General features: G+C 36.8%; 1 protein-coding gene and 1 long non-coding RNA gene across 3 annotated transcripts; one reads left to right on the forward strand and one right to left on the reverse strand.

Moving 5' to 3' along the window:
* Positions 1–29,381: 29,381 nt before the first annotated feature.
* Positions 29,382–33,721, reverse strand: LOC105885681 (uncharacterized). Its single transcript, XR_012916984.1, has 2 exons — positions 33,428–33,721; positions 29,382–31,090 (listed from the first exon to the last, which is right to left on the reverse strand). It is a non-coding gene; the product is annotated as an uncharacterized LOC105885681 (long non-coding RNA).
* Positions 33,722–33,848: 127 nt separating this feature from the next.
* On the forward strand, positions 33,849–113,175 carry ABCD3 (ATP binding cassette subfamily D member 3). 2 transcript variants are annotated; one of them, XM_075999870.1, is made up of 23 exons: positions 33,849–34,058; positions 60,340–60,376; positions 63,889–63,987; positions 68,385–68,473; positions 73,188–73,257; positions 75,966–76,063; positions 76,422–76,545; positions 79,017–79,073; positions 81,005–81,147; positions 84,057–84,126; positions 86,823–86,892; positions 86,980–87,077; positions 87,175–87,266; positions 88,931–89,022; positions 89,109–89,181; positions 90,396–90,459; positions 95,764–95,841; positions 95,958–96,023; positions 96,115–96,204; positions 96,978–97,097; positions 101,458–101,562; positions 104,852–104,908; positions 106,755–113,175. In XM_075999870.1, the coding sequence occupies exons 1-23, from the start codon at positions 33,949–33,951 to the stop codon at positions 106,830–106,832; spliced, it is 1,980 nt and encodes a 659-aa protein (XP_075855985.1). In that variant the 5' UTR covers positions 33,849–33,948; the 3' UTR covers positions 106,833–113,175. The 2 variants fall into 2 exon arrangements, with proteins under 2 accessions (XP_075855985.1, XP_012646427.1); XM_012790973.2 differs by lacking the exon at positions 73,188–73,257 and adding an exon at positions 74,958–75,027.
* The last annotated feature ends 7,669 nt before the right edge of the window (positions 113,176–120,844 follow it).

A 120,844-nucleotide genomic window follows, 5' to 3' on the forward strand; every position in this document is an offset into this window, starting at 1 on the left:
TTTTTAAAAAAGCCAGTGGTGACTGTGGATAACTGACAGCGGTCAGGAACAGGAAGCAGAGTGGTAGCCGTGGAGATGAATCCCTGAGAGCTGAGTTTTTCCTGTAGCAGGAGAGAAAATTAAACCATGCCGTCTCTGAAACATCTCAGGGGGACTTGTTCCAGAGCGAAGCAGTGGGATACTCTTTTAGCCCAGAGAAAGCACAAGTGGCCATACTTGGAAGCGATCTAACAAGAGTCTCTTGAAATCGGCATTCCAGGAAGTCCAGCAGGGGTCTTCAGCAAATAAAATATAACCATGCACTGGAATAAGACCTTTGATTTCACAACACCTGAGATGATTCCAGAATACACAGCAAAGAGAGAGCGAGCGAGCTGAGAAGAAGGAGGAAGAGGAAACGCCTGGAGAGACCACACTTGACAAGGAGCAGTTAAGAAGAGAGAGGCCGGAGGACTACAGACAGGTTTGCACAGAGCACTCACCACATGACGGCAGCCACTGCCACCCATTCCCTGCCCCCTGTCGACACCTTCCCTGGGTGTCACGTCCCTGACGGTGCATAGGTACTCTGTGTGCACTGTCACTGCATCAAACATGGATGAATCCTATTTTCCTGCCCATGGAAAATATGTGTAAATAATCTTCCAAAGAACTTTACGTTTCAAAGCTCATATGTCTAATGTATGAATCTGCTATTAAACATTACCCACAACTTGAGAAATGTTACCTTGATGCAACTTTGGGAGAGGTTTATCTATGTCACTTAGGACTTACCTTGAATTCTCATAAACAGCAGGGATATGCATATAGATATATGTGTGTGTATATATAGCAGGATACCAGGTAGAACGTACAGTGATAATCTTAACTATGACAAAAATGCTCAGGAAATAAAAACGACTGGAAGGATGTTCACCAAAATGTTTACTGGAGCTAATTTCATTTTCTTCTTGATATTTAACATGTATCTGTAGTCTCTAAAGTTTTAGAAGTGAACAGATTGCTTTTATAACCTTTCTCTTTCTTTCAATACATATTATTGATATATATAGTTTTTAAAGAAACAAAGAAATTTTCCATAGCTACAGGGGCTGCTTCTCCCTTCTAAGCAAGATGAACAGCCAAAAACACCTCTTTCTGGGCCAGGAATGGGTAGAAGGTTTGTTGGACTGGCAATGACCATCTATTATTTAAATGGTGGGCTTGAAGGTCATGTAAGCAACAGATCTCTTGGAAGAAATGTGTAATGTCAATTCAGGCTATCCTAAGTTATATTTTAATTTCATAATAGAAACAATAAGTCTAACATTTCAAAAACACATTCTTACTCTTTTTAAAGCAAATGTTAAATAACTACGATAACTTTGTTTTTATTCTCCTCTATTATACTTCATTAGCACCAGGTAGACTATCAATTTCAATTTGGCACATTTTCACTCCTTACTATTTACAAGGCAGTTTGAAGAATGCAAAATTGAACTTTAATCCAGTGGAAGGGGAAATACAAAGATATAAATAAAACATCACCAGTCAATATATACAGTAAGTTCAGCAAAAAGCAGTCAAAATGTAATAGGGTTACTATAATAACTTTTTGTACTTTGAGATCAATACAAGAATTATAAATATAGCAATTTGGGTTTTCTAAGCCGTCATTTGAATATTTCATAACTGAAGAAATTCGCTGGATCAGTTCAATGAACAACGTTTCTTTTATTCTACTTAATTTTCAGAATTGTATCTTAGAGAGACTATAATGATTATTTTGAGCTACTGTAAGAAGTTTAACTAGCACCTTGATTTGTAAACATTTTCTTTCCAGTAGATGTTGTTGGGGCCTAGAAAACAGTACCCCAAACTGAAAGCCTCAGAAGCAGCCTCAGAAGCAAAGTTTTTCTCTGACCTTCTCCTGGCCTCATCTCAGTCCCATTCTCCCCCAAGGCTAGCCGTAGAAACTAGAATCCCTTTTCTCAAGGCCAGTCATAGAAATCAAAACCCCCTTTCCTGAACCAGCCATAAAACCTAACATTATTCTGTGTAAAGACTGGCCCTAAAGAAATTATCTGGCCTACCTTGTTTGATTATAGGTCATAAGACCCCCATTCCAGATAGGGCCCTGCCCCACGCCCAGAAGGAGGGAATGCAAGCTCAGAGAGAGCAAGAAGAATCTAGACAGACAGGCTTTGCTGGGTTTCCCCACTCAGTCTATCAGCATTAGATCGTACTCTTTTACTCTAATCATATTTCTTACATAGTTGTCCACAATTTGTTGAACCTAAGCATAAAAACGGGCAATTTCCCTTGAATCTTTAGGTCTTCATTCTGAACGTTGCTCCCATTTGTACACATTAAATAAATTTGTGTGTCTTTTCCTATTGTTTGATCTGCCTTGGTGGTAATCCTAGCACTCTGGGAGGCCAAGGCAGGAGGATTGCTTGTGCTCAGGAGTTCGAGAGCAGCTTGAGCAACAGTGAGACCCCCATCTCTACTAGAAATAGAAAAATGAGCTGGGCCCAGCGGCATGTGACTGTAGTTCTAGCTACTCAGGAGGCTGAGGCAGAAGGATCACTTGAATCCAGGAGTTTGAGGTTGCAGTAAGCTACAATGATGCCACTGCACTCTACCCAGGGCAACAGAGCAATACTCTGTCTCTAAATAAATAAAAATCAGGTCGGGCGTGGTGGCTCACGCCTATAATCCTAGCACTCTAGGAGGCTGAGGTGGGTGGATTGTTTGAGCTCAGGAGTTTGAGGCCAGCCTGAGCAAGAGCGAGACCCCGTCTCTAATAAAAATAGAAGGAAATTAGCTGGACAACTAAAAATATATAGAAAAAATTAGCCAGGCATGGTGGCACATGCCTGTAGTCCCAGCTACTCGGGAGGCTGAGACAGGAGGATTGCTTGGGCCCAGGAGTTTGAGGTTGCTGTGAGCTAGGCTGACACCACAGCAGTACTCTAGCCCAGGTAACAGTGAGACTCTGTCTCAAAAAAAAAAAAAAAATCAATCTGCCTCATGTCAGTGATTTTTCAGTGAACATTTAGGGGGCTAAGGGCCTTGGTCCCTACAATGTGATCAGATAAATTATTTGCCTTTGGTTCTAGATTCACAAACTTTTTTGTATGTGAAATTTATCCTGCTAAGATATGCCTGAAACTCCATTTCACAATTTAAGGGAAGTCTGATGTCCTCCTCAATGTTCCTGTCAAGTGCCAGGGTAAGGTAGCCTGGGTGTATGTTCTGACTCTGCCACTTGCCACTCTGACATCCTGGCTGGGTCACTTCATTTTCTGAGCCTCTGCTTAACAATGGGGCTTGAGTAATTTTGAGATAATCCATGTCATCTATTACTTACTGTTGGTGGAGACTAGAAGCAGTGGCGGTGGCCTCACTGGGGCATTTTTTTTTAAAGACCCTGAAAGTTAGCCATTTCTATTTCTACAAGTTCTTGGGGCCTCCTGCTACACCCCACAAGGTACCTAGCTACTCACAACCTTGCTGTCTTCTCTCTCTTTATAGTCCTCCTATTTTTCCCCTCACCCACACCCTTTCCCCTTGGATGGCCTGAACAACTCCAGACTCTTCTATTATGAAGGACAATTTCCGTTTCTTGAGCCCTCTTCACAAACTCAGCTTTGGGTTTACTTTTGCAAAACCAAACTCATTATGATACTTAACAGAATAAAAATATTCATATACAGGGTCAGGCATTCATAAAACATAGTTGTGGGAGAAAAATAGCAACTTTTACTCTCCATGGATGAAAGTTGTTATGTGGGTATTGTCTACTGTATGTGATATTTGGCACTGAGGTTGACAAGAGTCTCTGAAGTTTTCTTATATTTGAATAGCAGCAACAGCAGCAGCAGCAACAGCAGCATTGTGATGTGATGGCAAATGGTGGTCTCCCTGACTTTGATACCTCCTGAACAAACAACAGTTTTGAGAGTATCTAATTCCTTGTATTAAATCTCTTTCTGCTTGAAATACCCAAGTTTCTGTTTTCCTGAGCTGAACATTGATGATACAAAGGAGAAAACAAGCCGGGCGCGGTGGCTCACGCCTGTAATCCTAGCTCTTTGGGAGGCCAAGGCGGGTGGATCGTTGGAGCTCAGAAGTTCAAGACCAGCCTGAGCAAGAGCGAGACCCCATCTCTACTAAAAATAAAAAAAATAAAAATAAAAAAAAAAAATAAAAAGTTAATTGGCCAACTGAAAATGGAAATAAATAAATAAATAAATAAATAAAGGAATAAAAAAAGACTCTGATTTAAAAAAAAAAAAAAAACAAAGGAGAAAACTAAGGTTTGGGTAGGTTAAGTCACTTGCCAAGGTCGCATAATTTAGAAGTGGTAGGTCTATTTCATAGTCAACCCTACACTGCTCCTCAGCTCTGTATATTTCCTAATTATATTTCCCAGATATAGCTGTACTTGTCAAGTACAAGTAAAATTATTTCACTGAAGCAAGATACAGACATGAAATGGATTAAAATATAAAACATAATTCCCATGAAGTAATTGTTATCTATGGGTACATATTATAGAACTCCTTTAAGTTGCAAGTGAAAGAAATCCAATTTAAATTAACTTAAAAAAAAACTTATTGCAACACACACACACAGATCCATAGTTTCATAGCTGTAAAGGGCATATATAGCTAGATTTAGGGATAATTGATACAGAATATTCTGGGATTATCACTTCATATATTGCCTCCAAATTTCTCTGATGTCAGCTTTATTCTCTCAGATCAATTTCTTCAAGTTGTGGGGGCGCACCTGTGACAAGTTTAAAACCTATACACTGACAGTTCTGTGACTAGAAAGGAAGGCCATTTTTTTCCAGTAGCTCCAGATGGAGAAAATCTGAAGAAGCCCTCTACTTGCCCCATCTTGGATCCCATGTCCATCTCCTGGCCAACTTCCATGGCCAAGGAGATGAAGATGCCTAAGAAGTTGGCAGTTCCCATTCAAATCACATGGCCACAGAATAAGACAGAGTTTCCCCAAATAAGTGGAGTAACACAGACAATGTCAATGAAAAATCATCTTGGCCTGAGTCTCCCCCAAAAGCGGAGTCTTGTGTGCAGGTAGTTTATTTGAGAAGTATTCAAAGGAGCAGAAGTGAGAGTCTGGGGAGGTAGAGAGGGGAGGAAAAAGAAAGAACAATTCCATGATGCTTAATTGATTTTGGCAGCCACTGTGGATAGCTGGTGCTCGATCCTGCCAAGGCCTTCTGAGAATCTGACTTACAAAATGCGTCTTAAAATTGTTCCATGGCAATGCGTTCCTCCTTACTGGTTTAGTGAAAGAGGTGTCCTCTGGCTCGTCTTAGGCAACATTCAGTACCAGCTTCTCTGATCGCACGTAATAAATTCACTCTAATATTTTACCTCCTTGAATCTTTGGACCCTTTCTCAATACTTTCCCAAGGCAGTCCCAGCATCTCCACCTCATTAGCAGCGGACTAGCATCACACACAAGGCTGTAGCTTCAAGAGCCATCTCAGCAGCATGGTAGGCAGGTTATAGGCATCCTTGCCAGGGCATTGAGCTCCCGTGTCAGTAAACTATTAATACATCCCACCCAGCTCTATGTCCCCTCCTCCCACCACCATTCCTGATACAATTTTCTCAAGATTCTCATGCATATGTTTTCCCAATTCCTGAAATATGCATATTAACCAGGTTCTACAATTTCTTTGGCATGTAAGCTACTTCCTCCCAGAACAAGAACTGTTGTTTCCTCTTGGGGCTATACTGAGATCTTACCACAGTCATCAGTTTGGATGTGCAGTCAGGGAAGGCAGGTCGGATCCTAAAGAAGATAAGCCTAACTTTGAGATCTTTCAAATGTCTCCAGACAAAGGGGGGGGTTCTCTCTTTTACAAAGATCAAGAGCTAGTTAACTGAAGACTAATGCCAGTTGCCACCATAGAAAAAGCTGACCACTTCATTTGCCGTAGATCTGTGGGAAGCTGGTTCTGCTCTAATGGGCTGACATTAGCATGGACATCCTATAGCTCTTCTCACAAAGTTTGTGCCATGTGGGAAGTTAATAAAAGCATATAAAATTCTAGCAGAATAAAGTAAGTATATACAATCATGTTTACTAAACATTGCACAAAAAAGAGAGCACTAAACTGATAGGACCACGATACACCTTGGAGCAGAATTGACACTGGTCATGTTTTCTTCAGACCTGGTGTAGCCTGGAGTCAGGACACAATGCCACGAGTCAATCAAAAGGTGCAGAGCAAGCAGAGGAGCTTAGATGCACTTTTTAGATTTTGGCTAAAGTAAAAAAGAACCTCGAAATGGACTTTCAGTGATTTTCATTGAAATTAAAGTTAAAGTTGACTTCTTTCCACTACACCACTCCCAGAGAGTCCCTTGAATAAGCCCTCCAACCTCTAACTCCCAACCTTGCGTAGATGGCAATGTCACTGGGGATGTGTATGTGTGTAAACAGGTGAGAGGCTGTGAAAAAAAATCTAGGGAATTCATAATTCTGTGCCCATGGTGATTTGTTTGTTTGAAGTGTTCCTATTTAAAATCTAGCTTAAGGAAGAAAAATATTATTTGTATTTTAATTAAAAGCATTCAGGATTGAGGATTTTTTTGGATTTCCCCCCAAACATTCTTTTCAATAGTTTACTTGTGCTGCCAGCAGTTTAAGAAAAGCTATTTGGGCTTATTGTTTTAGGGGTGTTTCTGTCCTCTGTCGAAATGAAGCCAGGATTGGGATGCCATCTCGAATATCTCCCTGATGAAAGGGACTCAAATTCTCAGTGTGTGACACTAAGGGGCTTTTCTCAGGTAGCTAAATTCTTTGCTTGGAGTAGGAATGGGGTGAAGTAAGCTTTACATTGTGGAATTTGGAACAAACTAGGGAGCCAAGGCATTATCTGGGACAAAGGTGGGATAGGAACCAAAGGAAAAATGTAAATAGTAACATACACAGTTGATCCTTGAGCAACATGGATTTGAACCTTGTGGGTCCACTTATACATGGATTTTCTTCCACCTCCGCCACCCTGAGACAGCAAGACCAACCCCTCCTCTTCCTCCTCCTCCTCAGCCTACTAACATGAAGACAAGAATAAAAACCTTTATGATGATCCATTTCCACTTAATGAATAGTAGTATGTTTTCCACTTAATGAATAATAAATATATTTTCTCTTCCTTATGATTTTCTTAATAATATTTTCTTTTCTCCAGCTTACTTTATTATAAAAAAAACAGTATATAATACATATAACATACAAAATATGTGTTAATCAACTGTTTATGTTATCAGTAAGGGTTATGGTCAACAGTAGGCAATGTAAAGTTTTTGAGGAGTCAAAAGCTATATGTGAATTTTTGACTGCGTGTGGGCTGGGGGGTCGGCACCCCTAACCCTGCATTGTTCAAGGTTTGACTGTACTAAGGGAACAATCTTGCCTATAGGAAAGTAGGGGGTGTCTAAGGGAACCGGTCAGATTAGAACAGACATATCAGAAATGCTTAATCTGATTTTTAATCAAAGTCAGTATTATCTTCTCTTTTAGTTAAAGCATTTTAGGAAGAGACCAATCAAGTTGTCTAATCACTGATATCTGCAAAGGGCGAAGAGTTCAGGAATAACAATCAGCATTTTCCCTGAAGTCTTACATGTTTTTGTAGTGTATTTTAAACACGTTTCTCATTGCTCACATATATACCACTTGTGTCCCAACTAATCTGTATGACTCTTAAAGGGAAGGGCCAGGGCACTAATTTTTCAATAGCCAACACAGTGCCTGTTATTATGTTATCTTCGTATAATCTTCTGAGTAAACATCTTCCATAATTCAGAATACTGTAAGAAAGTTCTAGTTTTGCTTTTTAAAGTTGGTCTTGTTTCTAAGAATTTTAACAGATATTCTTCATTGAAATTAACTAGCTTAAGTAATTCTGAGTGTGCCTTAACTTTGGCACAGGTAGACCATTACTTATGAGGCATGTAAATCCAACCTCTATACGATCATCTTAAATGAACAAAGAAAACAATACTATCTACCCTGGGGGATTGTTATGACTATTCAATGATGTGAATTCTGATTAACAAACATTTACTAAACACTTGTTATGTGCTAGGGTCATCATTCTGGGTGATGGGGTCAGAATGAAGGGAACATGTTGTTAGGTATTTCACATTCTGTAAGACAGGGATTTAGGACCCTTATACCTCACATGGCCTAAAGAGTTTTGAGGCTCAGAGAGAATTAAGAGATCATCTTAATATCTTCACCTCTCAGATGAGTACACAAGACCAAGGGAGGGTAAATGAATTGAATAAAGTCATGTAACAGGTTAACTGTAAAGTCAGGATTACAACTGAGGTCTTCTTGTTCTTGGTCCTCTGTTTTTCTGCTATATTCTGGCATAGTATGTACCCTCCTTGGTGGTAATGCATGAATGCTTGGCTGGAGATAAAGACAGAAGTTGAAAATAGCATTTCCTCCATATTTTCTGCTCTATTCTCAAATGGAATAACATTTTATACTGCCTACAACGTGTATATTTTACATTAAAATTAAAAAGTTGTGCAGTTTAAAAATTCACTAGTAACACTCTAGCATTTTACCTATTTCCACAGCATGCATCAACATGGATGCAATTTTATAATATGTATTTAATTTTCATTTAAACCATAAACATCTTATCTATGCTACTATAGTCTCATAAATATACATTAAACAATTACGTTTATTGGTGTTTTTCATTATAAAAGACACTACTTGGTTACACTAGAAAATTTCTATTTCTGAAAAGCCAAAAATTAGAGGAAAATAAAGCACTTATAATTTCACCACATAAATACAACCACATATATATTTTAGAATCATTATTGTAATATTTAATGATTGAGCAAAGTTTTATCTTGACAGAAATATATTTTTTCATTATAATATATTTAGATGATTACGTAGAGATTTCCGGAGGAAAGTAGGGATTGAATGGATTAGTAGACTTAGTTTGTAGTGGTAATTAGTCATTTTTAACAACATATCTGTTTGTCCTTTGAAGCAACTGGTAGAATTGTACTTCCCCAACCCCTTGAGGTCAACTATGGCTTTAACCAATAGGGTACAGTGGAAATCACATATGCTAGTTCCAGGTGGAATCCTTTAAAAGCCAGTGCACAATTTGCCTTGTTTTTCCCCCCTACCACAGTGACTTGAAAAGTTGCAGATAAAGTCCCATCAGCCAGAGTTGTTGTATAAGGATGATGAGGAACAGTGCCCACAGCAGGTCAACAAAAAATATATGACATGAGCAAAAAATAATATGTTTTGTTTTTAAGTCAGTGAGATTTTGGAGTGATTACTGCAGCACAACCCTAGTCTATACTGTCTGATGTTTTGCTTGGATTTTTGATATAGTCTATCCATCTCACATTAAAATAATCTCTGGTTTTATATATATGTGTGAGTGGTTTTGTTTGTTTGGTTTTGTTTTGTTTTGGAGACAGGGTCTCGCTCTGTTGCCTGGGTGTGTTGTGGTATCATCATAGCTCACTGCAACCTCCAACTTCTGAGCTCAAGCAATCCTCCTGCCTCAGCCTCCCAGATAGTTGGAACTATAGGCAGGAACCACTATACTCGGCTAATTTTTCTTTCTTTCCTTCTTTCTTGCATGCTTGCTTGCTTTTTCTTTATAGGGATGGGGGTCTCGCTATGTTGCTCAGACTGGTCTTGAACTCCTGGCCTTAAACAATCCTCTCACCTTGACCTCCCAAAGTGCTGGGATCACAGTCATGAACCATCTCACCTGGCTGATTGCTGATTATAAAGGTGACATGATTTTGACTTCCGATATCCCATTTATCACCAGAGTCCATATGATTGTACCATCCCTCGGTTCCTGTCCCATATGTATTTCTTTCCCAAAGATAAGGGTTCAGTGGAAGAGGATAATCCTCTCAGAAGAGGACTGATTTTTAATCAAGTGATAAAAATAACTGTGTTCTTTCCTAAAATCTGAAAGCAAAGCATATTTGGGTCTTTATAAACGGATTTGTGCCCTTTTTTGAGAAGTGGGTTTGTCAGGAAAAGTCTTATTGTAGAAGTTTGTAATAATTCCTTGTCTAAAGAACTCAAAGAATAGAATGGTTAGCACAATCCCAGGCACATAATGGATATTTAATATACACTTATTCAGAAAGAGAAAGAGTAAAATGGAAGGCAAAGAGGAGGAGGAGGAAAATGTAGACAGGGAGAGGGAGAAGGAGGAAATGAGAAGGAGATTGAAAAAAAGAAATATATACATATATATGCATACACATACATTCAGTCACACATTCAGTTGAATATATATATATGCAATCAGAATAGTTCAAGTTTCAGAAGAAGGGTATATCCAGGTTGGCATTATCTTAATCATCCAGGAGCCTCTTTATAGCATCTATGTGTGACAGACATATTTGCAATACCATTGAGCCTATAAAGTCAAAAGGCCCAAATGGCAGGACATTTTGCCCTGCAGCCTGAACCTGATGCAGAGCCTTTTCTTAATCTGGACACCACTCAAAATTGGATGCCTTTATTTACTTAAAATGTCAGAGAAGTGTGCTCAAACATGGTAGGTTGCTTCCAAAATCCAAAGAAGCCTTTTCTTTGTGATGGGACATGCTAGGTACAGAAACTCATTTCTAACTTTTGGAGGGAGTATTTTAATATTTCTCAACCATTGAACCTATAGAAACTTTGCTGGTGTGTCCTTTCTCTGGATTTTCTCAGAATTTATCTTCTATCTTTAGCATACTTGTGTTTTACTAAGTTATTTAGGGTGCCTGCTTCTTCCTGCTTGCCAGGTACAATTGGCATAATGCAACCAATATAATGGAGCAGTGTGATAATCCATGAGATATTAAAATAATTATTTCCCTCTGGATTCTGTTATGACAGAGAACAGGAGAGTTGGCACAGCCCTAAAATAAGATAGCGATAGTGTACTGTACTCTCTGTCACATAAAGGTAAACTGCTTCTGATTACCTTTGCTAAAAGAAACTGAAAAAGAAGTACATTTTCTAGGGCAGTATCTACATACTAGGTGCCAGACTGCAAATGACATCATCACCTAATTAGGCTTGCAAAAATCCACATTCATGTTCCAAGACCAGTTTGGCTTTTGCCACCAGCCAGATGGATAAGTTAAATGGGAAAGTTGGCTATTGGTAGGTTTTTATTCAGTAAGAATCTGGTTCCCTCAGAGTAGGGGAATGGAAAGTTTGTTCTGGCAAGAAAGGTTCAAGGGATAGGGGGATTCAATGTTCTCAGCCCCATCTCTTTTTCTCAAATAATCCCACCACCTGCCTTAGGTTCCCACTTCTTTCCTATTAATGCCTTAATTTGGCACAAGAGACCTAATGATGTTGTGCATTTAACCAACACTGTTGCTCTGCAACCTTTCCAGTCAGGCTCTGTGTTTAATTCTCAATCACATTTACCCTGTGCCAATAGGAGATAGGGACATCTTTAAACATGTGATAGGCACACTCTGATTTTCTGCTGACTATCCTCAGTTGAGCACTGATAAATTAAAAGGATTTTAATTTATCCTTTTCTCTATATATGCTCTCCAGGGCTATGAGACATGGCCATTCCAAGTCAAGCAATTTTTGTACTTAGCATTGTTGCCACAGCCACTAAATGCTATGGCCATCTTCCAGTGCCTTTCAATAGATGTAGGGGGTACATTATTTTTTGTTACATAGATGAATTGTATAATGCTGAAGTCAGTGCTTTTAGTGTACCTGTCACCAGAATAGTGTACATTGTACCTGATAAGTAATTTTTTAATCCTCACTCCACTGCCACCCTCCCCACTTCTTAGTTTCCAATGTCCATTACACCATATATGCCCACTGTTTCACTCCCTATTAAAAGTAAGGACATGAAGTATTTGTTTTCCATTCCCAAGATACACTTAGGATTATGGTCTCCAGTTCCATCCAAGTTGCTAGAAAAGACATTATTTCATTCTTTTTATGGCTGAGTAGTGGTGTATGTGTATATGTGTGTGTGTGTGTGTGTGTGTGTGTGTTTATACATACATAACACATTTTCTGTATTCACTCATCAGCGGATGAGTGCTTAGGTTGATTCTACATCTTTGCAATCGTGAATAGTGCTGCAACAAATATTTGGGTGCAGGTGTATTTTTGCTATAATGACTTCTTTTCCTTTATGTAGATACCCAATAGTGGGATGGGAGGTCTACTTTTAGTTCTTTAAGGAATCTCCATATTGTTTTCCATAGAGGTTGTGCTAGTTTACATTCCCACCAAGGGTGTATAAGTGTTCCCTTTTCACCACATCCACACCAACATCTATTGTTTTTTGACTTATTGTAATGGCCATTCTAATGAGGGTCAGGTGATATCTTATTGTGGTTTTAATTTGCATTTCCATGATGATTAGTGATTTGGGGCATTTTTTCATGTTTTTTGGCCATTTGTATATCTGTTTTTTGTTTTTTGTTTTTTGTTTTTTAGCTCACAGCAACCTCAGACTCCTGGGCTCAAGCAATCCTTCTGTCTCAGCCTCTGCGAGTAGCTGGGACTACAGGCATGCGCCACCATGCCCGGCTAATTTTTTCTATATATATTTTAGTTGGCCAATTAATTTCTTTCTATTTATAGTAGAGACGGGGTCTCGCTCTTGCTCAGGCTGGTTTTGAACTCCTGACCTTGAGCAATCCGCCCGCCTCGGCCTCCCAGAGTGCTAGGATTACAGGCGTGAGCCACCGCACCCGGCCTTGTATATCTGTTTTTGAAAAAAATCTGTTCATATCTTTTGCCCACTTTTTAAAATTTGCTCCTCAAATCATACTTTGCCCAGTTTTTGATGGGGTTATTTGTTTTTTCTTGCTGATTTGTTTGATTTCTTTGTAGAATCTGGATATTAGTCCTTTGTTGGATATGTAGTTTGTGAATATTGTCTCCCATTCTATAGGTTGTCTATTTACTCTATTGATTATTTCCCACTCCCTTTTTATTGCTCTATCAATCAGGAATCTGGTAGGAAAGAGATGGAACCCTCAAAAGAAATGAATAAAGAAAGTTTAATAAAAGTATAATTCACAACGTGTGACAAGACCTAGGGAAACCATAAAAGATGGTGGAACACCACAGGGTTAGCAACAGCTGGATGCCTTCACCATTTCTAGACTGGAAAAGACAAGGGGAGGAAGGGATCACTGAAGGCAGGGACAGCTGTAGCAGTGTGCAAGAAATTGTGGCCTTTGGTATGGGAACGCATAGCCTGTCACCAATCAAGGAGGCAGCTCAAGAAATACATCCATCAGCCTTTTGCTGTCCTCACATTCTTCAGTCTCTTGTCAGTGCTTCCTATTGGCCAAACCCACCTGGACATAAAGTCAATGCTGTCAATAGAGGTCAGGATCTGGGGGCACAGAGCAGAGTGAAAAAAGATGGCAAATGGACCTGAAAGAGCAATTAAGACTAAGCGGCCTAGTCAACCACCCTTTTCTTCCCATCTGCATCCACTATTGTTCTTCTTTTTTTTTTTCCCCAGAAGGAAAACTCATTTCCCCAAAGTAGGGCACACACGCAAAACCTATTGATTGTATCCTTGGGTATTATCAATTTAGTCACATTCTCACCTGAAACCTGAGACATTAGCCACCACCAGTGCTCTTCATATAAGACTGCAAATATTTAGAAAAGAAGAACAATAGACCATCGATCAGCATAAGACATTGTACTGTCTGAAATGGACAACATCTGGCACAGTATACTCCTCTGCTTCCTTAGCATCTATGTGACTCATAGCTGGTGTGCTCTGGCTATGAGGCAATTGGAGCTGCCAGCAGGAATGATTATCAGGTAGAGATGGGGCTCTGAAAGAATTATGGACCAGGGTAGCAGGGGCAGAGGGACAGACCAGCAGCTTCTGAAATTGGTTGTCTTTAGTATCAGGATCCAATTTTAGTCTTGATCAGCAAGGTCTAGCCCATCTTTACAGGAAAGTAGGATCCAGCCCCAGAAAAGGGACCTAGTAAGAACTAGGTTATGGGGTGGTTTGAACTCCAACCTGCTAGGCTGGTGCTCAGGCTGAGCATTGATTCTGTCTGGGAACAGCACAGAAGGCCAGCCATCACAGAGGTCACCAGATAGACAGGGAGCGGCCCAGCATTCACATGGCTCCCTGTTAACCAACAAACATTGGGCATTACTGTGGGTCAAGTATTGTCCTGAGAACCGGAGATGCAATGCTGGGGAAAAACAAAACAAAACAAAAACCTTGTCTCTATGGAGCTTAGGTAGAAGTAAAGAAGGCGGGGTTCAGATAAATTAATTCAAAAAATGGTTAATTATTACAATAAGATGTGCTGTAGAGAATGATGGGGTGATACCAAAGCATACAACAGGGGACACTACCTGACCTAGAATGTCAAGGAAGACTGCCCAAGAAGACAAACTTATTTCAGGATCATTAGCCGGCAGCTGCAAGAGCAGCAAACCACTTCCAGATGCCACTCCCTCATGGTGAAGGAGCTCCCAGTCACCCTCCCACCACACTTGCCTCTGCCAAGCTCCATGCCTGGGCAGGACAGAGCCAGACTGAAGGCTGGCGTCTGCAGGAGACGGGAGACAGAAACTGCTTCTGTAGGTGTGTGTCTTTAGCTATAGTGGCTCCATTTCCTCTGCGAGTCTGCGATTTCTCTCTCTGGAAACCAAGCCTAGCAGCCATGGAAAGAGGATCTCAGGTCCTTTAGGCAGATGCAGAACCCTCTCACATTGTTTCTGCCTGTCCTTTCTTTCCTGGTCCCTTTGTCTGCTCAGCTTTTGACTCTTTCTTCTATTGTGGTTAAGAACTCAAACTCTGAGGCCATATAACCCTAGATTCCAATCCTGGCTTCCTCAATACTAGCTGTGTGACCTTGGGCAAGTTCCTTAATGGCTCTTAGCTTCAATTCCCCCCAATTATAAAAGGGAGATAATGATAGTACCTAGCTCATAGGGCTATTGTAAAAATAAAATGAGACACACCACTATAAAGGGAACCTCTCTTATTCATTTTTCCCTCTTCTTGTACCTGACGACAAAATCTCACTACTGAAGTTTCACACACACCGTTCACTGGAACACAGACTAGCTACTCTCAGGTGTTCCCCAGCCATGGCTGCTCCACACAAACATGTCACTCAACCCATCCTCTAGGACCCCCTTCGAGGATCGCCATCCAGTTGGTGCCCACCCTGGGGTACAGGCAACTCCTCTTTATCTCCTATCCTCCCTCACCTCACTCTCATTCCATAAACGAATCCTAATGTGAACAGAAGTTTTTTTGCATATAGTCTTTTGTGTATCCATGGAACAATTTTATGTAAATTCTTCTTAATTTCAAAATCACATAAATATAACATTACATGTTTCTATCTATGAAAAAAATGAAATGGTATTAAGTTGCTTTGTACTAATGCTAATGTTTTTCTACAGGTTTTTCTACAGGGCCTGCATGGGAATGAAATGGTTCTGTGGCCTGGAACTCCATGATCTCTCAAAGTTCATTTAGAGATTCGAAGAAGCAAGCTAAATGACAAAATAATGAGTTCTCGTCTCACATGATTTGAGAGCTATGTTTCCAGGCTTTGTTGATAGGTCTGAGATGTTGTATGGCTGGTATTTCAAGAAAAAAGAGTATAGTTGTCTGTATTACTTTATATTTAAACATTTTTAAAGATTTATTTATTTATGCTAGTTTCTTATTTGATTTCAGCATCTAAAAATAAGGGTCCTGATTAGACACAATTTTTTTATTGTTACTCTGAAGGCATTGTATCAGAATACTTTCTAAACTTATTTCGAAACAATGTTAGATGGACAGACAAGTTGCAAAGACAGCACAGAGAATTCTCCTATACCTTTCACTCAGCTTCCCCTAATGTTACCATCCTACCTAAATGTGTCACATTTATCAAACCTAAGGAACAAACACTGGTACAGCACTATTATTAATTACTAAACCATAGACTTTGAGTTTCCCTAATTTTTCTACTTATGTTCTTTTTCTCTCCAGGATTCGGAGGGATCCCATGTTGCATTTACTTATGACTCCTTACACTCTTCCACTCTGTGATGGTTTCTCAATCTTCCCTAATCTTTCCTTGTTTTTCATTAACTTGATGCTTTTGAAGAGTACTGATCAGACACTTTGTAGAACATCTCTCAGTTTGAATTTATCTGATGTTTTCTCATGAGTAGACTAGGGTTATGAATTTTTTGGACGAATACCAGAGAAGTGCTCTTCTCATTACATCATATCAGGGATACATGGTATAAACATGTGCTTGTCAACTTATTATTGCTGATGTTAACCTTGATTACTTGGTTAAGGTGGTGTCTGCCAGGTTTCTCTACTGTAGAGTCACTATTTTTTCCCTTTCCATCCTCTGTTCATTAGAAATGAGTTACTAAGTTCAGTTAACACTCAAGTCTAGGAAGTAAGTTACACTTCCTAGAGCGAGGAATATCAAAGAATTTGTGGACATATGTTAAAATCACCAAAGCATTTAATACATATTTTGGGGAAGATACTTTGAGGTTATGCAATTATTCTGTTTCTCTTTAAAGTTTCACCTGTAATTTTAGCATTCATCCCTGAGTCTTACCCACGATAATTATCATTGAGATAATACTGAGATATTCAAATGTTAAATTTTTTATTGCCCTCATTCCTTCTACATTTATTATTTGAAATTTTGGAATTTTTCTGTGAGGAAGAGTTCTTTCTTTGCCCTCATTTATTAATTTATTCAATCATTATATCAGTATGGATGAATATTTTATTCTTTGGGTTATAATCCAATTCTATTGTTATCAGTGTTGTTGCCCAAATTGTTCCAGGTTTGGCCAATGAAAGCTCTTTTTATTTCTGTAGCATCTATCTATTTATCAATTGACATGAATTCATACTGGTATCCTTGACTCCATTCTAGCACCACAGGGTTTATTCTAGTCTTCTTTCTCTTTCTTATTTGTAACTTATTTTTTTTTGGTAGTAAGAAACATAACTTCATTATCTACAATTTATGTACTTATGTGTTCAACTCTAGTATACCTGTAAAATAGTATCAGCATTGCTAACTTGTACTCTTGTGCAAAACACAAGTAGAAACCCAGTAGAATACCATAATTTTATATAGTTCTTTTTGTCTTTAGTCTTACAGTTTCTAGTGAAAACAAAGTTTTCCAAAAGTACTTGGGTCACCTGCTCCCCTGCCCACATGCGGTTGTGGTATACGGTCAGATTCATTTGTCATAGTCTGCATTCGATTTATGGATTCCTGACGGCCCAATTTATTTTTGAAAATTTTCATACAGTGAAGTTTACTCTTTGTGATATTCAGTTTAGTGGGTTTTATGAAATACACAGAGTAATGTACTCATCATCATCGTACCATACCGGACAGTTCCATTACCTGAAATTCCCCTGTACAGCTACTTGAAGTGAATGCTTTCCTTCCTCCTGCCCCAACACCTTGTAACAACATTTTCCAGTAATAAAAGATAGAAGTCAACTTGTCTAAAATGTTTATATTTTAAAAGTTTTGGGGTATTTTTAAAATTTATAAAAGTAATGCATACACATTTTTGTTTCATGGTAAAGAAATGTATAACATGAAAAGCAAATCTCCCTCAGTTGTGTTTGCACGCATGAGTAGGTAAGTGCTTGTCTACTTTCGGGGGTCTTCTTTTTATCTATGTTGGTATGTCCTTGTCTGGCCCAATGTTAGACCTTTAAGTCTGGAGGTTTCTCCCAGTAGCCAATGATTCCAAGCCTGATTCCCAAAAGTAACCAGAATACCCTTTTATTTCACATATGAGAAAGTTGAGAATTAGAGATTAAGGTCATACAAAGCTTGAGGGGAAATTCATACTCAAGACTCCAAGCCCATTGTTCTTCTACTTCCTGTTGTTTTTGTTCAAAGGCATGTGTTCAGATTGATCTGCAACCTGAATGTGGGTAGGCATAAGATGGACGACTTGTAAAACACAGTTGAGTTGGTCAGTATACAATTTTGACCTCAGTTACTGCAGATATATAGGAACGGGCATTTGGGTGTTGGGGGAAGGTCTCAGTCAGATGATTTTTTACTTTCCACGTTAGGCCACAGAGGGCTGGGAAACAAACCCTTTCCACTCTGGGTGCAGCAAGGATTTAGTAGAGATTCTTAGAGAAGCTCACAGACAGAAGGCCATAGAAAAGACTTTCTTATAGAAGTCCTTGTTTTGCAAAGATTTGAGCAGTAAGCAAATAAAAGCAGAGCATTATTCTAGAATGATAAAAGAAATCATTGATAAAATATGTGCCTTGAAACTGAACTTTAAGGAACTGAGGAGAATGAGGACCTCTGGAATTCAGATGTTAGCTGTGGTAGCAGGAGGCGCCTTCCCTGCTCTAGACCAGGGTGGCACTCTGCAGTGAAAGAGGTTGAGGGGAGAAGAGCAGGGCCAGCCTGACATAAGAGGTGGAGCTGCCACAGGATGGGAGCAGGGGACCACCCTAGTTCCTCCTGACGGCTTCCCAGCATCTAGAGAAAGAGCAGCTGCTGCTCACTGTCCAACTACACTACGATTCTAGCTGAAAGTACTGGAATATGACACAGATATTTAAACTTATGTGATTGCCATTGTGAAATTTCATTTTTCTGACTGCTACGGTTTGAATGTCCCTTCAAAAACTCATGTTGAAATGTAATCCCCAGTAAGGCAGTACTGAGGGATGGAGCCTTCAAGAGGTGATTGGATCATGTGGGTTCTGCCCCCATAAATGGATTAATCCAATGGTCCCCAACATTTTTGGCACCTGGGATCAGTTTCACGGAGGACAATTTTTCCATGAATGGTTGGGGGTGGGGGTGGCAGGAGGGGGGCGGCAGAGCTCTGTGGCCTGGTCTCTAATAGGCCACGAACTGCTACTGGTCCAGGGACCAGGGGTTGGGGACTGCAGGATTAATCCATTCATGGATTAATGGATCAACGGGTCATCATGGGAGAGGACTTGTGGCTATACAAGAAGAGGAAGAGACCCGAGCTAGCACTAGCACTAGCACTAGCACGTGAGCACTCCCAGCCTCCTGGCCAGGTGATACCCTGCACTGCCTCAGGACTCCTCAGAGTCCCCACCAGCAAGAAGTCTCTCAGATACGGCCCCTCCACTTTGGAATTCTCAGCCTCAAGAAGAGAAAGAAATAAGAAATAAATTTTATTCCTTATAAATTACCCAGTTTCAGGTTTCTGTTTTAAGCAACAGAAAACAGGCTAAGATATGAACTAATCCTTTTATTGCTTGAAATAAAATGAACTTCCTTCATGTGCTGTTTAAGAGCGAGACCCAAGCCGAGTTGAACCTGCTAGCACGTGTAGTCACAGCCCTGGTGCCCAGCGTGGGCTGACGAGGACAACGTGCCCAGTACAGGATGGTGCCTGAACAGGCCCAAGTTCTATTGGGACACGCCACTCCTTGTATTTTAGAAACAAAAATTCCAACCACCCAAACCTAGAAATCCTTCCAAGTGTAGCAATATATGCATCTTTCTTGTTTACAAACTGGTTAGTTGTGTTTGGAAATTATTAATAATTGTACAATCTACAGAGAGTTCTTAATTATTCTAAAGGTTGTCTGAGGGACGCTTGAGGTAATTTTCCTTCCATGTTTTCAGATACCCTAGGTCTTCTTAAGAGAAATTATTTTCCTTTCATAGTTTTAGATACTCCAGGTCTTTCCCAGGACATAAGGGAAAAGTATTAATAAATAGTCTTAACAATGGAACAAATTCCAGGGATGTTGAAGTAGATGCAACTTCTTTATCAAACTGAATGTACCTTAAGACCTTTCCTTTTTAAAAAATGATCAGTTAGCTTGTTTCCTTATTCATTTTAACTATTCAGTTTTGATATTTGTAAACATTCTCATAAAACCACCACCCCAAACAAAATATAGAACATTTCTATCACTCCAAGAAATCCTCTCATGCCACTTTCTAGTGGATTTTACCTCACTCTCAACATGCAACCCTTTTTTGACTTCTATCATACATTTATTTTACTGTTCTTGCACTTCATATTCATTGAATCAAGCAGTATGTGTATGTCTGTCTCCTTTTACGTAATATTTCTGAGATTCATCCATGTCCCTGTACTTATCAGCAGTTCTTTTTATTGCTGAGTAGTGTTTCATCGTGTGGATACACCACTACTTGTTTACCCATTCTTTTGTTGGTGGACACGGGGGTCTTTTCAGTTTTAAGCTGTTATGAGTAAGGCTGTGATGGACATTTTTGAATAAATCATTCTCTCATGCTAAGAACTTTAGATTTTATTCTTAATGTGATGGAGCTGAGGGATTTTAAATGAGAGACTGACATGATCATATTTGTGTATTATAAAAAGAGCTCTGCTGGTGGTAGAGGGTACAGATTTGAGGAACTTGAGCCTGGCAGCAGGTGGGGAACACACAGCTTCCTCCTATGTTAAAATACAACAAGCCCCTGATAAAGTCTGCTACCATAATCATCTTCAGTTGTCCACTCCTATGCTCTTTCTTTTCCCATACAAATTCCACCCATATTATTCTGTTTCTTTTTGTATCTTCTAAGTCATTTTTGCCTCTAGTCTTTTTTACACTTAATCATATACCATCTTACATTTTTAACTTTTATATTTAAGGCTTTTCTCCCTACTAAGATTAATCACTGATAGATCATTGATATATATTTTTTTGCAACATAGGCAATTGAAACATTATGGTATGAATTAATTTAGATCCTTATTTATTCTAACCCAATTTATATTTTTCTTATCTCAAAATTTATAGCTACAATCTATAGTTATATTTGGTGAAACAGTACTTATTACAGTTTTCTAAAATTACAGAAATGAAAATAAGACCCCGTTGACCTTTTTATAGCTTTTTATTTTAAAACTTTCTAGTATTATTGTGTCTTTTCTGACACATAAATTTTAATAATATTCTACTCTGGTAGCACATAGTGGTAGAGAATCCGAGCCTGGGCACAGTGTTGTGCAAAGTTCTATTTCTGACAAAGCTCAGCAACATATTCGATCCCAGCCGGGTTCAGGGCAGCACTTTAGTCTTAAAAGGGGAATGGTGGTATCGGACTGAATTACTATCCAAACTAAGCTTTCTCAAGGCCTGTGAGCTGTGTCTGGTTGATTGGATCTCATATTCAGGTGGATGACTGGGCACTGAGTTGCCAGATAGGCCATCAAAACTGTATAGTAGGCCGGGTGCGGTGGCTCATGCCTGTAATCCTAGCACTCTGGGAGGCTGAGGCGGGTGGATTGCTCAAGGTCAGGAGTTTGAAACCAGCCTGAGCAAGAGCGAGACCCTGTCTCTACTATAAATAGAAAGAAATTAATTGGCCAACTAATATATATAGAAAAAATTAGCCAGGCATGGTGGCACATGCCTATAGTCCCAGCTACTGGGGAGGCTGAGGCAGCAGGATTGCTTGAGCCCAGGAGTTTGAGGTTGCTGTGAGTTAGGCTGATGCCATGGCACTCACTCTAGCCCGGGCAACAAAGCGAGACTCTGTCTCAAAAAAAAAAAAGAAAAAGAAAAAGAAAAAAAAACAGCTGTATAGTAGCTGCAATTTGCTTTGTATCTGCAGAATTCTACAAATGAATGGAACTGGACATGCAAGCATGGGGCACAGTGGACTAGAGAACTGAAACTAATAAAAATATAAAAATAGATGTACATAGTCAGAAACTTGCCTCTTTGCAACTCCCTAGGCTGGATTAGTTTTGCCCTCTTATAGATTCTCATAGTACTTTGATTACACATTGGCAGCTTTTGCTACAGTGTCCCTTTTGGTTGTTATTTCTGTGTTAAAATTGTTAATTTCAAGTGGGACTATTCAATTTACTTTTTTTTTTTTTTTTTTTTTTTTGAGACAGAGTCTCACTTTGTTGCCCAGGCTAGAGTGAGTGCCGTGGCGTCAGCCTGGCTCACAGCAACCTCAAACTCCTGGGCTCGAGTGATCCTTCTGCCTCAGCCTCCTGGGTAGCAGGGACTACAGGCATGCGCCACCATGCCCGGCTAATTTTTTATATATATATCAGTTGGCCAATTAATTTCTTTCTATTTTTATAGTAGAGACAGGGTCTCGCTCTTGCTCAGGCTGGTTTTGAACTCCTGGCCTTGAGCAATCCGCCCGCCTCGGCCTCCCAAGAGCTAGGATTACAGGCGTGAGCCACAGCGCCCGGCCTCAATTTACTTTTGAATTACTTCTAGGTGGGTTCTCAATACTCACAAGGTAATTTCTTGAGGTATCAGTTTATGTTACCTCTCTGTATTTTCCCATTCAGAGAGAAAGGTCTCTGCCTCATTGTCTTTGTTGGGGTTGGTAGAGGGCTTCATGACTTTTGATTGTCAAAGCCTGAACTGAGACTGAGGTTTGAGGAGACTAAAAACATGCCAGAGGCTGGAGGAGTGTGAGGTTCTTTAGCTGAACAGTGCAACAGGTCAGCTGGATGCTAGGTCCAAAGACCTCAGCCTCATCTAAAATTCCCACACCCTATTTGTGGCATAGAAGCAACCATGTAGGCTGGGATAAAGACACTTAAGTCACAGCTAATGTAGACAGATGATAAATAAATGGAGGCATCTCCATAATGCCTTAAGATGTATGAGACACGAGAACTTTGACACAACCCTCGGAGGAGGAAAACTCGAGAAGACTGAGTTTATCTGTCTCCTATTTAAAATTCATTTAAAAATTTAGGCCGGGCGCGGTGGCTCACGCCTGTAATCCTAGCACTTTGGGAGGCCGAGGCGGGCGGATTGCTCAAGGTCAGGAGTTCGAAACCAGCCTGAGCGAGACCCCACCTCTATCAAAAATAGAAATAAATTAATTGACCAACTAAAAATATATATACAAAAAAAAATTAGCCGGGCATGGTGGCACATGCCTATAGTCCCAGCTACTTGGGAGGCTGAGGCAGAAGGATCGCTGAGCCCCGGAGATTGAGGTTGCTGTGAGCTAGGCTGACGCCACGGCACTCACTCTAGCCTGGGCAACAAAGTGAGACTCTGTCTCAAAAAAAAAAAAAAAAAAAAAAAAAAAAATGTAATAGGTTCAACAAATAGTCTGGTACCACTGGATATCCACAATGCAAAAGAATAATGTTGAACACCTATCTCACACAATATGCAAAAATTAACCAGAAATGGATCAAAGACCTAAATAAAAGAGGAAAAATCACAAAACTCTTAGAAGAAAACCTAGGGGCTAGGCACGGTGGCTCACACCTATAATCTTAGCACTCTGGGAGGCTGAGGTGGCAGGATTGCTTGAGTTCAGGAGTTTGAGACCAGCCTGAGCAACAGTGAGACCCTGTCTCTACTAAAAATAGAAACAATTAGCCAGGTGTGGTGGTATGCACCTATAGTTCCAGCTACTAGAAAAGTTGAAGCAGGAGGATCGCTTAAGCCCAGGAGTTTAAGGTTGCTGTGAGCTAGGCTAATGCCGTGGCACTCTAGCCTGGGTAACAGAGAGAGACTTTGTCTTAAACAAAACAAAACAAAACACGAAGAAATCCTAGGGAGTAAATTTCCATGAGCTTTGATTTAGCAATGGATTCTTAGGTATGAAACCAAAAGCATAAGCAACAAAAGAAAAAATAGATAAATTGGACTCTATCAAAATTTAACTTTTTTGTATTAAAGGACATTACTAAGAAGGTGAAAAGACAAACTGAAGAATGGGAGGAAACGTTTGCAAATCATATATCTTATAAAGGTTTAGTATCTAGAATATATAAGAAACTCTTATAATTCAACAACAAAAAGACAAAAACCTGATTTTTAAAAAGGCAAAGGAATTGAATAGACATTTCTCCAAAGATATATAAACGGCCAAAAAGCACATGAAAAATACTCAAAATCATTAGTCATTAAGGGAATGCAAATCAAAACCACAACGAGATACCACTTTACACCCATTAGGATGGCTATAATAATAATATATGAAAAACAACAAGTGTTGGCAAGGGTGTAGAGAAATTAGAACCCTTATTCATTATTGGCAGAATGTAAAATGGTTGAGCTCCTGTGGAAAACAGTTTGGCAGTTACTCAAAAAGTTAAACATAAAATTTTAAATGTTTAACGAAAAAGTTGAAAACAGAATTTTAAATGTTTAACCAAAAAGTTAAACATAGAATTATCATATAACCTAGCAATTCTACTCCCAGGTATATACCCAAAAGAATTGGAAACAAATATTCAAACAAGTCTTATACATTCATGTTCATTGCAGCATTATTCACAATAGCCAAAAGGTGGAAACAACCCAAAAGTACATGAACAGATGAATAGATAAAAAATATGGTCTTTCCATACTATGAAATATTATTTATTATACAAAGGAATGAAGTATAACACTAATGAATACTACAACATGGATGAACCTTGAAACATTATACTAAGTGAAAGAAGCCAGACACAAAAGGTTCCATATTATATGATTAATTTATGTGAAATATCCAGAATAGGTAAATCCATAAAGACAGAGGGCAGACTGATGGTTGCCAGGGATTGGAGAAAGAAGAGAGATTGGGGGTGGCTGCTTAATGGGTATAGGGTTTTCTTCTTCAGTGATGAAAATATTTTAGAACTACATAGAAGTGGTAGTTGCATAACATTGTAAATGTGCTAAATGCCACTGAATTCTTCACTTTAAAATAGCTACTTTTATATTATGTGAATGTTACCTAATTAAAAAAATATTGAATAGGTGATATGTTCGCATGGTTACAAACTTAAAAGGTACACATTTATTCAGTGAAAAATCTCCCTACTCCCCACCTTCACTTACTTAGTTACTCTTCCTGTAGTTAACCAATATTATCAATTTCATGACTGTCCTCCCAAAGAAATTTTATTCATCTATAAGTACACTCCTTTTATGAATGGTGACACACTACATATTCTTTTGCATCTTGTTTATTTTCTGCTGAATATTATATTTGGAAATCATTTCATATTAGTACATGCAGAATTGCTTGATTATTTTAATGGACATGAAATATTCCATTACTTTTTTTTTTATCTAGTCCTCCATTAATGGACATTTAGAAAAATTCCCAATTTTTTATTTTTCTTTTCTTTTTCTGAGACATCATGCCCAGCTCCAATTCTTTACTTTAAAAAAGATTCATTACACCTATGACATTTCACTTACGTGACAGTACATCTGCAGAATCAATTTCGTGAAGTAGAATTACTGGATGAGAGGGTATGTATATTGCATTTGTGACTATTTTTAAGCTATTGCTTTTGGAGTTTGTTCTCATTTACCTACCTCTCAGAAACACTAAAAAATTACAGTGTGTTATCAAACTTTTGGATCTTTGCCCGTCTGACAGATAAAAATTGTTCTTTAAATGTAGTTTTAGCTTGTATCTCTTATTTGTGATGAAAACAATCTTTTCATATATTTAACAGCCATTTTAATTTTTTATTCTGTGAACTATATCATAGTCTTTGACCATTTTTCTATTTAGCTTTTGACCTTTTTCTTATTGATTTGTAAGTACTCAGAAAAATTAATCACTTATCTGTGAAAGAAGTGCCTTTTCTTTTTTTTTTAGACACAGTCTCACTCTGTTGCCAGGGCTAGAGTGCAATGGGGTCAGCCTAGCTCACAGCAACCTCAAACTCCTGGGCTTAAGCAATCCTTCTGCCTCAGCCTCCGAGTAACTGGGACTACAAGGCATGCGCCACCAAGCCCGGCTAATTTTTTTTTCTATTTTTTTTTTAGTTGCCCAGCTAATTTCTTTCTATTTTTATTAGAGACGGGGGTCTTGCTCTTGCTCAGGCATGTCTCCAACTCCTGACCTAGAGCCTTCCGCCTCAGCCTCCCAGAGTGCTAAGATTACAGACGTCAGCCACGGAGCCTGGCCTACAATTTTTTTTTTAATCATGAAGAAATTACTTTCAGGTAGTCAAATTTATCCATTTTTTTTTTCTTCTATGGCTTCTGGGTTTTTAATACTTAGAAAAGTCTTCCCTATGCCAATATTATAAGATAATTATTTTATAAAGAATTCTTTCATGTTTTCTTCTAATATTTTTATGGTTTCTTTTTTTCTTTTCAAAAAATTCATTCTGGCCAGGTGTGGTGCCTCACACTTCTAACCCTAGCACTCTGGGAGGCCGAGGTGGCAGGATCGCTTGAGCTTAGGAGTTTGAGACCAGCTTGAGCAAGAGTGAGACCCCATCTGCACTAAAAATAGAAAAATTAGCCAGGTGTAGTGGCACTGGCCTATAGTTCCAGCTACTTGGGAGACTGAGGGAGGAGGATCGCTTGAGCCCAGGAGTCTAAGGTTGCTGTGAGCTATGATGATGCCACTGCACTCTATCTGGGTGACAGAGCTAGACTCTGTCTCAAAAAAAAAAAAATGCATTATTTGAGCAATTTTTAATTTTTTAAATTCTGTTTGTAGTATGAAGGAAGTATGGATCCAATTTTTTTTCACATTATGTAGGATTAAAGAAAAATAAGACTTCGCTCTTTCCCTCTGCATAGTTACTACAAATTTAAATAAACAAACATAGGCTGGGCAAGGTAGTTATGCCTGTAATCCCAGCACTTTGGGAGGCAGGAGGATTGCTTGAGGCTAGAAGTTCAAGTCTAGGCAACATAGCAGGACTCTGTCTCTACATTTTAGCTGGCCCTGGGAAGGAATATAATGCCAATGTTTACTGATAATCTGAATTAACATTCCTATACCCTACTGGAAACTCTATGTCTTGATTCTGTGATCTGCAGGCCTCTAGGTACCATGTTATCTTTTTAATTGTTCTCATTCTCCTTCTACCTCCTTTTCCTTCCACCATCCCTCCAATGTAGGTGTTTCCTAGGATTAAATCCCACTTCTCACCTGCCCATTCTTCTTTTTAAAAATCGTATACACTTCTAAGGATTCATCTATTTTGCATATGGAAGACCTTTAAATCTATTTATTTTTTTCTAACTCTATATTTGAAACTCATCATATTTGGAATTTTATATTTATTTGATTATTTGATTAATGCCTGTTCCCCTCGTAGACTGGTCTGGGAAGGACTATTCTATTTTCCTTGCCATTGGCCCTAGTTTCTGGCACACAGTAAGTTGTTAATAAATATTTTCACATGAATAAATATTTAGCACTGATCTTTTTCCTAAACACTGGATCTTAATTTTAATTTTTATTTTTGAGATAGAGTCTCACTCTGTCCCCTGGGCTAGACCCATGGCGTCATCCCAGCCTACAGCAACTTCAAACTCCTGGGCTCAAGTGATACTCTTGCCTCAGCCTCCCGACTAGCTGGGACCACAGGTGTGTACCACCATGGGACTAATGTTTTCTATTTTTAGTAGAGATGGGGTCTCATTTTTGCTCAGGCTGGTCTTTAACTCCTGACCTCAAGCAATCCTCCCACCTCAGCTTCCCAGAGTGCTAGGATTACAGGTGTGAGCCACTGCACCCGGCTGGATCTTAATTCTATGATGATTACCTTTTGGGCATTCCTCATGGCGCATCACAGTCAATTTGCTCAGGTCAACAAATATTTACTGAGTACCAATATTTGCCAATATTTACAATAACAATACTGTATCAGGGCCCAGGGCCTATACCTATTCTAAAGAAAGAAAAAGCACAATTGTGTGGCGTATGTGTTTTTAATTGGTATGACCTGCTTCATCAGTACGGGGTAAAAATCCCATTCATTTATTTTCCCAATTAATTTCACAGTTTGGGCTCTTATTAGGAAATCCTTATTAGGAAAACTTGAGGCTGCCTCTCTTACTTAATTTACCAAAAACTACTGGAGCTATTCAGCCCAAAGAAGTTTGACTTGCTTCCAGACAAGAGGGAACTGAAACTTCCAAATACTCTGCTGACCAGATTTTTGGCTACCAAAAACATTTGGCTGCTAGCTAGTGTTGCCACTGCAAGTTGCCTTTCCTCAACTCCATGTCTTTTTGGTCCCCTGCCATGATGTCCTGGATGCATAGGTTGCAAGGGGGCTAAAAGCATGGACTCCCAAGTTTTCCCTATGCTTGGATATTGTTCTCAAAAAGCATGAGTAGTTCTTGGTAACTGAATTGGGATGGCCTTCAAGGCTCAGCCATGTACTGTGCAGGAACCAGCTCTTCCTGTGCCCACTAGGCTCTGTTGTTGCAGTCTAGTTTTCCTATTCCCCCTACAGAGTTCTTCTTTAGGACCCTGAGCTCGTGAGACAGGACTATCTCAGCCTATCAGAAAGTCTTATAATGTTGAACCTGAAAAGGTAAGAGGTTAAGGTCTTAACCTCTTTTCTCCCCGGAAGCTCTCCTGTACAAACTTCCCCAAAACCAGTTTGGGCTAACTAGGGCTACTTGGAGGAATGGTCTTGTCAGGATGTGCTATTAGATATTTTTGCTGGGGCAATTGGGTACCTATGCTTCTTCCATTTGTATCAGTAAAAGCGGCTTCTCAAGTGACTCCTTTCTAAGCAAAGATGGTCTATTCCTGGTGAGTTGAGGACTTTAGCTTGCCATGGAAATGACTGGCAGTTTTTTAAGATCTGCCTCCCCACACGCCCTATGGCATGTTAATAGAATTATATATTAAACAGAAGCAGTACAAAAGAGGGAGTGAATGCCTTGGGGTATGAGGGTTGGGGGGATTGGTCAGAGAAGACTGTCTAGAGTAGGGGACCATCAAATCTTCATTTTAAAGTTGAAAGTGAGAATATCAGGGTAGGAGGGGATTAGTATTTCAGGTAGAAATACCAACAGTATATTCAAGAGAAGGCAACCAAAGTGAATAGCAGTGGGCATCTACTTCCTGGTAGAATACCATCTGTTGGATGGTAGGAAGCCAAGATAGGAGAGGTAGGCTGAGCTTACATCATAACTGGCTTTGTGTGAGATGCTAAGCATCTTTCAGTTCACCTTGGTGATGAGAAACTAGTGAGGAATTTGTTAGTGTGCTTTTCACCTTCCCTGACCAGCATGCATATTTATGTGCCTCTGACCTTGTGTAGATATTATCATCCTATGAGGTACTCAGCCAGGAAATATCAGAATCAATTTAAAAGTTTTTTTTCCTAATTAGAATTTTAGAGGAAAATGTTGGAAATACTCTTCTAGACATTGGCCTAGGCAAAGAAAGAAGACCCCAAAGGCAATCACAGCAGCAACAAAAATAAGTAAATGGGACCTGATCAAACTAAAAAGCTTCTGCACAGCCAAAGAAACTGTCAAGAGAGCAAACAGACAACCCACAGAATGGGAGAAAATTTTTGCAAGCTACACATCCGATAAAGGGCTGATAACTAGAATTTATTTAGAACTCAGGAAAATCAGCAAAGAAAAATCAAACAATCCTATAAAAAAGTGGGCAAAGGACATGAACAGAAATTTTTCAAAAGAAGACAGAATAATGGCCGACAAACATGAAAAAATGCTCAACATCTCTAATCATCAGGGAAATGCAAATCAAAACTGCAATGATATATCACTTATCTCCAGTAAGAATGGCCTTTATCAAAACGTCTCCAAACAATAAATGTTGGTGTGGATGCAGACAGAGAGGAACACTCCTACACTGCTGGTGGGACTGCAAACTAGTTCAACCTCTGTGGAAAGCAATATGGAGATGCCTTAAAGCAAGGAGATCTACCATTTGATCCAGCAATTCCACTACTGGGCATCTACCCAAAAGATCAAAAAAACACTCTACAAAAAAGACAACTGCACTCGAATGTTTATAGCAGCACAATTCACAATTGCAAAGTTGTGGAAACAACCCAAGTGCCCATCAATACATGAGTGGATTTAATAAAATGTAGTATATGTATACCATGGAGTACTATTCAGCTCTTAGAAACAATGGTGATATAGCACCTCTTGTATTTTCCTGGATAGAGCTAGAACCCATTCTACTAAGTGAAATATCTCAAGAATGGAAAAACAAGCACCACATGTACTCACCAGCAAATTAGTATTAACAGATCAACTTCTAAGTGGACATATAGGAATAACATTTATTGGCTGTCGGGCAGGTGGGAGGGGGTAGGAGGGAATGGGTATATACAAACATAACGAGTGAGATGTGCAAAATCTGGGGGATGGACACGCCTGAAGCTCTGACTGGGGGGGGGCATGGGCAATATACATAACCGTAACATTTGTACTCCCATAATATGCTGAAATGAAAAAAAATAAAAAAACAAAAAAAAAAGGTTTTTTTTTTTCCTATTAATTAACAATCTCATCTATTCACATCCTATTTGAATCCACAAACCCCTCTTCTTCCTATTTGATCTATGCTGCCTTGACTCAGTTGCTCACTACCTTTTACCTAGATTGTTTCAAGTGTCCAAACTGGTCTCTCTGCTTGATGTTTCCTCGTTCAGTCCAGCCTACACACTGCCACCAACATGATCTTCCTTAAATAAATACTGAAGTCACCACCCTTCCCCCAAACCTCCAGTACTCTCTCTTACATGTAGAATAAAATCCCACTTGGTTACCTTGGTGTTTTAGTCTTCCCACAAATTGATCTCCATGAAACATTTTAACCCTTTCTGTCATTTTACACCCCACCCCTCCTTCAACCTCCAACCACACCAGACTTAGTCATCTTCCTCAACCTTCTTTATACCTTCTTGTTGTTGTATCTTTGTTCCTATTATACTTTCTCCTACCCCCGCCCCCCCATCTGTTTTTCAAAGCTTGGCCCAAATAACATCAGCTGCATAATAAATTCCCCCAAACTTAGTGGCTCAACATAATAAAAATTTCTTATCTCCCATAGTTTCTGTGCGTCAGGAATTTAGGAACATCTTGGCTGAGCTGTCTGGCTTGGGATTGCCTGTGAGATTGCAGTCATCTGAAGGCTTGACTGGTATGCAGGATGATCTGCTTCCAAAGTGGTTCACTCTCATGGCTGGCAAGCTGGTAGTGGCTCTGGTGGGAGCCTTCAGTTTCTCTCCAGGGCTGTTTGAGTGTTCTTTGTGGCAGCTGGCTGCCCTAAGAGCAAGCAATCCAAGAGGTCAAGGCAGAAGCCACAATGCCTTTCATAATCTAGCCTCAAAGTCACATACCATCACCTTTATCACACTATGGTCACACAGACCAGCTCTGATGTGAGGGAAAATACATAAGGGCATGCATATCAGGAAGCAGTGATCAGGAGGGACAATCCTGGATGTTGGCTAACAACATTTCTTCAAGAGGATTTTTAGATTCCCTAACTCCCTATGGCCCGCCATGCCCTGTTCCCAATAGCTCACGTTCTTTAAAAATCAGAGCTCCTGGAGATCTCCCAATACAATCACATTTTCTCTTTTTCTTAATTATTTTGTATTATAAAGTGTAAACCTGCAAAATTGCTTGGGTCAATTATCAAAGGACACTATTATTTGTTCTTTAATATCCTAAACTGTCAGAAACTTTGTTGCTCTAAAATCTTATCAGTGAGAACAGAATATTCCTTTCTTGCCTGGAGGATTTGAACACTTTTGAGTCACTTTGACTTAGAGAAGCAGCCTCAATTTACAGTGTAGAGGTTCAGATAAAGGGTTTTCAGATACAATATTGCACATTAATCTTAAATTTATGTTTCCAAGGAAACAGAACTTTGAGTATGCTTCTCAACCCAGGTTTGAGATTTGATTTGCTTTGAGCTAGCTTCTCAAGCACTGCCTGATTTAGATTTTACCTACATTCCTTTCTTTCCCTAAATACTATAATGATTTCTCATTTCTTCCTTTTAAAAAAAATTTTAAAATATTTTTTTGTAGAGATAGAGTCTTGTTATGCTGCCTAGGCTGGTCTGGAACTTCTTGTCTCAAGTGATCATCTCTGCTCAGCCTCCCATAGCTCCCATAGTGCTGGGATTATAGGTGTGAGCCACCCGTCACCCACCGCCACCCCCCTTCCACTGCCCCCCCCCTTTTGAGACATGCCCATAATTCCTCTGCTGTATGTGTCCTTTGTTTTAGCAAGTTAATGAACCTAACTTTGTTGGGTTACTGGTTTGCTCCTGATGATCTTTATTAGATGGGCTTTATCAACAGCTAAAATTATTTGAGCTCAAATAACTAATTTCAGTTTTTAGACTCTCTCAGGCTACCTTTTAGAATACCTTTTAGAGTATTTAGAATACCTTTTAGAGTACCTTTTAGAATACACTGTCAGTGGGTCATCCCTATCTTTCCTCTGAATGTTTTGAAATCTATTTCCTAAATAGACTATGTTTTTGTCTAACTTTGCTTGCTTTATTGTTACAAACTCCAGGATGACACAGTCACTTTCTCCGGTTTCCCAACACTTTTAGATCATTCTGCACTTTATTAGAGAATTAGTAATTTTCCCTCTTGTTCTCCTGAGTGACTTCTTTGAACCTTTAGGATTCAGCCACAAAATCATTTTCTTTTTCAAGCCTTAAATGAAAGCTCTAGACAAAACCGAGTATTTTCTTGTTTGTGCTCTCATAGTGCTTTGTTCATACCTCTAATATGATGGCTATGCATATATAATTTTTTTCATGTTTTTCTTCTCTAACAGCCTCTACAGAATAGGGATTATGATCTGTTCATCCTTGTATTCTCTGTGCCAGGCATACCTAATTACCTAATGTTACATGAGGTAATGAGAATGTCAACATAACAAATGGAGAATTTAGAAGCTTCACTTTTGTATAATTTACAATTGAATGTTGAGCACTCCTACAGCATGCCATTATTTCCTACCCTGTATTAGGCAACCACCAATTTACATGGCAAAAACACGAATGGCACCACTATTTTGTAGGCTACTTTAATATCTATGTGCATTATCGAGGTTTTAGGAACTTTATTTTCTGACTGACACACTTTTCTCCAGTTTCCTCAACTAAAAACAGCGATTCACTAAGTTACAGTATACACGCTAGTCTAAATGCTAAGGATAACAATTCTTGCAGCATAGGGTCAGACAGAAGAATGCTGTAATCTGTAAAGCCCCTCTGAATCTGGGAGGAAGGCCAGCATTAATACAATGAAGGATTGTTACCTCTGAATGTCCCTTTGCAAAGAACAGCGTTTCTCAAACTTTTTGTTTGATCAGTCCTACATAAAGAAATTACATTTTATATCGCCAGCCGCGATATATCCAAAAATCCGAAATAAAAATTTCTCAAAACAACTCCTTTACGAGGTAATGTACTCGGAGACTTTTCTATTGTGTTCTATTCTTGTCAATTTCATTAAAAATATAAGGCGGTGGTCCAGATCTACCAAACTGATTTCACAATCCCCTAGAGATTATACTCTCTATAATATAATCTATAGTTCCCAACTGTTTTGTTTTCAACCCAATAATTACTGTGCCTCCGTGTTTTGCGTCATCGCTCCGTGGTGGGGCCGCTGCCCTTCTTCCCGGGCTCCTTTAAGAGGGTGGTAAGGGCCCATCGCAGGGGAGCGGAGAGGCAGGGCCCGCTCTTCCAGTTCTTGTGAAAGCCAGGGTGTGTGTGCTGAGGGTGGGAGGGCAGGGGTGAGGCAAACGCAGCAACACAGCCTTGTGTGGGTGAGCGGCAGCAGCTAGAAGATCTGTAGCGTCCCGCCGCCGCGTTTCCGGAGACCCCGCGGAGGTCCGCGCGTGCGCAGAGCGCGCCCCGGGACTGTTCCGCCCTCTGGAGCGCCCGCGCGCGCAGCCGCCGAGCCAAAGTCCAAGGTGGGCTCCGGCGCGCGAGGGGCGCGGCGGCGCGCGCCAGGGGGCGGTCCTGCGCGCAGGCCGGCACCGCCCATCCTCCGCGCGCCCCTCTCCTCCCAGTCTCCTCCGCGCTTCCTGCACTAAGGCAGTCGCCGCCGCGTCCCCTTTGCCGGCTCGCTCGCGCTGGCGGAGCCATGGCGGCCTTCAGCAAGTACTTGACGGCGCGAAACTCCTCGCTGGCGGGGGCCGCGTTTCTGCTGCTCGTCCTGCTCCACAAGCGGCGCCGCGCCCTCGGCCTGCACGGGTAAGGAGGCCCGTGGCCCCGCCGCCTGCCCGGCGCGGGCGGGCGCTCCCCGCACGCTCTCTCTCCCCGCCGGCGCCCGGCCGACGGGTCCCTTTGCCCGGCGGGGTCAGGAGGAGGGAGGGCGGGCGGACCGCGACTGCTGCCAGGCTTCAATGTCAGGTTGTCCCTGTCCGGCGACCTCGCTCTCTCCCGGGGAGTGTGACTCTTTCTCCAGCGCCAGCGAGCAGCGCCCCAGCCCGAGGCGATCCCCTCCTGTCGAGGGAAGCCGTGTGTCCCCCCGCACTTTTCCCATACCACCTCTTTTCTGTGTCAACTTTCTGCTGTGTTCTAGTTTTGCCCTCTCATCCCCAGACAGACTGTGAAGGATTTGTTTTGGGGACGTGGGTTGTGTGATTTGAGGATGGGGATTGGGTTCGCCAGCCTGGACGCTGTTGTCTAAATCGCTTGGCTGAGGTTTGTTTGGCTCGGATTCCCGAATAAATTGGTGCTGGAAGTCGCGAGGTGGTTCCCTGTGAACTATCTGTCCTGGGTCCTCTTGGCACGATTGCCTTCTAAAGTGGTGCCCCCTTGGAGTTGGTCGGTGGACGCCCTGGCATTTCATCAGGAAAGGCTGAATCGATTATGTTGTAATTGGAGGGCAGCGTTCCCTCCCTTGATACTGTAGGTGAAAGGTTAAAGTGTATTTTAGGTGAGGATCAAGATTCTTTGTAATTACACTCTACTGCTTCCACTATAAGTGAATTTTAATGTTTAGATTTAACTTTGGGAGGTTATAAGATCAGAGAAAGGGAGAGAGAGAATCGAGTTACGATTGTGCAATTATAGGCTTAGCAATTTTTATTTGCTGGGCTGCACTTGCCTTCAGCAAATGAATGAGAAATGTTATTTCTCAAGCATTTGCCAGTCAGAGTTTTCATATTAAATCTTGGCGTGCTGCTTTCATGCATTTTATTTCATTCATCCCTCTGGGCAGGTATTGTTGCCTCCTGTTTTTGGTTTGCCTAAAATATCTAATCAGTAGTAGGATTTGGACTGAAGCACTGAGAGGTGGACTCTTAGGTCATAGTCCCCTTTCCACGAAGTTTTCTCTAGCCTTCTCCTATCTTATTAAAGTCTGAAACGATGGTCTTTCTTTTCCTTCTTTCATCTGCTTAATACAGTTGAAAATGATTTTCGCATAGTCCAGACAATACAGTACTTACTACTTTTCTTCTATTCAGTTTGCTTTTTAAAATGATATAAAAATATAAATATAGAACACATTTTTCTATTGGTTTTTATGCCTTTGAGCTTCCAGTTGCAAATGGAAGTTACCTATTATCTGGAAATATAACAATAGAAAATGTTATATGCTTTAATTTTGATTACATTTTTTAAGAGAAGTGTTTCAGCATAGAACAGGTGTTTTAGTATGGGGGAGGGGACTTGAGGACAACCCTAAAAGCGCTGGCTTACTTTTATGATTTTTTTAAAAAAAACTTTACTGGAGTATCACATACATACAGAAGAGTACACATACCATAAGTGTAGAGCTTGACGAATTTTTCTGAGTAGAATACACCTGTGTAATCAACATCCAGATCAAGAAACAGAATATTATCAGCATCCCAGAAACTCTCCTAATGCACCATTCTAGTCATAGTCCAAGATCTACTAAACTGATTTATAAGATCATAGATTATTGAGTAAGGGAAACTTTATAAACATTATCTAATGGGAATTAGTAGCAATAGCAGTAAAATAATATAATAGGATTTGTCTTATTAAATAATTTTAGCTGCTCATTGGCCATTGTAAAATGCTTTAAAAATCTCTTTTTGAGACACTTTGTGAACTTTTGGAGGGATTAAATTATTCAGCAGGTAATTTACTGAACAAAAGATTGTTGTTAGTATTTTGCATTGGAATGAGTAAGGAAAATATTCATTTTACACATTAAATATTTTGCGGGAGGAGAATACAGATTATGAGCAGATAAGCATGAAGTTTAAATTTCTGAGATGAAATGATTGAACAACTTTGAAACTATTAAGAATGACATTGTTTTGGTAAATCTTTGTAGATGGTATACTTCCAGAATCTTAGGAATATTTTTTAGTAACTAACTTTGGTGTCACAGTTTGAAGATTAGAAGATTCTAACTTTATATTTTACTGGCTTTTTGGATGTCTTTGGTTATAACAGGACTAGTTAATTTTAATACCTGTTGCTTAATTAAGGAATTAGTGGCTAATTGACCTTTTGTCTATGTTGTTAACAGTAGGTTTGTCTTAGAATATGTATTCCCTTGGAACTGGATAGATTAATAGAGCTAGTAAAACCATTTAAAAAGTTACAATGTAGCATTATTCCAAACATTAGAATGAGTAATATAATGTTCTAGGTTATTTTTAATTTTTGTTAATATACTTTTTTCCACCCAGTTAAACCTCATCTGTGTGGGTGTGTATGACCTTGTGTTATGGAAAATTTCACACATATACAAATTAAATAGAATAATGATCCCCCTGTACACTTTCCCCTAGAAGTACCAACAACATTCTGCTGTTCTTGTTTCTCTATATGTACCTACTGCTCACTCCTTCTTTTACAGGTTTTAGGCTAAATTTATATACATTGAAATGAACAAATCTTAATTTTACATTTTTTAAACAAATGGATATACTTGTGTAACATACCCCCATCACAGATTAGACCGTTTATATCTCCCCAGAAAGTTCCTTGTATTAATTCCAGTCATTTCCTACCACGATTGTGCTAATTTTTTAGTTTTGCCTAATCATACATTTTATTTTTTTATTATTTGTGGGTAAAAGTGGAAACTTTTTATTCATGGATAAGGAGGGTCATTTATTCATTTCAAAGTCATTGTCTCTGTCAGGATGTTATATGACTGTGCCATGTGTTTTAGGATATATATACACATATATAGGTATGTGTGTACGTATATTACATGCATTTAAAAAATATAAGACATCTTTTCTCAAGGAACATGCATTCTTGTTAGGGAGAAGAAACTTAAACACAAAGTAGTTAAAAATGAAAGGTGATGACAGAATGAAGTACATAGACATGCCTAGAAGTTCTGAGAAAGGCGAGATTACAGTGTTTGGGAAGAGTTAGGGAAGGCTTTATGAAGGATGTGACCTAAGCTTAAAAAGGGAGTGGATAATTGGAATAAATTGAACATTATAGCAGCCTTTATCAAATTTTTGTTGCATTAATGGTCGGAAGAAACTTTGTGGTGCCCTTTCAATCTGTTTTCCACTGCCACCAGACCTCTTTTTAAGGTACCCAGATGTAATCCTAATATTCCTTCATTAAAATCTTTCAGTTACTCTGAAATACAAACTTCTTATATTCATGATCTGGTCCTTGTCTACCTTTCCTCCTCATACAGCCATATGGAACATCTTGTAGTCTCAGTATGACAAGCTCTGCCCAGCCACTGTCATCCCCACCCTCTAATACTTATTTTCCTTCAAGACTCAGTCAGCATTTTCTCTTAGGTGTTTTCTGTCTTTTCCTGATCTCCAAGCTGATGCAGGTGTCCTCTGCTTTTATGATATTCTAAGCATTCCTCTGCTCTTGCAGTTCCATTCTGTATTATACTAGTTTGTTTTCTTGGCTTCTGCCTACATTAGACCCTGAGTTTCTTGTAGGCATGGACTGAGTCATCTTTAAATTCCTAGTTTGGATTTGCCATGGGATAGACACTCAGTAAGTATTTATAGAGAAGATAAATGATATGGGATAGTTGGAGAACTTTTAAGGGTAATTGACAGGCAGTTGGAGATGTGGGACTAGTACAAATATGAATAGAGGTGTTATGTTCATAGAAGTAATAGTTGTGTACTTCGGAGTATATAACATAACTTAGGTAATATATGAAATCAGTAGGCCAATTTTAGAAGTCAGGGAAAGGGACCAATCTGTATTGCCACAGTATTTTACTATCTTAACTCCCCCCCCCCAAAAAAACCACAACAGAACAAAGCAGTTTCTTTCTCTTCCCATTATTGCTTGTCAAATAAAGTTCAGATTTCTCATCTTGGATTTCAGAGCCTGCCTTAGTCTGGTCTCACTTTACCTGGCTAATCTTATATGCCATTGCCTGCCAGCAGGTACTATGTGTTTCAAATAGTCCAGTTTCTGCATTGTTCTTTGAACAGGCCGTCCTCATTCCAGGTTTTGGAGCTTTATTCAAACCATTAGCCATACCTGGAATATCTCTTTGTATATTTTGTTCTCCAACTCTTATCATCCTTAAAGCGGGTGAGGTCAGGGGTCACTCCTTCCATGAAGTATTATTTAGCTACTCTAGATGATTTAAATGATGACCACCTCCTTTTTAACCTTCTGAAGCATATTGACGTACCTTTCTTGTTTACCTATTCACTACTTGACTGGGTGTAATCTGTGTGTACCAAAGTCCACCAGTTTATGGGGGGGCGCTTCTTCTCCCTTTTTAAAACCCTAAGCTGTAAATGGTGAGAACACAGTTTCTTCTGCCAAATATTTCTGAGGAGTTTCAAGGAGCTTATGTTTCTCTTTGCTTCTTTGCTTCTGCTCTATTTTAGATCCCATTTACATCTTGTCTCTTGAGCATGTCTCTTTTTTGGTATCTACTTTGATTTCTCTAAAGTATCAGTCACTAAGCAGGTATTTGTAGTAAAGTTTTTTTGAAAATTTGGGAGGAGGGGCGGGGAATATATCCCAGCATAGTGAACAGCTTAAAATTCTTAGGAGTTCCTTGGACATTCCCACTACTGGAAATTTTTTGACTATTTTTTTTCCTGATTCTCAGCCATTTAGCCTGTGGCTAAACCTTTTCTTCACCCATTGGGTGTCCTCATATCTCTAGCTTCTTACTCTCTGCACTCTCTTCCCACTAATCCCTCTACAACTTTCCTGCAAATTCCAAATTCAGCTGTCCTCTCTTAGATTTGCTTCTTACAGATCAAGCTCTAAAAGGGGCTAGCTTCACTTTTCTCATTTTCACAGGCCAGTGAGTGTTCTGCAAAGTCACGTGAGGAGCTTGTAAAGGAAAATAAAAAAACCTCAGGACCCCCAAACTCCTTATGCCAAAGGGAAATTTAAGTCTAGAGGTTGAGTCATTGCAACACCCTCTTCCAAATGAATAGCTATTACTTCACAACCTTGTGTCAAAGCATGCATTAGCCAGACTCCCAAAGAAAGACAAAAGGACATGCAAAAGGCTGCAAGCATCTCCCAGATGACTGACTCCCCAAATCATTCATAGGTAAATTCTTTGCTGGCCTTCCATAAACAAGGACGTGTCAATTGTAATTTTAGGTCTGCATTCTAAGTCTAGGTCCTAAAACTAAAGTCTGGTTGGTTCCACACAATGTTGATTAGATCTTCCCAGGTACAGAACAAAGACAAGATGAGATCAGTCATTCCTCTGCCTACTGCCCCTCTTTCTACTAGCCTTCCCCTGTAAAGAAATTTATAAATATTAAACCTCCTGAAAACCTCTTTGGAAAGTTTTTACGCTGGGCACACCCTAAAGCTCTGGCTTAGTAAACCTCCATTGATTGAGATTCTTGCCTCAGACACTCATTTTGGTTGTCAGTCTGGAGCTGTATGAGACCCTTAGGATGAACCATGAGTCAGTGTTATGTGGGTTGGCCCCGTTTGGATCCTCAGAATAAAAGCTTGAAAGGATTTGCCAGCAAAAGCAGCCGTGTACTGAACCCAGCTGAAGCAAATCAGGCCCAGAGCACTGTTCTGAGAACTGTGTAGTTGTCAGTGGTCTACTAGGGGAAACCAGGTGCAGGGTGTACTCTTCTCCGATTTGGGCACATTAGCATCCTTGGGCAGACATTCTATTTCAGGGCTTTTTGCACTTGCTGTTCCCCCTGTCTGAAATGCTCTTTCCCCAAATATTCATGGTGTTACTTCCTCCCTTCTTTCAGTCTTTTATCAGACAACTTAGTGAGACCTTCTTTTGCCACACAATTTAAAATAGCATAATCTGTACACACACTCTGTTCACCTTACTGGGTTTACTGTTTGTTATCCTTTGTACTTATCATTATAAAATGTACTATTTAGTTCATGTATATATATTGCATGTCTTTGCTGCTAACATCTAAGTGCCATGAGCACAAGAATTTTTATGTGTTTTGTTCATTGTTAAAGCCCAGTGGCTAGAACTGTGGCTGGCATATGTAGGCATTCACATTTGTTGAATGACTCTATCTCTGAGATGCTTATTTCTTGGGGCTGTGGCTACTGTTGTTTTAAGTAACCATTTTCTCTTGCTACAAATGTAAATGTTGTCTCCTTAAGTATATTATGAGCTCTTTAGGAGCTGGACCATTTATACTCCATATATGCGTGGGTAAAGGAAATCTCAGAAATATGAACTGGTATCTTACCATTTTGTAGCCTGCTTTTGACAGTTAACAATAGGGTGTTAACATTAAAGACAATTTAAAAACTTAAAAATCGTCCATAATGCCATAACCATAATACACAGTTCTATTTTTGTGTATTCCCTTTTATTCCTTATTTGTATACATAATTTTGCATAGTTATACATGGTTTATTTTCATTTAAAGCATCTTTCCTGTATTTCCCTATACATGACCTTTGTAACTATACTTTTAAAGAAATACATAAATGTTCCTCTCTGTGTCTGTTTACTTTGCTCTTAATGTTGAGCATCTAGAATTTACCTCCAGAATTTTTATAGATAATTCTGTATATTTTTGCAGGTGAACATTTTCGTCTCTGTTGCATTACTTCCTTGGAATACGTTGCTAGAAATAGGATTAATGAATAGGAGTTTATGAACTTCCTTAGTGTTTGTGGCAATGGTATGAACATTCTGGAAAAATTGACATACTATTCAAGAATTGTGCCAATTTGCAATACTATAAATATTAATCATCTAGTCATCAGGGGGTATTTAATTGTTTTTTCTACTTTTAGAGGTGTAAAATAATGTTGCAAGGTCATTTTAATTTGCATGTATTTTATAATTTGTAAGAATAAACATTTTTATATGCAGAAACTTGATCTTTATTATGGAGGCAGTTTTGCATAGTGTAAAAGCATGGTCTTTGGAGTCAGATATGGGTTCAAAATTTTAGTCACCCATTTGCTCGATCTATAACCTTGGTCAATTTGCTCAACCTTTCGGAGCCTCAGTAGAACAGAGATAATAGTATTTATTTAACTCAGCAGTTAAGTGTGAGGGTTAAAGGAGAAAATGTCTTAACTCAGTGCTAATAAATAAAAGGTAGCTCTCATTAACTATCCCTGTGCTTGCTAAAGGAAAACTAAAAGGACAAACATCCCATTGTTACCTTCTCAAAAACGATTGAGCCTTCCTAAAAATTTTCTCAAATGTGTCCACGAAAATCTCTCTAAAGAAGCCTTTTTCAATTGATAGAGTCATTTACTTTTTGACTTGTAAAATATATAAGTTAGTTTTATGTGACATATTTTCAAGCCTTTGTATTTTTTCAGTTTCTGCTTCCTTAGCCTGATACTCTTTACTTCTCCACCTCTTAAAGAGATGGTCCTAAATGGAATTCAGTATTCAAATGTATTCTAACTGACACAGAATAGAACTGTGACCTGCCTTGTAAATCCTAAGCTTTAATTAAAATAGCATAAAGTTTATATTCATTTTTATGACAAATATTCCTCACTCATATTTAGCTTAATAGTTCCCTTTCCCCTCCTTGATTTGTTGTGTTTGATTTTTTTTTTTAAACCTGAGTATATGGATCTTTTACACTTTGTTTGAGCAAGTCAGTTCCTCCTGCTGAAACTTTCTGATCCTGCACATTTACAGATTCCTTCTGTATATTTTCCCAATAAATAAATAAATGATTGGACAGGACTAATTTTAGAACAGTATATTTATTAATACACCACTGTAATCTTTCTATTCATTGACACCCTTTGGCATTGTATTGGCTCTCATCTTTAACTTACCAGCACCTTTTCATACAATTTCCTTCTGATAATAGACGTGGCATTCTGACAATTTCTATAACATGATCCTTATTGGGCTAGTCAGAGCCCTCTTTTGGGATACTTCTGCTAGGAGCTGGTAGGAGGAACGGTGTTTCTTTTCTGGTCATGGAGCTGATTGGCCTCTTACATGGAAAAGGCAGAGAACTTCTGATTTTGTCTCTTATCAAATGCTTTGTAGTATATTAAACAAAATTAACAGAATTTTTGTGATACCTTCAGAGAAGAGAATAAGCTTAGTCTGACAAAACTTTTTGGTGAACTCCTGCTTGCTCCTAGAATTTACCACTTCCTTCTAAGTACCTATGCCGTACTGCCCACTTAGATAAAAATAAGTTATAATTTTTTCCCCGGGATCAACATTAAACTCATCCATGACCTGGTGACTATCATCACCTTCTGACCTCTTGCAGTAGAATATAAACTGGAATTATAAGGACGATAGGTTTTCATACAGTTTCTTTGGAATTATTAATATGTATACCAAATTAAATACAATTGTATGGGAAATGATATTTTTGTATTATTTATTTTGAAAAGATTTTTATAGAATGTTAGAATTGTTTGAAATGGCACTTGTAGTATTTCTACATACAATTAGGCATCAGACCCTTGCTTGAGAACATGGCTTTCATTATAACATTTTTTTTTATGAGTAAGTAATTTTTGTTTTAGGCATCTCTGTCAAGAATATAGCCTTCCATAAGCATAAATATAAAATTCTTTGGATAACTGCTGATTGTGTTCTTCAGTGGGAACTATTTATACATACTAAGATGGTTTGTAGTGTCTTAGGTAAAACAGTGGGAGTGTGCCAAAAGTGTTTCTTAATACGCATTTCTTACCCTTTTGCTATATTAACAGTCCAGAGCGAATGCAGTTAAATTAATAAAGTATAAAATTGAAAATAAGGCTCATCAAAGCATAATCAGCTAGTTTCATATCTATAAATAGATGTAGCAGTCTCACCACTATAATAGTACCATAATAATAGACATAAAAGTGGATTATATGATTTACTCTATGCTTAAATTATTTTGACTTAATATTTCACATTTGTTGGCAATAAAAATAAATGCACTGTGTAGACTAAGGCAACTTCTGTAGGTAAATAATTTAGTTAGCATGTTTTGTTTATATATCACTTCATGTGGCTATTTAAAAAAATGTTTGTACAACTTCTGAAACTTATGAAGTAAGCAACATGAGACATGGTGTCTCCTCAGAAGGATATATGGTTCTGTAAGTTTATCTTAATATAGTGAATAGGACTTGACTTAAAAAGTTGTTTTAAAATTAAATACTATTTTAATGCTTAATAGTTTTAAGAATTAAACACTTTTGCTTTATCAAAGTTAAGTATACAGTATAGAAAAATTGAATACTAGAAAAAGGAAGAGAGAAAACGCCTATCATTTATCATGATTACTATATATTTCATTGATTCTAAGATGGGAATTTTAAAAAAATTTCAGCATATTAGAGGGGTACAAATGTTTAGGTTACCTGGTGTTGCCTTCCCCTTCTTCCTCCCCTCAGTCAGAGCTTTAAGCATGTCCATCCCCCAGATGGTGTGCATCACACTCATTATGTATGTATATACCCATCCTCTCCTCCCCCGTCCCATGTACCTGATGCCTGATAAGTGTTATTCCTATATGTGCACTTAGGTGTTGATCAGTGAAACCATTTGCTGGTGAGTACATGTGTGCTTATTTTTCCGTTCTTGGGATACTTCACTTAGTAGAATGGGTTCCATCTCTAAGATAGACATTTTTTAGGAGTACAAAAGGCTTATTAAAAAAGAAAAATAAGATAGGCATTTCCCCCCACATTTTAGCATCCTTTTTCACATTTTAACTTCTCTGAAATTAGGATACAATTTACAACTGATGAATTTAGTTTTGATTAAAACAGTATTAACATATTGTTACATATCCTTTTTACTATGCATGCTTTTTTTTGCTTGTAAAAAGACTGCATATCAACTTCAAATTTCTTACTCTAAATTCAATGTGGTTGCCATTCTCCAATATATCTTGGTGGTGAGCTTAAGAAAAAAGCAGGAAAAGAAAAAATTAAGGTAGAATGAGATTTTTTTTTCCTCATTCCAGAATAAGGGCTGGAGGAAGTATCTTGGCCTGAGATCAGTAGGGAATCAATGAACTACTCAAAGAAAAGAATGCAAAGATCATGCCACCAAGTCAGAGTTGAGTGCTTGTTGTGTATCAGATGCTGGATTTTCAGATGTTCAGTATAGAAGTGATTGAGAGGGCCTGTCTCAAGAGTTGGGGGATTTAATACAAGTCTGTACCTTAATTAATTAATTCAACATTTAAGTACTAGTTGCTGAGGACACAGTGGTAAATAAAACAGATCTCTTTCTTGGTTTTTATAGTGGGAGAAAACTTGTTTCATGCTAGTTTTGTACTGGGTATTTAGGAAGGTTAAAAATTAAATTAGACATGATTTTTGCTGTTAAGAAACTCATAGACCATTGCAGGAAAGAATCCTGTATCTTAACACCAAATTTCTAGTTTTAAAAAAACCCTGGTTATGTTTTATTTAAAATATTGTTATCTGTTTATCTGTGAATACAGTTATGTTGCATCAGGAAATTAGATTTAAGGCATTTTCAACTGTAGGACTCATTTGACTTTTTTCTCCTCAGTAAGGTCTGAGATATGTTGTTTAGTAACGGGATGGGGTGGGAAGCAAGTGCAGGATACAGTAAGTGATAAGATCTCATTTTTTTATTTAAGTATCATGTAATTTCTAATTTAACTCTTGATGAATGACTATATTTCTGTATGTATTTTATCAGTGGTTCAACAAAATAGCTACTCTCCCTCCCCCCACTGGAGAATACATCAATGTGGAAGGAAATATAACATTTATCACATACATTCTTTTGAATGTTTGTTGTATGTTAGTATGCTGGGCTTTGAGGTACTAAATTAAATGAACATTATCTCTAATCCCAGTCTTAGGGAACTACAAATACATAAAAAATTTGTACAACTCAGTATGACTAGACCTGTGGTAGGAACATAGTTCTATGAGCAGAGTTGGGCACATTTAATTCTGGTTGTTACCTGGGGGGTGCGAAGGGTTCACATTTGAGCTTGACCTTAAGAGATATATAGTATTTTGCTAAGGGGTAAAAGACATTCAGAAAACAGCTTGAGCAAAGGCATAGAGTTAATGGAGTTATGATTTGAAAAGAAGGAACTGGGAAGGACACAAAGCTGGAGGTATTACTATAAATTATTGAATACTTATTGTTCTAAATATTTTACATTTAATCCTTATAAGTCTTTTGAGGTAATTGTTTTATTACCTTTATTTTATAGGTAAGGAATCAGAAAGGTAAAAATGGTGTTACCCGATTATGAGATTCCTTAGGTTTGAATTAGCCATGTGGAAGCTAAAAGACAGACTAACACTTTCAAATCAAATTCTTTAAAATGAATTTAGAGTCAAAAGAACAGTCAAGAATCATTCAGGGGTTAAAAAAATTTTATATTAAATACAAAGTGAAATTGATAGTTAATTTTATTGCAGTATATTAATATTAAAATACAGTCATGCATTGCTTAACAACATGGATATGTTTTGAGAAATGCATCATTAGGTGATACTGACATGCGAATGTCATAGAGTATACTTACACAAACCTAGATGGTGTATCCTGCTACACACCTATGCTATATGGTTTATATATTTAGCTCCTAGGTTACCAACCTGTATAGCATGTTAAACTGTACTGAATACTGTAGACAGTTGTAACACAGTGGTAAGTATTTGTGTGTCTAAATATATCTGAACATAGAAAAGGTACAGTAAAAATATGGTATAAAAGATAAGAAAATGGTATACCTAAAATGAAATACCTATATAGGGCACTTACCATCAGTGACACTTGTAGGACTGGAAGTTGCTCTGAGTGAGGCGTGAGTAAATGTGAAGGCCTATGACATTAGTGTACATACTATAGATTATATAAACATTGTACACTTAGATTACATTTATAAAAAAATTGTTTTTCTTTCTTCAGTAATATCACTGTCTTCCTCTTTCACATCTTTTCCCACTGAAAAGTCTTCAGGAGCAGTAACATGCATGGAGCATCTTCTATGATAACAATGCCTTCTTCTGTAATACCCACTGAGGCCACCTGCCTGAGTCTGTTTTACAGTTAACTTTTTTTTATAAGTAGGAGTACGCTCTAAAGTAACGTTTAAAAAGTACAGTATAGTAAATATGTAACCAAGTAACATAGTCATTTATTATCGTTATCTAGCATTATGTACTATACACACTTGTTTCATAAGACTGGCAGTGCAGTCTTATTATAGGTTTGTTTATATCAGCATCACCACATGCATGTGAGTGATGCATTGCACTACGTTATGTCAGCTAGGAGGCCACTAGGTGATAGGAGTTTTTTAGCTCCATTATGATCTTATGGCACCACTGTCATATACGTGTGGTCCAGAAAGAACATTGACCAGAAAAAACGTTGACCAGAAAGAACATTGTTATGTGGCACATGAGTATATTATAATCATGATGAAATACTCTTTTTTTTTTAATGGTGAAATGCTCTTAAGAGTTTTTTAAAACCCTTTTCATTGTAGATTATACCACAGACACAGAACATATGTAACAATGACTTTTTTTTATAAAACAAAATACCCTTGTAACCACTACCCAGGTCAAGAGATAGATCTTTGCCAGACACTGCAGAAGTCTTCCACATGCCCTTTCCTCTCACTAAAAGTAACTGCTCTCCAGACTTCTACAGTAATTGAATTTTTGCATTTCCTTATAATTTTATCACTCAAATGTGCATTCCTGAACATTGTGTATTCTGACTGCTCCGTTGACCTGTCCTGTCTTTCTTCCATGTCTCTCTCCTTCTCCTTGAGTCTCCCTGTTCCCTGGGACACAACAGTACTGAAATCAGGCCAATTAAATCAGGCCAATAATGGCCTCTAAGTGTTCAAATGAAAGGAAGAGTTATGCTTCTCACACTTTATTTTATTTTATTTTATTTTATTTATTTTATTTTATTTTATTTTTTGTTTTTGTTTTTGACAGAGTCTCGCTTTGTTCCCCAGGCTAGAGTGAGTGCCGTGACGTCAGCCCAGCTCACAGCAACCTCAAACTCCTGGGCTCAAGCTATCCTCCTGCCTCAACCTGTCGGGTAGCTGGGACTACAGGCATGCGCCACCATGCCTGGCTAATTTTTTTCTATATTTATTAGTTGGCCAATTAATTTATTTCTATTTATAGTAGAGACGGGGTCTCACTCTTGCTCAGGCTGGTTTCGAACTCCTGACCTTGAGCAATCCGCCCACCTCGGCCTCCCAGAGTGCTAGGATTACAGGCGTGAGCCACCGCGTCTGGCTGCATCTCTCACTTTAAATCAAAAACTCGAAATGATTAAGCTTACTGAGGAAGGCACATGGAAAGCCAAGATAGGCTGAAAGCTGGGCTGTTGTGCCAGTTAGCCGAGTTGTGAATGAAGAGGAAAAGTTCTTGAGGGAAATTGAAAGTGCTACTCCATTAAACACATGGATGGTAAGAATGCAACAGCTTTATTGCTGATATGGAGAGAGTTTTAGTAGTCTGGATTGATCAAACTGGCCACAACATTCCCTTAAGCTAAAGCCTAATCCAGAGCAAGGTCCTAGCAGTCTTCAATTCTGTGAAGGCTGAGAGAAGTGAGGAAGCTGCAGACCAAAGGTTTGACGTTAGCAGGGATTGATTGTCTCATGAGGTTTAAGGAAAGATGCTGTCTCTCTAAAGTGCAAAGTGAAGCAGCAAGTTATCCAGAAGATCTAGCTAAGATAATTGATAAAGGTGGCTGCACTAAACCACAGATTTTCAACGTAGACAAAACAGCCTTCCACTGGAAAAAGATGCCTTCTAGGCTAGAGAAAAGGACTTTCGTAGCTAGAGGGAGGAAGTCAATGCCTTGCTTCAGAGCTTCAAAGGATAAGCTGACTCTTTGATTAGGTGCTAATGCTTCTGGTGACTTTAAAGTTTTATTTACCCTATTGAAAATCCTAGGGCCCCTTAAGAATTATGCTAAATCTCCTCTGCCTGTGCTCTAGAAATGGAATAACAAAGCTTGGATAACAGCACATCTGTTTACAGCATGGCTTATTCAATATTTTAAACCCACTGTTGAGACCCACTGAAAAAAAGATTCCTTTTAATATATTATGTTACTGCGCATTGACTATGTACCTAGTCACTCAGGAGCTCTGAGGGAGATGCATAGATACAGCTGCCATTCAGGTTTTGTAGCTGTTGGTAGATTGTCATCAACAACTATGTATTTTGGGGTTGGTGTAAGTACTTTGTTGTTTATTTTTCTAGTTTTGTGGTATATGTTGTCCATGGGTTTTTGGTTTTGCTATCCTAGTTGCTCAGTCTGGGGTGTTTTTTTTTTGGTTTTTTTTTTTGAGAGATGGAGGTGGGGGATACAAGGAGATTCAAAAATCATTCCATTGCAGATCACTGGAATAATAATAAATGCTAGTAGGATAATTGCTTAGCCATTGGAAATAAGATAAAATGAGATCTACACCTCACACCATATGTAAGAACAAATCCATTAAAGAAAATGCCAGAAAAAAAACATGGGTGAATTCCTCTATAACCTGGTTGTAGGGAAAGCCTTTGTAAATATGACTTAAAAATCCCGCTACAACAAAAGAAAATATTGATGAATTTGACAATATAAAATTAAAAAGCTTGTGTGTCTAAAACGCACCATAATGTCAAAAGACAAGTGACAAACTTGTATAATATGTCTGTAATGTATGTTTATCATAGATAAAGGGTTAATATATATGAATGATCCTTAAACATTTGATTGATCCAGAAATACAAATTTAATCTATATACCAAGAAACTATTTCACATATTACATTGGCAAAAATTAAAAAATGTAATGGCATACTTTATTGGTGAAGCTGTGGAGAAACTGGCACTCTCTTACACTGCTGTAAAGTTACAGCCTTTGTGGAGAGGAATTTGACTATAGCTAGCAAAACTACATATGTGTTGACCTGTTGACTCAACAGTCCCACTGAGGATACAGCTCTGATAGTATGCAAATACATATGTGTAAGGTTATTCTTTAGAGCATTGCTTGTATTACAAACTACTAGAACAACCTAAATGTTCCTACATAAAAGGTGATTCTGTAAACTATGGTCCTTACACATAATGTAGGGCTATGGAGCTATTAAAAAGAATAAAGATGCTTTCTTTGGACTGCAAGGGAGTGATTTCTAGGAAATATTATAAGTGTAAAAGCGAAGTGCAAAAGACTGTGTGGTATGCTACCTTTTATGTGAGAAAGAAGGGAAAACCCATACATGTCTGCTCATTTTGTACAAAAAGAAACATAGGATGGGCTGGGCGTGGTGGCTCACACCTGTAATCCTAGCACTCTGGGAGGCCGAGGCGGGTGGATTGCTCAAGGTCCAGAGTTGGAAACCAGCCTGAACAAGAGTGAGACCCCATCTCTACTATAAATAGAAATTAATTGGCTAACTAACATATATAGAAAAAATTAGCCGGGCGTGGTGGGACATGCCTGTAGTCCCAGCTACTGGGGAGGCTGAGGCAGCAGGATTGCTTGAGCCCAGGAGTTTGAGGTTGCTGTGAGCAAGGTTGATGCCATGGCACTCACTCTAGCCTAGGCAACAAAGCAAGACTCTGTCTCAAAAAAAAAAAAAAAAAAAAAAAAAGAAAGAAACATAGGATGTATATAAATCAGAAAATGATGAAGTTGGTTACATAGAGGGCATGAGTTAGAACAGGGTGGAAAGGAAGAGGATGGTGGAACAGGATAAGAGGATATTGGGACAATTGGAGAAATTTGAATAAGGTTTGATTAGTTGTATCAATGTTAGTTTCCTGGTTTTGCTAATTATACTGTAACTGTATAAGAGAAAGCTCTCGTTTTTAGAAAATAAACACTGAAGTATTTGGAGTAGCTTAAGCTCAGATGGTTTAGAAAAAGTGTGCACGTAGAGAGAAAAGAATAATACAACAGATGTGGTAAAATATAATTGGATATCTTGGCGAAAGGTGTGAGAATTCTGTGTATTATTGTAGCAGCTTTCCAGTAACTGCAATAATATAAAATTTAAAAGTTTTTTTTTAAAGCTATGCAGTTTCTATTAGCCATTTTCGGAGAATCCCTTTTGTAAGATATTTCATGTGGCTTTTCTGCCTTTATTATAAAGGACTTGGATATTTTGATAAAGGAACACTATTTTATAGATGCTGTGGAAGATCCCTGTTTTATGAATGTGTAGTGACTCTTACAAACAAGTTATAAAATATGCCTGAGTTACCAACTCTTGCATTGGTATTACTTATATATAGATTTTAGAATTAGCATGTTGGGATTTTGGTGAGGATTGCTTCTGATCTATAGATCAATTCTAATATTGGTTATTTTGCTCTCTTTTTTTGATCAGTCTTGCCATGATTTTATGAAATGTGTTAAGTTTTTAAAAATCCAACTTTTAGTTTTACTTTTCCTCTGTTGTCTTTTTTATTTCATTATTTTTTGCTCCTGTGTCTTTTTTTTTCCACTTCACTTAACTTTGTTTTTCTAATATTCTGAGATGACAAATTTTCAGACTTTTTTTGATGTATACATTTAAGATTATAAAGTTCTTTTTAAGAACTGCTTTAGTTGGAGCCTAAGTTAGATAAACTTTTTCATTTTGTAAATATACTATTTGTTATATATATCATTAATTTCACAATATTTTCTGATTTCTTTGACCTGTGACTTTTCACAAGAATATCTCTATATGTCAGTTATCTATTGCTCTATAAACCAAGGCAACATTCAATGGTTTCAAATAGTTATTTTTTACCCTCAATTCTGTGGGTGGTTGGGCAGTTCTGCTGGTTTTGGCTAGGTTGACTTGTGAGGCTATTGATCTTTTTTTTTTTTTTTCATTATTTCATTTTTGCCCCTTCTAGTAGTTTGGAAGTTATTCTCTTTCTTTTTTTCCTTTACTGGTTACCCTAGAAATTTTGACATGCATTTTACTTTTCAAATGTAAATGTTAATCATTAATACTTTATCATCCTCCCAAGCAGTAAAAGTACTTAAAACACTATCTCCATCTACTTTCCTACTGATTTATGTGCATTTATTGTGGTGTGATTTTTTTCCACTGTGTGAAATGTGTTAAACCTATTGCTTTTATGTTTAATTTCAATTGTATATTTTATTTTGTAGAAATTCCATTTGGTTCTTTCAGATCAGTGTTACTTTTATGACTTTCTCTTGGTAGGTATCTTTAAAAAAAAAAACTCTGTATTTTAAACAATACAGTCAGTATTGTTTTATAGGGTGTGTCTGGAAATGCCAGCATCCATATCTTTTTGGGTCTGTTTCTGTTTTATTTAAAATTAATTGTCAGAATAATTTTGAGGCGCTTAAAGTAAACGTACTCTCCTTTTAAGAGCAAAGTTTGTTTCTTTAGGTACCTAGGAGTAATGTCAGTCAGGGAGCAACTTAAACCAAGTTCCTTAAGAGCACATTTAAATTTTGTAGTACAGTATCTTAATAAACAAAAGCAAGACTCCTATTTCAAATTGTATGTTTTTATTTCCCAAAGGATTTACATTATTGTATTTGCACATCATTGTCATGTTAATGCCTTCCAAATCAACATCTCTACTCATGGACTTCAAATTTAAACTTTTTTTTTATTGAACAATTCCATATTCCTTCATACTGGCATGTGACATTAACATGTTTAATTATTGTTTCTGTGAATGCTTCTTTTACTGTTATTCTTTATTGTCAATGAAATCACTGTCCTTCAGTCACACAGTGTGAGACGTGGGGAAAAATACTTTGCCTTTCAGGGTATCAGTTTGGAGCTGATGGCTTCTAAAACTTCCTCTATACACAGTTCTGTGAGTTTGTGGTCTTCTCTCCCTCTCACTTCCATATTCATTTAGTTTCTAACTCCTGTCTATTCCTTCACCTGGTCATTTCTAGTAATTTTCCTGCTTCTTTCTTCCCATTCCCATACCCATTGCTTTTGTTCAGGTGTTCATCATCTCTGACCTAGGGAAAATCACTTGGGTGCCTACTATATTCTAGTAACTATCTTCCCCAGTCAGTTTTTTCCTCAGTCACAGACTGAGTGAATAATGTAATAATAATCACTAACATTTTTTGACTCTTTACCGCATGTCAGGCTCTATTATAAGCACTTTACATGTTCTAGCTAATGGTGTCATTATTTCCACTTTGCAAATGAGAAAATTAAGGTACAAACAGATTACATAATTTGCCAAAAGTCACAGGGCTAGCACACGGTAGAATTGGAATTCTAATCCAGGAAATCTCTCTCCAGAGCCATACTTTAAACTATTGGTCTACTATTATAACCAGCATTTGAGCATTTGTACAGATTTAGTCTGCCTCTAAAATGTATATGTGTTTTGGATACCATATTAGAAAGGACTGTTTTCCTTTCCCCTTGTATACTCTGACCTCTTAAGCAAACAGTTCTTTTGCTCATGATGTTCCCTGACGTGGAATATCATATCATTCTTTTTATCACCCCACCCTAAATCCTGTTAAATTTTTAAGCCTAAATTTAGATTTCACAATCTTTCTAGAATAAAGTTTTTACTTTTTACTCCCTTGGGTTAACATTAGTTGTTCTTGCCTTTCATAGCACCTTGCTTAGATCTTAATACTTTACTTTGATATTATATTTGCTTATCTGTATTTTTCTCTAGCTAGATTGTAAACTCATTGAGGGCAAGTATGATACCTGTTAATCTTTTAATCCTTTTGATATACCTGGAGATCCTGTAGGATATAGTAGGGGCTTGATAAAAGTTTATAGCTTCTACTTTCATATTTTTATTTCACAATGCTATTTCCTTAATTATTCTAAATTAGTGGGCTTTTAATTTTAAAAAAGTGGAATAAAAGGCAATTCACTTTCTTTGTGTCAGATAATTTGGTGTTAAAGGCCCTATATAATTTATTCCTGTCCACAACTGCCCATTTCTAACCTTTCTTTTCCTCACTACGTACCCAGCATATTTGTTGGCTTCCTCCCTTCTCTTTCCATCTTTTCACCATATTAGTGCTTCTGAGATGGTTTATAATTCCAGTGGATCAGACACCTCAGTGTTTGACATAATCACTCTATGATGCGGCTTTAACTTCTTTTGGGCATTTTCAAAAATGAAGATCCCTAAAAGATGAAATGTTGCCACCAACGAGGACATTTAGAAGAATGAGATTTAATCTATGAATTTAATCTATGAGATTTAATCTTTCAGTCTCAAAACTGTGCTGGTTAGGATAATAAATTACATGGTGAATCTGTTTTAGGTTCTCCAAGGAAATTCTCCAAGGAAAAACAAACGTTTTGGGTTAGTCCTTTTAGTTGTCATAAATGGCTCCCCAAGTGACTACTTACTGACTTAAATTTAGATGTAATTAGATACACATTGTTAGAAAACCTGCATCAGTATTAGTAAATGAGGATATTGTCATCAGGATTTGGCTTTTAAGATATTTCTACTCTTGGCTTCTGTTGTCTACTTCTAGATCTTTAACCTTATGATGATATAAAAATTATATTATGCTAATTGCAAAAAAATGTCAAGAATTTTTTTTTTCATTTTTTACTTTGTGTGTAAGTTTGTTTTTTTTAATCTGACCTTACTGAGTCAACAAGAGGTGTTTTTTTAAGCACTTCAGCTGTCAGTGATAAGTAACTTGTGTCCAAGTAAGGGTCTTTTAGTGTAGAATTCTGGTTATATTCAAAATTAGATAAAACGCCCGGGTTATTTAGAAAAATTCTAGGTACTAGGAGGAATGCAGTTATGGCAGTTACCTTTTTATAAAAAAGTAGATTCGAATGTAGCTGAACTTCTGAGCATTTATTTTGAAATGGTACCTTTAAAAAATTGCTTATCCAACGTGTTTCGTGAAGAACATTTCCTTGTGCTCTTCAGATTGCTTCTCGTAGGAAGCTGCTGTCTCATTCACTTGTTCTAGTTGGTTTGCTCTGGCAGGTTTCCCAGGTTCATATCTGGTCACTTAGATCTTTCCTCATTGTTCACAAACTCCAAAAGACTTGGCCTGACTCCCTTTTTAATTTTTTTTTTTTGAAAGGAAATTTACTAACATACTGAGTGAAACAAAATTTAGAAGGCAAACAAGGTAAAATTTCAGTACCTACCATGTGCCTGGCATAGTTGTAGGCATTGGTAGACATGAAGAAGACATGGCCCCTGTTGATGAGGGGACAGATTGCTGAGGGAACACACAGGGTAGCTAATACACACTGAGGGGAGAGAATGGACAGAGGAGGCTTCTAAAACAGGTTCACCATGTAATTTATTATCCTAACCAGCACAGTTTTGAGACTGAAAGGGTGTGCAGTTACTCATTATATCAGGGCAGCAGGTGTAAACAAGGACCAATCTGAGCAAACAGATACAGATGGTCACTTTATTCCAAGAAGATATATGTTGAGTTTTAAAGACAAGTAGAAATTAAATAGGTTGGTTGTTTTAAGCAGAAGGAATAGTATGTAAAGAAATAGTGAGGTGAGAGGGAGCTTAGTATTAGGTTAAAATGTGTCCAGTTGCCATTTTATAAGTGAGAAATAGTCAAATAATTGCAGTTTCACATAGTTTAACCTGATGTATTAAGGTAACTTGAGCACAAAGTATTTGTACTTAGGCAGGAGGGAATCTGAAAATGAGAACAGGGTCTAGATCATGAAGTTCTCTGAGTACCATACTATTGAATTTGGATTTTATTCTGAAAGTGATTATTCTTATATTTATTTTAAAATTTTTATTATAAAGTATTTATTTAATTTTAAATAGGCAGTACATTCTCATGGTCTAAAATTTTTTTAAAAAGCTGTTAGCGTAAAGTGAGAATTGTCTGTAGTTTTGTGTGCGTGCAATTGTTATTAGGTTTTGGTGTCAATGTTTTATTTGCAGCAAAAATGATGTGGAAGCTTTCTTCTTTTATCTATGCCCTGGAACAGTGAAAGCATTGGAATTATCTTTTTACTGAGGGTTTTGTAGAATTCCCCAGTAAATATTTTGGGTTTGGTGCTGTTTCTTAGGGAGTGCAGTGGGTAGAAGGTGGGTATCTGTTGGACAGTTTTCTCAATTTCTCAGTTTTTCAGTCTATTTAGGCTTTTTTGTTTCTGCTGGAGATCGGGTTTGAAAAATTCTATTTTTCTAGAAAATTATCTCTTTTATCCAGGTTTTCACATTTCTTTATATAAAGGTAAGACAGGCTGGGCACAGTGGCTCAGGCCTGTATGTAATCTTAGCACTCTGGGAGGGCAAGGCAGGAGAATGGCTTGATCTCAGGAGTTTGAGACCAGCCTGAGCAAGACCCTGTTTCTACTAAAAATAGAAAAAAATTAGCTGGGCATGGTGGTGCATAACTGTAGTTCCACTGCTTGGGATGCTGAGGCAAGAGGATCACTTGAGCCCAAGAGTTTGAGTTTGAGGTTGCTGTGAGCTAGCTGATGCCACAGCACTCTAGCCCAAGCAACAGAGTGAGACTCTGTCTTAAAAAAAAACACCAAAAAAGAAGTCTTTTTTTACAATTTTGTCTATTTTTGTGCTTATTTCTTTATTTTGATCTTAGGTTTTTGTACTGCTTTTCATTTTAAAACTAGATTATTTGAAGCCTTATTTCCCAAAGAACCAACTCTTGGTTGTTTATTGATTATTCTGCTTTCTCTTGTATTTATTGTTCCTTTTAAACTTTTGGTTGTATGCTTAAATTATGAATCTTTTTCTTTTTTATTGAAATAAATAAGGTTATGAGCATTACCTTAGTTGAATTCCACAGGATAGGTATTTTATGTACATATATGAGGTCTATGCATTTGTACAGTTATATATTTGTATGTGTTGTGTCCATGTGTGATTATATATGTGTAGAGTATATATATATATATATACACACATACCATATTTGATGTTGCTGTGGAAATGAATTGGAAGAGAATAGAGACTAATGATAAGGTAACTACATAGAAAGCATGTGAAACTATTATAATAGAGACAGAGGAAATATTTCAAGTATATGAAAAAATGCTTAACATCCCTAATAATCAGGGAAATGCAAATCAAAACTGCAATGAGATATTACCTTACACCTGTTTGGATGGCTATTATCAAAAAGACAAAAGCGAAGATGTGGAGAAAAGGAATCTCTTGTATACTGTTGGTGGGAATATAAATTAGTATGACCATTATGGAAAACAGTGTGGAGAGTTCTGAAAAATATTAAAAATAGAACTATCATATGATCATTCAGTCCTACCTCAATTATACATCCAAAGGAAAAGAGATACCATATAAATTGGTATCTCAAAGATATATCTGCACTTTCATGTTCATTGCAGCATTATTCACAATAGTCAGAATGTAGAATCGACTTACGTGTCCATGGATGGATGAATGGATAAAGAAAATGTGGCATGTACAATGGAATATATTCAGTCTTTAAAAATAAGCAAATCCTGTCATTTGCAACAACATGGATGAACCTGGAGGATATTATGCTAAGTTAAATAAGCAAGACACAAAAAGACAAATAATGCATGATTTCACATGTAGAATCTAAAAAAGTCTAATTTAGAAAAGCAGAGAGTAGAATGTGGCTTGCCAGGGGCAGGGGATTAGGGAAAATCAGGAAATATTGGTCAAAGGATACTAATGTCATGCAAGATGAATAAGTTGTGACAATCTCATGAAAGTGACTATAGTTTGCTAGTGGTAATTATTTTACAATACATATGTTTATTAAAAGAAAATCTTAAAAATTAAAATACTCAATAAAAATGTCCTAACACTGCTAATAAACATTATAAGCTGGTATTTAGAGACAGAAACAGGGATCCATACAATACAACTGCTCACAAAAATAAATATACTTTTAAGTTTGGCACATGTATACATCTGAATAGGTATACACATATACCTATATGCATACATAGATACTCACACCCATCAATGGGCCACATGATCATTCAGCTCTCCCATCACTTTTCTGTCTTCAAGCTTCCATGAGATACCTTGTTCAGAGCTCACCATGACATCTTATAAAGGCCCTCACTTGGCCTGAACACATGATCTACATGCAAGTCCTATTTTCTTTGATCAGTCTACAGCAGTGAAAATAGTACATTACTCTATTGCTCTGTCATTTTCATAATTTCAAACCAAAGTTTCTTTGAAAGATTTCTGTTTCTCAAAAATTCTATGAAAGCACCTTTCCCCTGTAATTGACTATTAAAAATTTTAATGACAAAAAAATTGAGTATGAGTACAAAAAGTTGAAATAGATGATTTTCTTAGTTTTACACGAATACACCTCAACCTAATGCAAGTATTAATGCAGCATATTTATTTATCATGTACATGATCTCTAGATGACCAGTTAGCAACCATTCCAACACAAATACTGGCACCAAAATCTGTCATAGTATGGTACCTATTCAGATAACCCAGAATGTGCTTATACTAATATGTTTATAATTTATCACCCAAATGAAAACACAAAGTTAGAAACTTCTCATAGAACTTTAAGACTGTAAAGACTATATCTTCAGACCCACTGTCCCTAGGTCCTAGATATACTGTTCAAAGCCACCTCATTCAAAACCATGACGTCAACTATCACCTTTTCTCTGATGACTTCCTAAATCTCTAGCTTCCTCCTCTTTCCTGAGCTCCTAACTTGAATATATGATTTTTAATAAGGCATCTATCTGTACCTGGATTTAATGAGAACATTTTAAACTCGTCTTGTCTATGTCTGAACTTACCTTTCCACCCCAATCTATTCTTCCATTTTCTTTACCAGACTTAAGCCCTAACTCAATGAATGTATCTTTATCTACCAGCTACCCAAACGACAAACCTGGGAGTTATTCTTAGATAATTCTTCCTTTCTCATACCCTTCATTTCCAATATCTCTCTGTGCTCTTCTTTCCCTCTCTAATGCTATAATTTTAATGCAGGCCATCAAAATTTCTCATGTGACAAATCTCCATGTTGTTTTCTACAATGGCCTTACTATTAATAATTTATATTCCCACCAACAGTGTACAAGAGTGTCCTTTCCTCCACATCCTTGTTAACACTTTCCTTTTGTCTTTTTGATAATCTCACAATATCTCAGAGATGTACCACCCAGATTCCCCTTTAAAGAAGGGCTTACTACCCAGCTGTGAGGAATGCGGAATTCAGGCAGCCCCTTCTGCACCATGTCTTAGGGTTAACCTCAGCTGTTGAGAGCCCCCATCACAAATTCCCTGAGGCAGCATGCAGTTGCAGACACAGCATGACAGGTATAAAGACCTGCCATTGCATACTTTTAGTTCTTTGAGATATCTCCATACTACTTTCCATATAGGTTGTACTAGTTTGCAGTCCCACCAGCAGTCTATGAGTGTTCCTGTCTCTTTGCATCTATGCCAACATTTGTTGTTGGGGGACTTTTTGATAAAAACCATTCTCACTGGAGTTAAGTGATAATCTCATTGCAGTTTTGATTTGCATTTCCCTGATGATTAGAGATATTGAGCATTTTTTCATATGTTTGTCGGTCATTAATTTGAAGTTTCTGTTCATGTCTTTTGCCCACTTTTTAATGAGATTGTGTGATTTTTTTTCTTGTTGATTTGCTTGAGTTCTTTATAGATTCTAGTTGTCAGCCCTTTATCAGATGTATAGCATGCAGATATTTTTCTCTCGTTCTGTAGCTTGTCTGTTTTCTCTAATGGTTGTTTCCTTGGCTGTGTAGAAGCTTTTTAATTTGATCAGGACCCATTTATTTATTTTTGTTGTTGCTGTGATTGCTTTGGTGGTTTTCTTCATAAATTCTTTGCCTAGGCTGATGTCTATAAGAGTTTTTGTAATACTTTCTTCTAGAGTTCTTGTGGTTTCTTCTTGCCTTAAGTTTAAGTCCGTTATCCATCATGAGTTGATTTTTGTGAGAGGTGAGAGGTGCAGATCCTGTTTCAGTCTCCTGCATGTGGCTATTCAATTTTCTAAGCACTGTTTATTGAATAGGGATTCTTTTCCCCACTGTATGTTTTTGTCTGCTTCGTCAAAGAGCGGATGGCAATATGAGGTGGTTTTATATTTGGGTTCTCTCTTCTGATCCATTGGTCTGTGTCTCTGTTCTTGTGTCAATCCCATGCTGTTTTGGTTATTATAGCCTTGTAGTATAGTTTGAAGTCTGGTAAATTGATGCCCCACAGACCACTCTGATAGACAGTACTTGCTTTAGAACTTTCTCTCTGGTTGGCTGAAATTTTGTTGGGACTTCATCACAGTTTAAGTTCTACTCAAACTTGCTTTCACTGCCTTCCATTCACAGATGTTGGTCCCTAATAAACATTTTGTACCCCAAATACCATAATCAACTGAACTTTGAAGAAACCAATCTGCAATAGCTTCTGATCTTGTAGGAACTAGTTTACTGGTAAAAAAAAAAAAAAAAAAAAAAAAAACATAAAACAAGACATTAAAAATATAAAAGCACAGGGTGTCATGCTAATGTGTTATATTAATAAAAAGGATCTAAGCCTGGGTAATTGTATTGTGTAGAGAAGTAGCCTGGATCAGTAGTAGAGTATGAACCTTAGGCATGCTACTTACTCTTTCCAGGCTAGTTTCCTCATTTGTAGTATGGGAATGACACATGTTCTCTCATCCTTTAGGAGACTAACCTGGGATTGCTCCCATGGTTAGGGAAAGATTTCCAGTAGTAAGGAGGAGGGCCAAATGCACAAGCATTTTTCAAGCCTCTGTCTGCATCAGTTTGCTAACATCCCATTGACCAAAGCAGTTCATGTGGCCAAGCTGTGATTCAAGGATGGAGAGGTAGACTTACACTTATGTAGGTGTATTTATCCACATATATATGTATTAAAAAAAATTACCAAACACAATGTCTGTTATGTAATAGTAGTAAACATTTATTCAGCACTTCCTGTAAATAATGCTTAGTAAGAGGCAGCTGCACTATTATTAGTTAACATGTTCTATCTCAGTATAATATGAAAAAGAAGAAGCCAATTTGGAGAATTTGGTATTTTTTCTTTGACATCTTAAAATGATTTTAATAATGATAACACTTTGCAAATAAAGTAAAGCTCTCTGTCTTTTTTCCCTCTGCAGTAAGAAAAGTGGAAAACCACCATTACAGAACAATGAGGTAAAATTTTAAATTATTTACTCTTTGGGATTTCATTTTTATTTTATTTTACTTTGTTGTATAATTTTGAATTAGGATAAAATTATAGAGTTTTATAATTAGAAGAGAACTTAAAAGTATCATCTCCAATCTGCTACATATTATAGGAATTCTTTCTGAGATAGGAATCCTGACAGGTGTCTTCTAGTATTTACTGTTCATTTGATGGAAAGTACTACTGCAGGCTAGGAGCGATGGCTCATGCCTGTAATCCTAGCACTCTGGAAGGCCGAGGTGGGAGGATCGCTTGAGCTCAGGAGTTCAAGACCAGCCTGAGCAAGAACGAGATCCTGTCTTTACTAAAAATAGAAAAATTAGCTGAGCATGGTAGTACACGCCTATAGTCCCAGCTACTTGGGAGGCTGAGGCAGGAGGATCGCTTGAGCCCAGGAGTTTGAGGTTGCTGTGAGCTGGGCTGAGACCATGGCACTCTAGCCCAGGTGACAGAGCAAAACTCTGTCTCAAAGAAAAGAAAAGAAAGTACTATTCCAGGAGGCAGCCATAATTGTATTACTAATAGTTCTAGCTCATGAGGAGATTAATTTCCCCACCTCTAGCTTCTTAGTGATTGACTCTATGCTGCCTTTTGTAGCAACACAGGACAAGTCTGTCTTTTCTAGTAGACCCTAATATATTTGAAGATAGTTGTATTTTCTGATTCTTTATTTTCTACCTTAAGCCACATTCATTCTTCAAATGTTTCTTATGTGACTTATTTTCTGATTCTTTTTGAATTCTGTATACATCCTTGGGAGCTATCCTAGGTTATGTAGATATTGTGCTTAGAATAGAATGTAGCTGTCCAGATGTAGTCTGACAGCATGGAAAATATCAGCGTTATTACATTCCTTGATAGGAAAACCATATTGTTAAAATTCAGCCTAAAATTGCTTTTACTTCTTTTGCCATAACTATTGTTTACATTAAGTGGACTTTATGATAAATTATAACTTTCAGATGTCTTTCTGATGAACAGCTCTGTTGACAGATCCCCTACATTTTGTATTTGTCAGTTGATTTCTTTTTTAATAATAGCTTTATTGATATAATTCGTATACATAAAATTCATCTGTTTTAAGTGTATTAATTGGGTAGTTATTCCCAGAGTTCCACTGCTATCACACAACTAATTTAAAAAATTTTCATCATTCCCTCGTCCTCCAATCCCACACCCATTAGCAGTTACTCTTCATTACCCTCTTCCCCCAACCCTGATAACCACTAATTTACTTTCTATCTCCATTGATTTGCCTGTTCTGAACATTTTATATAAATAGAATCATGCAATATGTGAGCTTTTATGTCTAGCTTCTCTCACTTAGCACAATGTTTTTAAAAGGCTCATCATGTTGTTGCTATATCAGTATTCCATTCCTCTCCATTGTTTGCTATAGATAATTTCTTTAGAGCAGCTAGAAATAGGTAGTCCTCTGTTTAAGTCAGAAGATAGCTATTTCACCTCAGAATGATTCTACTTAAGGTTCAAGCTAGGAATGGAGCAGGGTGTTGACTATAGGGGGGATGAAGTTAAAAAGGGGCTGTGGCAGGAGGAAAAACTTGAGAGTAGAAGTTTAACTTTTCTTAAGGTAGTTGATGTGTATTGCCTTCCCTTTATTCTTTTCAGCATATGTTTTCTCAGTTTGGGAGAACTAAAAGCGGAGGTTTATGTTGAAAGGAGTAAGGTTTAGGTTGAGGAGAATAGGCTAGCTCAACTAAATAGACTACGAGTAGGGCTTTTTTTGGTCTGTTTTGTTACTGGTGTGTCCTTACTATTTGGAACAGTGCCTTGGATCAAGTAAATGTTGAATGAATGAATGCATGCATGTATGAATGAAGTATATGGGCCTATATGTAGATCAGTAGGATGAGGTTTGCAACTTTTCTCTGAAAGATCGGAAATCCTGAGACTCTGTTCCAACAGTTACAGGATAGGCTGATTCTTACCCAGTTCTCTTGTAATCTTTTAATCTAATCCTGTACACAGTGCTTTTGGATTTCCTTTCTTTCTATAATTCTGTACTACACTCAGTGCCTATTTATCAGGAGTATATATAAAGCACTTAACACAGTGTCTGACACATAGGTGGTAGTTTATTATTATTCTAATTCAGTACTCAAATTATTCACTTGATGTTCAAGTTAGATAGTAATTTAATTATAACATACTTATATCTAACTATTAGAATTACTATACCATGGATATTTGTTTGTCGGGAGTACAGTAGATAAGTGAGCTGTGATTGTGAGAACTGGGGAAAAGGGTTAGTTAGGAGAGGGGGCTTTCTGTCAAATGTCAAATGTCTTGCTTTTTCCAAGAAATTTCTTCTGACTGTTCTTCCAAACAACCCAAGGATAATAAAGTGAATAGCCTTTATTATAGGCTATTCATGTCACTTACTTATCTTTGTCAATAGTTTTGTACTTACATTTTTATGGGTCAAGTGAAAGTGAAAAAAATCTATGTGGGAAATAAAATTATTTTAAATCCCTCTACACTAACAAATTCAATCCTTACTGTAGCCTCAAGGGCACTGTCCTTTATAGGCCATGCCTACCTTTTCAGCTTCTCTCATTCTTGTTCCCTTTGCTCTAATAATACTTTCATCTTGCTGTAAAGTGTACACACTAATTTTATTTCCAACACTGAATTTTCATTTTTATGCTTTTTGTGCTTGTGCTTTACTCCCTTACCCTCCACCCCCACCCCCTAGGCAGATAATCATCTTGTGGCTTCACTTTATGTCTCAGCCAGCCTTAATGTCAAGAAGCCTTTCTGGTTATCCTGTCTGAACTGTTATTTTTGTTTCTCCTGGCCCTGCCTAATCCATCTGTAGTAATTTATTTATTGGTGTGTTTTATCTGTGTTTTCCCTGCTAAAATGTGAGCTGCATGAGTGAAGGAACCTTGTCTGTCTTTGAATTTTATGAGGAAGAGAAAATGAGTGGCAGATTGTGTATTGGAAATGTTAAATGATAAATCTAGGGATCTAAAAGTTCCTGTAGTTGATATCAGGGAAAATCCTGCAGAGGATTTTTTTTTTTTAAAGTCTGCTGTTAATTAGGAAGTAGATAATAAAAAAATCAATAAATACTTGACCATTTCTTAGCTGAGCTCATCTACTACTACTATCCCTTGCTCACACCTCTGGATTGGCTGTTTTGTGGTTCCTCAAGCACATTGAATAGGCTTTCATTTTGGCATTTTGTAGTTACTGTTTCTTCTGCTTACAGTGTTCTTCTCCCAGACATTCATGTGGCTCTAGAACTTCTCACTTCCTTATCCAGTTTTTAGATAGCATCATTTTTTTGAAAGCATGTTTGAATATGAGGGGCAGTGCAAATCTCTCTAAATTCAGTGTCCGTCCTCATAGTTGTTTATATTGACTTGGATGAGGCATGGTTCTTCAATTTTTTTATACATTTGTTGTAGCTATTTTAAAACAGCTGTTTTGTTTTGTTTTGTTTTTAATATAGAAAGAGGGGAAAAAAGAGAGAGCTGTGGTGGACAAGGTGTTTTTATCAAGGCTCACACAGATTCTGAAAATCATGGTCCCTAGGACATTTTGTAAAGAGGTAAGTCTTAGGAAATTATAATATTAAGTGTTCAACTTTTGAGGTTATGTGAGATCAGAACAAATGTTCTGTGTAGGTAAAGACGACTACTAAATTTTTGTCTTTAAATCATCACCCGTCAAAAATCATCTCTCATGTAAGTACTCTTGTTCAGTGCCAGTTTTTAAAATAGTTTTCTCTTGATTATGAAGTATTATTTCATTCTGTTTTGTGTGAAATGCTAGACTACTGTGGTGCAGCCACCCTAAATTGTGTGGCTTTATTATAGTTAGGTACTGTAAGTAAAAACAAGATTAAATTTAAAAAGACAAACCTTTTTATTAATTGCGATGGTAACAAAATCACATTGTTGTGGAATGTTTAAAGGTTGCTTCTTCATATTTTATTAAATGTTTTTATTTATTTATTTTTTATTTATTTTTTTTTAGGGGGGGCCAAACCACGTGGCTTTATTATACACTCGTGGACGAGGTTCTGGGGCCCCAAGAGCGGGGGCCCCAGAAGTCGCCCTATTAAATGTTTTTAATATACCTGGAATAATATCTGAATCCATCAAGTTATTTCAGGAAGTGAGCTGGTTATAGGAATAAAGTCTTATTCTTTTCTTTGCCCTTTTATCTAGATTATTTTTATTGTTATTCGAAAAATATTTTTAATGATTGTTAAAACAATACTGTGATCTCCATCTCTAATCCCCTCAGCATTTTCCTGTTCTATAAATAGAAATGCTATCACCTTTGACTCCTCCACTTCCCCATGCCTCACCATTTAGCCACTGGAATCTGCTAATTTTTTGTATTCTTACCTGGATATTCAGTATTCTTTTATTAGCCTTACTCCCAGGATCTCTTCTTAAAATATTTTCTGCCAAATTTATCTTCTTAAAGCATAATGTTTTTCATTGGTCAAATTTTAAAAGCATTAGCCCTATAATCTAGGAATAACAAGAATGGATAAGATATTCCAAAAGCAAAACTCAGAGAGATCTTCCATTTTTCCCTCATTCTCTTTTCCCTCACTTTGGCATCATGTCTTGTTGATTCCACCCTTAAGAAACTCTAAAAAAATAATGTAGTAACACTTGGTTTTTCCTAATTAGACATAAGTAGTAAATATTTCTTGAAGAATGCATTGAAAAATGCAGCTAGATTTATTTTTTCTTTTTGGCTCCTAACAACCTTTTACTCATTGTGGTGTGTAGTTTTCTTGTATGTGAGCATAAAAATGGGACCACACACTTTTAAGATCTGCTCTTTTCCTTATATTTTAAATGTTCTTTCCAACTATCCTTGAGTTTCTCATAAATTAGTCTCTCCCTTTATATTCCTGCTGTTCTCACTGTATTTTACCTGGATTATTGTCATCTCTTAATTGGTCTTTTTGCTGCTTCTCCTTTTCTGATTAGTCTTCTTTCTAAAACCCCAATTAAAACATTTGGCTTCCTTTTTCTTGTAGGGTAAATCACAACCTGACTTTGACCTTCCTTTCAATATCATATGCTTAGAAGATTCTTTACTATTTTATGATCAAGCCCTATGCTCTTAGGCTTTCATTTGTTCACAACATCATGTCTGTGACATCTTGTCCCTCCCACCTACAAAAATGAGTACGTTTTTTTAAAAAAATAGCTTAACTCTCATTATGTTCTTTGTAAAGCTTTCCTGTGACTCTTAGGTATGACTAATTGTTATTTCATTTCTACAACCTACCTGGCTTTGAAGAATCCTTATTTAAATAAAAGCTTCTCTAGAAAGATTCATGTATTACCCACCCAATCAGTTAACAGCTTAATGCTCATTTTAACTGTTACATGAGTTTGATGTAAAATATAAAATGAATATGAGACATTGAATAGATCTCAGGGAGTCAAATGAAGCTTACTTGGCCAACCTCTCATTTTGTCGGGCTAACTGTGTCTCTGAGTCATTTTATGAACCATCTTGCAGGGATATAAAAATCCAAGTTTAACCCTAGTTGAAGAAAATGAAAAATTCAAATAGAAATCACAGATGATGAGAGGTAAAGATAGAGGGATTAATTGATGTATGAAATAAAGAAATGGAAATACATGTATTATATGAATACACATATTCATATAGTATGTGGAAGTTTGTATATATCATAAGGTAAGGGGCTGCCTAAATCACTGCAAATCTTTGGTCTGACGTATTGCATGAACACATTAATAATGGAGTTAGTGGTGATTCTAAGGACATTGTTCATATAATGGCATTTCAGAACTATCAGTAATCAAAGTTTGCCAGATTTTTTTTTTTTTATTTCGGCATATTATGGGGGTACAGATTTTAAGGTTTCAATAAATGCCCATTTCCCCCCCTCCCCCCAAAAGTCTGAGTCTCCATCATGACCATCCCCCAGATGGTGCACATCTCACTCATTATGTATGTATATACCTGCCCCCCTCCCCCCTCCCCCCTCCCACCTGCAAGTTTGCTGGATTTTGCTAAAGTGAGATAAGTAAACTTGGTACTTCTTTTAAAGAAAAATTAAGCCAAGAATATAAAATAAGGAAAAAATAATTGTCTAATGTTACTTTTATACCTGAATGGTTAATTTAGGATTGAGATTGTATTAAAGTCTGAATTAAAAGCTGGCATTGGGGCCGGGCGCTGTGGCTCACGCCTGTAATCCTAGCTCTTGGGAGGCCGAGGCGGGCGGATTGCTCAAGGTCAGGAGTTCGAAACCAGCCTGAGCAAGAGCGAGACCCCGTCTCTACTATAAATAGAAAGAAATTAATTGGCCAACTGATATATATATAAAAAAAAATTAGCCGGGCATGGTGGCACATGCCTGTAGTCCCAGCTACCCGGGAGGCTGAGGCAGAAGGATCACTCGAGCCCAGGAGTTTGAGGTTGCTGTGAGCTAGGCTGACGCCACGGCACTCACTCTAGCCTGGGCAACAAAGCGAGACTCTGTCTCAAAAAAAAAAAAAAAAAAAAAAAAAGCTGGCATTAAAGGTAAAGTGACATCTACAGATAGCATTTATTAAAGTCAATAGGTTCTTTTATTGTCAGTTCAGTACCTAACTTTGAGATTATGGGGTAGAGTAGGAGGATAGTGTCTTGCCTTGTCTGGCAAATATTGGGGTAGCAGATGTCATAGCTCAATTGCCCAGACTTTCTTTAACATTGTTTTCTTATAGCTTTATTTATTACTTCTATGCTTATGACTTCCTGCCTTGTCTTTCACATAAAGGGCTATATTTCTAGTATCTTCACCTTTTTTAAAAACAGCGTTTGTTTTGCAAAAGTTATGTAATAGATGCAGTTGTCCCTTCAGTAACTGTGAAACTGAATGCATTATCCAGCAAATGTCTGCCCCCTCCCCATCCCTGTATGCCCTCTTCCCTGACTTTAGCTTCTATGTTACTTTCTTATTCTTCCACTTAAAAGGTTTAAGGTCAGCTTTGCATATGCATATGTGTGTGGGGATCAGGGATGGCAGGATTCTCACCTCACAGAGAGGTCACCTAGTCACCTAGCCTGTCAACTCTCCCCTGCTTCATGATCCATCTTGCACACAGCATTGCTTAAGTAACGTGCTCTAAACATCACTTTTTGTTTTACCTAGAATCTTGTAATAATTTTATATTGTGTAAACTCTGCTGGATATGCAGTACCATACATACTTAATATGGTTTTAATGCCGTTTATTCCATTAAATCCTTTACCTTTTTTTACCCTTAATCCTCATTCTCACCTTTGTTTTACTTGGTTTCTTTAACATATTTCTAATGTCCTAACCACCTTTTGCTACTCCAAACCTTCCCTTCCTACCACTTACCACATGAAGTGATACAAATATGATTTCCTAAATTTATCTGTTTAGTTGTCTATTTTTTGTTTAATGTGTAAATCTTGCCTTCATAACAAAATTGAAAGCCCTGTGAAATCTGGGGCTCTATTAGAGATTTTTTTAAAACAAATTTATTAAATATATTCTACTTACACAAAATTTTAGGGTTCAATATTTGTTGTTAAACAGTATATTGACAGTTACTGTCATTTTTCTTTGTTAAAGTTGTATATTAAAAATACAGACAACACAATACATGGTGATCCAGGTGATCTGAATTGTACTCCTAGCTTCTGTCCTTGACTAGTTATATAAAAGCAAGTCATTTGACCTTGCTAGGATTCACTTTTCAATTCTGGAAGAGAGAGATTAAATGATCTATAAGGCTCTTACCATTTCTGTAATATTTTTGAGTTCCTTTAAAACTATTTTAAAAAATTGAACATAAGGAAAATGTCTGCCAACTGTGTTAAAGCTAGAGAAAGCTTTGACTTTGGAAACCAAAAATCTTTACTAAGGTAATGTTTCTTTTAATTTTCTAAAATGCATTTATTTAATTTACTATATGTGGTTTATTTCAGACAGGTTACTTAATACTTATTGCTGTTATGCTAGTGTCTCGAACATACTGTGATGTTTGGATGATTCAAAATGGAACACTCATTGAAAGGTACTTTTCTATTTACCTTCCTCCTATATGTATGACATACTAATTTGCCTCATATTTAAGCATTTTCTTTATAAGCAAGAAATAGATTCTAAATTAGGTAAAAGATGCTTAAGTCAAATCGTGTGATTGTTCATTTATTGTTTCCCATATGCCAGGCAATGTGCTACACCATGAGAGGGATTTTATATAACAGTGAACAGGAGAAACTGTACCTGCCTTGCTGAACTGGCAGTTTATAGAGGGGTAGAGACAATTAGACAGAAAATTAAAATGCAATATAATAAGTACTTTAATGAGGATTTTAAAAAGCCATCAAGTTGTATATCAAATTAATGAGATAATGTGGAGAAAAATATCAAAGCATTTCAAAGAATCACATTGAGCATGTTTATTAGAAGGAAAAACATTCTTAGATATTTCTTTTTGTGTCTGAAGTTATTTTACTGTAGTTTTTCTACACATATTATTAATGTAAATGATAATTTTGAATATAAAAACTTCAAAAGTGTCAGTTGGGATATCTTGGGTTGTATCCATTTACCATTTCTGTTAATAAAGAATTTTATTGTTTTATTTTATTTTAGTTTTTATTTTTATTATTTTTTTGAGATAGTCTTGCTCTGTTACCAGGGCTACCATGCTGTGGTGTCAGCCTAGCTCACTGCAACCTCAAACTCCTGGGCTCAAGTGATCCTTCTGCCTCAGCCTCTCAAATAGCTGGGACTACAGGCACACCCCCCAACACTGGGCTAATTTTTTCTGTTGTTATTAGAAACGGGGTCTCACTCTTGCTTAGGCTGATCTCGAACTCCCGACCTCAAGTGATCCAGCCACTGTGCCCAACCTAAGAATTTATTTTTATGATCCCAATTTGAATGTCAGAGTTAAACAGATTTTTTTGAAATTCTCTTTCCTAGTAATGCAGGAGTACTTCAAAAGTAATCCTACTTTTGAAGGTGAGAGTTAGCTCTTTTATACTCTTACCCCCCCATACCCATGCTTGTCTTCTCATATTGCAATTTTGTTAAATCAGAATTTACTGTTTACATGATTTTGACTATTGTTTGCAGCTAAGACACATGGTATGCTTTGGTGGTGGTTCCTTAAGAAAATTTCTTAAAATATTTACTCTAATCTAACTTTTTGAATGACAATACTTAAAATTTTTAAATGCCCCAGAATTTTGAAATAAAAGTTTTTTCTCTTAGATCCTCGATTTGCTTCTTAGAGGATTTGGAGGAGGAGGAAGAATGCTTATGCCCACATTTTCTAACTCATTTCTCTAGGACAATAAAGAAGCTTATCTACACAGGATTAAAGCCCTTAAGCACATACCTCTGAATATGGGCAAATGTTATAGGCTCTTTTATTAAAGACAAGTCTCCCTGAAACATCAGTCCCATGCCTTTTTTATTTTAATCAAAGTAATATATAAATAGTTTTGAAAATAATATGTGAAGGTAGCTTAAAGTCAAATATTTCTACAGGACTTGGCTCCTCCCACTCCCAACTGTCATTACCCAGAGCCAATCATTTTCTATTCCTTTTATTATTTCATTTCTTATTTTATGTCTGCATTTCCGTACAGCATACTTGTATTACTGTTTATAGATTTTTTTCAGTTTCAGAGTGTATGTGTTCATTTCCTACTTTTGAAGGTGAGAATTAGCTCTTTTATACTCTTAACCCCCATACCCATGCTTGTCTTCTCATATTGCCATTTTGTTAAATCAGAATTTACTGTTTTAATGATCTTGACTATTGTTTGCAGCTAAGCCACATGGTATGCTTTGGTGGTGGTTCCTTTTCTATACAACTTTTTGTTTTTCCTAGCAAACACTACTCCGAAGGCTAAGGCAAGAGGTACTCTTGAGACCCAGGCTAGAGTGCAGTGATGTGATCTTGAGACCCAGGCTAGAGTGCAGTGATGTGATCATAGTTCACTTCAACCTCAAACTCCTCCTGGTCTCAAGAGTGCCTCTTGCCTTAGCCCTCGGAGTAGCTGGGACTACAGGCATGCCGAAGTTTTCTATGGGATCTTAGGCTGGTCTCCAATTCCTGACTTCAAGTGATCCTCTCAGAGTGCTGGGATTGTAGGCGTGAGCCACTGTGCCCCACCCAGCCATCACTTTTTGCAACGTCCCAGGTGATTCTAATGTTCAGTAAAGGTTAAAAACCACTGGTTTAGCTCCAGGTTGGGTGTTGAGGCCTATTGCCATCTGATTGTTCGTCCTTAGCTGGTGATTTGTTCATCCCCCTTTTCCACCCTCTCAGCTTTTGTATTTTAATTGTTGATGTGTTACTGGTGCTTGAAAATTTCACTGAAAATTGGTATGCATTTTTTTTCATTCATTGTGAAAGGTACTAGGTGTGCTCTTTTCAGTCTAGAAACTCATTCTTCATTCTGCGAAATGTTTTTGTATGCTTTTAAAAAATTCTTCCTCTATTTTTTCTGGAATCCTTATTAGCTGAATGTTGGACCCCCAGACTGATTATCTTATAATTTCTCTTCTATTTTCATCTCTGATATTTTATTCTATTTTCTAGGTAATTTCTTTATCAGCCAGTCAGCCAGTGAATTTTTGTCATAATTTTGTTTCTAGGATCTATCTTTTATATGGATATTAATTTTTATAGCAATCATTCTTTTAAGTATGTGACATTTTTTCATCTCTGAAGCTATTAATTAGTTTAACTTTTTTCTTTTTTAGCTCCCTGCATTGTTTCTGTTTCCTTAATGATCCTTTGTTTATTATTCTGATCTTTCTCATTAGACACTTTCCTCAAACTGTGACTCTTGGCTGTGAATTCATATTTAAAGTTAAGGCCTTAAAATTTATTAGAAGCAGCAGTTAAGGGCTTATATATTGATTGGTCTCTCTTGAAGGACATTTGTAAGGGGGAGTCTGGATTTGTGTGTGCATGTAGGCCAGATCTGTTGATAAAAGTGCAATCTCTCCAACTATAGTATTGTTAACTGCTTTGTGGCAAAAATATACAGGTTACATCTATTATGAACAATATCATATAGATATCAGTGTAGAATCAGTCATATATTACATATAAAGAATCCTATACAAAAATAGTACAGAATAGAAAATTAGTTTTTTTTTAAGTTTTTTTTACCTTTTATTCAGGTTTTTGTGATTTCATACTTTGTAATCCAAAAGAATAATATCAACTTTTCTAAAATAGAGATTTTCAATTTTAATTGAATAGATGCTAATTTTAATTTTCTCAAAGACTTAATAACCTGGAAAAATGCATTGCCAAGTGTAGGTGGTTATGTTAATTTAATTGGTAATTATGATGTGAATGCTAAGGGAAAACTTCCCCTTTGCTCTTTGAAGGTTTGCTGAAAATCAGCTGGCAGAAGGCAGATTAATAGGAGAAAAGGCATACAGATTTTTATTAATGTGCCCAAGTTAATCAAATCACTCTGGGATTTCCCCCTGTGTCCTCCTCCCACCCCACAAAGTGGGATACAGATGCTTAAATACCCTTCTTAGGCAAGGGAGATGAGGAAGTGTGGAAAATTTTAGGAGAGTAGTAAATGATTTTTAGGGGCATTCAATGGGCTTGGAGAACATACAGTGGCCTGGGACAAAGTCTGTTTGTAGTTTGGACAGACTTTACTCTTTCTTCCTGCGATATGAGTTCAGTTAATGAATACTCCAGGAAGGGACCAGAGCTAATTGTTTTCTTTTGTCGGTCTGGAGTTTAGGCAAAGAAGGGAACTTCTAAGAAGAACTTTATCCTATATTTTAGGAGAGACAAAGGATTGAAAGACAGGGGGGAGGGAGGTTTGAGAGATGTTGAGGCTTTTTCAGTTCAGCATGTCAGAGCATCATGAAAGTTATTATGTAGCATGAGCAAGCTTCTAATTCTACTAGATAGACTAGTCAGCCTATGGGATACTCAGTTTTAAAATGTATGAAATTTTTTAAAATTGTTTTTCTTTCTGTGAAATCCTAAAGTTTTTTAAAAAGTATTATTTTGATATACTTTAAACTTACAGAAAAGTTATAAGAATAGCACAGGGAACTTTCTTACGCTCTTAACCCAAATTTACCAATTGTAAAACATTTTAAAGTTAATTGTTAACTTTCTCTTTAATAAATATTTTTGAGCCTCTGCTATGTATTAAATCTTTAATATTTGGTCAAATGTTGATATTTAGTATTTGGTCAAATTAAAAGTTTGAAAATATTGTACATTCATAATATGGGGCAATTTTATTTGAAAAATTAATAATTCTCTATCTCACTATTAAAGCTACATTGTAAATTGATTTATCTGTCTTTTCCTTTTTGCCTTTTCCAAAGTATGTCTAGATTCATGTATTTCTGCTAATAAGAAAGTCAGAGACTTGTTATGGTCCTTAATGGACTTCATTTTAATATCCTTTTCATATTTTAAGTTTATTTGTTAGTAATGGCTAATGATTTTGGAGTATGGGCAAATCTTAAATAGGACAAGACACCTTCTTCAAGGTAGAAACTGTAATGATTCCATGATATGGAGGAAAATCCTTCATACCCTGTTGCTGCCTTACTAATCAATAAAGATATATTTTATTTTCACCCATTTGGCTACAGGAAGCATTTAAAAATTACCAAACCATTTTTTATAAGAATCTTTATATATTTTGGAAGTAATGATAAGGGCTGCTACAAAATTACTCTTTCCTAATTATTATTATTTTGTTTTACAGTGGAATAATAAGCAGAAATAAGGCTTTATTCAAGAAACCATTTTTTAAATTTATAGCTGCTACTCCAGTGGTAAACCATTGCTGAATGATGGCATGTTTTTCACCAAAATGTTATAATTTTGTGTGTTTCACAGCTTGGGCAGCACTAAAGCACTTTAGTTATATGTTAAAACTGAAGTTCCGTTCAAATAATTTTAACATAAACCTCAAACTTTTTGTACTGTCTTAATTGCTTAATGTCTCTAATATTCTTATTGCTATAAACAACATTCATGTTTTAACTTTCTTCTAATTCAATGTTTTGCTTTTTAACTTTTTTGCCTTTTAGGGGTTATATCAAAATTGGACTATTTCTCCATCAGTAACATTTCCCAGAGTATGTTCTGTGGAATCTTAGCTAATGCTATATGATACAAACCCCTCTCAGAGAGTGCACATATTATACATTAAAAGCTTCAAGAAGGTCTTTGATAAAGACATTTGTTAGCTTTGTTTAACCCAAGTTTTCCCAAATATATTTACCTAATCCCTCATAAAAAGGAAATTTTTTTTCTATCATATACCTGTCATATTTTTGTGGGCAGCTAGGTTTAAATCATTTAGTCTAGTGTTTCTTGAATATATTTTGTACATTTTATATAAATATATTTTAATACATTTGGGAATATTAATAAGTGTTATTTGAAAAAAGATCTGTGATCGAATAAATTTTCTTTAGTAGATCATAGACATACTTAAAGATCCTTATATGATATAATAATGGTTTCTAAACTTTGTAGCGGAACCCTTTCTTAAAATTTTAATGTGTATTTTAAAAACAGATAAATATGTATTAATAAAACAGATTAAAATGAGGTAAAAGGAGAGCCGGTCTAGTTGAAGTGTGTTGAGGGACCTGAAATTTCTACAGAACCATTCTGAGGCTCTGAGGACCCCAACTGATCTACTCTTATCCATCATTTATTCCAGGCATTGGCAAACTAGGACCTATAGGCTAAATGTCACTGCCTACCATCTGTTTTGGGAAATTTTACTACAGTATAGCCACTGTCATTCTTGGCTGCTTTTGCCCTGCAGTGGAAGACTTGAGTAGTTGCAACAGAGACGTTATGGTTCACAAAGCCTAAAATATTTATTCTTGGCTGGATGCAGTGGTTTACACGTGTAATCCCAGCGCTCTGGGAGATTAAAGTGGGAGGATTACTTCAGCCCAGGAGTTCTAGGCTGCAATGAACTGCGATTGTGCCACTGCATTCCAGCCTGGCAACAGAGACCCTGTCTCAAAAAAAAAAGAATTACTCTTGTAAAAAGTTCACTGATCCTTTATTAGTTTGTCTCCCTGCCATTAGTTCATACAAATGAGAATTGGGATGTTAAACTATTCTAAAACAAACAAATGCTACTCTTTTTTATCCATTGTTATCTATTCCTGGGGCGGTAAAGTTGTTAATTGTTTTCCCATCTCCTTTTGTGGCTGCTCTAGTTTTTTTTTTTTTTTTTTTTTGATTGCCATTTTTACTAAGGAAAGAGCTAGTTATTCTGTTTAATTTTGTCATTAGCAGAGTGAGGTTCAAACAAGTTGTTTAAAATTATTACATTTCAAAAGTTGTAAACATGGTTTTATAAGAAAATGGTGTTTAGCCTCTTTTCTTCTTCTTTGTTGTGATTCAGTAGAAATTTCCTAGAGTAATTTTAGAGCTTTACAGAAGTTTTCTTAGCCGTAGATTTTGCTTCTTTTGCAACTAATGCATTGCATGTGGTGGTTTGCAGTGGTATCATTGGTCGTAACAGAAAAGATTTCAAGAGATACTTATTCAACTTCATCGCTGCCATGCCTCTCGTAAGTTTAATTCATTAAAAATCTTACATAGGGGAAATAAATGTCTTATTAAAATCTTTAAGGATTTTTACTTATTCTTTAAAGATTTATGATATTAAATTCCTATTTCAAGTTTAGTTCTGTAGTTCTAGTATAATTTTTCAATGTAAACCTTTAAATAGGAAAATTAAAAGGAATTATGTTTGGTTCGATTCCATTTGTAGTGTACATATATGTGATTTTTTTTTTAAACTTCAGGCCAGGTTTTTGTTAGTGTTTAGCAGCATCTCATTAGATGGCAGTAGCATCCCTCTTCCAATTGTGACAACTAAAAATGTTTCTAGCCATTGCCAGATTTGAAGGTAGAGGGTGTGTGGGGGAACTTACCCTCGTTGCTTTATGCCGTAAACCTTATAGTAACTTGAACTACTCATGTGGTTTAAGTTAAATTAGAATTTATGTTCAGAATTTATTAAAAATAGTTTAGTCTAAAACATAGGTGATTTTCTTAGCTTGGTTCTTATTTTTATTTTATTGGCATTATAAGAATGATAGTGTTCTAAATTATGGAATAAAAAGGAGAAGCTTGGTTGTAAAATCCGATTAGATTGAAAATATGTCAGAAAATCTATTAATAGTTTAATAAAGCTCAAAGATAGACATACATAGTTTTTAGACCTCTTAAAATACAAAATTGAGATAAGCCACGTAGATATCAAAGGTTGAGGTTCAGCAGAAGACCAGTGTTTCATAAAGTTCCAAGTAAAATTTGACATGGTAATTCAAGCCAATTGCATTTGGTTTAGCTAAATGCAATAAAGTAAAACAGAACTGAATTGTATCAGTTTGGACTATGACTTATAAAAATCATAGGTTTGGGGCAAAGCAAATGATAGAGAAATAAATTATAACTTAGTAGAAACAAAGCAAAACCAATAATATTTGTTTGTTTATTTTAGATCTCTCTGGTTAATAACTTCTTGAAGTATGGGTTAAATGAGCTTAAACTGTGCTTCCGAGTAAGGCTCACTAAATACCTCTATGAGGAGTATCTTCAGTAAGTGATAACCTATTTTTTAAAATATTTAAATTGAACAGTAATATTTATGAAACTGAGATATAGAAATTTTTATTATTTATTGTATATGTTTTTCAACAAAACTGCTCTCAAACACAGAAACATATTGGGAACAATCTCTCAGTTATTTGGAACCTAGTCTTGGCTATTCTATAATTTGGCAAGTCATCATTCTCTGGACTTGCTTTCTTATCTCTGAAATGAATTAGAACAATCTTTAGGGTCTCTTCTGGCTCCAGACTCTTGTTTCTATGTATTTGCACAAGGTGGTATAATGTGATTTTGTTTTGTTTTTAAAATAACCTGTTTTAAACTTATTTTCTTATTGTAATTTTAGAGCTTTCACATATTATAAAATGGGAAATCTGGACAACAGAATAGCTAATCCAGACCAGCTGCTTACACAAGATGTAGAAAAATTTTGTAACAGTGTAGTTGATCTGTATTCAAATCTTAGTAAGGTAAGTTCCTCTACTTTAATTTGTTGAATTTTGATTCCTAGCAAATTTATATAGAATTGATTTGGTGGACAGAACAGTAGCATATAAATATTTAGTACTTTTTATAAGAAAATTAGAGTTTGTTATACTTTTAATTATAATTATTTGATTCCTTATATTATTTTTGTGATATGCTTTGGCCAAGAACTGATAATTCAATGTCATATAAAGATTTTTGAAGCATTTTGCAGGCTGATAACAGTAAAACCACGGAAATTTGAATTCTCATCTCTTCACCTGTGTACTTCTAGCTGTTGCTGGAGAATGACTGTCAATTTATGTTTCTAATTCCACATTTATAACACTAGACTGGGACTTTCTTTCTGCCCATTTCTCTGCTTCAGTGTCTCTAATTTTAACAGATCATTTAAGTAGTAGTCAACAAATTTCACAAGATACAAGTTTATTTCAAATTTCTAATTACTGTTTTTCCCCTTCTCAGGATATTGCTAAAGCTCTTGATTCTGATAAGCCTTAACTAGTTTTCTTTTTTCCTGCTAATTTCTTTAGTTCTTACTTGTGTTACTCATCTTATCTTACCACCAGTATTATAGCTTCTGCTATGGTCTTCTCATTAAGCCATCTTCTTTGCCATTACCTTCTCCTATCAGGATGTCTGCCCACCATGCCCTCCCTTTTCATCTGAGATACTCTAATTCTCACTCTCATTCACATGACTGACCTTGGTCTGGGGTAGGAGCTTGTCTCAAACTGGACTGATAATGCCACCTTTGCATTATCTTTGGTTATACACCTTTGGTTACATAATTGACCCACATATCCAGTCTTAGGACAAAAAACTATATACAAGGGCCTGAGCCACACTGTTAGACCAGTAATGCTCCTGCTTCAGCCATGTGGATGGAGGGAGGATAAACAGTTCTTAGAAAAAAGATATATATGGACAAGAGCATCTCTCCTTATGCACAGGCCCACCACTAAGATATATTTTCACTCTTGCCAAACTTTGTTCTTTAGCTCTCCAGAAGCCATTGCTAGCTGACCCCAAACTCCAGGAAGTCTTAACAACTACAAATAGTTCAGCAATCCAGCTTTCTTTTCTTACCACATTACCATACTTTACCACACTTTAAAATTTGTTTTCTCTGTGTGCGCATGCATGTGGGGTCAGGCTGGGGTATGTATAAAACTTTTCATGTAATTTTATAGATAACATTATGTATTTTCACATTTTAGCACTTGAGCAAGTCTGTAACTCAGGTATTGTTATATCTGTAGCAGAGAAGAATATCAAATTAATTAGTTACTAGCTCTCTGGGAGGCTGAGACAGGAAGATCGCTCAAGTTCAGGAGTTCGAGACCAGCCTGAGCAAGAGTGAGACACTGTCTCTACTAAAAATAGAAAGAAATTAATTTGCCAACTAAAAATATATAGAAAAAATTAGCCGGGCATGATGGCGCATGCCTGTAGTCCCAGCTACTTGGGAGGCTGAGGCAGAAGGATTGCTTGAGCCCAGGAGTTTGAGGTTGCTGTGAGCTAGGCTGATGCCACAGCACTCTAGTCCGGGCAACAGAGTGAGACTCTGTCTCCAAAAAAAAAAGAATTAGTTATAGTAGTGTTTATAGTATGCTTACTGTTTTGAACATCTAATCTCTGACTTATAAATTGAGTCATTATATTTGTTAATAACCTTTAACTGTACTTGAATTGTACAAGTAACTCTAGCTTCTTGATAATTTATACGGCAAGAAAAAAGGGCCAATCTTAGTACAAGTCAATGAATAAACCAAACCATCTATCCAAGTAATAATGTGGATATTAGAAAGAGGTGGCTGTAGTCCTAAAGTGAATGAACACAATTTGAATTTCTTGAAAAGCATTTCAAAATATATACAAGTGATAGTGTATCAGTTGTTGTCTGTATTTATGAGGAGCAGTACATGAATATTTTAGTTCTAGAAGCTTCAGTTTTATATATAAAATTAGATTCAGAGGTTCACTTATGTCAATATATAGATGATGTGATAAAATAATAGAATCAAACAATATTAGAGTAGGAAGAGCTTTCACTTAACAGATGAAGGTATATAGAAACCAGAAAAGTTGGTAGAAGATTTGGGGTTATAACTTAGGTCATTTTATATAGTATCTTTATATTATATTGAGCAAGTACTAAGTTAGTAATGGTCAATTATCACAGTAGAGCTATCTTAGTTAATGGAAAGTGATAAAGATTTTTCCAACTTGATAGATGTTTTTCATGCTGTCTCCATTTTAAGTTTCTTGAGATATAAAAGCTGTTATCTTTTTTGTATTGATTGCTCTACATACTATTACAGTTCCTTATACACGGTGGGAACTCTGTGTGTTGATAATTATGTATTAAATGTTTTTTCATTTAATGTTTTATATTAGGTATCATTCTAGTTCTTTTGTTTTAATTCTGGGCATTCTAATATTTATTTTACAGCCATTTTTGGACATAGTTTTGTACATCTTTAAGTTAACAAGTGCAATTGGAGCTCAGGTGAGTCTACTTTTATTTTACCTTTAAGTTGTTATAATACTGTGTCATGAATAGCTTAATGGTCTATAAGAATTTTCGTATATCCCACAGAATGTGTTTTCACATCGTGTATCTAACATAGTCTGGTTATAAAATAGTATTTTACTAGAAATTTAGAAAGGACTCATTTGGCTTTTTAGTTTTTCTTAAGGTAGATACTTGGAAAAATTTTGTGGCATTAAAAACCAGAAAAACTTAAACATTGAATATACATGTATTTATTGCTGTAAAATAGTCTATAAAGAGATCAGGAGAAAGCCATTTTAATAAAAAATTTGAATGTGAAAACATCAAAAGTGCATTTAGAATCAGTTTCAAGAATATTTTATAATAAAGTAAATGGTTGGCTATTCCATAAGCTTTATCACTCAGTCTCTGATATTTATGATGGCAAGAATCGCCTTTAAATTTTCTTTGAGTATTCTCATTGAAATCTAACTTTAGTTGTTTAATATGTAGTTATTGTTATATGCTTATAACACAATCATATAATAATGTGGTTGTATGGATATGTGTGTATGCATTTTGTAGTTGTTTAATAAATAATTTACATAGCAATATTTGTTGCTTTCTGAAACACCAGGAAAGGCAGTTTATTATTTGAAATTTTTTGCCCGTCTTCCTCTTTACTATCTTGTGATCCAGATTTAATCATTCTTATAGCTTGTTTTACTATCAGCAAGGGAATAGGTCCAATCCCTCTTGTTTCTATGCTGTAATATTTTTTGGGTACTTACTACATTTTTGTAATACTTAAGTATGTTTCCATGTCTTCCTGTTATCTGATTCTGTATTTATTAAAGGCAGAAACTATTTTAGTTATCTCTTTGGTCCATATTTGTAGTAGTTGTTGAAATGCATTGAATTTATCAAATTTATTTTAAAAAAATGTTGAATACATAACTAGATTCCACATACATTGTGCTAGATTGTAGGAACAAAATGTTGAGTAAGACATAGTTCCTGCTGAAGAGGAATTACAATATGGTAAAAAGGGGTAGATATTCAAGCAATTATAATGCAGTGTGATATGTCCCGTAATAGAAATTTCAGTAAAGTATTTAGTGCCTGGAAGAATAGGAGTTGATATTTCAGCTACTTTGGGGAGGTACATGGGTGTCCATTAGATATGTCAGGCTTGGCAACCATAAGAACATCCTCACTGAATGGCATGTTCAGGTCACATTCATTTTACTGTGACAGAGCATAGGTATATAGGAGAATGAGGAGAGAGCCTGTGATGAGCTTGGAAAGGTAAGCTTGAAGCTTCTCTGTTGGGGTGGTCAGTGGGTGATGAGGTCACTTACAAAGTTAGAAGGAACAGCAGCTGGATGAAAGATGTATAAGCAGGGAAAGGCAGATAGAGCTTGTCTAGGGGAATTGAACTTGAGGCATCTTCACAGTAGTAAGGTGAAGATGTGTGGTACTTACTTGGAAATAATATCTTGGGTTCATAAGAGTGATAGGACTAGAGGTATAAATTTGGGATGAGAAGAGAGCTAAGGAAGGAACCTGAGGAAATATTAACATTCAAAGAGAAGACAAAAACGAGGTCTGAGAATTGCTGTGGAATCTTAAGAGATTATCAGGAAGAGATCCAACAGAAGTGTGTTAGATGCCAAAAAGTAAGAACTGCAGTTAGGAGTTTTTAGGTGAGCAAATTCAGGAGAGCTGAGAGTTGAGCTGCAGTGGTTGGAGATGTATATGAGTAGTAAAAAGTGTAGAGGCTAGTGTGTATTTTTTCAGAAAAGAAACAAGGGAGAAAAAATTAACCAAAGGAGCAATTTCTTTCTGTCATTGGGGTTAATTATAGAAATGGTACATGTTCGCATCCAGTGAATTTATTGTGATATCCTAGAAGTTTGTGTATCTTTCTCTCCCAATAATAATAGGGCCCAGCAAGCATGATGGCCTACTTGGTTGTTTCTGGGCTATTCCTAACTCGACTTAGAAGACCCATTGGTAAGATGACAATAACTGAGCAAAAGTATGAAGGAGAATATAGATATGTTAATTCCAGGCTCATCACAAATAGGTAAGGAGAAATGTATTAAAGTGGTACTAAAAATCCAATTTTATGGATATTGATATCATTTATTTGACTCCAAAAAGTCTAGCAACACTGTTATTGAAGTAGTGTGAATATATGCTTGTTTTAAAAATATACATTATAAAGGATATTAGTTTTACATGGTAGTAATCCTCCATATTTTGAACTGTTTTTCTTGTGTTAACCATCTAGTATTCCTCATTCACCTGTTCATTACCTTCTGTTGACTAATTTTCTGTTAATTTTACTTTAAATGTAGTCAACATACAATTCAGATATACTTACAATATTTCAAAGAAAATTTTGTCTCAATTTATTCACAAATATTTTTAAGACTGTTTGTAATGCTTAGTAGAATTACTGTTTCAGTGCTTGTTTCTCTATTTTACAGATAGTTTTATAATCTAAAATAGGAAGAAAAAATGTGAGCTTTGGAGCTAGCCATACTAGTATCAAAATCTACCTCTTCCACTTATCAATTATATATTATATGATTTTAGTGAATTATTCACAGCCTTACTTTTCTTCTTTATAATAGATAGATAAGGTAGAATTATTATAATGATATCATTTAATAATGTATGTAAAGCTTCTAGTTCAGTTTTTGATACAGAGAAAGTAGTAAATCTTCTCAAGTTGATCTGTCAACTTTGAGTCATTTCAAGGGGTCTAATATTTAATACTCTATAGGCATTTATAAAATTAGGAAATTACTCTTTTAATAGTTCCCTCTTCCCTTATTTCCTTGGATTGCTAAAATGGTATCACTTTTATTTATTTGTTTATTTAGAGGCAGAGTCTTGCTCTGTCCCCCAGGCTGGAGTGCAGTGGTACAATCGTAGCTCACTGCAACCTTGAACTCCTTGGCTCAGGCAGTCCTTCCACCGCAGCCTCCCAAGTAGCTGGGACTACAGGTGTGCGCCACTGTGACTGGATAATTGTTTTTATTTTCTGTAGTGATGAGGTCTCACTATGTTGCCCAGGCTGGTTTTAAACTCCTGGCCTCAAGCGATCCTCCTGCCTTAGCCTCCCAAAGCACTGAGATTACAGGCCTGAGCTCATTCCAGTCTTAAAATGGTACCAGTTTTCGTGTGTTTTTGTGCTCTGGGACAGCAGAGGAATAGAGGGTTAAGTAGAGAGGTGATTTGCCAAGTAAATGAAAGATGGTATCAGCTAGGATGCTTTTTACTGCAAGAAACAGAAAATGAGCCATGACTTCAACAATAAAGACATTTCCTACTTCCCATAAGAACCCTAAAGACAGAGCAGTTTGCTAGGCACAGAGCTGATCAGTGCTCTCACTCTTCTTTGATATTATCTTGACTCTGTCCTTGTTTGTGTGCTGCCCGCTTCCTCAGGCTAATTCTTGTGATCACAAGATGGCAAAAGCAGTTCCAGATCTCACTAGCCCCGCTTCCCCTGCAAAAAGGTTCAGAAACAAAAAGGAGCCATATCTTCTGTTGTCTCTTTAAGAGAGCAAAGAAACCTTTCTCAGGAGTCCCATAGCCGACTTTCCCATCTCATTGGCCAGAATTATCACTTGCTCACGCCTAAAAGCTGTGACAGCAAAGTGATGTGCTTAGACCAATTTCGACCCATACCTTAGGAATGGGGTTGAGGCCATTCCTTAAGCATCAGGGTACACAGAAAGGGATAGATAACTAAGAAAATTTGGGTTCTTTTAGGAAGAAGAACATGGAAGACAATAGATGTTGGATAGGTAGCCATCAGTGTTCTAGAATGTTTTGTCCTTTTAGATTTTTCATTAGACATAAAATGATTCAGTTTAGGAGAAGGAGAATCCTCATCTTCTTCAGAGGAGATAGGAGGTAGAAGGAAGTTTTAAAAAGTAATTTTATAGGTGTGGATTTGTGGGATTCTTATGCCCTGGAGGGCTGTATCTTTGTGTCAAGGAAACCACAAAGCACATGACAAATGTGATGCATATTTATGGAAAGTTAATTTTACTTGATGAGGTTGAAGGAGGAGGTACCTTGTTTTCATTAAAAAATATGTCCATATTTCAAGTGGAATATGAAATTTACATTTTTAAAGGAAAAGAGATTCTAAAGACATATTGGGTATTTATTGAAGGCTGTTTCAACTGTACCTTCTAGACTTCTGTAGAAATACTTGCTTTCCTTTGCTTTAAGAGATACTTAGCTGGGCGAGTTTACATCATACAGTGGAAAGACTATAAACTTTAGGGTCAGATATAAATTATAATTTTAGCTCCTTGACTTGCTGAATGTGTGACTTTCACAAATTTGCTTGATTACACCAAACTTTTCTTCATCTATAAAATGCCCTTTTTTCCTAGTCAACATACCTGTGGGCCTTGTGTACCTATTCAGGCCAGCTCAACAAAAGGGGAGTTGCTGTGAAGATGTGGTGGGGTTCCAGAGTTCCCTCCTAGGGGCTGGCACTTTGAAGTCATCAGTCCTTAGCCTGCTTTTCTTTCAAAGGCTGTATGCGAAGGCATCACTACCCATCTTTTTCTAGCTGTTGTTTTTTCCTCTCCCTCCTGTCTGGGTCTGCACTTTAACTTGTAGTCTATATCTGTCCCAGCCCTTTGTATATATCACCACAACTTCCTTTTGTGTCTTATTTCAAATTTCTGAGAATTAGCCCAACATGTCTTTCCCAGCCAGGCTACATATGGTATAAATTGCAGTCCAGTGTATAATCCAGTCAGGTGTGTATTTCTGTGCTCCCATCACCTGAGCTAGGAGCAAGATCTCAAGTATAGACCATAGCTTGAGATAAACCAGATAAGCTCTTAGTCACAAAATGTCCATTGAAATACAAAAGTTCTGTCATTAAATACCGTATTTCAATTATTTTTCAGGCATATGTAACATTAAAATTAATTGCTGAATTATTTTCTTTGATAGTGAAGAAATTGCCTTTTACAATGGGAATAAAAGAGAAAAGCAGACAATCTACTCAGTCTTCCGAAAACTGGTAAGAAAGCTTACTTGAAGCTCATGTGTTCATAGAAAGTTTTTTTTGTCCTATGCCAGGAGATATATATATAAATAAACATATGTATATAAACATGCCTTTTATATATATGCATATCTTTAAAAAGGTAGAAGTAATTTTTACATTATATTTTCAATAAAAATGAGATTAAAAACTATCATATCAATATATTAAACTATCCATTTATAAAAATGGATAGATTTATTCAGATAATCTTCAGTGTATTTTCACAGAGCTTGCTTAGGGGTCTTATATGGTGATAAATTTAGTGATTCCCATGGAAAGAATTTGTTCCTATAGCATTCATGAAAACACAGTGAAGATTATCATGTAGAGCAGGAGTTAGCAAACTTTCTGTAAAGGGCTAGATAGTATAATATATTTTAGGCTTTTCAGACTGTACAGTCTCTGTTGGAACTATTCAGCTCTGCTACTCAATAGTTGCCATATATAATACATAAATGAATGACAAATAAATGGGCGTGGCTGTGTTCTAATAAAATTTAATGTACCAAAACAAGTAGTAGGCCAGATTTGGACTGTGGGTCATAGTTTGCTGACCTTTTTTGTTTTTTTGTCTCTATCGTTGCAGAAGGAAAAGTTTGCTGACATTTGATTTAGAATATAAACATTTTTCTTGTGAGAGCTGTACTTCAGTTTTTTATTTACTTACCACTTACAAAATTTGAATTCAAGTAATTTATTCATTATTCAGAAGATACTGGGTGCCATCTAGGTACCTGTGCTTGGTTCCAGGTGCTAAAAATAATGGTGATGAACATGATGGATAAAATCCTGCCTTCAAGGAGCTTACATTTTAGTGTCAGTTTGAAGTTTATGAAATTAGATATACATTTTAGATGATTTAGAAAGGTTAAAGGGTTGTCATTTTAAGTTATTTCAGAAATTGGATTTTTGCCTCACCAATATTTAACATGACTAACCTTTTAGAGTGCTCACTGATAAAATGAATTTTTGGTAATTTTCCAAGGGGCTGCTATTCATCAGCTTGCTTTTCACATGGCTCGCTTATTCTTAACCTTTAGATTTTTAGCTCAGAGTTAACACCTTATTGAGGCTTTGCCGTCTCAGATTAGCCTATTAAAGTGGCCTCCAACAGTTTCTTTCTGTTTTAATCATCTGTTTCCTTAAAAGCATATACAGTCAGCCCTCCATACATATGAGTTCTGCATTTGTGGATTCAACCATCCACAGATTGAAAATATTTAGGAAAAAAATTGTGTCTGTATTTAACACATACAGACTTTTTGTTCTTGTCATGATTCCCTAAATAATACCACTATTAGTATAACAACTTTTTACATAGCATTTACATTGTATTAGGTGTTATAAGTAATCTAGAGATGATTTAAAGTATGTGAGGGGATGTGCTTAGGTTATGTGCAAATACTATACCATTTTGTATCAGGGACTTGAGCATCTATAGGTTTTGGTATCTGAGGGAGATACTGGAACCAGTTCTCCTTAGATACTGAGGGACTACTGTATTGCAGTCTGTAATTATCTTTCATTAGAATGTAAATTCCATGAGCTCAGGGACCTTATTGTTCTATTCATTGTTAGATCTGCAGCTTGAGCACAGTGTCTGACGCATGGTAGTCATTGATTAAATGTTCCAGACATCGGTCTAGTTGCAGGTTATAAGCTACCCTGTACTCAGGAAGCCCACATTTTAGTAGAGGAGACAGTAAGTATATACACAACTATATGTTCTATAAAATTTCAGGTAGTAATAAATTCTGTGGCCACAAACAAAGCAGAATAAAAGGATAGATATGATGGCTTATTGCCTAGTTGTTTTATCCAGAATGGCTAGGAAGCTCTTTCTTTAGGAGGTGACAGTCAGAAATCCATATAGAGTAAAGGGGTTAGTCACAAAATGTAAATATCTGGGAAGAGAGTATTCCTGGCAAAGGAAACAGCAATAGGAAAGCCTTGCGACCAGGAGCATGTTTCAAAAAAACCATTATTTCTGGAGCTCAGTAAGAAGGGCAAAGTAGAAGCAGATGAACTTGAAAATGCAGCCCAGTGTCAGATCATGTAGGACCTTGAGTAAGCTGATAGATGGACAGTTTGAGAACACTAAAACTCCAGAATAAAAAACATTTTGGGGCTTATAATTTTGAGATAGTGCATGCTCATATTAAATCTATAGAGTTGGGCTTTGTGGCATTGATTTACTTTAGCATTCATTTTAGATTGAGTGTATTATAATACTTAAAGAGCATAGACCATGCTCCACCAAAAGCAAAACATTGAATGGCAATTTGGACACAGGCTAATGTTTCACTCAGATTAGCTCATCCCTCTATTCTTTTGCTTTGGTTGTTGATCAGTTTGGGGATATATGTATCTGACAGTATTGTGAGCACAATAGCATTGTACTGTTACACACAAGAGAAAAAACCTTGTTGAAATTGTTTATGTAATCTCTACTGTGTTTGCATGAAAATGGTTTCATAAAGTGTTTGTTTGGTATCTGCTCTGCGATTAGCATTGTGCCCAGTGAAGTATGATGTACAGTATAATCAGAAATCATAGGCATTCAGTAAATATTTATGGAATAAATGAATTATATAGTTCATTTTATCCTCATGGTAGATTCATTTTTTTATACATAGAAAAATATTTATTTTGTTTTTGTTTTCTGCCAGGTTGAGCACCTACATAATTTCATTTTGTTTCGGTTCTCTATGGGCTTCATTGATAGTATAATTGCCAAATGTAAGTATGTTTTAGAATACACAATGCAATGAAATTTGTGGGAAAAGTGAAGTATTAATATTTTAAATCTTAACTGTTTTGTTTTAGACCTTGCCACTGTAGTTGGTTACCTAGTTGTCAGTCGTCCTTTCTTAGATCTGTCTCATCCTCGACATCTCAAGAGTACACATTCAGAACTTCTGGAGGTAAAGTAATTATAATAAAATGAAAATCTAAAAATAAAAATAAAGCCTAGTTTATGTTAGAAATATAAGTAAAAACTAATATTTATTTCTTTTTAAGGATTATTATCAAAGTGGAAGAATGCTTTTGCGAATGTCTCAGGCTCTGGGTCGAATAGTTTTGGCTGGGCGTGAAATGACTAGATTGGCTGGGTAAGATTGATAATAATGAGCAATTACAGACAATAATTTAAAAAATGTTATCCTTAATGATTGTGCCTTGTTGAGGTTAAAATAAGGGAGCAACATTTCCTATTCCAGGTAGCTGGTTTTGATGGAAGATTTTTCTCTGTCTGTGAACCTTTCATATTTCCTAAAGATAGGTGTTTTAAGCCTTACACTAAATTAGTGGTTCTCAAGCTGTTTGCTCCATGGACATTGGTATTTGATAAGCTGGGAAATGTTGAATCATCACAGTCTTTTCTTAATTCATGGAAAATTAAGTTAATTAATAGAATTTCCTCATTTGAACTTTTTTGTCCCCTACCATACATTTTTTCCTTAGGTCTTTGATACTGGCAACCTAGCAAAACAGATGAACAGAGATGAAGTTGATTTTAGTGGAAAAAATGAGAAGTTAACTTATGATATCTGTAGATACAGTTGTAAATATGGTCATATTGTCTAATAGTAAAATTGTTCTTAGAACATACAGTGGAATTAAATATTTCAGTATTTCAAACCCTAATATAAAGGATTTGTGTGTTTTTGTGGTGTGATGTCTAGAACAATGTAGCGTAAAAAGCATCATAACTTTTAGGTTACCCAAAGAAATTTGATGACTTAAGATCTTTCCTAGGCCTGTGATCCATCTTTATATTTCTTCTTCTTTTTTCTTTGTGTGATAGTTAAGGTCTTCATGGCAAGATAGAAGTTGTAAACTACTATGAGTAGCATCTTTCTCTTGAGAATGCTAACAGTCTTCCAACCTGTTGCTAACTTTTCTCATGCCTTTATAGTTCATGGCATGTGAGGTGCTTGTGTTCCTTTGGGAGTTTGGTTGGTTGATTGGTTGGTTGCTTGCTTGCTTTTTCTTTCTTTCTTTGAATCATTGAGGTATGATCAACATACAAAAAACTATACCTATGTAACGTATACAATTTGATGAATATGGGGATAAGTTATATACCTGTGAAACCATCCAGACCATAAACAGATCCATCACCTCCCAAAGTTTCCTTTAGAAGGTTTCTGCTTATTATTCACCGAAAAAATCCTGTTTTGTTCTTTGATAGAGTACTTTCTCTTTTTACTGCCCAACCTCTTGTCGTTAGTTTTGATTTCTCTCTATTGCCACAGTGATTTCCATCTAATATTAAGAACTCTTCATCTTTCCCCCTCTTCAGTGTAAGAAAAAGGGAATCTTCCAGATTCTTCCCTGTTTGCAGGGAGGCAGCATGCATTTGGCATACGTAATACCTTCTTCAGATAGAAAGGTTACCATTATACATGACTTTGTAGGTCACTCCAGCAAGAACTCAGGGTCCATACTTCTGGGTCTAAGGAATGTACCAGTAGTAGTCCTTTTGTAGTATCCTCAAGAAACTTTCTTAAAATTCTAGCAGCAAACAACCATCTTGACTTGCCTATTAATGATGTGTCTGTTGTGTTGGGGATCCTATGAAACTTCCTCTCTTATCCCCATGTTCCTGATCTCTTGTTGAAACATAATAAAACATGCACACTATCATTAAAAACTAATGAGACTTATTTTAGGTTATTTCATTTATACTAAATCATAATTTTAGGAACTTAAGTTTGTATAAAAGTTAATGTTCTGGAGTTTTGATTATGGTTTCCTTTTTTAACAATTTTAGTTTTACCGCTCGGATTACAGAATTAATGCAAGTACTAAAGGATTTAAATGATGGCAAATATGAACGCACAATGGTCTCGCAACAGGAAAAGGGTAAATATGAATGTCATGGTTTGAGGTCACAGTTTTAAGTGTTTCCTGACATAATGTGATGCTTTAATACTTATTTTCCATTTAAGGTATTGAAGGAGTACAAGTCATTCCCTTGATACCTGGTGCTGGAGAAATCATTAATGCAGATAACATTATAAAGTACGTACAGAAAAAGACTCTTTAGCACCATAAACTTTTGTTCAACTTCATAGTAGCCTTTCTCTTTCAGCTTATAATTGCTTAATATTTAATTTAAAATTACCCTCCAATTTTTTTAAAATAGCTTTGAGGTATCATTGACATAAAAATTGTATATATTTAAGGTGTACAACTTGATGTTTTGATATATATGTACATTGTGAAATGACTACCACATTTCAGCTAATTAACTTATCTGTCACCTCTACATAGTTACCATGTTTGTGTGTGTGTGTGGTAAGAATTTAATTTAGATCTATCTTAGCAAATTTCAAGTATATTATACAGTATTTTTAACTGTTGTCCCTGTGCTGTACATTAGCTCTCCAGAACTTACTCATTTTATATCACCTAAACTTTGTACCCTTTGACCAACGTCACCCCTTCTCCTCCTCCCCCAGCCCCTGGCAACCACCATCCTACTCTCTGCTTCTATGAGCTTGATTATTTTAGATTCCACATACAAGTAAGATCATACAGTGTTTATTTTTTGTCTTACTTATTTTGCTTAGCATAATGTCCTCTAGCTCCATCTATATTGTTGAAAATAGCAGGATTTCCTTCTTTTGAAAGGCTGAATAATAATCTGTTGTGTGTGTGTGTGGATATACATACACGTGTGTGTGTGTATATATACACACATATACACATTTTTCTTTATCTTTTCATCAAAGGACATTTAGGTAGTTTTCATATCTTGGCTATTATAAATAATGCTTCAATTAACATGGGAGTATATCTTTGAGATACTGATTTTATTTCCTTTGGGTGTATACTCAGAGTGGGATTCCTAGATTGTATGATACTTCTTTTTTATTTGAGGAACCTCCAAACTGTTTTCTGTAATGGCTATACTAGTTTACATTTCCACCAACAATTTACAGGGGTTCTCTTTTTTCCACATCTTTGGCAACACTTATTTATTGCCTTTTTGGTGATTGACATCCTAACAGGTATGAGGTGCTTAATGTGGTTTTGATTGGCAGTTCCCTGATGATTAACATGTTTGGCACCTTTTTCATATTGTCTGTTGGCCATCTAGATCTTCTTTTAAGAAGTGTTTATTTAGGCCCTTTCTCCATTTTTTAATGAGGTTATTTGTACTTTTGGTATTGAGTTTTATGAGTTCCTTATATATTTTTAAATTTTCCTTTTTTTATTAATTTCCTCTACAGGTTTGATCATGTTCCTTTAGCAACGCCAAATGGAGATGTTTTGATCCGAGACCTTAATTTTGAAGTAAGTTTTTAAATTACCATATAAAAGTTTAAATCACCTTCAAAATGTGAACTGAAAAACTGTTGTCTGAATATTTACATTAATTTTAAGGCTTGACTTAGTCTCTGAAGCCACAGAATTGCTTTAAAAAGTAAGTCTTTGAAACACTTAGAAGTCTATTTTTCTTAATTGGTAGGACTTTAAAATTTCAAATACTACTATCAAAACACTTTTTGCAAATCAAGTCCAAGTCAAGAGAGCCATAGAAGATATAGTTAACTGGAATCTCCAGTGAACACTTAAACATGCAAATATGTTTTTAGTTTCTTTAAATTAAAAAAACCTTATAGTTTGGTTGGTATTATTTTGACTGATTTATACCTATAAAAACAAAATGCAGAATTTTTTTATTAATGATACTGATGAGAACAGCACAATAACACCACAAACAGTCACTCAGAAGGCAAAATCTCATGCCAGGTGAATACTGATGCTGATTCAATGTACTCTTTTAATGAAATGGGATATGGCAGGCCAAACTAAAAATAAAAGACAAAGGAGTGTTTTTGTATGATTTGTAAGACTCACAAATCTAAAGGTTACTATTAGACTATAGAGTTATATGTATTTTGTAACTTCATGAGTGGTTCAGATCTAGAAATCTTGAAGATTAGTAACAAATTTCTGTCATGTAGACTGTCTTCCCAGTTCCAGATAACATTTCCCTAGAACAGGACTGTCTGATAGAACTTTGTGTGATGGTGGAAATGTTCTATATTTGCACTGTCCAGAACAATAGCCTCATGTGGATATTGAGCACTTGAAATGTGACTAGTACAGCTGAGGAACTGAATTTTAAATTGTATTTAATTTTGATTAATTTTAAATTAAGTAGCCACATGTAACTAGTGGCTACTGTATCGGACAGCACAGCGCTAGAGTTCTTCTTTATATGCCTATGTATATGGCCTTCTGTAATTTGTGTTTTATGTGGGGTTTTTTTTTTCAAGCAGGTTTCATTGAAGGAATATTGTCTGTTAGTTTATAAAATGAGTATAGTTATTGGATTTGTTTTTAAATTGTTAGTGTCTTAGGTAGGTCTTCAATTTTTCTGCTCTTCGTAATATTAAGTATATGTCTACTTCTCAAAGAACTATAAAAATGGAAAATGTTAGTTACTTCCCTACTTTGAACTTATTCAACAATGTATATCATTATCATTTATTTTAAAGCCAGGAAACGTAAGAGGAAGTACAGAAAATAATAAATATAGTTGGTAAATATTGAATGACTCCAAGTATCACAGAAGTGCTTTCTCACTTAGCTTAGGGTACTCCATTTACTTGAGTGCTCCCTTGGCAAAGTAGGTAGACAGGCTTGAGTTCCAGCTGCCCTTTTATTACCACTATGCAAGGGTAAAAAGGGTCATGAGACTTCTCTGTTGAAGAATGCCTGTTAGTCCTTTCTCCCACTTTCCCTCACGTCTGTCTTTATGCACAAATAAAATATACCAACAATATAGGTGTACATGTGGCTTAAGCATGGTGAAAAGGGATTTGGGATGTGTATGTACAGATACATGGAGGAGACAGATCATGATTATGGTCCGTAATGCTACTTTGTTATAAGGTTACCACACTAAAGTGGTCACTTTTTAGTTCAAAGCCTTTTCTTTTAGTCCAAATCTCTTATGTTTGAATTTAATATACTTCTGGCCAGTTCCTGTAAGTTCACTTTTATAGTCTTAAAAAGGTCCTTAATGTTTTGCCCTTATTTTGGTTTCATTTGGAAAATCTTGAGTCCCAATTTTATGCACCTACTCATTCAAGTTTTTTACTTTGTAACTATGTTACTTACTACCTGGTGTCTAGCCCTGTGATTCTTGTTTTCTCCTCTCCTGGGAGCTGTATCTTTGATTTCTATCTTTTCAGTCCACTGTTATGAACTCTTCTTCTATCTCTTTCTGATTTAAAGTATTCTAAATTAAACTTGGCTTTTTCACATTTGTTCTGTCTTTCCAGCGTTTGTCCTAACATAGCCTTTATATCGTCAACAAACATCTTTCAGTTCCTTGTAACCTGCAATTATTTTCCACCCATCCGGCTCACTTGAAAGTAGAGATTTTCTTCTCTTGGAAAGAGGCATAATAAAACTGAGACTTGGCCCCCAAAATAAATGATTGCTACTTTATGATTAATTTGCCTTTTGGGTTACATTATAACCAAATAATAAAAGCTTGTTTGGGATAAGAGATTTTACACCTTTTCCCTTTATAAACTTCCCAGCATGGGCATATTTATCTATCTCGATATTTTTCTGTGAGGTGTATAGACTGAAGAGACCCTAAGCTATAACAACTTGCAGGTTATCATGTAGGGATTAAACTAGTATTAACACGTTGTAACTTATCTAGATTTTACCTTTTCAGTAAGACATATTTATAATATTTAAAGAAGCCAGTAAGTCTTCATAAACAGCATACTTTTATATAATTCCTCTTGTATGTAAATCATTTATGTGTAGAATTTTTCAACTTCTTATGGTAAATTCAGAGGAAGTAGGATTTATCAAGGAATGTTATTTTGGGGGAAGATTTTTATTGGTAAAAATATGGTAGCTCAAAACATTTGTTGACCCAGTAAAGCAATCTCAGAGCCATAATTAAACAATGTTATTAAGGACTTAATTTTCAGTAAATCTGCCCTTGGCTTTTAATCTTAATTTAAGCCCTCAAAAGTACATATTTATAAATCTTTAATATGGAAATATTACCACTGGCTGATGTCATAATTGGGGGTTTTATCCAACACTGCCAAAAGCCAGGGAGTAGAGAAAAGTTAATGCTGAGTCTAAGACATTTGAGCATAAGAGAGTACCTAAGGATTTCAAGTAAGTCTAGTTATTATTTATACGTATCATTACAAACTTGGGTTTTTGAGTTTTTTGGCATAATGCAGCAAATAGTATAGAGGAGTTTTGTTGGAGGCAGGAATATGGATGTCAGTGTAAACCACAAAGAACAGTTGGGGCAAAAAATAGATATGTGACTGACATTACTCAAATAAAGCAGAGTTAGGAGGGAAACATTTAATTCACAACTCCCTAAACCTTAGGAGCTCCTAAGGGTGTCACTGTTAGAGTAGAGTACAATTATTATATATAATAACCTTGCTTTATCAGGCATATTCAGTACATTTGATTTTCTAGGATAAGGAAATATGTTTAGAGAGAAGCCCATCAAATGATTCTTTAAAATAATTTCTCAGAAAAAGTTCTGGAAAAGTCATTTATTATAGAATAGCTGGAAAAGTCATTTATTATAGAATAGCTCATTCTCTAATGATAATGTACATAAGTTGTGGTATTTATTACAGATCAACTATGTGTTAGGCTAGCTCATTAAAAAATTTTTTTTAAATTGTAATAAAAATATTTATAACATAAAATTAGCCTTTTTAACCATTTTTAAGTGCAGTTCAGTGGCATTAAGTACATTTACAGTGTTATGCAACCATTGCCACTGTCCATTTCCAGAACTTTTTTATTTTCCCAAGTAAAAACTTTGTACCTGTAAATAATAACTCCCCCACCCCCTTCCTCCCTCTCTCCAGCCCCTGAGAACTTCTTAATTCTTTCTGTCTCTGAATTCGACTACTTCAGGTATCTCATATAAGTGGAATCATACAGTATTTGCCCTTTTGTGTCTGACTTATTTCACTTAGCACAATATTTTCAGGGTTCATCTATGTTGTAGCATGTATCAGAATTTCTTTCCTTTTTAAGATTGAATACTGTTCTTTTGTATATATATATATACCACATTTTGCTTATCCATTCATCCTCTTCGGTTGCTTCCATCTTTTGGCTCTTGTAAATAATGCTGATGGCTCTCCATTTCATCATAGTAAAAGCCAAAGGTCTTTCAATGGCTTACAATATCTTGCAGGAATTACCTGCCACTGCCCTGTCCTACCTGGTCTGATCCCATTTCCTGCTATTCTTTGCTCCTCATTCTTCTCCAGCCAAATCAGCCTCCTTTCTGTTTTTTAAACAGGACATGTACATTCCTGCTTCAGTACTTTTGCACTGGCCTTTTGTGAGGTGGGGCTGGAACAATCTTCATACAGATAAATCCTAATTTACTCCTTTTTTCAAAGTTTTGCCCAGTTGTCATTTTCAATGAGGTCTACTCTGACTACCTTAAAAATGCAACTTGTCCCACCCACTCCTAAGTTTCCTTACCCTGATGTATTTATTTCTTCATAGCACTTATTTTCTAAAGTTTAATTTGCTTATTTATTATGCATATTCCTTATTGTATGCCTGTCCCCTCTAGAATGTAAACCACTAAGGTAAGGGGTTTGTTTTCCCATTAATGTAGTCTCACTGTGTAGAACAGAGCCTGACACAGAATATTCAATAAATACTTTCTGAATGAAATATTTATTGAAAGAACCTAAAGGCTTAAAAAATCATCAGAGACAGGTTGCATAGCTACTGAAGTAACCCATGTCTGTAATGTCTTCTTTCCTGTTTTGCTACATTGGTATTTAATGTTATATGCTAGAATTATAACAGATTTTCTGATCTTTTATAGAGCTGATTATGGTCTCATAACACCATAAGCCTAGAACTTAACCACTCTTCACATTTTCTCATTTATCTTTGTGTTGTTGCAGAATAATTTAATGGCACTTGTAAATATTTAAAATGTACATATACTTTGATCCAACACTTCTAATTTCTAAGAATCTAATCTATAGAAACATTCTCAGAAGTGGTGAAGTTTACTTGTTGACTGAGAGGCTTATTGGAGTATTTTCTAAAGGAACAAAACAATATGTAGATGACCTAAATATTTAACCAAAGGGGAGTATTTAACTAAATTATGATATATCCTGCTGTGGAAGGTACTGCAGGTATTAGAGGAGAATCTGAATATATACTGACCTGAAAGACTATCTGTGATATATTGTTAAATAATAACAGCAAGTTGTAGAACAGTCTATATAGTACAATTCCATTTTTTAAAAGAGACTGTGTGTACACATGTATTTATTGTTTTCAAGAATTCTCAAACTTTTTAAAGTATATGATATCAATCAATAATGATTTTTTAATGAAAAAATACAACAGTAAAAAATTGAAAGCAAACGAAAATAAAACATCCCTTTACCATACCTTTTCATGGTTCTACCTAACATCAAATTTACTGACAAATATTTAATAGCTTATAATTAGCAAACAGCTATTTGACTCCAAGGAAATGTTCATTGAGTATACATTCTTTTCATCTAATTAATTCACAGCCTAATTTTCTTTCAGGTTCGTTCTGGGGCCAATGTTCTAATTTGTGGTCCAAATGGCTGTGGAAAGAGTTCACTTTTCCGTGTTCTTGGTGAAGTAAGTACAAGTTGATCCCAAAGCAAACTCAAAATTTTGCAATTTTATTTTGTCATACTGTCTGCCACATTGTGAATTTTACAATTGCTCCTCTCTTCTCTCCTTTCCTTTTAAAGTTATGGCCTCTTTTTGGAGGACGTCTAACTAAACCTGAGAGAGGAAAGTTATTTTATGTTCCTCAGGTAAGACCTAGTTTGGGTTATTTTGATTTAAAGATCTTTTTATTTATTTAAAAAAATTAACTTCTAATGATTTTTGCTCTGCCACTATCAGAGACCTTATATGACCCTTGGAACACTTCGAGACCAAGTGATCTATCCAGATGGAAGAGAAGATCAGAAAAAGAAGGGAATCTCCGACCAAGTAAGGGGATATTTATGTCCTAGATCTACTGAAAATACTCCGTTAATCAGTTAAGTATTTTTTTTTTTTTTTTTGAGACAGAGTCTCGCTTGTTGACCAGGCTAGAGTGAGTGCCATGGCATCAGCCTAGCTCACAGCAACCTCAAACTCCTGGGCTCAAGCAATCCTTCTGCCTCAGCCTCCCGAGTAGCTGGGACTACAGACATGTGCCACCATGCCCAGCTAATTTTCTATATATATTAGTTGGCCAATTAATTTCTTTCTATTTTTTTATAGTAGAGACGGGGTCTTGCTCTTGCTCAGGCTGGTTTCGAACTCCTGACCTCGAGCAATCCGCCCGCCTCAGCCTCCCAGAGTGCTAGGATTACAGGCGTGAGCCACCGCTCCCGGCTATCAGTTAAGTATTTTTAAATGTCACATAGTTTATCCTAACCTGTAAAGCCTTCCAAAGCCATTAATTACAACTTGCCAAGTTGAGGTAAGATGATGATCACTTTGCTTGAATATGAATCATTGAGTGTTTAACCTTATCATTGCACTATTGTTTGTTTTCTCATTCTTTAATTATGTACACTAGTGTTACTCTCTAAGCTCATAGGCGTTTTTTGGCAAGGTTGGTGTAGATAGAAGTGGAAAGGTTCAGGGCTTGTGCCACATTCTTTCTGAAGTGATATTGGCAGTGGGATTATAGTCAGTCCAGTTTAAAAAATCAAGCCTTTGAAAATGTTTGTTTATATTAACCTTGGTTTTATCTTTAATCATTTTGCTGAAAGGTACTGAAGGAATACTTAGACAATGTCCAGTTGGGTCATATCCTTGAACGTGAAGGAGGCTGGGACAGTGTTCAGGATTGGATGGACGTACTCAGTGGTGGAGAAAAGCAGAGAATGGCGGTAAGTATACTCTGAAGACATTGCACAGAAATGCATCTGGTAAAGTTACTCCAGCATTTTGATTACTCAAGACACAAAGTTTTATTTTATCTTTTATCTTTTTATTTACCAATTGTTTCAGTATGGATTAATTTAAATGATAATAGAAGTGCTTGAAAATGTCTAACTTGCATGTAAATTTGGAATTCTGAAAGAAAGATTCGTAAATATCTGCCAGTACCTATGAAAGGAAAAGATGCAGATCTATTTATATACCAATAATCCATTTTTCTAAAAGTTAGGAGAACTTTGTAACTTTTTGATCCTGGAATATATGATAATCCTGGTTGGATTACAAAATTTCTTTCAGTGTCTTTTCCTAATAGACATCTCTTTTGTCTCACTTGAGCTATTTTACCTGAAATAGCTGAAGAAGGTATTAGAGATTATCCATTCTGTTTTATCATCATTTTAGTCTTTGTTCTTGCCATTTCCCTCCATTATTATATGTATCATTGTTTCAAGGCTCAGTGTCTACTACTCTTGAAGTTATTTAGAATTCTTAAATTTTCCTAATATAAAGAAGCATTAGAAAGGAACTATTTTAATTTTTGTCATGACTAAATTGATTCCAAACCAAAAATATGTACTAAACACTACATATAGAGAATGATACTTTGGGTACCCTGTTAAGAGAAGTAACTTTATAAAGAGTCATTTTTTTTTTAACTATTCATATCATAGTTTGAGTAGATCCAAAGGATGTTTTTCCCCCATCCCTTCCCCTTCCCCTTCCCCTTCCCCTTCCCCTTCCCCTTTCCCCTCCCCTCCCCTCCCCTCCCCTCCCCTCCCCTCCCCTCCCCTCCCCTCCCCTCCCCTCCCCTCCCCTCCCCTCCCCTCCCCTCTGTTGCCTGGGCTAGAGTGCAGTGGTGTCAGCCTAGCTCACAGCAACCTCAAACTCCTGGGCTCAAGCGATCCTCCTGCCGCTGAGTAGCTGGGACTACAGTAATGTGCCACTGTACCTGGCTACTTTTTTCTAGTTTTAGTTGTTCGGCTAATTTCTTTCTATTTATAGTAGAGACAAGGTCTCGCTCTTGCCCAGGCTGGTCTCGAATTCCTGAGCTCAAGCAATCCTCCTGCCTTGGCCTCCCAAAGTGCTTAGGATTACAAGTGTGAGCCACCATGCCTGACCCTATATTTCATAAAGGAATGAACAAATGATCCCTTTCTCTTAACTTTCTTTCCTATTTTTTGTATCATCATATTACCTAAATCCCAACCCAAGAACAATTGTTTGCCTTGGTATTTCTCTACTCAGGCTTCATAGCACAGCTGGAAAAAAATCAGATAATGATAGATGTATGGATCAGTGCCAGCCACAAGGCTTTCCTGTTTTCCTGTTAGAGGGGCTTACAGCATGTCTTGGCAATCATTTTACTTATTTTTGCCTCTGTCTCTCACTTTTCATGATAATCATTTAAAAACTATCAATCTTAGGTTCTCTACCTCATTACTTACCCTACCACACTTGACAGAATAACCTACCTTCTACTTTATAAAGAAAAAATGATAATTATTTCAGTTAAATGACAGATAATTTTTATTGAGTGCTTAATAGATGGTAGAAAATATGCCAAGCACTTTATAGGTTACCTCACTTAGTCCTCACAACAGTCTTGTGACATAAGAATGCTGACTGCCCCATTTTACAGAGGAAATTGAACTTTAATGCAATTAAGTAGGTTGCGAAAAAAAGACAACCAGTTAAAGCTGGGAGGGGCAGAGAGGCTTGTCAAGCTCAGGAACACCATACAACTCCAACGTTCATATACTTATTCACTTTACAACAGGCGTTCTCAAACTACGGTCCACCGGCCACATGCAGGTGTTTTTGCCCGTTTGTTTTTTTACTTCAAAATAAGATATGTGCATGTGCATAGGAATTTGTTCATAGTTTTTTTAAAACTATAGTCCGGCCCTCCAATGGTCTGAGAGACAGTGAACTGGCCTCCTGTTTAAAAAGTTTGAAGACCCCTGCCTTACAACTTTCTTATATTGTGGCATCAAGTAGCTGACAGCAAAGTGGTAGAGAGAGACACATGATGAGAAAATGCCCGTGCAATGTGACAGTGAAGGCATGCAAAGTCCTGTGGGACCACAGCGGTGTGGCGTTTGTGGAATGCCTTCACATAACCAGTCCTCCTCATTAACTTCACACTGGTCTGTCCTGACCTCCCTGCTTTTGCTGTGCAGGGGTAATATGTCACCCTTCCTCTAGAGAAAGGCTAATGCCTCCACGTGTGTCTCATGGGCCCTCCCTTTCTGACTTCCATCACATCCCTTTCCTTCCTGTGTACACCCTCCCCAACCCCCACCCACACCTCACCTCTTCTAGTCCTTCTCTCTCAGAAAGACATTTTCAGGTCTCTCTGATCTAAAAAGCAAACTCTGCCTTACCCAGAAGTCTCCTGTGGTCTGTCCCTTTCATTTTCTGCACAGTTTAATTTCTTGATAGGCTGTGCTTTCGTGAATCTTACAGCCTATGTAGGTAGACAAAGAAAGGCAAACACACAATTCACAATATGTGAAGTGCTGTAGGCATTTTACAGAAAGGACCTACTTTTGGGTTGGGGTTAAGGACCAGGGTATATTTGTCTGAGAAGGTGACATTAAACAGAGATTTGAAAGATGAAGCAGAGTAAGGCATTTGAGACACGAGGAAAGAACGACATGTGCTCAGCCTCTAAAGCCTAAGACACCTTGTTCCTAGCAGTTGAGAGGCAGCTATGTTGGCTAGAATGTTGAGGTTAGAGAGTGAGTAGGAATAACATTGTGCCAGGCCTTGTTGGCCATAATAAGGAGTTTGAATTTTATTCTAAGCGAAATGAGAAGTTCTTGAAGGGTTTTAAGCCAAAGAGTGAAGTTCTCCGATACACATTTCTAAGAGATGCTCTCTGGTTACATGGAGAGTGGAGCGGAGAGGAGCAGCAGAGGAGGTCAGAGCTATGTGTAGACATTGGAGCAGGAGATGAGTGTGCTTGGGACTAAGTGCACATTGGTGGAGATGAGGAAAAGTGAGTGGACTTTAAACTCCACAGGACTTACTTGAATTGACTTTTTAGTCCATTGTAAAAGTGGGGGCAGGGGTGGAAGGGAGGAGAAGGGAAGGAGCAGGAGGACTCCTGGCTTTCCAGCTTGAGCAGCTGTTTGATGGCGTTACTTTCTGAAATGTCCAAGTTATGGGAGGAATGGGTTTTGGGGGGGATATCTAGAAAATGCATTTGAGTTTTTGACTTTTAAAGTCTGAGAAGCTTGTGAGATTTCCAAGTATAAAGTCAAATAGGAATTTTTATATATCAATCTGGAAATTAGAAAGTATGGGTGAAAGATACATTTGGGGAGTTTGTAGAATGTAAATGATACTTGAAATCGTAAGATTGAATGAGATCACTTAGATACAATATAGGGAAAAAGAGAAGAGGACCTAAGAGTTAGCCCTGAGGAGCTTCCACATTTAATGGTCAAGTGGGAGAGAAAGTGCTAGAAAAGAAACTGAGAAAGCATCCTAAGAAGTAGAAGGAAACTTAGGAGCATGGTTTCACTGTCATTTCTTAAGAAGGAGGGAGTGATCATCTGAGTAGAATGTTGCAGAGAAGATAAATTGGGGAAGGAGAGAACAGGGTCCCTTGATCTTACAACATAGAGATCCTTGCTGGGGGCTGATGACAGATTGGAATATTTGTTAGACAAAGGATCATAATAAACAATCCCTAGAAAATAAAATACATGTGGAAAAGAAATATGGGAAAATGTTCAGCATTCCTGATAATCTAAGAAATGTACGCTATAACAATCTTGATGTTAATTTTTATTTATAAAATTAGCACAGGCTTTAAAAATGAGCACACCAGTACTGAAAAACAGGGATATAAAACAGGTACCATAAAAAATTATTGGTGGGAATATTAATTCATACCATTACTTAAGCAAAAGAATATTTAAAATAAAGACCATTTGGCACCTTAGTCATCTACAGTCTGAATTCTAAAATTTGGTTAAAATGTATACTCTCTAATCTTGTTTTTTTAGTGAACTTTCTTTAATACTAGTTTGAAACTCCCATATCTCAATAGTCTTAAAGTCTTTGTTTTACTCTGAGCAATAAATATTTCCCATGAATTACATTTTCCTCTTTGTTCAAGATGACAATCAAAACAATTATGTTTATTTATACCGTTTCTATTTCTGGAAAGTAGGTTTTTTGAGTTAGAATAATTTTTATACTTTTGCTTGATAAGACTGTAAAGGCATATTTAAAGTAAGTTTTAGTTTATTTGAATTCTGCATGTGTTATATTCAAAATTTTCTTTTTATATTTCAGATGGCGAGATTATTTTATCACAAACCCCAGTTTGCCATTTTGGATGAATGCACAAGTGCAGTTAGTGTAGATGTGGAAGGCTACATTTATAATCATTGTCGAAAGGTGAGTGGCAGGTTCGCAGTGTGAGGGGCTACGTCCCCCTGCCCAGCTTTCCCTGTGTCCAACCAAATATCTATCCAAAGAGAAGATTCCAAGTTAATAAGTAACCAAATTTCTATCACAAGATTTCTTGCTTTAATAAAGATTTTTAAACTGATAATTAGTAGGAATAAAAGAAAAAATTATAAATGCATTCTATATATAATTTTCTTTAGCCATTTCTTAGATATGAAATTATATTTCAATATATATGGTCCATTACCTCATTAAATATACTCAGAGTTAATAAACTGGTCTTTTCTTAATCCATTCTGGTAACTTTACTTAAACAGCATTTTTTTTTTTTTGGTCAAGAAAACTCAACAATAATTAGTTGGTAATTTTTAATTCATCTTCTCTGGCCTGAGTAATATTTTACCAAAGCTACTTTTAGTAGCCAAGTCTGAGGCTGTCTACACTGGTTCCATTCTGTACGTAATTATTCATTAGTCTCAGTTTTTTTCTTTTCTTTGAGGAATTGTTACCACCTGAGAAAATGAGTTATATCCTGGTTTATAGTTTCTATGTAAGAAATCAGATATAGAAGTATTTTAACATTTTATATGTGTTCTTTGGGTGTTTACAGTGAATATAGGCCTTATTGCATATATATAGTATGAATTCCTATGATTCAAAGTGTGGTCGTGATCAGTAGCATTAGTCACCTGGAAGTTTGTTAGAAATACGGAATTTCAAGCATTACTAAATAAGAGTCTGCATTTTGCCAAAATTTGCAGATGATTCCAATGTACATTAAAGTTTAAGAAGCACTGGTATAATGATTAAAGAATAAATTTGCTGTATTCATTTTTGTAGGAAGAGTTTACTGATTTTCTCCCTTTAATGGCCTATTTCCTATTCTTAAAGCAGTTTTGGTAATATTTTTTATTCATTTGTCCATATTGGTTTTCAAATTTATAGGTATTAGAGATCTCTGTGGTATTCTCATATACACAAAATCATGTAGTCTGTATTTGATAAATGATTTAGTGGCTTTTGGCTGTTAATTTTGACCATGTGATTTGCTTTTAGGTTATAGCTATAGGATATAAGTCCCCACCTAAGATTGTATAAATTCTATAAAACATAGGTTTCATTTAAAAGAAAAAAAATGTTCAAATTGGGCCCTAGTGATAAATTAAATTACTATGATAAATTTTAAACTTGTATAAACATAAAATGAGGTATGAACTCCTTAAGCTTAGAGCTCTTTTACAGCTACAAAACTAAACATAAATTTACAAATTATAGACAAAATGTGAACATAATTTTGAATTTGTAGCATTAAGGAGACCTGTGATACTGTTATATTGAAACTAAACCACTGGTTTGGAATTTTATTATGGAAAGATAGAATCTGCAGTCCAGATCTTCTATTTTGAATTTTGCTTTTGAATTTTTATTCAAGTAATTCTAATATAAAGAATGCCCTTATTAAGTAGGTATCTAATCCAATTATTATAAAATCATGAACAGAGAAATAATATCTGAAATGAGCTTTTAAAAATCAGAAAAGGACTGTACAGTATGTTTCATTAATACTGATAATATGCTTATTTATTTTATTATGCAATTCCTAACTAAGAACCTTTTCACAAGGAAACCAAACTTATGACACACTAAGTTTTAAGTTATATCACTTTGTGCAAGTAGAAGTAAAACACATATATGGGTTCAATGTCATGATAAAAATGATCCTGGGTATACTTTTGCTGATTTTTAAAAAATTATAATCAAAACAAAAAAATTATGATGGAAATTTCCTGGCTATCCTAAGTACGTATATGTCAGCTTTGAGATATCCATTTTGAGAAACAATGACCTAGACCAGGATTTCTCAGCCTTGGCACTATTAACATTTCATCTGGATAATTCTTAGTTGGGGGAGGGTGCTGTCTTGTGCATTGTAGGGTATTTAGCAGCATCTCTGGCCTCCACCCATTAGATACTAGCAGTGCTCTCAATTGTGACAACTAAAAATGTCCCCAGACATTGCAAAATGTACCCTGAGGCAATGGTCCCCAACCTTTTTGGCACTATGGACTGGTTTCTTGGAAGACAGTCTTCACCGGGGCGGGAGTTTCGGGATGATTTCAGCGCATTATATTTATTATGCAGTCAAACTTCTCAGCTAATGATAATCCATATCTGCAGCCGCACCCCCTGCACTACTAGCATCTCTGCCTCAGCTCCACCTCAGCTCATAAGGCATTAGCGTCTCGTAAGGAGTGTGTGTGCAATCTAGATCCCTCGCATGTGCAGCTTACCAGTGGTGGGGTTCTTGCTCCTGTGAGAATCTAAGGCTACCGCTGATCTGACTGGAGGCAGAGCTTATGCCGTGATGTGAATGATGGGGAGTGGCTGTAAATACAGATGAAGCTTCTTCGCTCTCCTGCCCACTACTCACCTCCTGCTGTGCGGCCAGGCTCCTAACAGGCCACAGACTGGTAGTACTGGTTCTCGGCCAGGGGGTTGGGCCCTGGGGACTGCAGCCCTGAGGACAAAGTTACCCCTACCCCCATCCCTAGTTGAGAACAACTGATCCAGAGCAGCTATAGTTGTGCCAGTGTTTTTCTGAAAATCTGAGGTACAGATCTATAAATCCTTATTGATAATCTGAAATCCAGAAAACTCTTAAAAAGATATTAATAATTTTGTAGCAAGCTTACTAGGTAACAAAACCTGGCCTGAACTAAGAAAAGATCTTAAACTCTTTGTCTCAATGTCAGTGTCCATATGTGTGGCGGCTGAAACATTCATGTGTTTAATTACAGAATTCTGCCTCAGAACCCTCTGGGAGTGTGAAATAATACATTTACAAAATCTGAATTCCAAGTCACATTCTAAAACAAGAGTTTCCAATAGGGAATCATGACCCTGTATTTGAGAAACAAGTTGACAGTTCTATACTGTAAATTTTTCCTGATTTTAACCTTTTGCTATTTTTATCATCTATGTATTCTTTTCATATATTTTTCACAATAAAATAGGAAACGTGCTAGGAGATATATTTTTTCCTCCAAACAAAATTATATACTTAATACCAGTACCTCTGAATTTCTATTGAGTAATTGATGGCCTGTGTATTCCATTAGTATAAACATTTGGCATCAGCTGTAATTTTCTCTGTTTGACATTGATTTTTAACTATAGCCACTGACTACAGTCATCTCGACAGCTTAAAGTATATGGACTAGTTTAATTTGTGACTCTCTGTTATTAACATAAACCCAAATCATTTTCTTTGTATTAGGTTGGCATCACCCTCTTCACTGTGTCACATAGAAAATCTCTTTGGAAACACCATGAGGTTTGTATTTCTTTCATTGAATGGTACAGTGAAAGTTTATTATACTTAAATATGTGAATTCAGGTAAATATAGTTTTATAATACATTTTATGGCATGTATTCTTTTATAAACATACACCCTAAGGAAAAAAAGTGATTTTTCTTTTAGGAAATAATTTTCTTAAATATTGTAGTTGTTAGTTTTGAAAGCTACAATGTATATAAACAATCTGTAGTAAGTATGAGAGATTAGAGAACCAGTTAATGGTTCTCCAGTTTTATAAGTGACTGTTGTATAGTAACTGACTGAAATTTGCATAATCTTAGACATAGCTAAGTAAACTTTTTTTTATCTAGTAGTGACAGAGTGGGGAAAAGTCTTCAGAAAAATTAGATGGCAAAAAATTGAAGGGCATTTTTAGTAGAGGCCAGGACTACAGGGGAAGATTGAATAATGTCAGCTGTGTTTATCATTGCACTGTAATACATAGGACTAGGTAGGTACATTTACATAGGACTAGGTACATGCATTAGGTAGTCACTATAATTTACAAAGATATTCTAGTGTGGTTTACATTGGTACAGATGTATTACTTATTCTGGGGCTCCCGCAGTGCCATTTTCACTGTGGCAGGTCTTTTCAACTCTTAAAGTAACCCAAGTTTAATTTCCTTTATTTTCTTTCCTTTCTTCTTTTATTCCCTCTTCCCTCTTTCCTTTCTTCTTTCCTTCTTAAATGACACAAAGATTTTATGTAAAAGAAAGGATTTGAGAAAAATTGGAACAATGATAAGGGTATCTTGCCCCACAAAATATATACCTGATTAAGCACCTTTTGTGCCAGTTACTGGGCTAAGTGTCATGAGGGATGCAGATTACAGTTTTTACCCTCAAGAACCTTGTAGTTTAGACTATCACCTGACAGTCTACAGGTGATAAAATGAAGAGATGGGGTTTGAAGTCAGAAAGCCTAGATTCAAGCATCACTGTTTCTGGCCTCAATGTGCTTGCTTTGTATAATAAAGTTACTGATCTTTGCCTGCCTACCTCTTAGATTACCATGAGGATCAAAGAGGTAGCCTATATGAAATTACTTAATAAAATGTAATGAAATTCTGTATTTTAAATGAGTTTTATGACATTTAGTTAAAAATAGCTTTTAAAAATAGCTTTTATTATTTTATGGCATAATTTGTCCATTTTTCATGGGTTAAACAGGAAATTGAATAACTAGAAATCAAAGCAGCAGTTTAAAATATACCCACGCCTTAGTGTTTTTTTAGAAGTTCATAAACATTATAGCCGGAAGACATTGAGAGGACTTGAGTTTCGCCTTTCCTCTTCTTTTGGAGGTATAGGTAGACAACTAGCAAAATAATTATCAGACCAGTGATCATGTGAAGGAGGGGGACACAAAGAACTGGAATGTTGGAGGCCAGACTAGCTAAGAAATAGCAATACAGAAAATGGAAAAACAAAAATCTTTCTGTAAATAAAAAGCCACTAGGTAAAAACAGAAGGTTTTTAACTGTTGTCCTAAGTGTCTTCAGAGGATAAGAGATATAGACTACACTTTGCATAGCTCTTTTTCCCCTCTGCTAAACCAAAAAACAAATAAAAAGCCTTAAGTTAGAAATTCCTAGATGATCCAGGGAATCAGGCTAAAGAAAGTAATAAAGACTGCCCTATTTGAACAGTTTTGCCACAGTTTACCCTGCTGGGAGCTCAGATCCTTGGTGGTGGAGTTGGAGAAGCATTCTAATTTGTGAGATACTTATAGATTTGATTCCCTTAAAATGATAAGGAAATCTTTTAGTTTTCATATATCCACTTATAATTACTGATTTTTCCTCCTTCTTTCCCATAGTACTACCTGCATATGGATGGCAGAGGCAATTATGAATTCAAACAGATAACAGAAGATACAGTTGAGTTTGGCTCTTAGAGAAATCCAGAGGACTGTACCTACTTCAGTGAAATAATTACAAAATACACTTAGAAATACCAAGTACATTGTAAAATAAAGTTAAGCTTGTTTTTTTAAAAAACAAAGCAACAAATTAACTAGATATAGAATAATCAAGAACAAGTTGTTAAAACATTTAATATTATATAGGATATTGCTAATTGTGTATATGTTGGTTTAATTATTAATATGTACTAAGAATGTCCTTATTCTTGTGGTTAAAAACCTGCCTAAATTAAATTGGGCTTAAATCAGTGTAACCTGATTCATCCTGGGATGTAAACCGTTTGAAGTCAGCTAATTTGACTTTTATGGCTCCATCTTTTCCTTCAATGAAGAACCCTATTTAAAACTGGGGTCATCACTTGTCCTATTTTAACAAGATAGTTTTGAATTTCATTTTCTTGTGCCCCATGGTAGTGGGAAACAAATCATAATGTATTATTAAAATGTGTAACATCATTGCACAATAGCATTTATTACACAGTGGCAGATTTCTTTAGCTGCCACAGTTATACTCATTCCTTGTATATGTCTTGGAGTACATTTGACTCCAGAAAAGCCATTTGGATTTTCTTTAGTTAAATGATAAATATGCCCTTCTCAGTCTGCAGTATTGAGTTATTTGAGGTGGTATAACAAAAGTATATGTGCAGTCTTGCTTACAAGGGTGGTTACTACATGTCATACCTAATTGTCCCAATGTTTGGGATATTAAAACACAAAGTCCTTCCAGGTCAAGCTCAAGGTCATATGAGAGTTTTAGATTTTCTTAAAAAATTGGACAGATTTATGTGTATTAGAAGCCCATTCATTAGAAGTGTGGTGGTTACGTGATGTTAAACTCCAGATGAGCCATAGGAATGCACTACATGGAGTAATGCACTGAGTATGCAATGCTATCACTGTCTTTGACTGTGATTTTATGTCTAAAAATATGCTATAGAACTATTATGTACGTGGGCGAATTATGTTTCCCAGGCGCACTGGTTTATCTCTGTGAATCTTGAATAACTTTTTAATATTTGGATTATTATGTTGAACTATCCTAAGAGAAGATGATTTCAGCTTACCAAACCACCATTAATGACTACATGTATTATTTTGCACAGGGAGAAATGAAATAGTATAATCAATAAGCTAGATATGAAATCAGTTTTATCAAACTGGGGTTTCGAAAGGGGCATTTTATATTCTTGTTTCTGCATAACTAGTTTTGTTTTTTTTGCAGAATTAACTATAACAATCATTGGCTACCACAATAAATTTGATATACTGATTCCATAATATGTAACATTCGATTTTTACCACTTATCTTTAGCAAACTTGTATACTTACTTATTTTCTGTTCAGATTAAAAAAAGTCAGATATCCTATACAACTTTTGCTTGTTATTTTTTAATTCTGGTACCTAAATACTGAGTAGTTCATATATAATTCAGTCTTGACTTGAAAACATACATAATTTAGTCTTTAATTGAAAAACACAAAAATAAATTCACAAAACACTTTTAGCACCCAGTGTCAAATGTGGTTTTTAATTGAATGAATTTCTCTTTTAGAAAAGTTCAATAAAATCTTAAGTGAACCTGACAAATGCTACCAAATAGCCAGGAAACCTCAAAAGATATTATCAATCTTGGTAAAGATTTGAAGGTATGGGGAACTCTCAGATTTTCAGATTTCTGGGTTACCCTAAACCTAATTGCTTTTGTAATGGGTTCTTGCCACAGAAAAACCCAATTTGGGCTTTAAAAAATTTTTTTCCCTCCTTTTTTATTTAACAAATATTAAAGTGCCTCACTATTTGAGGCATAGAGGAAGATCCTTGTGGAGAATCACTGTGTACATTAGCATAATGACAGTTCTAAGAAGGCCTGCAATAAAGAAATCCAGTGTCTCTAAAACATGGTTGTCCATAGAACATCTTTTTTTATGTAGTTCCTGTTAACATCTTCCACCAGTTACATTGGTAAGTGGCAATTTAATTCAAAGAATAAACCAAAGAATAAGAACTTTCATCCATGAGCAACACACTGCATCCCAGATGTATCACTCTGTATTTTAATACCAAATTTCTACTTTTTATATAATGAAAAAATAAGTATGTAAACGACCTTGGTTGTTTGCTGTGCATTAAATGAATAAAATGTGTTTAGGGTTTGCACTTTCCCCCTCTTTTAATGATTAATATTTGGCTTAAACCTGGTGATACTATGGCATATATCATTTCCTTATATAATTTTTTAACTCTTAAACTTGGTGTTTGTATGCATAATTGGAACCTAGAAGCCGAGTGAATTTTTCTTCTCCTGTAAAATGGACATTAGCATCATTAATCATAGGAAGCTGTTTACTTTTTCAAAATCTATATTAGTAATTTTTCCTTTGTGAAGAATTAGAATAGTCTGATATTTTCTATAAACATAACATATATGTATGTCACTTTAAAAAAATCTAGTATCAAAAACCTGAAAAACAGTCCCTTCCGAACCCCTAAGGGCAACCATTATAAACTCTTCTATTTAATAATTAGGGTAGTTGCACCTTAATATTTAAACCATATGCCTACATAGCTATTTCTTAATTTATCAATTTTAGCCATTCCAAGACCGAGTCTTGCTCTGTTGCCCTGGGTAGAGGGCAGTGGCATCATCATAGCTCACTGCAACCTCAAATTCCTGGGCTCAAGTGATCCTCCTGCCTCAGCCCCCAGAGTAGCTTGGACTACAGGCATGGGCCACCATACCCGGCTAATTTTTCTATTTTTAGTAGAGATGGGGTCTTGCTCTTGCTCAGGCTGGTCTCAAATTTCTGAGCTCAAGTGATCCTCCCGCCTCAGCCTTCCAGAGTGCTGGGATTACAGGCGTGAGGCACTGCACCCAGCCAAAAATTTGTAAACACTTTATTGCAGTATATATATATGTACAAAAAAGTCCATTAATTTAAGCTCAGTGAGTTTTTAAGAAAGTATACATGCTCATAACCACCCCCAAATGAATGGAACATTGTCACACCTCAAAAGCCTCCTTCGTGTTTTCTTCTAATTATTAGCTCCTGACTTCCGTCATATAAGTTAGTTTTGCCTGTTTTTGGACTTTATACATTTTTGTGTATGCCTTCTTTCCCTCAACGTGGTGAGACTGATTGATCCATTGTACATGTGACAATAGTTCCTTCACTTTTATTGCTGTGTAATATTTAATTACAGGTCCTATTTAATTACAAAATATTTTTTGTAATTACAAAATATTTAATTACAGGCTCTTGACTTACAATGGTTTGATTTATGAGTTTTTGGCTTTGCAGTGGGTTTATCAGGGTATTAAATCCATTTTTCGACTTACCATATTTTTGACTTATGATGGGTTTACTGGGACACAACCCTATGGTAAGTCCAGGAGCATCTCTGTATGAATAGGCCATCCTTTAGTCATTTAACCATTGATGGGCATTGGGTTTTCTGTTTGGAACTTTTAGGAATAGTTTTTATAAACATTCTTATCCATGTCTTTTGGTGCACATATGTGTGCACTTTTGGAATGGGATGAGTTCAGCTTTGTTACTGCCAAAGTTGTACCATTTTTATATTCACATCGTAAGTGTAGAAGAACTCCATTTGCCCTGGGTTTTACCAATAGTTGGTATTATCAGTATTTTCTTTTTAATTTTATTTTTACTTCCTATATCTTAGCTATGAACAGCAAATCATCATGGTTTCATTTTGCATTTCTCTTATTAATGAAGTTGAACTCATTTCATGTTTATTGTCTATCTAGATATCCTCTTTTTTGAAGTGCCCCATTTTTTAAAATGTCCTATTAATACTTCAGAGGTTCTTTATATATTCTGGATGTGAATCCTTTATTATATAAATGTTCTAATATCAAACAGAGTAGGCCTTAAGACAGAACATTTCCAGAAATAAAGGATATTTCATAATGATAAAACAGTTAACTTTTTGAGTATATAATTTTTTGAATTAAGAATACATAACAAACAAGTCTTAATTCGTATATACCTCATAGCATAGGCTCAAAACACAAAAACTGACAGGACTAAGAAAAAATAGACAAATCCACAGTTTTTTAGTGGGAGACTAACGTACCTTATGGTAGCCAATGCAATAGAACATATTAAAAAATCTAAAAAACACACCACACACAAATATTTGAACACAACCAACTTAACCTAATGGACACGTGCATTTGGCAAATGCAGAATTCTTCCAAGCTCAGAACATAAGTCCCTCCAGTTATTTAAGACTTCTTCCATTTCTGTCAGTAATGTTGTATAGTTTTCTGTGTAGAAGTCTTACACATCTTTTATTAGCTTTATTCTTAGACATTTGCTGTTTGTTGATTCTAAGCGGTATTTTTTAACACTTTTTTTCCTAATTGTTTGTACAACAGAAAAATGCAGTTGATTTGTGCATATTGATCTTTGTGGCAGATTGTTTTTTCCAAAGATAGTCCCATATATATCCCATTCCACCTGGTCTTTTTTGCAGTGTGGTGTCAACATCCTCCATGGAGAGAGAGGTCTGTATTCCCTCCCTTGATCCTACAAACCTTTGTCACTTCTTGTGTTAAGTTAGGGGTTTGGGGGATTGATCAAGGAAGTGACGAGATGGCAATAACACACAAGCTTTAATTGGGCGGTGTGTGGGCAGAGTTGCATGAGAGGGGAAGTCCTTCCCAGTAAGATTCCTCCTAGGGACAGTGGCATGGGACCACTGCCAAGAGGGCAGTAGGGCAAAGGAGCTCGCAGGGGGAGAGAGGAAGTACTTGAGAGGGGCTTTTATACCTAGGTGATGTCATTCAGCCGTAAGGTCTGGGGTCTCTGGGTCACAAAGGGCTGTAAAGGGCAGTGGTAGTTTGGGGTCCTTTACAGCTCATTTTTTGTCAAACGTGGTTTTGGAGGGTAAAGTTGGTAAGCTGTAATTGGCTAAAAATATTTTTTTTGGAACTATATTTAAATCAACTGGAGGTGTGAGAATTTGAGTTTGGCATCAGCAGGCTTTGGGGTAATGTTCCTAGCTTGTGAAGAAGTGAACAGTAAGGGGGCCATCTCCACCTCATTCATAGAGTACTGCTGCAACCAGCAGTGTGCAGCAGAAGTTCTAGTTAAATCTAATAGTTTGTTTACTTTGTAATGAATATGCAATACTGTCTGCTGCAGAGCCAAGTAAAGAACTGTCTTCTTCTCTGTCTTTTCCCTCTAGAGTCTCTGATCACCCTCCTTTTTGTTAAACCTTGCTCCACCTGCCATAATTATCATAGTAGACAATAATCCTTAATTATGTCCAGTCATGCCATCCTATCAACGTTGTACTACTTTCTGGGGATGTTCTTCCGGGCCTTCTGTCCTGGTGCTTCCTTAGGCTGGCTGAGCCGTCAGCCTGATGCTGAGCTGTCTTGCGTTGGGTCCCTGTCTTCCTCTGTTTTTGGTTTACTCTCTTTAGTAGAACATGTCATATGGTAGCGTCCTGGAAAAGGGTACATAGGAGGAAAATCCTTTCAAGTTTTGTATGTCTGAACATATCCCTACTCTGTTATACTTGGTGGAAAGTTCAGCTAGGATGAATTTAAACTGAAGATCATTTTCCCTTAAATTTTTTCAATAGTTAAGGTCTTCTTATATTTGTTTACTTATATTCTGTTTGCTGCTGAGAAGTTTAGTATTCTGATTCTTGTTCCTTGGCACGTGATGATGACTATTGCTTTTTCTCCTTCCTGCGTCTTCTGCTGAGTGCCTCTCCATACCGCCACCTCTCAAGCGTGGCCTCTGCCATACCTGGCGAGTCCTAGTGTCCTCTTGAGAGCTCTACGAAGGCAAGTTAATTTTCTTCTTCCCTTTTCTTCCTCTGCACACATAGGATATAGATTAATGTCCTCACTCCTTTTCTTTTTGTCCTTAAGGATTTAAACTTTAAAGTTTGCTTAGTATATTATAGCACAGTACTGAAAAGGAGAGGAGGAACACGTGTTTTGTGTTTTAACTGGAAGTCCATAAATCTTTGGAGTCTCTATATTTTTTCCACGAAAGATTGCTTATTTTAGTATTAAAGAGGATGGTGCATTTAAGAATATTCAAAATAAATAATTGGGTCATGATTCTGGGATGTTCTTTAGACATAATGTTTCATGGTAATTATGTATAGCAGACTGAAGATATTTCTTTGAAATTTCTGTTAACTCATGTAAAGCTCCTTTTGCTAGTTCTTGGAATGGAAGAGCAAGCTCTGTGATCTCATGATGGTTCTCTGAACATGCTTTTTAAAAAATTAGCAATCATCCTAAATAAAAATAGCTATAGCCAATACTTTAAAAGCTGTCTTTTTTTTTAAAGATAAATTAATTAGTCCAACTCTATTTAGCCAAAGTCATTTGCCAAATGACTGACTAGAATGCTCGAGGCCATGCAAAACTCCAAAGTTTGTCAAACACACATTTATTTTTGGCATTATCTATGACCAAGGTAATGTTTTAATGATGCTTGCATTCTCTATTCCTAGAACACTTTGCACACTCTCGCCCCTTTGCCTGGTTAACTCTGGGTCCTGTGGCTGAGATTTTAGATAACCCAAGTCCAAGTTAGATGGTTCCCCGAGAGTTGCCCCAAACACCCTACTTTCCCTGTCGTAACATTTATGTTCTGGTGTAATTAGCATTTTACTCTACACATATGTAAGCTCTCCACAAGAGCTGAGATTATATCTGTCATATTTTAAATAAATCCATAATGTCGGACACATTGTAGGTGCTTAGTATTAGAATAAATTAATGAAAAAATAAATGCATAAGCATGATCCTTGCCAAGGAAATTACAATCCAGTAAAAAGGGCCACAACAGGTAAATAACTACTTTGTGTAATAATATGAGTTGTAAGAGTGTAGAAAGGAAGTAGGAAGAATGCAGTGGGAATCCAGGAGATGAAAGCTTGGAGTGAGATCCAAGAAACATGAAGAGTTGGTTTTTTTTTTTTTTTTTTTGAGACAGAGTCTCGCTTTGTTGCCCAGGCTGGAGTGAGTGCCATGGCGTCAGCCTAGCTCACAGCAACCTCAAACTCCTGGGCTCAAGCAATCCTGCTGCCTCAGCCGCCCAAGTAGCTGGGACTACAAGCATGCGCCACCATGCCCGGCTAATTTTTTCTATATATATATTAACGCCACCATGCCCGGCTAATTTCTATATATATATTAGTTGGCCAATTAATTTCTTTCTATTTATAGTAGCGACGGGATCTCGCTCTTGCTCAGGCTGGTTTTGAACTCCTGACCTCGAGCAATCCGCCCGCCTTGGCCTCCCAGAGTGCTAGGATTACAGGCGTGAGCCACCGCGCCCGGCCTACATGAAGAGTTTTAAAGAATGGGTAGCTAGAAGCAAGGCACGAGAATTAGTGGAATTGAGGCAGGAAAGCTTTTGGTCTTTAGAAAGTGGGGGATTGAGGCAGAGTTCCTCAAAGTATTGTATTTGAAAAATGTAGTATTTTTAATGTTATGACTCTGCTTTTACTTTTGGCTTGGCTTCATAACTTGCTAATGTTTAAGTTTAATGAATGGCATCTTCTCTCCAAGGCTGTGCAATTCTATCCATTGGTGAGGTGTCTGTGTCCCTTCTCCTCCCCACCTCCTTCAGCCCTCTTTGTGAAGGAAATCAGAAATAGGGGCTAAATGGTTGGGGGAGGCAGAGTCTCTCAGACTTCAGTGTGCATACAAATCACCTAGGAAATGCAGATTCTGATTCAATAGGTCTGGGGTGGAGCCCAAGAATTCTCATTTCTAACTAGTTTTCAAGCGACGCTAAGGCTACTGTCCCAGACCAAACTTTTAAGTGTCAGGTTTGGGGTGGGGGGAGCTGTAGCTATGGACTAAAGAGACCCTCGCAGGTGGAGTTGCAGAAACATGGAGACATGTCCCTTCATTGTTAATCACAAGTATTATGGTGTCTATTTACAATTCCTTTAGTTCTTTCATAATTCAGTCTGAACATTCCGGTTAAGTTGTCAATCCTTCTCAGGAACTCAAGATGGCGCCACAACTTAGTCACAAAGGACACTTAGGATAGTCCCGAATGCTGTTCCATACGCAAAGGAAAAAGCATTTCCTGCCCCTCTGATTGTTCCATCTCATATTCTGTGTCCTGAAATATGCTCAGAGAAGACAAATTACTTTGCAGGCGGAGCATAGTTTTTTGTTGGTTTTTGGAAATCAGGCTGGATAAAGATTGTCATGTCAAGAACCCTTTTATTAAAGCTCTTTTAGAGCCCTATTTTAAATGTTTATTAAATTTTATATGTTCAAGATGAATTGCAATTCTCAGTTCCAAAATTCCTGAATTTTTTTTTAGTATTTTCATTTTGCCCACAGGAAGTGTTTTTCATTTGTTTTTATTATTGATGCTGTAATAATGTATAATCATAGAATTTAAGCTATAAGGGGCTGAAGAGCTTAGGCCAGTTAGACCAGGCCTCCAATTTTTGCATAAGCTTTTTTGAGGGAGTTTCTATTCCTTGCAGCAGGAAAAACCCTAACAGACGCATATGTGACAAACCTTCGTGGGGACTTTGCAGTCCGCAGATGGAGTCTCTCGTCTGTCTTCTCTCTGTTCTTAATTTATTTTGGCTTCAGAGCAGGTTACATTCTGACCTCTTCAAGGTCCAGGAATGCCCCATTTGCATCTGTAGTACTCTAAGACTCACTCTGCAGTAAATAGTAAACACGTGTTGCTGATTGTGGTCATTAATAGATCAAGCTAGTGATTCTCAAACTTTACTGGGCATAACAGTCAGTTAAAGGTTTCTTGTTAAAACACAGATTCAGGCTGGGTGCGGTGGCTCATGCCTGTAATCCTAGCACTATGGGAGACTGAGGCAGGAGGATTGCTTGAGCTCAGAGGATTTTGAAATCAGCCTGAGCAAGAGCAAGACCCAGACTCTGCAAAAAATAGAAAAGTTAGCAGAGTGTGGTGGCACATGTCTGTAGTCCCAGCCACTTGGGAGGCTGAGGCAGGAGAATCACTTGAGCCCAGGAGTTTTAGGTTGCTGTGAGCTATGATAATGCCACTGCACCCTAGCCAGGGTGACAGAGCAAGACCCTGTCTCAAAACAACAACAAAAAGATTTATTATTTAAAAAAAAAAAACAAAAAACAGATTTAGTAAGTCTAAGGTTAAGAATTGCACTACTGGGTTCCCGGGTGCAGTAATGCTGCTGGTCTGGGGACTGTGCTTTGAGAACCATTGGATTAAACTAACATTGGAACAAAGCAATGGCTTGGAATTGTCCAGGAAAATGAACAGAATTTCTGCAGGGAATCAGATATGCACACAAGATTTAATCTTTGCCACCATGCAGATAGCTTTTTCTTAAAAGGAAATAGCATGGCTTAGCTGATCATAGGGAAAAGGGGAATATTGAAAATATGGACAATTGGGCACCCAGGTGTGGAGCCAAACGTGGCAAGATGTGTGGAGTTGTTAGGAAGGCACAGGGACCTGGGTCACTGTCGGTCAGCAGGGTTGGAAGTCAGGCAAGAAAGCTAGCAACAGGGTAAGGGACAGCTGGGGCAAGCTGGAATCTGCCAGCACCCCTGTGTCTCTCCACATCCAGCCATTCCGATCTCTAACGCTGCTGCTTCATGTCTCCTGCCCAAATCTTGTGCAGATTTCTCTTTTGGTTAATCATACTTTAGAACCATATATGTAAGAGGATTCTGGGAAATGTGGTTCCAAATTAGCCAAATTGACCTGCTATAAAACCCCACATAGAACCCTTTTGGAGAGTTGAGAATAATGCCCATAAAAACAATTTACATTTTTTAAAGGATCACTCTGATTGTTGTGATGAGAATAGATTGTAGTGGGCAAACTGTGGATGTGGGAGGTCAGCCAGGAGGCTACTGCAGTCATCGTGGGAGAGCAGAGTGGCTTGAAGTAGAGGGAGCGCAGAGGAGACGACCTGTGGAACTGGGGTGTATTGTAAAGGTAGAGCCGGCGGCTCCGCCTGTGGGTTGAATGTGGCATGGAGAAGGAAGGAGAAGTCAATGATGATGACACCGTGGGGTTCAGCCTGAGCCAACGGTGCTATTTATTGAAATGAGAAAGATTGGGGGAGATAAATGGGTTTGGGGGTTGGGAGAAATTAAAAATTCTCTTTGGACATAATGAGATTGAGAAGCCTATTAAAAATCCAAGTAGAGACGTCGTGTAAGCAGCTGTACAGTGCCACACTGGAGTTTAGGAGAGAGGTTGGGAGCTGTGATATACATCTGGGAGTCATCAGCCTATAGATGCTATGGGCATATAGCACAAAAGCACTAGATAACAGAGCCATGGGCTTGGACCTATTGCCTAAAAAGTGATTATTGGCAGAGAATGGGTTTGAGCATGAAGGTAATAACAACATTTAGAAGTTAGAAAGAAGAGGCTGGTATCCAGAAATTGTAGGAAATGAAGAGAAAATCTAGATAAGGGCTTCCATGGAGTCAAAGGAAGATTGTTTTTTTAAGATCAAAAATAAGGAAGTAATCAGCAGAGCAAATAGCCTACAGAATGGGAGGAAATAGTTGCAAACTATATATCCGATAAAGGGCTAATATCCAGAATCTATGAAGAACTCAAACAAATCAGCAAGAAAAATACAATCCCATTAAAAAGTGGGCAAAAAGACATGAACAGAATTTTTCAAAAGAAGACAGACAAATGGCCAAAAATATGAAAAGTGCTCAACATCACTAATCAGAGAAATGCAAATTAAAACTACAATGAGATATCACCTTACCCCTGCCAGGATGGCCATTATTAAAAAAGTCCAAAAACATTAAATGCTGGTATGGATACGGAGAGAAAGAACGCTTATGAACTTTTGGTGGGACCACAAATTGGTACAACCTCTATGAAAAATAATACGGAGATTTCTCAAAGAAATAAATGTAGAATTACCATTTGATCCAGCAATCCCATTCCTGGGTATCTACTCGAAGGGAAAGATATATTTTATCAAAAAGACATCTGCACTCGAATGTTTATTGCATCTCAATTCACAATTGCAAAGATGTGGAATCAACCTAAGTGCCCATCAATTGATGAGAAGGTAAAGAAAATGTGATTGACATATATATATATACTTATATATATGATATGATACACACACACACACCATGGAGTACTACTCGGCCATAGAAAGGAATGAAATGATGTTTGCAGCAATTTGGATGAAACTGGAGACCATTATCTTAAGTGAAGTATCTCAGGAAAAACAAATGCCACATGTACTCACTAATAATTGTGAGCTAAACGATGGGCATGCACAGGCACAAAGAGATGTAAAGGTCACTGGAAACCAAGAAGGGGGCAGGATGGTTGGGGAGTGAGGGATAAAAACTTACCTATTAGGTAAAATGAACACTATTCTGGTGAAAGGCACACTTAAAGCCACAACTTAAGCATTAAACAAGATATCTATGTAAAAACAAACATTTATAACCCTTTAATATTTTGAAATTTTAAAAAATCTTTAAAAAAGAAAATAATGCAATATGTCTGTATCATGATAAGAATGATCAAAGAAGGAGAAACTTATAGGGATAGAAAGGGGATAATTTCACTTCCAAAGCCAAACTTAAATAGTAGTTGGGAAGGCATGAAAATGGAATGTTATTTTATGTTATAAGTTTTTAACATTATAAGTTTGCATCATTGGCACCTTCTTCCTTGATGTTTATACCCGTGGTCAATGCTTATACTACATCATTCAGGGTGCTTTTGACTGCAAGTAACAGAGAACCTGACTCAGTTGCTTAAACAGTTAGACCAGCGAAAGGCCATGGGTAGGGACTTTGGGCGAGGCTTGAACAACAGCTTGGTGATGCCCCCAAAGACTGAGCTTCTGTCCATCGCTCTGCTCTGCTCTCCTATACAGCAGCTCCATTTAGAGCTGGCTCCCTTTGTGGTATCAGGATGGCTGCTGGCAGCTCTTGGGATGATATGTCTCTCATTATGTTCATCAGGAAAGAGAGCATCCCACCATTCCCAAAAGAGATCCGGAGACTCACTTTTCTTACCCTTGGTTAGGTCAGGTGCCTGCCCCGAAACCAGTCCCTGCAGCCGTGAGGAGGGAATGTGCTGGTGAAAGCCAGCATCCCCCGGACCCCAACCGAAAAGCAAGGGCTGCAGGAAAGAACCGGCCTCCACTATAGGCATCTGAATGAAAGTCATGCTATGTTATAATAGTAATAAACCCTCTCGGGAAACTGTTGCAGGAAAATGGCACATGTTAAATACACACGTCCTAGAACAGGTAAATAGAGCATTTGGGAATGAGTGTATTTAGTATTTTATGGATAGAGGTAAATATTTGTTTATTTAAGAGGCAGGTTAGAATACAGGCCATCAGCTGTAACTAAGCTAAAATGTCTTTGGATTTCATGAGTATTAGTTTCTCCTATGCAAGCCAAATTTAGTCAATAATTTAAGATGGTAAAATTATCTCTTCAAAGCATGAAAGTTTGGTTTACTAACAATTAGTTTGAGGGGGTACATTACAAATAATGCAGTCTAATTTGGCCCACTGGAGGGCAGTAGTTTCTGGATACCAGCCAACAATGTACAGTATGCTTTTTGAATGACTGCTGGTTTTAGCAGGGGCTGTTAAGTCTCAGTGGTAACAAGAGGCGTGGCTAGCATTTGCGGTGTGGAAGCTTTCCGATCATTGCAGTTCAACCTCAGTCAGGTCTATAGTGAATCCCTTCCCTGTGAGCAGCCAGGTACTCCATTAGTACCCAGACCTGCTTTCAGTCTACCACTATTTTCTTTAGCGGGGTGATTCAAATTCCTTAGATTATGAGGCCACAGAATTACATAAGGCTATAATTAGTCCTGGCCGGTAGTATCTGGACAGGCTCTCTCTCCTGTGGCTTGCTCTGCCCACTTCTGTAGTTCACTGAGCTACATGTGAACCCCATGTGAGCTGGAATTCAAAATAATGGCTGAAGTACATTTCCTTGAGGACATGCCCCCATGCCAACCTCTCTTTTATTGACTCCACTGCAAATGTATCTCCTCTGCTACAACAAAACACAACAAGAGTGCAAGATTCAACCTCTCCAGTATTGGCAGATTGACAAACACCAACCAAATAAACCACTGGTCTGCTTCCCTTAATTCCTCCAACATGGCTACCAGTTCTGCTTTCAGGCTACCATTTTACTCATTCTTCCTTAGGATGTGGTGTTATATCAAAGATTTCATGTTTAGAGTTTTATTGACAATGCTTCGAGTTCTTTGGTATAAAGGAACAAAATGGATTTAAAATTGATTAATAGCTGGATAGTGAACTAAGTCTTCGCTCATTTTAAGACTTGCTCAATGTCTTTGTGGGACCACGTCCAGGAAGGTGTGCCATCTGGATGTCTTTCCTAGATGGCAACAGATCAGCATTCCATAGTCAGAAGCAAAAACAGTTTTGTGGCCCAGCTGCGTGCCAAAAACCTCATTTCCTTTTTCTTTGGTTTTTTTTTTTTTTTAAAGACAGGGTCTCCTTCTGTTGCCCAGGCTGGAGTGCGGCAGTGTGATCATAGCTCACTCTAACCTCAAACTCCTGGGCTCAAGCGATCCTCCCACCTTGGCCTCCCATGGTGCTGGGACTACAGGTGTAAGGCACTGTGCTTAGTCCAAGAACCTCATTTTCATCTCTAGTTAGAATCTTCTTTTCATACAGTCGACAGGGTAAGACTGTTCTGCTGCATTTGAATGGAGGACTCACTATTGCTACATTCTAAAGTAATAAAGTCAACTCAGCTGTGACTGGCTGAGTCCAGTGTGCACTGTCACCCTGAAGGAGCTATAAGCCACGAGCTAGATCCAGTCTCTGCCTGCAAAGAACTCTCAATCTAGTTTGCAAAAATTTAACTCTAGAGACCTCATTCAACTTATATCTCTCCCTAGCTTATATTATCTTTTTATCCAATTTTCTTTCAATACAATAATCG

This window comes from Microcebus murinus, chromosome 2, assembly GCF_040939455.1.
Source record: "Microcebus murinus isolate Inina chromosome 2, M.murinus_Inina_mat1.0, whole genome shotgun sequence".
Lineage (NCBI taxonomy): Eukaryota > Metazoa > Chordata > Mammalia > Primates > Cheirogaleidae > Microcebus > Microcebus murinus.

What these genes read in the sequence shown, in the direction of transcription:
- ABCD3 (XM_075999870.1), top strand. Translation starts at nt 33,949, where the DNA reads ATGGCGGCCTTCAGCAAGTACTTGACGGCGCGAAACTCCTCGCTGGCG. An exon ending in CTAGGACATTTTGTAAAGAG is followed by an intron (nt 63,988 to 68,384) that starts GTAAGTCTTAGG and finishes GGTTTATTTCAG; the next exon opens with ACAGGTTACTTAATACTTAT. An exon ending in TGTATTCAAATCTTAGTAAG is followed by an intron (nt 76,546 to 79,016) that starts GTAAGTTCCTCT and finishes TTTATTTTACAG; the next exon opens with CCATTTTTGGACATAGTTTT.